The 144,179-nt window shown below is 33.8% G+C and overlaps 1 protein-coding gene across 1 annotated transcript; it reads right to left on the bottom strand.

Moving 5' to 3' along the window:
- Positions 1-57,149: 57,149 nt before the first annotated feature.
- Positions 57,150-119,898, bottom strand: MAP3K21 (mitogen-activated protein kinase kinase kinase 21). The gene is made up of 10 exons (XM_012547967.3): positions 118,866-119,898; positions 95,513-95,693; positions 86,130-86,278; positions 85,163-85,338; positions 79,187-79,427; positions 72,956-73,078; positions 64,107-64,257; positions 63,635-63,732; positions 62,397-63,173; positions 57,150-60,000 (listed from the first exon to the last, which is right to left on the bottom strand). Exons 1-10 carry the CDS (start codon positions 119,812-119,814, stop codon positions 59,582-59,584), a joined length of 3,264 nt encoding a protein of 1,087 aa, XP_012403421.2. The 5' UTR covers positions 119,815-119,898; the 3' UTR covers positions 57,150-59,581.
- Between the last annotated feature and the right edge of the window lie 24,281 nt (positions 119,899-144,179).

Here is a 144,179-nt window from a genome sequence, read left to right as displayed (position 1 = left end):
GGAACTATCTGCATCAGGGGGAGGTTTGTGGGAACTGAGTGGATCATAACATAGCGCTTTCACATTTTTGTTATTGTTTGCTTGCTTTTTGTTTTCTTTCTCATTTTCTTTCCTTTTTGATCTGGGTTTTTTGTGTGCTGCATGATGGTTGCGGAAGAACTGTGTGTGTTTGGCAGGTATTGGATTGCTTGCTGTCTAGGGTGGAGGGAAGAGAGGGAGAAGGAATTCGAGGCACAAAGTTTTACAGAGGTGGATGTTGAGAGGTGTCTTTGCATGTGTTTTGAAAATAAAATGCTATTATTGAAAAAAAGAGAAAAGAAAACAGACCACAAGCAGGAAAAAAGCACAAAAAGTGAAAATAGTATGATTTTATCTGCATTCAAATACCATCAGTCCTTTTTCTGGATAAGGATAGAATTTTCTATCATGTGTCTTTTGGAATCATCTTAGATCATTATATTGTTGAAAAAAACAAAATCAATCATAGTTGATCATAGCACAATGTTGTTGTTACTGTGTACAATGTTCTCTTGATGCTGCTAATTTCACTTTGCATAAATACATGAAAATGTTTCCAGTTTTTTTTTGGAATCTGCTTGCTTGTCATTTTTTGTAGCACAATTATACATCATTACATTCATGAACCATAACTTATTCAGCCGTTCCCCAATTGATAGACATCCCATAGATTTCCAATTCTTGACCACCATAAAAAGAGCTGCTATAAATGTTTCTGAATATGTAGGTCCTTTCCTCTTTTATGGTTGCTTTGTAATTCAGACCCACTAGGACTTATATTGTAATAAAGGATATAAGTAGCTGATTGCCCTTTGGGTATAAGAACACGTATTTGTTAAGCAAGTACTGTGATAAGTATTTTATGAACTTTTCTTTTGTATGGCTTATATTTTAAGTGTAAATTACATTTAACCATGTGAATTTAATGAATTGCTTTCTGGTCACTTTTTCTCTCTGTATTTTAAATGGTTTATTGATACTTTTTTTGTATCTCTATCACTAATCGTAAAATTTTCTTATAAAAGTCATGCTTTATAGCAGATATGTACATTTATTTGTCCATCACAGGGATATAAACATTATATATTATGAAGATTACTGAAAATTTTCTTTTGCCCTCCATCCTTTCTAGATCTGAGATTGTTAGTTCTTTTTAATTATTGTGGGTAACTTTTGTGGTCAACTGTACCATAAAGAGCTCCTATGATAAAGAGCTCATGGAGAATTGCTAAGTTTGGCTTTATTTTTTTTAACAAGATCTTCACTAATTTTCTCAGCTTCCTTAGATTAGAGACAGATAATCAAAGGCCCTATCTAAACAGCAGGTCAGTATAGTTAATTATATGAGATTACATTTAGTCAACTACAATTTAAGATTCACATATGGAAACTCTCAGACAGAAGATTTAATTAATTTTAGTAATTAAAATTACTAATCTTCCCTAAATTTCTTTCCTTATTTGTTTTAGATAAGTAGATAATTTGGTTTTCAATTAAAGATAGAATAAGAAAAAATTAGGTTGGAGGAATACTGGAGATTTTGGGAATATAAAGTTAATTGCTAAAAGAAGAACAGAGTATGTAATATAGGGGCTTACAGAAGAGATTTTCCTCAACCTGGAAGGGTGAGTCTTAAAGAATGGTAAATGTTAAAATGTTGAAGAAAAAGAAGAGGCTATTATATGTAGAGAGAAAGTATACACTAAACTTGAATAAGTTGAGATTTCAGTTGCATAAAAATGGAAATTCTATTTAGGTAAGAGAAGCTGTGTGTATTAAAACACTATCAATTTTTTTTTAAAAAAAGAAGTGCTTGAAGAGCAAGACAATCTGAAAACTAAAAGGTCTTTGATTTTCCAAAGGGATAGCATTCACTGTGGTTTCTTTTCTAAAAAGTTATGATTGATATTTTATGTTTCTTACATCACCATAGTATCCTATGTGTCCCTGTCCCTCCTTTTACCAGAGAGCCATCCCATATGACACGAAGTATTTTTGAGGTGTGTGGAGGGGTAAAAAGTCATCATGGTTGACCAATTCATTGAAAAAGTCCTCTGCCATGTGCAATATCTTTGACCTTCTACTTCTAATTTCAATTTCCCTTATTATTTGGGTTCACTGTGGTTTTCAGTTTCAGTTTCTCTTTTAAGACTAAGAATCCAAGTTCAGTAGAGAGGTGTGAAGAGTGAAGGTTTATAGTCTGCATGAGTAGGAGTGATTTTATTTTACAGAAGTCAATTTGTCCAGCCTCTTTATGCATCCATTGTGACATGCTACCTGTCTCTCCATGTTTTTCTATGCTCTTCTGACTTTTTTGTATTCATCAATTACACATAGTAATATTTCATATTTGTGTACCATAATTTGTTTAATCATTCTCTAATTAATATGCACTGACTTTGTCACAAAGTCCTTTGCTACCACAAAAAATAATTGGGTTTTTGTGTGTATATGTATGTATGTGTGTAATATGTAATCTTTCTTCTTCTCTATGCCTTTCTTTGAATAGACATCTAGCAGCAAAATCTGTACTCAGAATATATAGAGATGTAATGTAGTATAGTGGTAAGTTCATTGGAGTCAGAGGATCTGAATTTGAATTTTTTTCTCTGCCACTTAATATCTTTTGGTTCAGCCACTTAACCTCCATAACCCTCAGTTTCCTTTCCTATAAAATGAGAGTGTTAGAATGGATAACCCCAATCAGCCTTCTAGTTCTAGATCTATAACACGCTAGTCTTTTTTATAAGCATAATTCCAATTCATTTTTCCAAATACTTGAATCATTGACAATAAAATCAATAATGTGTATTCCTACCTTTCTATGGTGTCTCAAAAAATGAATATGGCCATCTTTTTTCATCTTTAACAATTTTGTGTATGTGTGGTGAGACATCAGAGCTGTTTTAATTTGTTTTTTTTAACAATTTAGAATAATCTTTCAAATAGCTATTAATAATTTGCAATTCTTCTTTTGAGAGCTATTTCCTCATATACTTTTATTACCTAACCTTTAAGGAATTATTATATATTTGGACAATGCCCAAAATATCTTGGCTATCAGAGTATTATTAAAGATATTTGAAGCACAGACTCCCCTCTTCTCCCAACTGATAACTTCATTTTTAATCCTGGCTATATTGATTTTGTTCTTTAAAGAGATTTGCAATTTCATATAATTGAAATAATCAGTTATATATTTTTTCTCATCTCTATCCCTTATTTGTTTCATAACTTTCTTTCTAGTAATTTTGTGGAAGGTACTTCTTTCTGTTAATACATGCCTCTAACTTAAAATTGCATTGCTTTATTGTATTCTCGCCATCTCTAATCCTAGTGTTTTTTCCACTATAATATGGATGCCTGAGAACTGTATTTTTGTCTCATTTTGTCTTTACACTTCATGGCATTATCATTCATGTCAAATGTTCTAACCTCAAAATTACCTTTAGGAAGTCACACTCATTTCTCAGATTCATAGCTATTTTGCCACTTGTCATCTCTGAAGTGGGGATGCTCTTCTCACCATACTTGGATTATTTAACAGTATATTTAGCTTGTGTTCCTGAAGGCAATTTGTTCCTTATTGGACACAAGTGCAACTTTGAGGGTGAGTCATAAATAGGGGTACAGTGTTCAACACAAAGCCCTTCTGAGGTAATCATTTAGAGAATTGGTATCAAACTAAAATAGGATAGAATCCATTAATCCGTATATAAGGGTCCCTATAGAGTGCATTTTGATTTAAGCTTAAAATGTAACTATACATACATGTGTTTGTATATGTGTGTATTGTCATTCATGACAGACGTTCTAGTTTTATTATATATATATATGTATGTATATTATGTAGGTATATATAGGTTATAATTTTATATTTTATTAAATATTTCCCAATTACATTTTAATCTGATTTGGACTAACTCAGAAATATTGTAGCCACATTGTTTGACACCTTTAATTTGGAGATCTAGGATATGCAGTAATACAATCAGGTGATTGAAGTAGTAGAACATGTATAAAGGGAGAACAAAACTTAAAAGGTACATCATGTGCAAGAGTAGAATATTTCCATTGAGTTCATTTTGGGACATGTTCTTGAAGCACTCTGTTTAAAAGAAATCATGTTATTTATAGCTGGAAGAGAAATTTTAAAAGATATAATCCAGGTTCAGCTAGGTGGCAGATTGGATAAAGCATGGTCCTAGAATCAAGAAGACCTGAGTTCAAATCTGACCTCAGACACTTAGTAGCTCTGTGACCCTAGGCAAGTCACTTAATCTTGATTGTATTTTAAAAAATCCAAACTCATGATCTTATAAATGATGAAACTGTGAATGGAGAGATTCAATGATGAGCCCAAGGTGTATGCTTAGTATACCAGTGCCATGACAGGAAACTTAATCACTTCCATTTTAATTATCTTAGGAAGATTCTGAAGATCACCTGGCAGGATAAGATACCAGATAATTTCCTAAACTAAACTGCCAATCATTCCAGCTCTCAACAGAAAGCGAAACTTTATTGGGCTGGCTACATTATTCTAATGGGCAAAGACAATACACTGAATGGAACTAAGAAGCTGGGGTGGGGGAGGAAAAGATATCCACATGAGAGTCATAATATTGAAGTCTAAAGAGTTAGAAGCATAACCAGGAAGGGAATGAAGTATGGCTGATCTGGGACGATCTCTAAAATGGAGTCCTCAGAAGAAACTCATCTGTGGGAGAAGAGGAACATTATGGCAGAGAAAAATTCTATCCTGGGGTCCCAAATACTTAGAGAAGTTCTAGGATGAGAAAGCAATTAAGTCATGGTGGCAAATCCCATAGATTCAGAAGTACATCTTGGAGATGAATGAATCCTCTGCAATGCAAAGATTATCTTCTAAGAAATATATGCTATAAAAAGGAAAATGATCCATTCATATAACAAACCTGCTATGGCAAGAGAGAAGGAAGAGTCAGAGGTATATCTGAGTTCCAAAAGTGAATAGAATTGCAGCAACAATGATAAGGCAGTTAGGAAGAAGGTTAGGTTGCACAAAAGTACCAAGTTCTGTTTTGGACATGTTGTATTTGAAATGCCTTATGAAATATCCAGGTGAAGATGTCCCTAGAAGTTGTTGATGCAGGTCTGAACCCTTGAATTTGTAAGACTAAAGGTATGTCAGGAGGAACCAGGAACTCTGGGTCTTGGTAAGATTTCCTTGCTCTGGTTGTGTGTTGCCCAGAGAGTGAAGATCTGAAGTGAATGGGAAATGCTTATTCAGCAGTTCCAAAAAGTGATTTTATCTTCCAGGAGACATTTTATCAACTGAGTGCTTTATTTTTCCATGTTTGCTCCAGAAAGTGTCAGGGAGTGAATCAGCTGACTAAAGTCTCCTGGTGGACTCCTTAACTCTTGGAAGTTCATGGAAAGAGAGCTGAATTCTGCTGATGGGTTTGTTGCTCTCTAAAGATACCTGTGTTACTCTACTTCCTTCTCTGATTTCAAAGGGTGAAAATAGGAGAAAACAGGCTTTGCATCTTTTTTGCAGTGAGGAGGGGCTTGGTTTTGCTGATAGCTAATTGGATAAAACAGAATTCTTGACTTCTTAAAGAGTTGAAAAGGAAAAAAACTGTCTTGAAAGAGAAATTCCTGAGAGCCCCAGAGAACATTTGACAAGCTTGCCAAGTATCCAACTTGTCACTAGAGGAGCATAACACTTCCTCAACACCCTACCAAGAGTCAGTGTGTACTATAATAATTTGTGCTTCAGTGAACCAAACATAACACAGAAAAAGCAGCTTTTCCCAGCAGGAGTGTGAAGTTCTATTGCTGATATTCTTCATAAACTTTTATTTATTGTGAATTACTGGTCTTCTCTTTAGTCTCCCCATCATATATGGGCTCTATGGATTCTGGCTTGGTAGATAAATGGGGAAAGCTTTTTCCCTGTCCCTTTTCAGTTTTGTTTTTAACTGCAGGGTGATTTCCTTAGGTACATGATATCTATTTCATGTGGAAATATTCACTACCTGGTCTTTAAGAAAGAAGCTACTATAGTTAATGACAAAAGCAACTCAGTGAGAAGTAGCAATATTAGAAGCAGAAAGGAATGGAAAGTCATGAAGTATTGAAGTGACAGTCATAAAGAGAAGGAAATATAAGAGGCAGAGAAAGAGTAAGGAGATAAAGCCCAGACAGATAGTTCAGTTCTAATGCAACTCTAATGAAAAAGAATATGTTTTCCAAGGGATGCTCCTTTCCCCTATTGATGTAGAAATCTGAGGGAGATTGTCTCTGTGTGTGTGTATACATATATGTGTATATATATATATATATATATATATATATATACATACATATATATGTATGTATATATATATATATGAAGATAGATCTACATATATATCCATAGATAGAGATAGATATATTTCTCTGTCTCTTTCTTTCTATGTTTCTATGTGTGTTTGTGTCTGTCTCTGTGTATGTGTGTGTTTATACACATTGAAGTATATTGATCTTACACCTTGATTTTTTCTTTCTATTTGCTTTGTTATTCTGTCCTAATTAAATCCTTTGTTATTTGATTTATGGTTCCTGCCTTGTCTGTTGATAGAAAATGTAATATAGAGCCTTAAAACATATTTGCATGATCATGATTACAGAAACCAGCCCCCGCTGGACTTTAAGTAGCAAGGGCTCCAAGGATCATATTTGTTAAATTGAATTTAACTAAATAACCTTGGAGATTATGAAAAAAATTGGGTCCATTGCAGTGATTTAATATAATGATTCTTCTTTATTTGAAGGGATTTTTTGAGTCAGTTTCCTAAAGCAATATGCAATCCAGAAAATGCAATGGTCTTCTCTTTGTGCAACAAAAGCTTCTTTGACAAGTTTATTGAAATAATAAGAGTATAGATTGCCTTATGCATAATGTTTTTAAATCAAAATAACTCAGGGCCATAGAAATAATAAGGACTCACTTTTATAAATGCTTTTAAACTTTACAAAGTTTTCACCCCACAATAGCTTTGTAATGGGTAATGCATCTTGCAATTTTATTCCATTTTGCAAATGATAAAATAGAGGCTCAGAATTTCACAGGACACAGTATAGTGAGACTATCGCTACCATATTCCTGAAAGGAAAACCCCTATTAAAGATCATATTAAGTTGTTTTTTTTTGGGGGGGGAAAGGGGTGATGGAAGCAGTCACAGGGTCAATGATGATCTTTATTAAACATTTAGTCCACTTAAATCCCCAGATCTTTTTTTAAAGCACTTAACTCAGTCTTCCTTCTCCACATTATACTTACAAAGCAGATTATTTTATACACAAATATAAAAATTTACATTTATCTCTGTTGAATTCATCTTACTAGATTTGGCCTGATGCTCTAGTCTAAGTTTGTCAGCCAACAAATTATTAGCTATTCTTCCTAGTTCTGTATCTCACTTGATGGACATTCTATCTTTGTCTTTCTCTAAGTCAGTGCAGAAAAAGATAAACAACATATTACTTTTAAGATAAGACTCCAAACTCTTTGGTTCTACATTTAAAGCTATTCTCAATCTTTAGCCTATCTTTTTCATATAATTCTCCTTCATTAATAATGTGGTCTAGACAAATTGACCAGTTTTTCATTTCCTAGATAGAATAGTCCATCTTCAATTTTTCTATTTTCATAATTATGAGTCTACACAACCTTTGCCTGCATTCAAAGTACAGAATCATATCCTCCTCAGTTCTGCCTCTTGGAACCCTTGGCTTTCTTCAAAACATAGTTAAAGGGTTCCTCCTAAAAAAGACCTTTAATGATTCTCCTAGTTAGAATGTTTCTTACCCAAATCATTTTCTATTCATTTTGGACATATGATGTTTTTATTTTTCTTTGAACATTTTATATTCACTTAGTAGAATGTAAGCTCTTTGAAGACAAAAACTTTTGCTTTTGTATTTGCATCTTCAGTGACCATCATGGTGTCTGACAAACAGCAGGCATCTAAAATTGCTTAGTTGAGAATTGCTTAATATTTTTTTCTGAAGCATTTCAATTAGAAGACTGATTTAAGGCCTCACAATAAATAGTGTAGCTTCTTGATATTGCTTCTAGAAATTAATAAAAATAGGTCACAATTCAATATTGCCAATCATTTAATAAACTTTCCTTGTTATTGCTATGAGTATTTTTGAGAGTGAAGGTCTGAAGTGAATAAGCTTTGAAACATAGTGAGGAGAAATTTCCACTCTTTGTATAGATCCTTCACAACTCCTAGATTTTAAAAAAAGGAAAAAAAGGCAATTTTGACATAGAGAGGAGAAGGTCCATGTTTTTTAAGCTAAAAGAAATCATTTTTGTCTCATTTTCCTATGCTTTGTCTTCTTTGTTTGTAAAGTGGAACCAATATTCTCTATTAACAAATTGTGAGATTTTTTAAAATTAAAATATCTTTACATATTTCAATATACATCTCCCCTCCTCTATTTTCTTCATTTTTAGTTTTAGGGAAGCAGTTGTATATCAGCAATAGATACTGAAAGGCAGATGACTGGTTCTATTGATAAACATTCTTTATTATAATAGGTATTGTCAGGAAAGTTTTGCAGTCTTTCTGGATTGTATAGTAGCAAAATAATATCCAAAGAATGAGTTGCATTTATCTGGAAGTCACTATTTCCATTATGTCTGTAATTTCTGTTAGAATCCCCTATGGGAACTATGGTGGACTAAAGGAACCTGTCTTCCTCCTACTTCTGCATTTGTGGCTTTGTAGCAATAGAAATAGCGTTTCTTGTGGAAAACAAGCCTAAATAGTTATTAATATAACTGTGATTGATTATGTCAAGGATTACATGCCTGTTCACTTAATATGAGGCAAGATTAATAGAATTTATTAATATCTCAGTCACGTCAGGAAAAACACAGGAAAGTATTTAGGCAAAAGTATACGGGAATGATATTCCCTATCTAGAGGTTAAAAGGATGTGGTATAAACTGGGAGATTGGCAATAAAAAAAAAAAAAAAAAAAAAAAAGCTGGACAAGTGAGCATCAAAGTATCTCTTTAACAACTAAATAAGATGTATTTACTTGACAATAATTATGGACTGTTATCTATAAAAAGTTTTCTTTTTTTTCAAAATTTGGTTTCATCTTTACCTCTGTAAGTAGAAAATGTTGTTATGTAGGGAATGAGTTTTGGGTTGTCTTTTCTTGTTTTGTTTTTTTACCTAAATATTTTCTTCTCTGTATTGTTGGATAAAATTTCTGAAAAATAGAAATGATTCCCAAGTATATAAAAATTCTCCATTCATGATCTAGAAGACATATTTATCTCCAGATGAGTTGAGTAATATTCATAAAGTAAAAACACTGAACAAATATTCTTGAAGGCCAGTAATTAAGGATAGCATTATTACTAAAATCTAGAATTTGTGGTCCTTAGAAGTTCATAAAACATATTAATATTGTCTCATTTGATTGATTTTTGTTCCTTTTGATAGTAATATGGTCAATTATTCTAATAATTTCTTAATATTGAATGATCTTCATATTCCTGGTAAAATTCTCTGTAGATTATCTTTTTGATATATTGCTTTAATTTCCTTCCTAGTATTTTATTTAAGATTTTTGCATCAATATTCATTAGGGAAATTGGTCTATAATTTTCTCTCTATTTTTGTTCTTCCTTATTTAGATAACAGTATCATATTTCTGTCATAAAAGGGATTTGTTAGCACTACTTCCTTGCCTTTTCCCCCCAAATAATTTATTTAATACTGGAATTAATTATTTTTTGAATGTTTAGGAGGATTCACTTGTGAATCTATTTGGTCCTAGAGAATTATTTCATAGGGAGCTCATTGATGGCTTGTTTAACTTCTTATTCTAAGATAGTTATTTAAGTATTCTATTTCCTCTTCCACTAATGTGGACAATTTTTAAAATTGATAAGTCTTGTTAGATTTATTGGCATATATCTGGGCAACATAGATTCTAATAATTGCTTTAATTTTATATTCATATAAATGTGTTGAATTCCTGCTTTTAATTTTTAATATTGACAATTTGGTTTTCCTTTTCTTTTTGATTGATGCCTTCTTTAAGATTAGATTATTTAGTTTCCAATTAATTTTTAGTATATTTCCATGTTCCATTATTGGATTTAATTTTTCTTTCATTATAGTATGAAAAGGGTGCACTTGATATTTTTGCTTTTCTACATTCAATTGTGAAGTTTTAAAGTCGGAATGCAAGATATATTTTTTTTTGTAGATGCCAAATACACTTGAGGGAAAAAAGACATAGTTCTTCCTATTATCATTCAATTTTTTTCCCTAGAGGCCTATTGTATCCAACTTATCTAAAATTCTATTTATTCATTTCCTAAATTTCTTTCTTGCTTATTTTAATTAGATTTATCTAGTTCTGAGAGGGCAGAATTAAGGTCTTCTACTAATATAGTTTTACCACTTCTTTCTGTACTTCATTTAATTTTTCCTTTAAACATTTGGATGCTACTATGGAACTATGCCCAAAGAGCTATCAAACTGTGCAGTAGTGTCTCTACTTGGCATGTATCCCAAAGAGATCATTAAAAAAGGGAAAAGGAGCCACATATACAAAAATGTTTGTAGCAGCCCTTTTTGTATTGGCAAGGAACTGGAAAGTGAGTGGATGCCTACCAGTTGAGAAATGGCTGAATAAGTTATGGTATATAAATGTTATGGAATATGATTGTTCTATAAGAAATGATCAGCAGGATGATTTCAGAGAGGTCTGGAGAGATTTACATGAATTGATGCTAAGTAAAATGAGTAGAATCAGAAGACCATTGCACACAGTTAACAGCAAGATTGATTATATGATGATTGATTCTGATGGATGAGGCTCTTTTCAAATCAAAGTAATTCAGGCCAGTTCCGATGGTCTCCTAATTGAGAGAGCCATCTGTATCCAGACAGATGACTGTGGGTACTGAGTATGGATCACAACATAATATTTTCACTTTTTTGCTTGCATTTTGTTTTCTTTGTCTTTTTTCCCCTTTTTCATCTGATTTTTCTTGTGCAACATGATAATTGTGGAAATATGTATAGAAAAACTATACGTGCAACAATTACTGGATTACTTGCCACCTAGGACAGGGATGGGGGAAAAGGAGGGAGAAAAAAATGGAACACAAGATTTTACAAAGGTGAATGTTGAAAACTATGCATATGTTTTGAAAATAAAAAGTTTTAATTAAAAAAAAAGAATTTAGATGCTATACCATTTAGTATATTTATGTTTATTATTGATATGACTTCATTGTCTATGCCAACTTTTAGCAAAATTGTTTCCCTGCTTATCTTTTTTTAATTAGACCTATTTTTGCTTTTACTTTCTCAGAAATCATGACTTCTACTCTTACATTTTTTTTACTTTAGTTGAAGCATAATAAATTCTGCTTTATCATCATACCTTTATTTGCTCTGTGTGTCTCTCTGTATCATGTGTATTCTTTATAAACATGGTTTTGGTTTTTGACCTACTCTGCTATTTGCTTGTATTTTTTGGCTATGCTCATCCCATTAACATTTATGGTTATGATTATTAATTGTATTTTCCTCCATCCTAATTTTTCCCATTTATCTTTTTCACTTTGTTCTCTCTCCTTTTGCCCCGTCCTCAAAATGATTTTGCTTCTGATCACCATCTTCCCCAATCTGTCCTCTCTTCTGTAATCCCCTCTTCTTTATTCTTCTCCACTTCTACTACCCTGTAGGATAAGATAAATTTGTATAACCAACAGATTGAATATGTTCTTCACTCTGAGCCAATTCTGATGAGAAGAAAGTTCAAGCATTGGTAACCATCCCTTCTCATCTTCCTCTGCACTGTAAAAGCTCTTTCGTATGTCTTTTTACGAGATAATTCCCCCTATTCTAGTTTTTGTTTGTTATGAAATATCATTCCATTATAGTCTGTTCACATATATCTAGGTATACTCTGTCTAACCCTTCTAATAATAAGAACGTTCTTAAGAGTTACAACTATAGATACTATGTAAACAATTTGATCTTATTGAATCCCTTATGGTTTCTCTTTTATGATTCTTTTGTATTTGTAAGTAAGATTTTTCTATTCAGATCTTATCTTCTCATCAGGAAAACTTAAAAGTTCTCAATTTAATTGTTAATTTTCCCCTGAAGAATTATACTTAATTTTACTGGGAACTTTTAAATGTGACTACAATATTCCTGGGAACTATCATTTTTGGTATCTCAGAATTTGATTGGTAATTTTTTTCAATTTTTATTTTATTCTCTGATTCTAGAATATCAGGGAATTTTTCTTTGGTAATTTCTTGAATAGTGATATCTAGGATCTTTTTTGACATGACTTTCAAGCAATCACATTATTCTCAAATTATCTCTCTTTGATCTATTTTCAAGGTCATTTGTTTTTTAATGAGATATTTAATATTTTATTCTATTTTTTCCTTCTTTTGATTTCATTTTATTATTTTTTGATTTCTCATGGAATCATTAGCTTCCACTTGCTCAATTCTAATTTTTAAGGAATTATTATCTTTAGTGAGGTTTTGTATCTGCTTTTCCATTTGTTCAACTCCAATTTTTTATGGATTAGAAACATTGCTGGGTCAAAGGGTATGCACAGTTTTATAGCCCTTTGGGCATAGTTCCAAAATGCTCTCCAGAATGGTTGGATCAATTTACAACTCCACCAACAGTGTATTAGTGTTCCAGTTTCTAAGCTCTCCATCCTTTCCATGAGCTGAAAAGATAATGCTGGTTTTTTTTTTCTTCCCACCTTGACCAAAATCTTGTGACTTGTACTTTTTTTGGTCTTATAGACATAGCTAGTGGCTAAACAGGCTATAATCCCTACTCTTACCTTTGTGATTTTCACTCTTCCACTTTACCTTAAATAAATTTATGATTTATTAAATCATAAGTGACAGGAAGTTTGGCATAGTGGACATAGAGTTGCCCTGAGTGAAAAAGGCCTGTGTTCAATTCTGCTTCTTACATCCACTGATTATGTGACTTTCCAAGTTACTTTACATTTTGGTGCCTTAGGCAATGGTGGAAGAATGCTAATTACATCTTCAGTCTGCATTGGTAAGGAAACTTACCAGGAGATTCCTATAGAAATGACATCAAAGATCCACTCTGGAAAGGGGGAAATATGTTGAATTGATTAACTGATTTTTCCCTCCTTAAAAATAATATCATTTACATAAAAATTTTATCTTTATTGAAACAGAAACTCTCAGAAAAAATATCTGATACAAATCACTATACAAACTTCATTTGCTTTGAGGTTTTGTTTTTAGATCTTCTTTGTTTCCAAATCTGACTTGTTAAAGCAATATTCCTCTTTTCTGTACAATTTTTTCAATGTGTTTGGAATGCACAGAAGACATATTAATACAATTATAATATGGTTTCCTTATGGTATTTAACACTCCAGAAAATTCTGAAGAACACACCATGGCTTGTAGAAAGCACATAGTGACAATATAATTGTTTGTTTAATATGCTGACGATTAAACATTGAACAAATACATAGATTAAGCTATTACTCAAGCAGAAAGCTACTTGCATATATTGGAGTAGAAATTAAATTTTCTTTTGTTTTTTTGAGTTAGTCTTCAAGAGGTAGTTGAGATTCCATGAATTATTTGACTAATGGGAGAGAAAAGGTTTGGGAAGCAAAGGAAGATTGATAACCTGCACAGAGTGAAAGGAGTCATGGGACCTTAAATGTGTCTATTTTTTAACATGGATTTGAGTTTAAATACACAATTTGGATGGAATGCATAAAACAGCAGTTTGGGTTTTAATTGCCTTACAATCTCTAGAGGGATTTGGGTTGCAAGCCAGAACATCCAACACAAACACAAAACGTAAAAAGTGAACTCCCAAAATGCCAGAATCTCATAGGACCTGTCCATGGCCACCCAGCACTGGTAGTGAGTCAGCACTAACCCAGCACAGCTGCGGCCACTTATAAAAGAAACTTCTACTTGTAGAGGAAGTTTGGAAAATTTCTCCTGCCCTAAAAGCAGACCTTAATTTTAAAAAAAAGTGAGTAAAAAAGTAAAGAGAACTCTGATGATAGACAGCTTTTATGGTGAAAGAGAAGAACAGATTTCACCCTGAGGAGACTAAAGGCAAATTGTCTCCAGATAAAGCCTCAAAAGGTGATATAACCTAGTCCCCATCACACAAGGCTTTCCTAGAAAAAATTAAAAAGGATCTTAAAAGAGAAATAGAAGAAAAAATGGAGAAAGGAAATGATAACTTTGCAAGATGGTTTTGAAAAGTCATATAACTCATTAAAGGATAGATTTGATAAAATGAAAAAAGTAAGCAACTCCCAGAAAAACAGAATTTGTGAAACAGAAAAAAGAAAATAACTCCTTAAAAAAACAGAATTTGTGAAATGGGAAAAAAAAATCTCACAGAACAAAACGATTCATTTAAAAATTCAATTGCACAAATACAAAAAAATAAGTTTAAAAAGTAAATGAAAATAATTCACTAAAATTCAGAACTGCACAAATGGAAATGAATGGCTCAGTGAGACAATAAGAATCAGTCAAGTAAAACCAAAAAAAAAAAAAAAAAGAAAAGAAAAGAAAAAGAAAGAAAGAAAGAGAAAAAAAATAGGAAAAAAAAAGTAAAATACCTAATTGGGAAAACTGACCTGGAAATAGATCTAGGAGAGACAATCTAAGGATTATTGGATTGGACTTCCTGAAATACATGATGAAAAAAAGAGCCTAGACACTGTTTTTCAAGAAGTCATCAAAAAGAACTGCCTGGATATCATAGAATCTGAAGGTAAAATGACCATTGAAAGAATTCACTGAACACCTCCTGAAAGAGACCCCAAAATTAAAATCTCACAGAATATTGTGGCTAACTTCCAAAACTATAGTACCAAGGAAAAAATATTACAAGCAGCCAGAAAGAAACAATTCAAATACCAAGGAGCCCCAATAAGGATTATTCAGGACCTAGCACCTTCCACTTTAAAGGATCAAAGGTCCTGGAATCTGAAAGGTGCAAGAACTTGGAATGCAACCAAGAATAAATTTCCCTGCTAAACTGAGCATTTTCTCTCAGGGAAGAAGATGGACATTCAATGAAACTGGTGAATTTCATTTACTTTTGATGATAAACAAAAAATTTGACCTCCAAATATAGAACTCAAAAGAAGCATAAAAAGGTAAAAAAAAAAAAAAAAAAAAAAAAAACTCTTGAGAACTGTATTTCTGTTTTGGGTATACATAGAAAGTACATGTATCATTTTTAACTGTTATATATAAAAAGAAACTAGAGATGAAAAGGGGATTGTAACAGAAAAAAATGGGAAAGAAGAGGTAAAATGAAGAAACTTACATCTCAGGAAGAGGTAAAGAAAACTTACTATAATTGAGGGAAAGAAAGGAGGGTGATGAATGTTGTGTGAATCTTACTCTCATCAGATTTGGCTCAAAGAAAGAATGTTAGATATATTGGTTTCACCGAGAAACTTCTCCCACCCTATAAAAAGTGAGAGGGGAAAGGAGAAAAAGAAAGGGGTAGGCTAAATAGAAGGAATAATAAGAATAATAGGGGAAAGATATAAGAAAATGGGAGGGTCTCTAAAGGGGGAGAACTGCTTGAGGCAAAGTAGTGATCATAAGTAAAATACTGGGGAGGAGGGAAAGGGGGAAAGGAAAGAAAAAATTGGAGTTAATAAGATAGCAGGAATTACAGAATTAATAGTTCTAACTGTAAATGTGAATGGGATAAATTCTCCCATAAAGCGTAAGCTGATAACAGACTGGATTAAAAGCCAGAATCCTACAAGATGTTGTTTACAAGAAACACATTTAAAGCAGAGTGATACATACAGAGAAAAAGTGAAAGACTGGAGCAGAATCTATTATGCTTTAGGTGAATTAAAAAAAAAAAAGCAGGGGTAGCCATCCTTATCTCAGATCAATCAAAAGCAAAAATTGATCTAATCAAAAGGATAAGGAAGGAAACTATATCTTGCTAAAGGGTACTATAGACAATGAAGCTTTATCAATACTAAACATATATGCACCAAGTGGTATAGCATCTAACTTCCTAAAGAAGAAGTTAAGAGAGTTACAAGAAGAAATAGACAGCAAAACTATAATAGTGGGAGATCTCAATCTTGCACTCTCAGAATTAGATAAATCAAACCACAAAACAAATAAGAAAGAAATTAAAGAGGTAAGTAGAATATTAGAAAAATTAGATATGATAGATCTTTGGAGAAAACTGAATGGTAACATAAAGGAGTATACTTTCTTCTCAGCAGTTCATGGAAGCTATACAAAAATTGACCATATATTAGGACATAAAGACCTCAAAACTAAATGCAGGAAGGCAGAAATAGTAAATGCTTTCTTTTTAGATCATGATGCAATAAAAACTACATTCCACAAAAAGTTAGGGGTAAATAGACCAAAAAGTAATTGGAAACTAAATAATCTCATCTTAAAGGATGATTGGGTGAAGCTGCAAATCATAGACACAATCAGTAATTTCATTTAAGAGAATGACAATAATGAGACAGCATACCAAAATATGTGGGAAGTAGCCAAAGTGGTAATAAAGGGAAATTCTATATCTCTAGATGCTTACTTGCATAAAATAGAGAAAGAGAAGATCAATAAATTGGGCTTGCAACTAAAAAGCTAGAAAAAGAACAAATTAAAAACTCCCAATCAAATACCAAACTTGAAATTCTAAAAATAAAAGGAGAGATGAATAAAATTAAAAGTAAAATAACTATTGAATTAATAAATAAAGCTAAGAGTTGGTTTTATGAAAAAGCCCAAAAAAATAGATAAACCATTAGTTAATTTGATTAGAAAAAGGAAAGAAGAAAATCAAATTGTTAGGCTCAAACATGAAAATGGAGAATTTTCCACCAGTGAAGAGGAAATCAGAGCAATAATTAGAAGTTGCTTTGGGCAACTTTATGCCAATAAATTTGACAACCTAAGTGAAATGGAGAAATACTTATAACAATATAGATAACCCAGACTAACAGAAGAGGAAATAAATTACGTAAATAGTCCCAATTTTAGAAAAAGAAATAGAATAAGCTATTAATCAACTCCCTAAGAAAAAATCCCCAGAGCCAGATAGATTTACATGTGAATTCTACCAAACATTTTAAGAACAATTAACTCCTATACTATATAAACTATTTGAAAAAAATAGGGAATGAAGAACTCCTACCAAATTCCTTTTATGACACACATATAGTACTGATACCTAAACCAGGTAGGTTGAAAACAGAGAAAGAAAATTATAGACCCATCTCCCTAATGAATATTTATGGAAAAATCTTAAATAAAATATTAGCAAAGAGATTATAGAAAATCATCCCCAGGATAATACACAATGGCCAAGTAAGATTTGTACCAGGAATGCAGAGCTGGTTCAATATTAGGAAAACTATTAGCATAATTGACATATCAATAACCAAATTAACAATGATTATCTCAATAGATGCAGAAAAAGCATTTGATAAAATTCAACATCCATTTCTATTAAAAACACTAGAGAATATAGGAATAAATGGCTTTTCCTTAAAATGATCAACAGCATCTATTTAAAACCATCAGCAAACATCATATGTAATGGGGATAAAGTGGAACCATTCCCCCTTTCAGAAGACTACAACTATAATATACAATGATCCAACTGTATTTACTTGAAAACTTCCAAAGAACAGGAAATCAATGGGCTTAAGGAGCCCATTCAACTTTAGAACTTTAATGGTTTATAGTTTCAGTATTCAACAAATATTGTCTTCTATTTACAACCTGCTATACCAAACACTATAGATACAAAGACAAATATAAACAGTCCCTGAGCTCAAGGAGTTTACATTCTATTTTGGGGAAGTTTTTCTTTATAAATTAAGCCTAGATTTACCCTCTGGGAGCCAGATAGCACAATGGACAGAATGCTAAAACTGGATTCAGGACAATTTCTCTTGATGAATTCAAAACTGGCCTCAAACATCAGATATATGACCTTGAGCAAGTCACTTAGTCCCATTTGCCTCAGTTCTCTCATTTTTAAAATAGACTGGAAAAGGAAATAACAAACCTCTGTAGTGTCTGCCAAGAAAATCTCAAATGGTGTCACAAAGAGTTGGACGTGACTGAAAATGACTGAACAACAACAAATTTGCCCTCATTGTAGATAACCTTGGAGCTAGCTGTAATGCTTCATGTGTTTCCTGGAAGAACAAATATTACTAGTATAAGATTGTGTGTGTGTGTGTGTGTGTGTGTGTGTGCGTGTGTGTGTGCATGAAGGCCAGGAAAAGATAGCTTTAGTTAGATTAGGAGAGGGGTAGTGTCACCCCAAATCTACCCTAAACTAGGTTTAATTTGTCTTATGTTTATGAGTTCTTCTCTGAGGAACTCTCCATTTTGTTTTACCTGGAGGGTGATCCTGAACCTCACAATTTAATTCAGTCAATTAGAAGTCCTTCCCATTCTCAAGGGTAAGTCATTGTTGATCAACATTTGAGTTCTCAGCACAGCATGTGAATCAGAAGCCATATTGCTAGCAGTGTCATGATTATGGACTACTTTCTCCTTATGTGAACTAAGCTTAGCACAATGCCTGGTACATAGTAATTGCTTAATAAATGCTTATTAAGCCATTTGGTCTTTTTTAGAACCTGAGATTTTGATTTGGTTATAAGGAATGATGTCTTGAGGTCAGCTAGGTGGAGCAGTGGACCTAAGTTCAAATGAGGCATAGACACTTTCTATCTGTGTGACTCTATACAACTCACTTAAACCTGTCACTTCCCCCCCCCAAAAAAAAAAAAAAACCCACAACACTACCGAGCCGTTCATTTTACAAATGAAGAAACTAAGACCCAGAAAGATAAAATGAAGAATCACAGATCACAGTTTAGCGAGGAGACCCAATTTCAAACCTAAGTCTTCTGTCTTTAGATCCTGTGATCTTTTCTCTAAAAGATTCTGCCACTAAAGTAACCTGTTTTTTTCTTCCATCTGTACATTCCATTTAAAAATCCTTGTCTTCCTTCTAGTTTCACATTCTACTTCCTCCAAGATTTCCTTGATATCTGTAATTTTTAGTGCTATTTATCTGTGTGCATGTTGTGAACACTCCAAGTAGACTGAGCTCTTTACAATGCCCTGGCTTTTTTTTTTTTTTTTTTTTTAATGCTCAGGACCAAGCACAGTACATTGCACATAGTAGGTGCTTAATAAATACTTTGGGGATATATGAAAGATTATTCTGTGAGTTGCTGGAGAGAACCAGGATCCTGGTTTGCAATGTATAGTTTAAAAGGTATTTGCTTAATGTTTGTAGTTTATAAAAGAGGTTCCCTAGCTTTTCTGATCCTTTCTTTGGCACATGGTCTCTCGCCATTAAATTGTAAACTCCTAGAGAACAGGGACTATCTTTTTTATTAATTGTATTTTCAATACACAATACAGTGCCTGTAACATAGTAAACACTTAATAAATGTTGGTTGAATTGAATCAAAACTTTTCAGATTAAGCTGATGAGTTCTTATTTGAGGGTGAAAGAGAAGCCCTAAGGCTTTCCCCATCTTTCCTCCACAAATATTTTACCAAGGAAAGATTTGTTTAATGAGATCTCTACTTATCTTGTGGTTCAGTGATTCTTCATAATGAATATATCAGTCATTTTAAAAATCCCTAGAATCCAAGATCCCACATAATTGAACAAATAAATTCTCCTTACATTTGGCTTCCTTAGAACTAACCAATTTCAAGATCACTAACATAAAGCAAATCCTAGCTATGGACTCATATACTCTAAATCTTGATGAAAAAACTGGGAAGACATTGCTTTCAATAGCTTATTAATTTCTTATTTCATATTATTAGTTCCTTGTAGGAGATATGTCATCCCTATCACCTAAACTGATATCTAATAAGAATGTCATTTCTCAATTGTAATTCTGTTGAACTCTTCTGTACATTTACATTCCCAATCAATTGTTCTTTTTGTTTAGTTGGTAAGACTTGCCATTGTAGGTTCTACTTTCTCTATTCTGCCAATTATTTCTGCTATCGTTGTTGTTGAGTCATTTCAATCATGTCCAACTCTTAATGACCCTTTTTGGGGTTTTTGTTTGTTTGTTTTCTTGTTTGAATTTTTGACAAAGATACTAGAGTGATTTGTCCTTTCCTTTCCAACTTATTTTGCAGATAAGAAAACTGAGATGAGGGTTAAGTGACTTTCACGGGGTATACAGCTAGTTTCTAGAGTCAGATTTTTCTGCCTCTGGACCTTGATTTCTGTTCACTGTGCCACCACGCTGCCCATTTCTGCTATCCAAATCATAAATTCTGCTCTCATTTCTCTTTTAAACCTCTCAGGAAAAGTATGTCGTAGTTCCATGTTTTCCTCAAATTCTCCAGGGTCCTCTACTCATCAAGTGTTGAATTATTTCCCTTTATTTTGCAGTATTTGTTCATGGATGCCTAAAGTTGTTTACTAGATCTAGAGGCAATATTTTCTTCTGCTTTTAATATTTTCCCTGTGGAGTTATGTTTATATGTTCATGGTCTTTGAGTTTTCTTCTTCCACGATATTTGGTTATATTTTTTTCCCACCCTTATCTTCCCCTACTGCTCACTTTCTGATTCTCTCTCTGAATGGTAGTTTCCTTGGTGACTGGATCTCAAAGTGTCTTAACCTCCTTTATATGGAACAATTTATGGTTCACATTTTTAGGTCCCTGCTACTTTTGGGAGATAGAACAGGCCCTAATTGGAAACCCTAAACTTAGGGTTAGAACAACCAACAACAACCAACCAACTACAACTACCACAACCACCACAACTACAACTACCACAACCACCACCACCACCACCACCACCACCTCAATGAACAACAACCACCACCCACCACAACCACATGCATGCCCAAGAACATTGTCTTCCCCCCTACCTTGTTTCTCAGTTCTCTGAGAATTGGCAGTGCACAGCAAGACTAAACTACTACTAGTGCAGTTTGGGTTGATTTTTGTTACTTGAAATTTGAATTTTCTGGCACTGGGAAAAGGGAGTGGCAGATATCAAAATACAGGGTTGGGCTCTATTTCAAGCTTAAATACATTCTCTTTCTCTTTCCCTTCTGTTTCTCCTTTCTTCTACAGAAATGTCTTATAGCACAGAGTGCTTCCACTATAGTGTTAGCTTTGCAAAATTCAAATTTCTGTAGTTTGGAGCTTTGATCTCCATGGCACTAGAAAGGAAGTGAGTAGAAGTTAGGATGTAGAGTTGCATTGAAAAGGAATTCCACTTAGTCATTATTTGGGGTAGGGGGAGGGAGTTTACACCTTTTTTTGAGTTCATGATGCCCTAAACCATAGAGGCAGTTGAAATTATTTTAGCATTGACACATTATTTTTTGTTTTGGAGAGGTTTCAAAGACTGTGATAAGTAAGAGAAAATGTCTAGACTTCCACCTTTTTGATCACTCAACCTGAAAGTTCTCACCTATGTTCAATGAAGGAAACATTCTTTCTAACCTACCTAATATACCTTACTAACAATACTTTTCTTTGACCACTATACTTTTTATGGAAAAAGAAAACACTGTTTCTGCTTAGTAACATAGTTATGAACCTGATTTATTTCAAAAATACCTGGTGACACAGTGGATAGAGTGCCTTGCCTAGATTCAGAAATACTTGTTTTCCTGAGTTCAAATCTGACCTTAAGCCTTTATTAGCTGTGTTATTATTATTTATTACCCATTATATCTATTACCTATGACAAGCCACTTAAACTTATTTTCCTCAGTTTCCTCATCTGTAAAATGAACTGGAGGAGGAAATGACAAACTAGTATCTTGTTTGTAGTATCTTGCCAAGAAAATCCCATATGGGGTCATAAAGATCATAACATGATGAAATGACTGAATAAAAACAATCCCCTTCCTATGACACCCAGCTGTTCCTCTGAGTCTCTCCTGTTTTAATAAGTATCTTTTCCTTCTTTTCACTGAATGATTTTGCAATGATTTGCATTCAGTGTGTGACATTTATATTTCTTCCATGACTAAATGGTTGTCATCTACTTTCAAAGTGGGGGTTGGTATAAATTTTATAATATAAAGTGAAAGAATTCAGAGTGATAAATGTGAAGAGTTCCTGGATGCCTGTCTCTGGCATGAGTGATGAATAAAACCCAGAGATTTTGTTATAGGAATATATATATAGGCAAGAGATTATCATAAAAAGCTTAGGTGGAGGTATAGTTTTAGGTATCTTAGACTTAAAATGTTTTGTATTTACTTATAATAATAACTAGCATTTATAAAGTGCTTTATAATTTACAAAACACTTTATATATATTATTTTATTCAATATTCATAACAATACTGGGAAGCAGATGTTGTTATTATTATATAAATTATAAATTATAAATTATATATTATATAAATTATATAAAATGGGAATACCATTTTACAGATAAGGAAATTGATAAAATAGAAATTGTGATTTTTCTGGAATTATGCAGATAAGCTAGCACAAGAGGTTATAATTGAACTTGGGTTTCTCTGACTGTAGACCAGTAATCTTTGCCTGCAACAACTAGCTACCTCTGGCTATATTATCTATATTTTTTTACACTGCAACAATTAGCTGCCTCTAGCTATATATACATACTATCTAGAGTAGCTATACTATCTATATTCTTTCTCACTACAGTGTCATATTTGTTTTACATTCCTTATCTTTCCTAGCACATAGTAGTCATTTGATAAATTCTTATGAAATTGATTTTCTCTTAGATATTTTGTTTTCATCAACACGTCTATTTTCATGCCAAAAAATAACCATAAGTCTTCTTGCATTACTAAAATGATCTTGTTATGAAGGGGGAAAATGGTTCAATTTAGACTGTTTAATATTTTGATATTTGGGATTTGTAAAAATTTATATTTTTAGAAGTATACAGATCTGGCTTTCATACAAATTAGTTCTAGGCAATCTGTTTTAAAGTTGATTCAGTTCTGAATTAAGTAAAGAAAATTTGAATTAAGTTGGATACCCATAAAATTTTTTTTATCCTATATAAGTTTAGGAATATAATTTTTTTCCAGTTCATGATTACTTGGAATACTAGCTCAAAGTCAGATACTCTATTAGTTGCTAGAAAAGGCAAGTTGGGAATATAGCTCTCCAAGGCTTTCTCACTTCTTCCATGTGCCAGGGAGAATTTGGGTTATGTCCTGTCCCTTTCTCCCCTTCCCCAGTGCTTCAGTGCAATCCAATAATGTGATACCTTTAGTTCATTCTCTTAGTAATTTACCTATTTTAATTTGTGATATTTTCCAGTCACCAGATCCATTTACTATTTCAAAGACTAGCATTTGAGAGATGCATTCAGCAATGTGCTAAAATCAACTTATACTTACTTAAGAGAGTTGATTATTAGATTTTTCAGTGTGAATATTTATATCTCTAAAATTGTAAAATGCTATAAAGAGGGATTTTATTTACTGTTTAATTGATTGTTTAGACAAGGGGTCAGCAAACTACTACTGGAGGACCATAAGCACTCAGCTACCTGCTTTTGTAATCTGAACTAATAATGTTCTTTGTAAAAACAAAAAGAAAAAAAACTGTAGATACAAAAATTGGCTGCAGCACAATTTGGACCTCTGACTGGTTTGTTGACTCCTGGTCTAGGCTGAATAAAGTGATTGAAAAAATATTAATAATTCAGGTTAAACTTAAAAGTGTATCATACACTTTTTTGAGAGATGGTTGTTAAATATTTACCTGTACACTCAAGTGTTTCCACCAGTTTATAGGAAATCTTGGTCAGAGTATAATTTCTTCTATGTTTTGTCTGAATTCTTTGGCATACGTTATTTAGAAGCCTGGTGATGGAAGTCCATCCTGGGAAACAAATCCAGGGTGTAGCACATAACCGTGTCAATGTTGCTATCTGGACTTCAACCTTGGGGATACTCTGTAACAAGTGATGATTCATTCTTGTAGAATTTGAAGCTAGAAGCACTTTCCAAACTGATAACCCAAAATCCACATGATGTTTTAGGTATTCATTGTGTCAGACATCTGTCTAAGAGGAAAACTTGAAACTCTGTTTCCATTCCAATGCCAGGTTCAGTGGAATAAGTACATAAGCACAAAGTCCAATTGTTATCAGGGAAGAGAGCTAACAAATGGGATTACAGCAATCACACTGATCCATAGTATACTTCTCTCTAAAAATAAGTTAGCGATCTCCAATCCAGAGATATTGTGACCATGCCATACACCCTTCCCCCTCCCCCCCTCCATTCAGTTAACTCCAATGACTCCCTGTTCCTCAAAAATCAAATATAACATCCTACATTTGGCTTTCACAGGCCTTCATACCCTGGTTCCTTCCTACCTTTCCAGCCTTGCCATACTTCACTTGGTGTATTTATTCTATGATTCAGTGATATTGGCTTTCTACTTATCACTGAATACGTGACACTCTGTTTCCTAAGTCTGAGAATTTTTACTGCCTGAACCCCAATTACTTCATGATGGGAACTGCCTCCCTCCTTACCCCCATCTCCCAATTTTCCTGACTTCCGTCAAATCTCAATCAAAATCCTTTCCTACAAAAAGTTTTTTCCATCCTAAGCTTAGTGTCTTCCCACTGAGATCACCCCCCACCAATATATCCTGTATATATCTTGTTTGTACATAATTGCTTGCATGCTGTCTCATTAGAACATGATGTTCTTGAGTTTAGGGACTGTTTTCTTTTTGCTGTTTTGTTTTCTTTATTTCTACCTTTGTAGTTTAATGCAGTGGCTAAAACATAATAAGTATTTAATAAATGCTAATTAGCTGATGATGTCTATTATATGGATATTATATATATCATATTTATAACATAGATATAATGATTTATGTAAATGTAAGACATTTCTATGGAATTTTTAATTGATATCCTTTACAAAGTTCCACCTTACATAATTGAGATTCTCTAAAACAGCAACAGTAGAGTACAAGGTCTAACAGATTACCAAGGTATAATGATACTGATATGACTCAACAATGAATATTTATATGTTCTGCAAGGAATGTTCATATTCCAAAGTACAAAAAAACATTACTGCCAAATAAAAGATAATAATTAATTAATGCCAAGTGGACAAAAATGCAAAATGACTCTCAGTCCTTGTGTCAATGGTAGTAGAATGAGAGAGCACAAAAGATCATAAATCTAACAGACTGAACCATAATCTATACCAACAATTTAGTTATTATTGTTGTTAATGAATGGTGTTTCTCCAATGATCAATCTTTTGATGCTTTTCTAGAGGAAATGGACCACATTTATATTAACAATCTTACTATAAATGAAATTAGGAAATACTAAAATTCACAGATTATTGGAAGTATGGTTAATGCATTCTTTTCAGAGAGACAAATAAGAGTTGCTTTCATCATTTATATAAAAGCAACAAAAACAGTTTTTATCACACAAGACTTGGTCTTCTCATCTTTACAAAACTTATTAAAACAAACAAGATGAATACCTTGACCTATATAATTGAAATTTCTGTGACAATAGAATTAAATTAAATTAAATTAAAGCATACTGTAGAAAAATTGTATGAAAAAATTAATAATTCCCTGATAATCCTCCCAAAATCCAAGGAATAATGATGTTATGTCACTTCAAAGTAGAAGTAGAAATTATACATAATGGTCAAAATTATGTTGGGAAATGTTGTTCTAAATGAAGAAATGAAGAAAGTCAGGGGCTGGCTTACTATTCACCTAAGCAGTTAGGTGGCACAGTGTATAGAATGTTGAACTTGGAGTTCTGAATTTGGGAAGACATAAATTTAAATCTGGCCTTATGTATTTACTAGGTATGTGAGCAACTATTTTAACTTCTATTTGCTTAATGTTTCTCAACTTGCCAATTCTTAGTGAATATAAACAAATTGAAAATCATCACTTCCCAAGCCTGAATTTTAATAGCTATTCCTTGAGAGCTTCAGTTTTCCTTTGTGATTCTTACTATAATAATGACTGATGCATATACTGTCACCAGAATGTTCTACAATGTTTTATACTTCCAAATATTGTCAGAAAATGCATCTACTAAGGATGAAAACAAATTCCATTTTTATTTTTTTGCTGAGGCAATTGGGGCTAAATGACTTGCACAGCTAGGAAGTATTAAGTGTCTGAGACCAGATTTGAACTTAGATTTTCCTGACTTCAGGGCTAGTGCTCTACCCTCTACACTATCTAGCTACCCCATAAATTCCAGTTTTAAAAAAGTATTTTGTTTTAACTTATGTGACTTGCTAGTCAGATTTGTGTTGCAATTTTCAAAAAATGATTTGAAAATTTTGTCCAAGTATGTCCATTACAAAGTATCCTCCATTACAAAACTGTTGGATACAATAACACTGTTTTTGTCATCATTTTCACTATTATTCTGTAGTTTATCTTAAGTGAAATCTTAAATAAAAATTTTCAATAACTAATATTCTTCAGTTGGTTTTTCAATATTTCCCTCTTTATGTTTTCCTAGTTCTTTGATTCTATCTCATATTTCACATATAATCTATTCTTAGGAAGGATGTCCCTTCTTATGATTGTCCTAAACCAGTTGACAATGTATAATTATTTGGTTTGAAATTGAAGTTATTATTGACTTCCCAAAAATAAATTAAGCTTTTGCCTATAAACTAATAAGATATATTTCCATTTTTGTTATAATTTAATGCATACATTAAGTCCATTTCATGCCATTTTTAGTTTATCTGCCTTAGTGATCAGTCATGTCTGTTCTAGAACATTTCCTGAAACAGGGAATTGGTATTGTTGATTTGTTCTGGTGTCTCTTAAGTTTTTGTGGTCCTAGATTAGAAGAGAAGAACACTTCCCATTATCCTACCTCAATTGTTACAAGCAATTGTTACAACAATTTCAAGTGGAATCAATTTATAACCCTACATTATCCTATCAATTCAATTGACTGAGGAGCAGTGGCAATACATTAACTGGAACACTGGCAATATCAACGGTTATTACCAGAGTCCAATTAATTAAGACTTCCAGAGCTTCTATCATGCTTTCTTAAGTATCATATATTTTTTCCCAGAGCATATGAAATTCCCTCTATACATCTTGTTTCTATAAATTCCCTATTTGCCAGTGGCTTGTCCTCACTCTCTACCCCCCACATTATGTGGATAATGGATGGGATTTTGAGTAGGGTTGTTTTTAGTTCTTGTTATTTGATAGTGTTTTGAGGGTCATGACAGATGAACAATGAGCAGGTTTTGTAATTTAGCAGGAAGAAGATATTGAATTGAATTGTATTTGGAAAATTAGTATGCATTCAATGAAATTCAATGACACAAAAATCCAACTCTAATCCCAATGTTCTCCCAGTGATAATCTATTGCTATGATTCACACAACATTACAATTTAGGAAAAATCAAAATATTTCCAATTAGAAATATAAAATATAAAGAAATATAAAAATGAGCTATATCTTCGTGCCACTGGTGAAAAGCCATAAATAAGGACAAAAATGACCCCCCAAAAGGAAATATACTGCAGCACAAATGAAAGACAAAAGATAGACCATACAAGAGATCCATTAGTGACTAACAGGATATTAAAAGAACTCTGATTCCAATCTATGTATGGACCAAGAACTCCTAAGGGTGGGAGACAGAAGTTTTGTAATGGGACTTTGAATCCAATCATATTTTAGAAATTATTTTGCTCTTTATTTGTGTACAAAATAATTGGCATGGCAGTGTATAAAATATGTCTTTTATAGACTAAACAAATATCTTATACATATGTGTTTATATTTCTAATGTAGTTAAATTTAAATGTTAGTTTGATGAGAAAAAGTATTATCTAATACATAAATCTTCAGATGGAAACTTCAGGATTTTATTCTTTCTTCAAATATTTAGTTGTTGAACCATGAGCATTTTGCTGAGTTTCAGGTCCCTCATCTGTAAAACAGGGATAATAATAATACTGCCTATATCAAAATACTGTAAAACTCAAATAAGCATATATAGAGAGAAAGCATTTAAAAAACATTTAGATATATGTGTGTACATATACATTTCTAAAACTTTTATCACTTGTTTTTCTGCACCATCAAAATTTCCTAGAATATCAATCCTTCATCATTTGAAATTATCTCACATAAAAATATTTTAGAGACAAAAAAGGAAAATATTTTTTAAATCAGCAAAAACTAATCAATAAGTCAAAAATGTCTGAAAATTTGTTATATATATCATGCTCATGGACCTCTCATCTGCAAAATGGGTGAGGTAAGAATATCTACTCTACTCATATATTTTCTTCAGAGCCTTATTTTTCTTTTTAATTGTGTAGCATTAATATGTTATATTTATACTGTTATTATTGTGTATATTGTTGCTTGGCTCTGCTTACTTCACTCCTCATCAGGTTATGGACAACTTTTTATGTTTTTCTGTTTTCATCATATTCATAAGTTCTTATAGCACAGTGATAGTTCATCATATTTGTGTACCACAGTTTGTTTAGCCATTCTCCAATCATTAGACATTTATTTTGTTTCTAATTCTTTCCTTTCATAAAATATGCTATCATTAACCCATGTATATGGAGACTTTATTCTTATCAATGAACTTCTTGGAGGTATAAGACGAATGGTGGAATATCTACTTCAAAGGACATCTTAGTTTTTTTGGAAATTCCAAATTATTTTCTAAAATATTTGTACTAATTCACAGCACCACCAACAATGACTTAGATAGGTATTTATCTTTCCACAAGCATTCCAACATTAAAACTATCTCTATACTTTGTCATCTTTGTCAGTTTTCATGGGTTGAAATAGAACCTCAGAATTGCATTTCTTATTATTATGACTTTTTGGGGTCAGTCTTTCATGTGCTTGTTAATTTTTTATAATTTTTCTTTAGAGAACAAAGAGAGAACTCTCTGTTCATATTTTGGGGTATTAGCTTCTAGTTATTGTTTCTAGTACATTTCAGATTCATTTAAGAACATCACTAAATTTCAGGATATAAAATAAATCCCCATAAATCCTCAGCATTTTTATACATCACCAACAAAATCCAACAGCAAGAGAAACAAAGAGAAATTCCATTCAAAATAACTGCGACAGCATAAAATATTTGGGAATCCATCTACCAAAGTCAAGTCAGGAATTATATGAGTAAAATTACAAAAAACTTTCCACACAAATAAAGTCAGACTTAAATAATTGGAAAAAATATTAAGTGCTCTTGGATAGGCTGAGCAAATATAATAAAGATGACAATACTCCCTAAACTAATCTATTTATTTAGTGCTATACCAATTAGACTTCCAAAAAATATTTTAATGATCTAGAAAAAATAACAACAAAAGGGAATTAATGAAAAAAAAAATCAAATGAAGGTGGCCTAGCTGTACCTGATCTAAAACTATATTATAAAGCAGCCGTCACCAAAACCATTTGGTATTGGCTAAGAAATAGATTAGTCGATCAGTGGAACAGGTTAGGTTCACAAGATAGAATAGTCAACAATAGCAATCTAGTGTTTGACAAACCCAAAGATCCTAACTTTTGGGATAAGAATTCATTATTTGACAAGAACTGCTGGGATAACTGGAAATTAGTATGGCAAAAATTAGGCATGGACCCACACTTAATGCCATATACCAAGATAAGATCAAAATGGGTCCATGATTTAGGCATAAAGAACAAGATTATAAATAAATTAGAGGAACATGGGATAGTTTATCTCTCAGACTTGTGAAGGAGGAAGAAATTTATGACCAAAGATGAACTAGAGACCATTATTGATCACAAAATAGAAAATTTTGATTACATCAAATTAAAAAGCCTTTGTACAAAGAAAACTAAGGCAAACAAGATTAGAAGGGAAGCAACAAACTGGGAAAACATCTTCACAGTTAAAGGTTCTGATAAAGGCCTCATTTCCAAAATATATAGAGAATTGACTCTAATTTATAAGAAATCAAGCCATTCTCCAATTGATAAATGGTCAAAGGATATGAACAGACAATTTTCAGATGATGAAATTGAAACTATTACCACTCACATGAAAGAGTGTTCCAAATCACTATTAATCAGAGAAATGCAAATTAAGACAACTCTTGAGATACCACTACACACCTGTCAGATTGGCTAAGATGACAGGAAAAAATAATGATGAGTGTTGGAGGGGATGTGGGAAAACTGGGACACTGATACATTGTTGGTGGAGCTGTGAACGAATCCACTACACACCTGTCAGATTGGCTAAAATGACAGGAAAAAATAATGATGAATGTTGAAGGGGATGCGGGAAAATTGGGACACTGATGCATTGTTGGTGGAGTTGTGAACAAATTCAACCATTCTGGAGAGCAATCTGGAATTATGCCCAAAAAGTTATCGAACTGTGCATACCCTGTGACCCAGCAGTGCTATTACTGGGCTTATACCCCAAAGAGATACTAAAGAAGGGAAAGGGATCTCTATGCTCCAAAATGTTTGTGGTAGCCCTATTTGTAGTGGCTAGAAACTGGAAACTGAATGGATGCCCATCAATTGGAGGATGGTTGGGTAAATTGTGGTATATGAATGTTATGGAATATTATTTTTCTGTAAGAAATGACCAGCAGGAGGAATACCGAGAGGCTTGGAGAGACTTACATGAACTGATGCTACGTGAAATGAGCAGAACCAGGAGATGATTATATACTTCAGCAACGATACTGTATGAAGATGTATTCTGATGGAAGTGGATTTCTTTGACAAAGAGACCTAACTCAGTTTCAATTGATCAATGATAGACAGAAGCAGCTACACCCAAAGAAAGAACACTGGGAAATGAATGTAAACTGTTTGCATTTTTGTTTTTCTTCCCAGGTTATTTTTACTTTCTGAATACAATTCTCTTGCAACAAGAGAACTTTTTGGCTCTGCACACATATATTGTATCTAGGATATACTGCAACATATTTAACATATATATAGGACTGCTTGCCATCTAGGGGAGGGGGTGGAGGGAGAGTGGGGAAAAATCAGAACAGAAGTGAGCGCAAGGGATAATGTTGTAAAAAATTATCCTGGCATGGGTTCTGTCAATAAAAAGTTATTATAACAAATAAAAAAAATCACTAAATTCATAGTAGCTTTTTGGTATTATGCATTAACTCATATACTTGTGCCAATACTGTCACATGTGGACCCACTTTTTTCTTCTTCTAAAAGGGTTTTTTCATTCAATAAGGTTGGGAGCAAGTATAGTGTAGAATTTGTGGGAAAAACTGGGTAAGAATTACATATAATAATAAGGTTTAAGAAAGGTTTTGCCCACTGTGTTAAATAAGATACAGCATTAATAATTCTAGTAAAATGGTGACAGAACTAATTCCAACTTTTGAATTTATTTCTTCAAATGACATACCAGCCATTCATTTATGCACAGACATAACTCAGAAAAAGTTAAGAATAAAATATGTTTTGCTTCTAGGGTCCCTTTATATCACTCTTTCTGATATATAGTTGTACCTGAATTGATAGTTTCAATTGGATAATAAGCTGGCCTAAACTTCAACAGATTTTGAGGTCACATTAAAGAAAGTACTTTCTCTGATTGAATGCTGATTGGATGCTACAGTCTCTCCAAGAACAATTCTCCAAATAATAAACCATATTCTTTCATTAACTGGCAAGCCTTAATCTTCCTGAGCAAATCCTATTTCTCACACTTAAAGATTTCAAGACAAAGAATTCATGTAATTTATCTGCAGATGGGGAGCAGGATAACATTTTCTGTAACACAAGAGCTTGGTTAATAAAGGACATTTGAGTATAGGTCAAGACGTTATATCCTTAGAATACCCAGGAAGATTAAGAAGATCAGTCTATGAGCCTTACCACACTTCTAGTAAGAAATTTGGGGTCAGAATCTAGGAAAAACTTCCATAGATATATGAAAAGAGTTAGCAAAAAACAAAACAGAACATAACAAAACAAAAACAAAAAACCTTTCTTAAAATCTTGCTGAGAATATGAATACAGAATTTATATATAATCTACAAAGATCTTCATATATTGTGCCACCTTTGAATATAAAGGAATTCCTTGAAACATATGAGTAATGTCATCATTTTTATAAACCTTTTCCAATAACCACACCAATTAAGCAGTTTTAAAGTAGATATGCCTTTTTATGTTAATAGATATTCTATTGGTGAAATTAACTTATATTAATCTTGATATCCTCATTATAAACAAAACCAAAAGACAAGAGGAAGTTGAAGTTTAAAAAGATAGCTCCTAAATATTCCTTTTAAGGGAGAATTTTTTTCCCAAGAATTCTAAACCACCAAGAAACACTATTCCTTGGTACATTTGTTCATCTACAAAAAAAAAAAAAAAAAGAAATTACCATGAAAATAAATCAAGCTGTATTAGCCAATAACTGTTGCAGAGGGAGAAGAGGCAAACAAAAAACAAACCCTTATGACCTTTCAAAGTAAATCATCATACTTATTGATACCAAGTGACTTCAATGCAAATGTAGAAGTAAATAGACAAGAATGGTGATATATAGTTGAAGTAATTATTTAGTAGTTTGGAATCTAAGAGGACAAGAACTTATAAATTACACCAAAATCTTATATCCATACATCATTACTTTCTAAGGCAATCTAGTTCTAAGGCCTGATCAATTCAAATACTTCATAAATGCCCAAAAAGGTTGGAGATGGGGTAGATAAAAGAAAAGACATCAGCATCAGTTACTTCAATTTAATTCAGTTTTAAATGACATGAATCAATTTCCCTATAGTGAAGAGAACAAAATAACCTAAAACCCACCTTAACAAATAAGTGACTTTTTGTTGCTTTAGAGTTTCTACAAACTATATTTTACTTTGAAAAAATATATTACTAGAATTATTTAGAAATAGAAAGGAATAAACTAGAGTGGTGAATCACTGGAATAGATTAGGCACAGCAAACAAACAGTAGTAGTAAATGGCCATAGTAATCTAGTGTTTGAAAAACCCAAAGACACAAACTTTTGAGAAAAGAATTCACTGTTCAACAAAAACTGCTAGGAAAACTGGAAAGTAATCTGGAAGAAACTAGATACAGACCAACATCTTATACTATATACCAAGATGATTTAGAAATAAAGGGTGGTACCAAAAAAGAAAATAATAGGACAAGGAATAGTTTACCTGTAAGATATATGGAGAAGGGAAGAATTTATGACAAAACAAGAGATAGAAAATATTATTTATATGAACTAACATCAATACTAAACATATATGTACTAAGTGGTATAGCAAACAAATTCCTCAAGGAAGAGTTAAGAGAGCTGCAAGAATAATTAGACAGGAAAACTATATTAGTGGGGTGCTCAACCTTGCTCTTTCATAAATAATTAAATCGAACCACAAAATAAGAAAGAAGTTAATCGAATTATTAAAAAAATTAGGTGTGATAGATCTTTGGAGAAAATGAATGGAGACAGAAAGGAGTATACTTTTTTCTCAGAGATCCATGGAATCTACACAAAAATTGAGCATGTAGTAGGGCATAAAAACTTCAAAATCAAATACAGAAAGGCAGAAATAGTAAATGTATCTTTTCTAGATCATGATGCAATAAAAATCATATGTAGTAAAGAGCCAAGGAAAATAGACCAAAAATTAATTGGAAACTAAATAATATGAAACAACAAATCATAGACACAATAGATAATTTTATTCTAGAGAACAATAATGAGAAAACATACCACACTTTATGGGATGCAGCCAAAGCAGTTATTAGGAAAAGTTTTATATCTCTAGAAGCTCAATAACATAAAATAGAGAAAGAGAAGATCAATGAATTGGTTATGCAACTAAAAAAGCTAGAAAAAGAACAAATTTAAAACCCCAATTAAATATCAAATTTGAAATTCTGAAAATAAAAGGGGAAATTGATCAAATTGAAAGTAAAAAAAATTAAACTAAGAAACAAAGCTGAGTTGATTTTATGGGAAAAAAACAAAATAGATAAAACCAGTTAATTTGATTAGAAAACATTATATGTTAAATGAATGTTTGATTATATTAAAAGTTTTTGTATAAATAAAATCAATGTAACTAAGATTACAAGAAAAGCAAAAGACTAGAAAACAAGCAAGTTTTTATAGCAAATTATCTCTGATACCCTCATTTCTCACATATATAAAAAACTGAGTCAAATATTGAGGAATACAACTCTTTCCCCAGTTGATAAATAGTCAAAAGATATGAGCAGGCTTTTTTTTCAGACAAATAAATCAAAGCTATTTCTAGCCATATGAAAAAATGCTCTAAATCATTGACTAGAGAAATACAAATTAAAACAACTCTGAGGTACCATCTTACAGCTATCTTATAGGCTATGATGACAGAAAAGAAAAGTGAGAAATGTTGCAGGGGATGTGGGAAAATTGAGTCACTGACTCAATAGTTATTGGAGTTTTGAATTGATTCAATGATTCAGGAGGGCAATTTTCATCCACAGCACTGTCACATCCACAGCACAGCAGAATAACAGGAAGAGCAGATTACTTAGATACAATTCTAACCGCTGGTTTGATTTATTCGAATTGGTGTATCATGAAGGTTTTTTTTTTTCTTTTTGAAGAGACTACATCTGATTTGGGCCATGACAAAAAGGAAGAAGGGATTTACAAAGTCAAAGAAAGAAAAGAGACTATTTCACTGCCACTGCCATTTGGCTTTTTGTCTTGACATTGGATTTTGATGATCCTGGAAAGGGAACTGACTTTGTGCAACTTAAATTCACACATGAACCCATGAAGTTACTGGTCCCCTTTAAAAATAATGGATGAACAATATCTCCTTCAGTTGTTCTATCATGACTGTCTCATAATCTAAAGTAGCCAGGGATCTTTTTTGTTTTTTCAAAAACCATCAATGGCTCCTCATTGATTATTGAATGAAGTTTAATCTGGCTCTGGAATTTAAAAACAATTCTTTATTATCCTAATCAGTCTCATGTCATGCTAAAGTAAATTTTCAAAGGATATGCTGTACCATTTTTCAGTAGGCGTCTTTTGAAACGTCTCTCCATAACCACAAGAAGTTATTTCTCCCCACCCTTTCCTACCATATAGTTTGCCACCTGTTCTTTCTGGGTGGATATTGGTATAGTAACAATAGCATCTCCATCAATGGAAGCCAAGGGAAAGTAAATAAAGAAGGAAATGACACGGTGGAGTGGGGATGGGAAAGCAAAGCAGAGGATCCTAGGCCTTATATCAACAGTCAGAAGGTACAGCTATTGGAGTAATTTTGATGCCAAAATAAATATACTGACTGCCATAATTCTTCATACCAAAAAATACTGTAGTTGGAGCAAACAATGTTGGAGAACCACTGAAATATTACCTTCCTCTATCCTTATCCTATTTTATTCCAGTCAAACTAAAATACTCTATCCAAGATAGTCTGTCCATCATTTTCCTATTTAAACTTGTCTCTGTGCCCCATATTTGAAATGGTCTCTTGCCTTTCTTTGACTTCTTAAATCTCTTCTTCCTTTTTTTCATGGCCCAAATCAGAAGCAGTCTCTTCAAAAAGAAAGAAAAAATCTTCATGTTACACCAATTCAACAAATCAACCTGGAGGTTAGAATTGATCTAAGTAATCTGCTTTCTCGTATTCTTAGTCTTAGTCCTTTTACCTAGGCCCTGATAATTAATCAATCCCAGTGAGGTAGAAATAAAGGAGAAACTACTGTTTGATAACAAGGCAGTATGGAGCTTGGATTCAGATATGCTAATTAGGCAACTCTAACTAAAGTGGAAATGAAGGATTTTAATAGTAAAGAATATGGGACTGTTAAAATTACATGTAGGTATTCTCAGAAGGTATTCTGCCTTTACTATTATGATGTAATTTATGTCACATTTAATTCATCAATAAGCATGTATTAAGCACATAGTTAAGCACTGGGCTAGTGCTGGAAGTACAAACACAATAATGCAATAGTTCCTGCGCTGGAGGAGTTTCCATTCTAGAATTGCCTGTGTGTTTAATCTCTCCTATTCCACAATGTTCTCTGAGGGGTGAACTGTAACTTTTGATATTATAATCCCTAGCAGAAAGCACTCTTGTCTTGCTTATAAGAAGTATTCAAAAAGTCTTGTTAATTAAATGTAGAATTAAATGTAAGTAGGGCTTTGACTGAGCTCTGAGTTGAAATCCTTCTTTCAATAAATGCAAAGTTTTTACCTTGTCAGGGTTCTGTTTCAGACTTACATTCATCAATGCAAATTTCTAACTGACCAGCTTTGTTAAGGAAACTCTTACCTCATCATGTCCTTCTAAACATGTCACACTATCTCCCATATCTATGATTTCAATCCTGAAAATTCAGTACAGGAAAGACATGAAATCAGTGGGACTATAATAATAACAAAGCAACAACATTTTTATGCTACTTTAAGGTTAGAAAATTACATATATATAATATACGTATATTATATATATATATATATGTATATATACATATAATTTCATATTAGGTGCTATGATAACTGCCCATTTTACATATGAGGAAAATGTAGAGCTTAATGACTTGCCCCAAATCTCACAGGAAACAAATGTCTCGGACAGAATTTGAACTCATGTTTGTCCCAATTCTTAATCAAGCACTCTATCCAGGATACTACCCAGTTGCCTGCAGCATCTATTAATTACACATCTCCTGGGAATAAGTATTCCTCTTCAAAGTGGATAGATTATAAAGGCAATTGATTGCCTCAACATTTGCAACCTAGTTTATGGTCATATTACATCATTGACATTACAAATAAGCAAGCCCAATTGATTGGTTCCTTAACTAGGTTCAAACGAACCTTTGTTTAAGGCCCCAAGGTTTCCCTTATCTAAGCAGGGTGGACGAAGGAGGATTCTGGAACTAGCCCTTATCTGTATGGTGTTGGAAAATAAAATTACATTGGATATTTTCCTGCTTTGGTGGGAGTGAGGATTAGGTGGTAACTCATTCTCTAGGGAGTTAAGCAGTCTCTGTTATCTTCCTGAGGCCTGGCTCTTCTCCCACACACACTATTCTCTCAAACAATCTGGATTCAGCAGTAAAGGACTGAGAAAGTAAGGACTCAAGAAATCAACTATTAAGGACAGAGAAAAGCAGTGTCTGGCCCTGTGTTCCTAAATAACCTCAAGGAAAAGAAAGAACAAAATCTTTTACCTTGATCTGCTCAGTGGAATCTCTATAATGTCTTCAAAGCTCTTGTTCTTTTTTCTCTCGTGATTTTTTAAAATTAGACTTGTGATTTCATTAAGGTAAGGGCTTCTGGTGAAGAATGTCCCTTGACTAATGCAGATTGACATTTTTCTCTGCAATGTTACATAGGCAATATGTATCAAAGATTAGACTTGAACATATTTTTCCTTGGCTTTGTGAATAGCTCTCTATCAATTGTACCAAACCTGCCCTGTTAGGGCAGGGATTTAAAATAGGTAGACCTTCTGAGTCCAAGCCCAGTGCTCCTTCTTTTAAAGCACATTAATATCCTGTGGCTTTCCTTTTTCTCTTCTTATTATCTTTTACTGCTTTTCTTGCTTCCTTCTGATACCACTATCCGTTTTAGTTGAAACTCCTTATTTCCTGATAGCTTTGACAATAAGAGTTGAGAAAGAGATTAAAGGAATTAGAGTAGGTAATGAGGAAACCAAACTATCACTCTTTGCTGATGATATGATGGTATACTTAGAGAACCCCAGAGATTCTACTAAAAAGCTATTAGAAATAATCAACACTTTTAGCAAAGTTGCAGGATACAAAATAAACACACATAAGTCATCAGCATTCTTATATATCACTAACAAAATCCAACACTTAGAATTACAAAGAGAAATTCCATTTAGAGTAACTACCGATAGTATAAAATATTAAGGAATCTATCTGCCAAGGGAAAATCAGGAACTATATGAACAAAATTACAAAACACTTTCCACACAAATAAAGTCAGATCTAATTGGAAAAACATCAAATGCTCTTGGATAGGGCGAGCAAATATCATAAAGATGACAATACTATCTAAACTAATCTATTTATTAGTGTTATACCAATCAGACTCCCAAAAAACTATTTTAATGACCTAGAAAAAATAACAACAAAGTTCATATGGAAAAAAAAAGGTCAAGAATTTCAAGGGAATTAATGAAAAAAAAAATCAAATGAAGGTGGCCTAGCTGTACCAGATCTAAAATTATATTATAAAGCAGCAGTTACCAAAACCATCTGGTATTGGCTAAGAAATAGACTAGTTGATCAATGGAATAGGTTAGGTTCAAAGGACAAAACAACCAATAACTTTAATAATCTAGTGTTTGACAAACCAAAAGAACCAAGCTTTTGGTATAAGAAGTCACTGTTTGACAAAAACTGCAGGGAAAATCAGAAATTACTATGGCAGACACTAGGTATTGACCCACACTTAACACCATATAGCAAGATAAGGTCTAAATGGGTTCATGACCTAGGTATAAAGAATGAGATTATAAATAAATTAGAGGAACATAGGATAGTTTAACCTCTCAGACCTGTGGAAGACAAAGGAATTTATGACCAAAGAAGAACAAGATATCATTATTTATCACAAAATAGAAAAATTTGATTATATCAAATTGAAAAGTTCTTGTACAAACAAAACCAATGCAGACAAGATTAGAAGGGAAGCAATAAACTGGGAAAACATTTTTATAGCCAAAGGTTCTGATAAAGGCCTCATTTCCAAAATATGTAGAGAATTGACTCTGATTTATAAGAAATCAAGCCATTCTCCACTTGATAAATGGTCAAAGGCTATGAACAGACAATTCTCAGACAAAGAAATTGAAACTATTTCTAGCCATATGAAAAGATGCTCCAAGTCATTATTAATCAGAGAAATGCAAATTAAGGCATCTCTGAGATACCACTACACACTTGCCAGACTGGCTAGAATGATAGGGAAAGATAATGAGGAATTTTGGAGGGGTTGTGACAAAACTGGGACACTGATTCATTGTTGGTGGAACTGTGAATACATCCAACCATTCTGGAGAGCAATTTGGAACTATGCTCCAAAAGTTATCAAACTGTGCATACCCTTTGACTCAGCAGTGTTACTACTGGGCTTATATCCCAAAGAGATTTTAAAGAAGGGAAAGGGACCTGTATGTGCAAGAATGTTTGTGGCAGCCTTCTTTGTAGCAGAAACTGGAAACTGAGTGGATGCCCATCAATTGGAGAATGGCTGAATAAATTGTGGTATATGAATATTATTATGGAATATTATTACTCTGTAAGAAATGACTAGTAGGATGATTTCAAAAAGGCCTGGAATGACTTATATAAACTAATGCTGAGTGAAATGAGCAGGAGCAGGAGATCATGATATATTTCAACAACAATACTATGTGATGATCAATTCTGATGGACATGGCTCTCTTCAGGAATGAGATGAACCAAATCAGTTCCAAAAGAGCAGTAATGAATTGAACCAGCTACACTCAGCAAAAGAACTCTGGGAGATGACTATGAACCACTACATAGAATTCCCATTCCCTCTATTTTTGTCCGCCTGCATTTTTTATTTCCTTTACAGGCTAATTGTACATTATTTCAAAGTCCGATTCTTTTTGTACAGCAAAATAACTGTATGGACATGTATACATGTATTCTATTTGACTTATACTTCAACATATTTATTGGTCAACCTGCCATGGGGGTGGAGGGAAAAAGTTGGAACAAAAGAATTTGCAGCTGTCAATGCTGAAAAATTACCTATGCATATATCTTGTAAATTAAAAGCTATATAATAAATATATAATAAAAAATGCTCTAACAAAAAGAAACTCCTTATTTCCTTGTCTTGGGAAATTTTGTGTTCTTCATGTTCAAACTTACCTATTGAGATGCCTGCTTTAGCTTAGTTCTTATTGTCTTCCTACTTTCTTACCCAGATTTTAGTACCCACAGAATATTCTCCCTACATACTCATGCTTGTGTCTCCTGAGCTGCCTTCATGAATTATTTTTCTTCTTCTTCTCTTCTTCCTCCCATTCCTCCCCATTTGAAGGTATCACCCTAGTTAACCTCTAAGGATGTCTACATGTAATTTTAACAGCCCTACACCTTTTGCTATTAAAATCCTTCAGTTCCACTTTAGGTAAGGTTGCCTAATTAGCATATCAGAACCCAAGGCCTTATCATCAACCAGTGATTTCTCCTTCATTTCTACCTCACCAGAATGGATTTGGTATCAGGTCCTAGCCATTGCCTAACTCCTGGAAAGACCAAAGAGCAGATTGCCTAGATCCAATTCTAGCTTGTATCGGAGTCCCCCAAAAAGCCACAACTTTTGATTTGCTTCTCATTTGAGTAGTGCCTGGGATTTCTAAGAGCCTTATCTGAATTCTCCTTAACATTCACAACTTTGGCGTTGTGTCCTAAATTTAACCAATAAAGGATGTATTAACATCCATTATGTGCCAGGAACTTTTCAAATATTAACTCATTTTATCCCTTCATAACCTCCCTGAGAAATAGGGACTATTATTATCCCAGATAGAAGTTATTACCTTTCTAGGCTCACACAGCTTATAAGTAGTAGGTAAAGTTCCTTCTGGCAAAGGGTCTATCTAATACCCACCATTAAGAGGGGAGAAAACTGAACACCCTTGACTATTTGCTTATAATTTTTCTCATTGTTAGAGCTTAGTAAGAGAGATGCATAAGAAAAATGAATTAGGCAATAATATGAAAAATAGATTGGAGTTTAGAATCCAGCATCATATAGAATGACAATAAAATACAGTAGAAAGGGAGATTTGGAGTCAGAAAATCTGGGCTCCAAACTCCACTCTGTTGTTTTTTTGTTTTTTGTTTGTTTGTTTGTTTGTTTGTTTACTACTTGTGTGTTCTTGGGAAATTATTTCTCTGGTCCTTGGGTTTTGTAAAATGACAAGACTGGACTAGATGATCTCTAAATTTCTTTCCAGCTCAAAATCCTATGAATGGAAAGTCTTCTAAAAAAGAAAAGACTTGAAAGCTTAACTTAGAGTAGGTATTATGGATATAGAAAAAAATGGATTGATTTGAGGGAAATTATGGAGGTACAATTAAAATGGGGTAGCTAGGTGATTCAGAATACTGGACTTGGACTCAGGAAGACTCATCTTCATAAGTTCAAATCTGGTATAATCCTGGGCAAGTCACTTAATCATGTTTGTCTCAGTTCCTCCTCTCTAAAATGTGTTAGAGAAGGAAATGCCAAATCTCTCCAGTATCTTTGCAGTGAAAACTCCAAATGGCATCACAAAGAATCAGACATGACTGAAAAACAATTAGAAAACAACAAAAAAGTAAAATGACTTGGTAACTGAATATGTTGAGATAAGAGATAAAGATGATCTTTAAACTCTGGTGCCCTCAACAGCAGTAAAGAAGTTAGGAGAAAGGTCAGGCTTGAGGACTAAAGTAAGTTTAGTTTAAGGCATGATGAATTTGAAATAAGGTGAACATAAAATAAGATGATAAAAAATATATAAAGAACTGTGTCAGATTTATAAGAATACAAGTCATTTCCCAATTGATAAATGGGCAAAGGATATAAACAATTTCCAGATGACAAAATTAAAGCCAACTATAGGCATATGAAAAAATATTTTAAATCACTACTGATTAGAGAAATGCAAATTAAAACAACTTTGAGGTGCCACTTCATACTTCTCAGATTGGTTAAGATGATAGGAAAAGATTATGGTAAATGTTGGAGGGGATGTGGGAAAATTGGGACACTAATGCATTGTTGATGGAATTGTGAAATGATGCAACCATTCTGGAGAGCAACCTGGAATTAAGGGCTATAAAACTGTGCATACCCTTTGACCCAGCAGTGCAATCATCAAGGAGGAAAAAGGATCTACATGTGCAAAAATATTTATAGCAGCTCTTTTTGTGTAGCAAATGACTTGAAAATAAATAGATGTTCATCAATTGGGGAACAGTTGAAAAGTTGTGGTATATAAAGATAATGGAATATCATTGTTTTATTAAAAATGATGAACAAGCTCATTTTAGAAAGGCCTAGAAAGATTTACACAAATTGATACTGAGCAAAACAAGCAGAATCAGGAATACATTGTACACAATAACAGTAAGAATGTACAATGATTAACTAAGAAGATTTACTTCTTCTCAGTGGTTCCGTGATCCAAAGCAATCCCAATAGACTTTGGATAGAAAATGCCATCTGCATCTAGAAAAAGAACTGTGGAGATAGAAGGTAAATCAACACATGCTATGAACGCTTCTTTTTTGTTTTTTTTTTCTTCCATGGTTTTTCCCTTTTTTTCTGATTTTTCTCTCCCAACATGATTTATAAAGCAATGTGTATTAAAAATAAATGAATTATTTGATTAATTAAAAAATAAAATAAGGTTTTATCTAATGGCATTTGAAAATATAAGACTTTAATTTTAGAAAGCATTTGAGAGTAGAATAATATATTTGGAAGTTATTTGCAGAAAGATGAAGCCATATGAGTGGATAAGGTCCATAAGGAAGAGAATTTAGTAGAGAATTAAGAGTGCAACAAGGATATAATTTTTTATCAGCATATTCATGTTTAAGAGCTAGGGAGAAAATAAGGAACCTACAAAAGAGGCAGAATTATTCAGAGGAAAGAGGCAGAAGGAGAGCAAAATAATGCTAACTCACCTATACAATTAGTTTATAAAGAAATTTCCATAAATTCTCATTTGAGCCTCATAACACTTCTGTGAAGCAGAAAGTGCAAATTTTATCTGATGGAAAAGGATTGATGAATGTATTGTTTTAGTTTTAGGATGAGGAAGACCTGAGTGTTTGTCAGCTCAGGGAAAGGTCCAGTAGAAAAAGATTGAATATACATGAAAGAAGAGGTAACTGATGGAGAAGAAAAAAGGTAGAACCAGCCCACAGGTGGAAAACTCAACTTTGATAATAAAGGAGAATACCACTTCTGAACCTGGGAAGAAGGAATTGTGATTAGGTAAGAATAATGAGGATTGTGAAATTATAAGGATGTTCATGTCCAGGTGACCTCAATCTTCTAAATAAAATATGAATCAAGAGCATTATCTGAGAGAAAGGAAGAAATGACTGAACTTGTCTCATTCTCTCCTTTACCTAACATTTATCATAATGCTAAAAACATTTTATTGAATGTTTCTGAATATAGCGATACAAGATTATAAAGCTGTAATAACTAAATGGGATGATGAATGAGGCTGGAAAATCCATCTTTTCATTCTTTAATTATTGAGGGCATCACCTATAGCATAACTAAATTTTTCCTGATCATTCTTTTACCTCTAATATTTCATGATGATATTTATAATGAGAATACGGGAGTATGAAAAGAGATTAAAAAACTATCTCCTATGAAACCATTTTCAATTATCACTTTCCATGCCTTACACAAGACTTTCTCAAATCAAACAAATAACTTCTATTTCCTCCCTAAAGATAAAAATGTGACTGCATCTAAGGAATCTTATGTTCAGAACATCAGGAGAAAAAGCTCATCCAAACAAACACAGAATAAAGTACAAATCCATTTTAGAAGTGAGTATACTGAGCCTCTTGAGCCAAGTTCCAGAAGTGGGAAACATTTATTAATTCATTCTTTATTATCATGTTTATTTTTATGTCACCTTAGTTTAAATCAGTTATTAATACTTGTTATCAGGATATTACTTGAATGAATTTTCTTACTCTCAGTAAATATTTTTATAGAATGACAGATCATGTATTTTGTTTTTGAAGATGTCTGGTTTTAATCAATAATTGATTATCCCTGGCTGTAAAATATTGAGGTCAGAGCCCTGAACTTTGGAAGTCAGGAGAACTCCTTTTTAGTCTTATCTACCACTAATTAGCTTTAGGATTTTCTATACGTTATTTCACTAATGTGAACCTTACTATCCTATATTACATTATCTTTCACATAGATGATTTAGAAGAAGCTATCAAACTTGAATTTTTTTTTTGCTCCTGGAACCATTAATGCTTCCATAATTAAGGCACCTTTAATTTCATCTATGTTACTTTCTCCAAAAGGAAAGATTGCCACATATTCATGCTCTCTCCTCTTATTAAACCTTTGTCTGCCATAATCCTTTCATTAGGAGTCCCTACAGTATACTAGAGACCTTAGCTCTCTCACTGTTCCATGGCTACCAATGAAAGACACAGGCTGTCCTTCATTCTCACTCCATCATTAACCCACTCTTTGCAAATTGCATCTATTTCTGATTCCATCATTTATACCACTAATATGTGATTCCTTTTTGGAAACAAATTCTTTTTTTTTCTTTTATGAGTGTGTGCTCTTAAATTTATTTATTTTTAATATACATTGTTTTATGAATTATGTTGGGGGAGAAAAATCAAAGCAAAAGAGAAAAACCATGGGAGAGGAAAAAAATAGAAAAAAGGAGTGAACATAGCATGGGCCGATTTACATTCAATTTCATAGTCTTTTTTTCTGGATGCAGAAGGCATATTCTGTCCAAAGATTTTGCATTGCTTTTGATCACTGAACTACTGAACTAAATCTTTCATAGTTGATCCTCACACATTCTGGCTGTTTTTGTGTACAATATATTCCTAGTTCTGCTTGTTTCACTCAGCATCAGTCCAGGCCTTTCTAAAATCGGCTTGTTCATCATTTTTCATGAAACAGTAATATCCTATTACCTTCATATACCACAAATTATTCAGCATTCCCCACAAAAAGAGCTGCTATAAACATTTTTGCATATGTGAGTCGTTTTCCCTTCTTTATAATTTCCTTGGGATACAGACCCAGTAATGGAACTGCTGCATCAAAGAGTATGCACATTTTGATAGTACATTGAATATAGCTCCAGATTGCTCTTCAGAATGGTTGGATCATCTCACAATTCACCAATGAAATAGTGTCCCAGTTTTCCTACTCCCTTTGGAAGCAAATTCTAACCTCCCCAAAGCTACTGTGTACATTTGAAAATCATCTCTGTTTTACTAGATCTGGTATGACACTGATCATCAGAAGGTTATGAAATAAAATGACCTCTTGTTATCACATCCTTTAAGGGGTCTTTTAAGACATAGAATAATGGAGAGACCTCTCATCTCTCTGAGTTCAAATCTGACCTCAGCTATTTGCCAACTGGGTGACTCTGGGTAAGTCATTTAACCCTGTAAACCTCAGTTTCCTCATCTGTTATATAAGTTGGAGAAGTAAATGGAAAAACACTTTTTCAAGAAAATACCAAAAGAGGTCATGAAGGGTTTGAAGCAACTGAAATGACTAAATAATATTTTAAAACATTCATAGGTGATATTATTGGGGAAGAGTCAGTAAGGCAGTGTTTTATTTGGCCAAATTAAAAAAAATGTCAAAAGCTGTGAACCCAATGGGATCTTTTGTTCTCTCTACCTAATCATGCTATGACTTTGAAAATGATGTATACTTGAAAATATCATTTGTGATAGCTTATTTCATTCTCAAACTTTCATCTACTATAAAATGTCTACTTTTTACAGTAGACAAAAGACAGCTAGATAACAAACGATAGAGCACTTCCTGACTTGGGATCAGGAAGATTAAAAGCAAAGTACTCCTCAAAATCTTATCAGCTATGTGACCTTTAAACACCTAATTTTTAAGCCAGTAACATCATCTGTAATATGGTAACGATAATATCACCTACCTTACATGATTATTATAAGAAACATATGAAATAATATATGTAAAATGCTTTGCAAATTTTGAAATGAGAATATAGACATATGTATTAGTAGCTATTGCTATTTCCTTGAACACTTATTTTGCAAAAATGAGATCTGAGATTTTCTTTCAAGTGTTATGTACTCTCCTCATTCTATCTTGAGAATTGTCTCCTCAATTCTCCAGTCTAGCTATTTTTTTCCATCTTTATTTTCTTTATTGTCATTTTTATTCCCTCATTCAACACACCAGGGACTATGATCTGAGAGTCCAAATGCTGTGACTTCACTGTAATTGATGGATAAAAGAGCTTGTTATTGAAATATTTATAGACATTTTCAAATTTATTGTTTTTTTCCTAGCTTCATTGTAAAATACTCTAATGATCATTTGACTTGTATTTTGTCTGTCACCAGGTTTTCTATAGCCTATTCTTTCCTCCAGTGCTTCTCATTATTTTATTATTCTATTCAGTTTTATTTTTTTGCTGTTGTTCTGTCATTTTTCAGTCATATCCAATTCCTCATGATCCCATTTGGGGTTTTCTTGAAAAGATACTAGAATGGTTAGTCATTTCCTTCTCCAGCTCATCTTACAGATGAAGAAACTGAGGCAAATGGGGTTAAATGACTTGTCCAGGGTTATCCATATTCCTGACTCCAGGCCTGGTATTCTATCCACTGTGCCACCTAGTTGCTCTGATTGATTTACGTAGGTCAATTTGAAATTGACCCAACTGTATATCTCATTGTTTCCTTACCATTTTATTCTTTCTGGCCATGGCTTATCCCATGTTTCCCAACTGGAAAGCAGAGAATCCCAATCCCAAAGGAGAGAAGAATCTGTGATTTACATACCCTCAGAGGATTAATGGGGGAAAAAAAAGAGAATTATGGTGAGGAGACTGGTTGCTCTTTAAATCATAAGGCCTTTAAAATTAAGGCACGGGGCTCTTTTATGAATTCATACTAGAGGAACATACTTGTGCAGACTAGTGGCTGCCATTTCTATTTGAGTTCAACACACTGTCATAGACAATGATGTCTCCTCCCCACCTGGATTTCAGAACCAGCAGCACAGAAGCTTCTAAGGAGGGACTGTTGCAGCTACCCCGGGACACTTAGTTTACCCAAGTGAGGCACATGAATAATTAACTTGCAGCTTGTATTCATGAAATCCTGGACTATAGGGGAGGACCAGATGGTTGCAGATTGCTCTGGGGATACTGATGAACTTTAGGTAACACCATTTTCCTGGCAGCCATCCACAATGCAATGGCTACTTCTAGAGGAGTTGAAGCAGGACATTTATTTATTGTGAGATGAGATGGTAACCTGTAAATGTCCTTCACATCTTTGATCCTTCCTACCTTTCCAGTCATCTTATCCTTTACTCTCCTTCTTGTGCCCTATGATCCAGAAAGTTATCACTGAAAACAAATTCATTGTAATTCATTTCTTCCCCTCTGTAATGAAGAATTTTTCCAAGCCCCTATAGTTACTATTGCTATACTACTAACACAGGCCCACTCAAAATGTCCAGAGGCACTCTGCTGATGGTACCATTCTGCTCCTTTTTCCAGAGGTATCTGTAGCACCCAGGGCTTCCCCTTACATATGGACCTCCATAAAAATTTATCTTCCTTAAGGCACTTTGTGAGTCAGCATCCACTCCAAACTATGTCATGAACCTAAACAAATATATTTATTTTACTTGACCAAGAAATCATCCTACACAGAAGAGTTTAGGATCTGTAGTTTACTTTAATCAATGCGGGGTGAGAGAGGAAAGAGAAAAGGAGAGAGAGAGAAAGAGGGGAGAGGGAGGAGGGGGAAAAGGGAGAGAAAGACAGAAAGAGGGGGAAGAGAAGGAGGAGAGAGAGAGAGAGAGAGAACGAACACAAGAGTGTAAGAGAGAACAAAAGAGTGACAAAGACATAGAGACAGAGCACATATGAATACGGTTATGGAATACCCAGGAACAAGAACCCTTCCCACAATACAGTTGTCAGTGTTCACAAGTGATGTGTTGACTGCTCTTTACTAAGCATCTCTGATGAATTAGTCTTTCTGCAAGCAATCTCAGCTGAACTGCTCTTTGCTACCATCTTCTGGTCGTAGGCTCAAAGATTTTGAGTTCAAAAAACAGCTAAGAGGGTCATCTACCTCAGTGGTGTTAAGCTGGAATAGAAATAGAAGCCACTAAATAGCACACAAGAAGAGGTATAGGCCACATACTTTAAAAATGTATTTTACCATTATCTGTGCTCTGTGGTATATCTATTTATTTTGCTAAATATTTCCAAATTACATTTGTCCTGTATATTTGAAACCTATGGTCTCCTTCACTTTGTAGGAAATCACAAGGCAGAGAAGGGAAATAACTTGACCAAAGTAACTCAGGTAAGACATGGCAGAGTCAGATTGAAAACCTGTTCTCCTATTATAAATCTAGTGTCCTCTCTACTATTACAAGCTGTGGGTAGGATGATATGGGAGGGGAAAACGAAAGGGGAGTAGCATATATATAGTCAGATTTTTCATATTTTGAAAGATCTGAGATTTCATGATATAATGTCTTCCTCTTTTATGAATTGCTGTGGCTGAAAATTCCTGATAATGAAGTTCTAGTGGGAAATATACCATATGCAAAGACTTGCCAGATTGATAGGACTTGCCAGATACCTGCGCTTTTCTGGAATAGTCTTTGAAAACATGTAAAAAGACACTGGAGTTAGACGTTAATGAAAAGTAATATTACTTACATAATAAACATATCTAGAAAAATATGGATACAGGTATGCCATGATTTAAGATTCCTGAAATAGAAACTTTCATATTAACAAAAATTCGTACAGTTTCCTTAAATAATGATTGATGTGAGTGGGTGGGAGTTATCTAAATGAAGTCAGTGCCTGAAAGGAGAGTGATGTCATAGAGTCTGACAGTCGGAAAGTCTTAGTATAAATGAACTTTGCTTGAAAGTGGTGCAATTAACTTCAGTTGTTTATCTTTGAGGTCTGTTATACTCTGAAGCATGTGAGAAAAATTAGAGATCTGTATTCTACTAGCCCCGTCCCACAAAAGAGGCTTTCTCTGAAATATGAGAGACGACATAGGCAGATATGCACTTTTAGTGATATGAATTGTCCCCAGTCATGTGCCCCTAGTCACACAATTATGAGGGCAAGAGCTAAAGGGAGGGACCAAGGATGAAGTGACCTCGGCAATTTTACATATAAAACAGGATCTAATAATAATACCTCTGTAAATTTCACCCTTGTTTATTATTTTCCTTGTTATGGTTTACAAGTAATACCCTTTAAGAACCTAAAGGAAACTTGTATGTGTTTTTCAATGCAACTGAAATATAAATACAGTAGATTTAAAGGTATAAAAAGTTTGAGCTCTATCTCTGCCATTTATTAGCTATTTGATGTTAGGTAATTCACTTAATTGATCTATTATCCTATCTGTATCATGGTGATATTATTTATAGCTTATCTAATTTAGCAAATTATCTTCTTACTCTTCCCTACTATCTCTAATCTTCAAACTCTACTTATCTATTGGTTTCTTTTTTATTGTCTTCAAATAGAACCATCTCTTCTATCCTAAAGAAAACAAAAGTGAAAACAGCAAAAGAACCTCTTTAATGGTCTCTAAAAAGGGCAGCTGGGTAGCACGGTGGTTAGAGTGGTAGGCCCGGTGTCAAATAGACTTATCTTCCTTTTTTTGAATTTTTACATTTTTTCAGTTATACATGTGCATTCATATTTTTATGAATAATGAGAAAATTAGAACAAATGAAAAAATCATGAGGAAAAAAAAACAGAAGAAAAAAAGAAAGTGAACATAGCATCTATTGATTTATATTCATTCTCCATAGATCTCTCTCTGGATATATTGGGATTGCCTTGGATCACTGAACCACTGTAAAGGTTATTTCCCAGCTTTTGACTTTCCTTCTTATCTTGTTTGCATCAGTTTTGTTTGTACAAAAGATTTTTATAATATAATCAAAATTAACTATTTTATGTTTTGCAATGCTTCCTTTCTATTTAGTCATGTATTCTTCCCTTCTCCATGGATCTGACAGATTAGACTATATTTCTTGCTCTTCTAATTTGAATATGGTATTACCCTTTATGTCTAAATCATCCACCCATTTTGACTTTATCTTGGTTGATCAACATCTAGTTTGTATTCTCTTCTTTTCCAGTTTTCCTAATAGTTGTTATCAAGTAGTGAATTCTTGTCCCAAAATCTGGGGTCTTTGGGTTTTTCAAACTTTAGGTTACTATGGTCATTGACTACATCGTAGTATCTAACCTAATCTGCTCCATTGATGCATCCTTTTATTTTTTTAGCCAGTACCAGATAGATAAAAGAAATGAGAGGTATGCATGAGAGAGCAAACAGTTTGGAAAAGGAAGGGAAAAAAATGAAGAAAACAGCTACTTAAACAATAGAAAGAAATCAAATGGAAAAAGAGATACAAATGATAACTGAAGAACATCCCACATTAAAAACTAGAATAGGGCAAATAATGATTGTGAGACAGCAAGAATCAGTCAAAATAACTAAAAAGAATGAAAATATGGAAGAAAATGTGAAATACCTCATTGGCAAAACAGCCAACCTGGAAAATAGATCCAGAAGAGACAATTTTGAAATTATTGGCCTACTTGAAGGCCATGACCAAAAAAAGAGTCTGGATGGCATTCTACAAGAGATCATTATGGAAAACTGCCCCAACATCCTAGAAACAGATGGAAAGAATTCATCGGTCACCTCTGGAAAGGAACACCCCAAGGAACATTGTTGTGAAATTTCTTTTTCTGAAATATAGTAATTTAGGCATTCTCTTCCCTGAACTGTTAATTGTGATAACTTATATTTTAATAAATATTAATCAATTTCATCAAGATTGTAAGATTTACTGGCATATGATTGGAGAAAATATTTCTTAATGACTAATTTCTTCTTTGTTGGTAGTGATTTCACCCTTTTTATTTTTGATTCTGGATATTTAGTTTCCTTCTTTCTTTTTTCTTTCTTAAATTAAGTAGTGTTTTAACTATCTTAATTTTTTATGTAAAACTAGCTCTTAGATTTATTTGCTCAATAATTTGTATTTGTTTTTGTTTTTTAATTTTCAATCATTTTATTATTTTTAATTTTTTAGGATTTCCAATTGGGTGCTCACTTGGGTATTTTAAATTTGTTCTTTTTCTAGTTTGATGGGATTTTTTTTTTTTATGCTCAGCTCATTGATTTATTCTTTTTAAATTTGTTGATGTAAAAATTTAAGAGAAATAAAAATTCCCCTAAATGCTAATTTGGCTATATCCCACAAATTTTAAGATGTTATCTCATTCTCTTTAATAAAATGTCATTTGATTTAATGAAATTACTGATATCTCTACAATTTGTTCCTTGATCCATAACTCTTTAGAATTAGATTATTTTAGTTTCCAATTACTTTTTAATCTATCTTTCAATTGTCCTTTGCTGGAATGTAATTTATATTACATTATTATCCAAAGAGAATACATTTAATATCAATTTATTTTGAGGTTTTTATGCCCTATTACATGGACAGTTTTTGCATAGGTACCATAATGCTGCTGAGAAAAAGATATACTCCATTACATTCTCATTCAGTTATCTCAAAAGGTCTGTCACATCTAACTTTCCTAATAGTCAGTTTACCTTCTTAATTTCCATTTTGTTTATTTTTTGGTTGGATTTATTTATTTCAAAGAGGGGAGAGTTGATGCCCCCCCCACTAGAATAATTTTACTATTTCTTCACATAAGTCACTTTACTTCTCCTATAAGAATCTTGGAAACTATACAATTGGTGCATATGTTTTATACTGATATTGCTTCATTGTCTGTACTATCTGTTTTCAAGATGTAATTTCCTTATCTATTTTAATTATTCAATTTTTGCTTTTATTTTGTCTGAGATCAGAATTGCCACTTCTGCTTTAAAACAAAAACAAACAACAACAACAAAAAACTTCAGATGAGGCATAATAGATTATGGCCAAGCTCCGTAATTTTACTCTGTGTGTTTCTCTTTATTTCAAGTGTTTTTCTTGTAAATGTACTTTAGAATTCTGGTTTTTGATCTATTCTGCTATCCACTTCTGTTTTATTGGAGAGTTCATACCATCAACAGTTATAATTACTATCTGTGTATTTCTCTCAATCTTATTCATCCTCCTCTTTGTTCTTTCACCCTTTTCTTCCTCACCAGTGTTTTGCTTCTGTCAACCATCTCCCCCAATCTGCCCTCCCTTCTTCCAGTTCCCTTTTATTTAATCTCCTCTGCTCCAACTTCCCTATAAGATGATAGATTCCATATTCAATTGTGTATATTATTCTCTTTTTTTGTGCCAAAACTGATGAGAGCAAGATACAAATAATGTCCATTGCCCTACCTCCCATCTTCCTCTATACTTTAATAATTCTTTTATGCTGATTCATGTGAAATAATTTCTCTTCTTTTTGTAGCTAGTATATTCTTTTCTCATCCCTTTTTGTCATCCCCTCAAATTCACCTTATACTAGTACCGTTATCTATCTATACACATGCATGCATACATGTAAGCATACATTTATACATGTCTATATATATGCATGTGTACATATGTATGTGTGTATACATAAGTATGTAAGCACATGTGTTTTTTTTTTTTCCTTTTTAAACTTGTTTAGGTTTCTCTTGGGTCTTGAAGTTGGAGATCAAGCTTTTGGTTTAATTCTGCCCTTCTTATGAAAGTTTGAAATTCCAATGTGTCAATGTAATTACTTTTTACTTCAACATAGTTGTATAATTGATTCTTGATTGGAGTCAATGTCTTCCAGAATATCATGTTCCGTGACCTCCAATCTTTTAATGTTGCATCTCCCAAATCTTGGGTAATCCTAACTATGGTTCCACATATTTGAATTGTTTCTTTCTGGACACATAGTATTTTTTTCCTTGACCTGAATCTCTTTCCTGAGTGATTGTTGGATTCTTTCAATGCCTATTTTGCTCTCTGGTTTCAGGAAATCAGGGAAATTTTCTAAGTTCTCCTTTTGTTTATGGCTTTCAGGTAAACCAATGATTTGGATATTTTCTCTCCTGGATCTATTTACCAGGTTCCCATGAAATATTTTATATTTTCTTCTATTTTTTCATACCTTTGAATTTGTTTGATTCTTAATGTTTCATAGAAGCAGTACTTTCCATTTGCTCAATTCTAACTTTTAAGGAGTTGTTTTCTTCAACTAGATTTTGTACTTTCTTTTCTATTTGTAGTTTTACTCTTTAAAGAGTTGTTTTCTGCAGTGAGTTTTTCTATGTCCTTTTCCATTTGACTAATTCTATTTTTAAGCAGTTTTCTTTTTCCAAGTTGTTTACTTTTTTTTCATAATTCTCTTGCATTAGTCTTATTTCTTTCCACAATTTTCCTTCTATCTCTCTTATATGATTTTAAGTTCCTTGTTGAACTCTTCCCTGAATTCTTTATGAGCTTGATACTATTTTCTGTTTTTCTTGGGGAAGAGGGTTGCCCATAGTGCTTTGACATTATTGTCTTCCTCCGAGTTTATGCCTTGATCCCAGGTATAAAGTTTTTAACATTCATTTTTTAAAATTATGAATTCCAAATTCTCTCCCTCTTTCCCTTTACCTCTCCTCTCTCCCACTGAGAAAGTAATTGATATACATTAGGTAAGTGCAGTCATATAAAACATATTTTAAGATTAGTCATAATATGAAGAAAAACACAAACTAAAACAAAACAATAAAATGAAGAAAAGTTTTTTTTTTTGATTAGAGTTATTTAATTCCAAGGAGAAAGTTGAGGTTCTCCACTAGCAGTTTTATTGTTTCCTCCCACAAGTTATTTAATTTTCCTTTAAGAATATTGGATGCTATGCCATTTGATACATATATGTTTAATATTGGCATTACATCATTGTCTGTTGTAACATAATTCCCGATTATCTTTTTTTAATAGATTTTTGTGTCTTTTTTAACTTCAGTTCATTTTTGATCTATGTATTTCTGCTTCAACTATATTTCTTAAAATCAACATATTGTAGGATTCTGCTTTTTTTAATTCACTCTGACAATCCACTATGAGGGCCAGATTGGTTTAGACATACTAATGAAGTGAAACCTCTTTCAAGTTTTCAGGCGAAAAAGATCTTTTTCACAACTATGATGAAATTGTAGGGCCCTTACTTTGTTTCTAAAGGGGAGAGAATGGCAAATACAGCGACCATCTGCCACTGCAAAGGCAGTGACCTCTCTGGATTAGGTTGAAAGACTGGTATTCATCTTTAGGCAGGAAATATATTCTTGGTGATGGGAATGGGATGGAGAGGTTGGTATTAGACTTCTATACAACTTTTCATTCAGTCATCTCAAGGTCCAGTGAAAAGCACAAATATGTTAGGATCTACAATACTGGAAATGCTTCTGAGTACAGATTTTGCAAAAAGAATATGCTGAAGGCCAATATACCCAAGTACTGAAAGGATTAGGAACAAAAGATATTTTGGTATATTTTTTTTCAAAGCCATAAGTGAAGGTATTCACTGTCAATCATCACATAAAAAACTGTTATCATCTGTAGGTAAAATTGTGCTTCTGCAGAAATGCATGCACACTAGTTGCAAAAACTACATTATCTTCCATTTTCCTTCATGTTTGGAGATTGCTGGTTTTTGGATCCCTCTTTAGCATTTTGGTCAATGTTGCTTCTTAATTCTTTGGAGCTTCTGCAGCAAAATGCTCAAGGTCTCAGTTGTCTCTGTGATCTCTCTAGTTAGTATGGATAGCATTCTTCCTACCTCTTTACCTAAGTTCATTTTGGCTTTCCTGGAGGTAGCCTTAATTTTTTAAAATTATTATTCAATTTGGTACCTTTATCTTTACTAGAATACATAGAAGGGAACTTGGCTTAAGACCTTTCATAAGACTATTTTAACTGGAAACCTTAAGATATCCTTGCCATTTCAGATGCAAAAATTCCAATTAGAATTCCTATCTCTATTCACTGATACTATTATGATAATCTCCTGGTTGATCATTCTTGATTCCAGTCTCAGCCCCTAAATGGTTCTAATGCTCTATTTCCCATGTCACTCTTAAAACTAAATATCCAGTTATTTTCCCTGATTTACAAATTAAAGAATAAATTCATAATTCTGATATTTGAGGGTACAGTGAAATTGTCTGGTACTTCCATCTCATATGATGCTATTTGTATGAACATGGACAGGTCACGTACTCTCAGTGCCTCAGTTTACTCAACTGTAAAGGGAGGGTTGAACTAAATTATTGTTAAAGTTCTTCCCAGCTTTAAATCTAAGACTGCTTTTCAGCCAGTAGAGATTAGTATATACCTTACTCTTGCTTCGATCTTTAGCACAGGGCATGCTAACATTCTATAAATTAATACTAGAATATTAGTCATCCTAATATACTAGATAATCATATGAACTGTGCTTGCAAGGCCATTTCTTAAAAAAGCATTTACTTATGCTTAGTTTCTATGACTTTTAATTATTAATTAAGCTACCATGAAAGTGGTAGGGGCAATCACATCCATCCTAAAATTTTTATAAGTAGTAAAGGTAAACACACAACTTTTTACTACACTGTGACAAAATTACAAAGAGAATCCCCACTGTTCTGTAAGAAATGACCAACAGGATGATTTCAGAAAGGCCTGGAGAGACTTACACGAACTGATGCTAAGTGAAATGAGCAGGACCAGGAGATCATTATATACTTCAACAACAATACTAGATGATGACCAGTTCTGATGGATCAGGCCATCCTCAGCAACGAGATCAACCAAATCATTTCTAATGGAGCAGTAATGAACTGAACTAGCTATACCCAGAAAAAGAACTCTGGGAGATGACTAAAAACCATTACATTGAATTCCCAATCCCTATATTTATGCACACCTGCATCTTTGATTTCCTTCACAAGCTAATTGTACAATAATTCAGAGTCTGATTCTTTTTGTACAGCAAAATAATGTTTTGGTCATGTATACTTATTGTGTATCTAAGTTGTATTTTAATATATTTAACATCTACTGGTCATCCTGCCATTTAGGGGAGGGGGTGGGAGGGGTAAGAGGTGAAAAATTGGAACAAGAGGTTTGGCAATTGTTAATGCTGTAAAGTTACCCATGTATATATCCTGTAAATAAAAGGCTATTAAATAAAAAAAAAACAAAAACAAAACAAAAAAAAAAACAAAGAGAATCCCCACTCCCTAAAAAAAAAAAAAAAAACTCTCAAATAAACATAAATATTTAATAATGAACTATGTAAAGAGAAAAATGAACTAAATTTAAGGTACAATTTGTTATTAATAATCCAACTAGTCATGCCCAAACAGCAGCAAAACAAAAACTTTCTGCATCTCTTAAATTATAATTACCTTGTGGTTTGATATAGGAAACCCTAGGATAAGTAGGGCACACTCACTTCTGTTCCCAAAAAATGAGAACTGTATCAGGCATATTTTTAGCTCTTTGATATTTCATCTTCTAAACATAGATTAGTAGCTACTGTATACTACTTGAATGTATTGGTAATTCTAAAATTATTTAAATGAACTCATCAAATAGATACTTTATCAATTTCAACTTGGCTCTGGGAGAAAAGCTGATTTTTGTTGTAAACTGCCTTCCAGAAGAGCTCAAAGATGTAACAATTTTGTCTTGTATTAAAACAAAATGCTATTTAAAAGACATTTAAGCAAAATATAAGAAGATTTCAAATAGTCCAGGGTGAAGTGCATTTTAAATGAGTTACTGTGGTCAAAAGCAAAAAATACAAATACCCACCTAGTGGCAACCTTCTCCTCTCTGAATGTCTCAGCTGGTCTTCAAACAGCTAGATACGTGATCCATGAAGTGCCTGAATTTTAGTTTGGTAACTTGCCAGAGCTTGTGTCTTAGTTAAAAAAGCATTTCTCAAGTACCAACTACGGGCCAGGATAAAAGTTGCAACATTCACCATAATTTACATGTGTATTTTGAGGCATTTTATTTATCAACAGGACTGATATTTATCCTTTGAAAATTATTTTTATCACTGTCTACAAAATGAAGTATCACAGAATTCTTGATTTAAACATTCACAGAAAGCCAAAGCCACTGAGCAGCAAACTGGCTATTTAAAAAAAATTTTATTTTTTAAAAAAATACAACATATGTAAACATCTTTCAGTCATAAGGCTTTGTAAAACAGCATATCAAGTAGATAACCTTAAATTTCTGCAGTATAAGCACCTTATATCATTTACTAACAGTGGTCGCCTTAATTTATGTTTTATCCTAATAAAGACTATTCAATCTACATGAAAATAAATACAACTATATTATGCTACAGACAGCAACACATTAAAAAAAATCACAAATTTACAACAGATCTTGATCATCTCCCCCACTTCCCTAACTCAATACCTGTAGTGGCATGAATCCATACTTCGATAGATAATTGCCTTTATTTATAATACATTTTCATATCTCAGTTCATCAGAAGGAAAACTGGCCTAGAGAAGCTACTAAAGAGTGTAAAGGATGTATGGTTAGAAAAGGAAACATTATAAGGGAGTACAATGCAAACATATATTGTTTTTGTAGAACTAAAATTATAGGTAAGTAATTTAAGTGGTGGTTTTTTGCATAAAGTCATTATTTTAGGCATCTCCTGCAATTTTGTCTGTTACATACACTAATAGCTGAAAACTAAGTGGCCAACAGTATTGGTATGATGTATTCATAAAAACCAAAATCTAGCACTCATACTCCAACAAATTACCAAAAATTGAAACTTAAGTATACAATGAACAATGATTTAATAAAATAATAATGAATTAAAGTACCTGAGACTTCACTGTTAACCTAGAGATTGTTTCCTCAGGATAAAATGTACATAGTATTATCATCATTCTTTTATATTCTGTTTGTAGTACCAAAAGCATTATAAAATGTATTCAAAAGATATAGCTTTATAATTTAAGCTACCGTATTTTTTAAAAAAAAAAACTGTTTACTATGCACTTCAAACCTGAAATTTTAATTTTCAACCACTAAAATTTCAGCTTAGTAAAATGTGCCTACTTAACTTGAATAGAAATTTAAAGAAAAAATTAAACAATATTACTTTTAAAAATTTATGGCAATTAAAAAAATAAGTGTGCTTTCAAATTGATAATAGTAAACAGAGGTGACAGTTCACAAAATAGATTTTGTAGAAAGAAGTCAACATAACAAGAGCACCATCATCCAAATAGAATTATCATTTTTAACAAATCAATAATCCATGAAATTCTTAACTGTACTCAGGAATACATTCTATATTCCCATTCCTGAGTAATTTCTATTTGTTTTTGTCTTTTAAACAAATATTCAAGAGTACTTGAAATATCAATTAATTTTGTAAAATAATTAATTTTCAAGAGCTGATCTCTGATCTTGAAATGTGTTCATTTAAATAACGAATTCTATTTGATTTATGGTGCTGGGTAATTTTGCCTTGCTAAAATTTTTACCTTTGAAATAAAGTTTCATTTATATTCAATTTACTTTTACTAAAAATTGTTCTAGAGAATAAGAGTTGTGCGTTTTCAGATACCAAATAAAATAGTCACTTTTATTTTATAAAAGAATTTTAGAATGCTCTCTCATCAAGAGAAAAGCCAACTGAAAAAGCTTTTTTTAGTGGGTATAAGATACTCATTCAGACATCATTCAGATATATTAGGTTCTTCATAAATTCTAATGGAGTCAGCATTTATAAGGCATATTCAGTAAGATTTACTCAAAACAGTGGTATGTTACTACATTATCTGCTTGACAATCACAATGTTAAGATTAAGTAGTTTATCACATTGATTTCATTCACCCATCTTCAAAATTAGTCAACATTAACAAGGCATTGTGGAATTAAGAGACAATCAACTTCAAAGCCTAGAATATATGGGTTTGCATCCCTGCTACATCTTGATTGGGTGACTCCACTTTATCACCTAATGTCTCATTGTTCTAGGCAATCTCTAAACCTGGAAGTTGCTGAAAAGGGATCAAATTAGAGGGACTCACCCAAGAGGGTGAGATTTTGATTTTGATATCCTAGTGGGTTTTTGCATCACATCATTCACAATTAAAAATTTATATCACTTTATTCTTTTTTTGAAGAAAGGGGAGAAAATGGTTCAAAGCATTATAATTTTTATAAAGTTTGTCTTTCTTCCTTTTTGTTACTGGGAATAAAGAGGGAGAAAAAGAAAACAATCCTAAAAGCTAAGATTGATCAAGAAAGACTCTATCCAGCATAAAACTTTTACATCATTGTGCATTTCTAGGTTTACACTTTTGTGCATTTCAAGTTACTAGGTGTGGTTCCAGTGAAAAGACAATAAAGGCAAGCTAACAATAATAGTTATATTTTCCCAAAAGTTAAGACATCTACTACTGTTTTGGTAACATGGCCACAGCTTTTGAAAATACAGCAGCATGAAACATTAGAAGGTAGACGCATGATTTTAAGTCATTCTCATTAAAAACAATGTTTTTAAAAGCATAAGGCACTTAAAATTAAGATAGAAATTCTTTCTCCAGTTCATATATAGACGGCCGATTTGTTTTGCTCTTCATTCTGCATAGAGGCACAGTGTAATCCCTGTTTTGACCTTCCACATCAATGTCCAATAGTGAGGGCACATGGAATTTAGTTCTTTCCTTGGTACTAAGTAGACAGTCAGCAGTTGGTCCTGGATTACCTTTTAAAGAGTCAGTCTCAGTAGTAGGAGGCTTTGCACTTTCTGGAAGAAGTTGCTGAGAATTCAATCGACTTCTCAGAGAAGAAGGGCGAGGTCTGGGTATGATACTGACAGCACTTTGTTTTTCAAGTAGGACCTCACTTGGTTGATTTCTCTGATGAACAGATGGGAAGTGAAGCATTCCAGAAACTTGAAGAATTGGCAGCTCTGAGGCTCCATTGGTTGAGCAAGTAACTATGAGAATGTAAAGACAAGAGGCAATTATAGAAATTTTGGTTTCTATTTTTAAAAAGTCACTGTATGAAATAACAATAGTGACTAAATCAACTAAGTAGTCATTTGAAAGTTAATCTAAAGGAAAAATGATGGGCAAACACCAGAAAACTACCATCTCATACACACTGGGACACTGAGTATTTTGCTTGAACACCAAATGGGTGACAGCTGTTTGTGCTATACAGGACTGGAAAATGCAGTGATACTGAACCAAAAATATTTCCAATCATTAAGTTCTGGGTAAACCAGAGAAAAATAATCAACCTAATATTAACTCTCTTAATCAACTCTACTCTAGCAACTATCGTAGTACTAATTGCCTTTTGATTACCACAATTATACTTATACCTAGAAAAATCAAGCCCTTATGAATGTGGATTTGACCCCCTAGGCTCCGCTTGCCTCCCTTTCTCAATAAAATTCTTCTTAGTCGCTATTACATTCCTATTATTTGATTTAGAAATCGCCCTTCTCCTACCTCTACCCTGAGCTATTCAACTACCTACTACTAGCACCATACTTATTCTATTATATTCCATTATCATCTTACTCACAGGAGGCCTCGCATATGAATGATTTCAAAAAGGCCTTGAATGAACTGAATAGGTTTTTAATCTAATTAAGATAATTGATTTCGACTCAATAAATCATGGTTCTAACCTATGAATACCTTATGCTCTCTATTAACATAAATCTTATTGTAGCCTTCATATTAGCTCTCACAGGAGTTTTAATCTATCGATCACACTTAATATCAACCCTTCTATGTTTAGAGGGGATAATATTGTCCTTGTTCATCCTTATAACACTAGTAATTACCCACTTCCATATATTCTCGATATCTATAACCCCATTAATTCTAATGGTCTTCTCAGCTTGTGAGGCAGGGGTTGGTCTTGCACTGCTAGTAAAAATCTCAACAACCCATGGTAATGATTACATCCAAAATTTAAATCTATTACAATGCTAAAAATTCTCACATCAACCTTCATACTTATCCCCCCAACATGATACTCCAAAAAATCCTGACTATGAATTAATACCACTACACACAGCTTTATTATTAGCATTTGAAGCTTAACCTTATTCTATCACAACTCTGATTTGGGTTACAACTACAACAATTCTTTCTCCTTAGATTCCTTATCAGGCCCACTACTTATATTAACTTAAATATTAACACTATAAAAAAAAAATCACAGTTTTTGAAGTAAATTTTAAAAATTCAGATAGAAATGACAGTAGGGTAGAATCTTTTGGAAGCAATTATTTTAAAAGCATATCTAAAATTATTCTGAAATTAATTTTTAAAAGCTGCTTGATTATACAAACTGAAAATAAGCAAATTTTCTTTTCTCTGTGATTGACTCTGGGACAGTTGTAGGTTTCAAACATTGGCATCACCTGAGCCTAATATTCTTTTTCAGTGATTCACACTTGACTGGCAAATACTGATTACTTTTCTTTTGTTCTAAGATAATCTAGTTTCTTATGGATTTAAACAGGATTCTATTATGACTTCCACAGAGTAGGTACCTTATCGAAATGAATTTTTCCATGGTCATTCTTTCATATGTATGTAAATTGGTAAATTTATTTTACTATTCTATTAGTGCTCTAAGAGTTTTACTAACTTTCCAAAAGTATCTGAATATAAACCATTTGGTGTTCTGAGAAAAGTCAGTATGACAAGGCAATATCACTTCAGAATATTCACTGGTAGAAAGGACTATGACAGGGAGGAGGAGCTTGGTCCTTGATAATATTGAGCTACCACTCTTAACTACTCAAGTCTAATTTTCATACTATCATTATATCAATCAATAACGTAAAAGAACCTTACATATTATAGCTTAAGTATAGTTATTAATGAAATTAATGGGGGTTAGCTTTGGCAATATATTCCATTGAACTGCTTACTAGCTGTGTCGATGCATCTGGTATAGGGAAGTCTTAGGAAGGGATTTGCCTTTACTAATAAAGACTGGCAACTGGTAACTATTCTGCAGCTTTAAATCTTACAGAGTTGCCAAGGTTAATGAGAAGCAGTGGTGTTCTCAGAATCACAGAACCAGGATATATGAGAAGTTAAGACTTGAGTCCAGGATTTCCTGACTCCACAACCAGTGCCCATTTGCTGCTCCTACAGCCCCTCATTATCAGATGGCTAAATTAGTTCTCTCTGTAAGGAACAGTAGAAGTATATTTTAGGGAGAAAAGAAACTGGACTAGGAGTAGGAAACTCTAGCTAAGGCATCAGAGTATCCCTGAATAACTAATTTTTATCGTGTAAGATATTGTGTAATTTAATATCGTGTCATTTAAAATGTGCAAAGATATAAAATAGAACCTACCTGAAGTCTGAAAAGCATTTCCATCAGATACAGTCCGTCTGTGACATGATGCCCTCATTTCTGATGAAGCATTATTTGGCACATTTCCAGATACTTGCTTTGTGAAAGGAAAGGAAGGCACATTCTTTGACAAGCTGTGATCAGTCACAAGTCCTGAAATTGCAGTGGGCTCACAGTTACTTCCCTGAATTACAGGGGAAACTCCTATAATGGGACTGTCTCTATCACAAGTACCCACAAATGTGTCTTCACTGTCTGAGTGTAGCAAACATTTTGTGGAGATGGAAGGCATGGACAGGAGGTTCACAGTGTTTGATGATGGGCTTATTGATGGGATGTTAACATCTTCTCTTTTAGATTGTATTCTAGTAGGAGGACTGGAACTTCTTCGTAATTTAGAAGCACGCTGAAATATTTTATCACGTTTCTTCTTATCCTCTTTGGGCAACAATTCATCAGGAGGTTGTGCCTTATTTAGTTCCCTAATATCCAATCCCAAAGCTACAGAAGCCAATAATGCAGCACACCCATATAATGCAGATTCAGTTTTCTTTTTGGGGGGTATTCTGCTAAGACTATTTGTGGGAGTCATTTGGGGAGTGCTGGCTGCAGAACTTGCAGAGGTTCCCTCTTCAAAGCTTTCAGGTTCTACAGTGTTATCTCCCTGATCATCTTTCCAAAGAGGTAGATCAACATAGGCCTGATTCGTCACTTTCATTTGCTTTGGTCTTTTGTTGTCCAGTCCATCTGGGAAAAGTTTCTGCTCTGGAGAGATACCTAAATTAGAAGCATAGGTTCAAATATAGGAGGAGGGAGAGGAGAAGTACCTTTAAAAAAAATTAAGATTTTTTTTGTTTTTACATCACCTCCATTTCCCAATGTAAAAACCTTGAATACCTTTTAAAATAAGTTAGTTCTCAGTTACAATGGAGAATTCAAGCTACAAACACAATAAAATGAATGGATGTAATGTAAATATAAAGTTACAGAGACTATCCTTATTGTAATATAGAATCCCAACCTAATAAAGCAATGAATTGTAATATATTGCATGAAATAAGTTCCTTCCTAAGAAGATGAACAAGAACAACTTTTATTCTCTAAAGACAAAAGAGATTACATGATACACCAATTAAATCCTCACTTCCAAAAAAAAAAAAAAAAAAAAAAAGCATTTAAAAGCTCAGTCTAATACAAATACTAAGTTCTGAATCTAGAACTATTAAAAGTACATTTACCTTGTTGGTCCACAAATAATGAAGCTAAAGGCACAGTTTTCTGGTTTTTCATTAAGATAGTTGACCAAGGATTACTGCCATCTGAAAGGGGTCTTACTCTGAAAAAGAAATATGTTTTTTCTGACATGACAGAATAATACAAATTACAATTTAGTAACAGAGTAAAATCCAATTAGGCCATGGAGAAAATGATTAAAGAACAATGGTAAATTTTAATTTTGAAGAGCAAAAGAATAAAATCTAATTAGGCTATCAATTTTTTTAAATTTTTAACAAAGGATGATCAATGTACTAATCCACATAATAACAAAATGAGTAAGCAAAAAAAAGATGAAAATAAAGACTCATGGTGAAAATTTAAATCTTCTTAAAGGTAATATCTACTAACTGAATGATCAGATTAAAATCAGCTCTAAAGGCAATGATACTAGTCATATTGCAAGATGTAAAAATCAGTAGTAAACTGAAATACCTTTCTTTGCAGTCAGTACGCTCTTTTGTTTGAATTGAACTTGGTCCCCATGTACAACCCTTCTTTTTGAAGTTTCTCTTCACATCTTCAAATTCTTCTTGACGAGAAGCAGTACTTTTGCCCCAGGTTCTATTGCTTTCATCTGAGGTGACTATATACAGAGAAAAATCAATCACAAATCTCTTCATTGCTTTGTTAAAGTAATCAAATTAATTTAAGAAATCAAATCTCCAGTAGCATCCTCTTACTTAGATACCTATCAAAAGAGCTTAAGTACCTTTGATGAAATTATTTATTTCACCCAAAGCTACCACAAAATGCCTTTTTCAATTAATAAAAATGTAGCAACAGAATGAATAAGGTAATTAGTAAAGTTGTAAATTAAGAAGAAAGTAGCAGAAAAGATCTGGACTTATTTTCACATGCTGTGACATTCATGATTTTCCATTTTTATGTGAAGAAATAAAACCCAACTGAGCATTTAATTTTCATTTTATTTAGCAAAATAATTTCAGTGAGATACTAAGATGTCCAATTTGTGACATTAAAGTTTCTTTCAAAGCTGAATTAGAGAACTTCACATTAAAGGTTATATTTAAATGCTCAGTCTTCACCAGCAGTTTAATTATATATATATATTTTTAAATTAAGTCACAAAAAACCCAATACCCTTTATAATTTAATTATGCCTTGCCTTTTTTCATTCCCTCACAGGGAAGTATATATTCACTTGTGGTATCTACATCTTGCTGGTACACATATACACTGTTTGTCCGGTCATGAGAAGTACTTACATCTGATTTTGAAATCACTGGGGAAAAATTGTTACTATTATTATATGCTTAATAAATAAGCCATCAATAAGATAAATTATGCAAAAAAAGTTATAAGGCTAGTAATGATCTTTGATAAGCATAAATGTGTCAAACTCAGGTCAGCATTGCCTCAGGGCAGAAGCAGATTAAAATGTAATTGGGAAATATTTTTTAAAAATAAAATATAATAAAACAAAAATAATGATAATTTGTCAATATATGCTAGTAAGGACCCATTTCTATATGATATTATATATCCTATTATTGAGAATTAGAAGATAAAATGAGGATCTGAAGTCTTCACTTTTAAAAAAAATTGTATTTGAAAAGGATAAGGAGACTTAAAAAAATTATGTATCTGAATTTTGTTCAAGGTCAACTACATCCTTAATAAGTGAACTCATACTCAAATCTGTCCTTTGAATATGTAATCTTCAATTTTAATCTTTAACATTATTTCTTAATGTATATGTAAAACATAACTTTCATGCTATAGTTTTATTTGATGAACTTTAATTCAATCTTCTGAATTTTAACTAAACCAATAAATATATAAGATTCAATTTGGCACTGCTACTAATTAGATCTCCATATGCATCTTGGATGTACCTATTTGGTCTCCCCACATTAGACTGTAATGTCTTTAAGGGCAAGGATTAGTTGTTTTTCTCCTTTTGCATCTCAAATACTTAACAGAGTACCTGGCACAAAGTAAATGCTATATAAATACTTGTGTGTATATGTGTTCACAAATGTAAATAAATAAATGTATATGCCATGCATACAGATATAATAACTGAAACCTCTGGAATTCTGGAATACCCAAAAGAAAGTTAAAAAAAAAAGTTTCAGAGACAAAATTCACTTCATTTAATTTTCATCCTATTGTTATTTTTTTTTCCTAACTAGATATATAGAACTTCTGGCTCCCAGCACGAAGACAGGATGGACAATCAACAAGAATAGATTAAACTCTTACTATCTTTAGATCACTGTTAACTGCTAAGGAACTAACTCCTAGCTTCATGAAACATAGTCACATAAATAAAACAAAATCACCATGTTATGTTACTGTTGAACACTGAGAGCTGGAAGTGAGGGAAATGAAGGTTTGAATCCTACCTCTGAAACCAAATAAGTTATCAGTGGGCAAGTCATTTAACCTTTAAGAACCTTAGTATTTGTACATGAAAATAGGGAAGATATTTGCATCATAATACTGTGATAAGAATCCAATGAAAAGATGTATATAAAATCACATTAGAGCTATATATAGATGTATTTCATGAAGTCTATGGGGGAAAAAAATTATTTAGAACTGGGTACCAAGAAAGAGAAATCCCCCAAATCTAGTGCAGTTTAAACTTATTAAAGCCACATACATACATACATACATCCTGAATTTATGTACTTATGTGCTTATTGTATCTTCTCCTATCATCCCCACACCAGCCCCAGTAGAAGGCCAGTAAGTTTCAAGAGGGTATAGATTGTCTCTTTTGGTATTGTATATTGCAAAAAGAAGATGCTTAATAGAAGCTTGGTGATGATGGCTATTCAAGATGTAAAATGGTTTGTTTGAGGAATAAAGATGATGCAGTATTGCTAATTTTAAAGCCAAATCTGCACAGACAAATCTGCACAGTTAATATGGAGGTTCAATAGGCAACACAAAAATATGATAGGCATGGAGTCAAGATGGCGGAGAGTAGACAGGTGTTTGAGCTCTTGCTGGCTTCCTCTAGATAAACCCCCAATCAAGTCTCTGAACACTGTTCAGAGGACAGAACCCACAAATTTCCAGCAGAAGATATATATATATATATATATATATATATATATATATATATATATATATATATGAAAATGTAAAAATTTGTCATCGGAAAAAACAAATGACCTGGAAAATAGATCCAGGAGAGACAATCTAAGACTTAATAGACTACCTGAAAACCAAGAGGTTATTATCAAGGTTATTATCAATTATCAAGGAAAACTCCCCTGATGTTCTAAAACCAGAGAGTAAAATAGCCATTGAAAGAATCTACCCATCACCTTCTGAAAGCGTCCAAAATGAAAACTCCAACGAATATTGTAGCTAAATTCCAGAATTATCAGATCAATAAGTAAATACTGCAAGCAGTCATAAAGAAACAATTCAAATATCAAGGAGCCATAATCAGGATTACCCAGCATGTAGCAGCTTCCACTTTAAAGGATCAAAGGGCCAGAAAAATGATATTCCTGAGGGCAAAGGAACTTGGACTGCAGCCCAGAATCAACTATCCAGCAAAATTAAGCATTAACTTTCAGAGGGAAAGATGGACATTCAATGAAAGAGGGGATTTTCATTTATTTTTGATAAAAAGACGAGAGCAGAACAGAAAAATTTGATCTTCAAATACAGAGTTCAAGAGAAATATAAAAAGGTAAGAAGGGAAGAAAAAAAAAAACGCTTTTTAAAGGTTAAAATGTTTACATCCCTCTATGGGAAGATGACATATTTAATTCTTCAGAACTGTATCATTGTTAGGGGTATATTTAGAGGACATAAGTGTAATTTGGCTTTATTGTGAGGATATAAAAAAGAAGTCATAGGTGATTATCTCAATACGGGAAAAGTATTTGATAAAATCCAACACCCATTTCCTATTAAAAACACTAGAGAGTATAAAAATAAATGGATTTTTCCTTAAAATGATCAGTAGCATCTATTTAAAACCATCAGTAAAAGCATCATATGTAATGGAGATAAACTAGAAACATTCCCAGCAAAATCAGGGCTGGGAAAAGGTTGCCCACTATCACCATTAGTACTAATACGCAATATTGTATTAGAAATATTAGCTTCAGTCATAAGAGAAGAAAAAGAAATTAAAGGAATTACAGTAGGTAATAAGGAAACCAAATTATTACTCTTTGAAAATAATATGATGGTGTACTTAGAGAATCAACTTAAAAACTACTAGAAACAATTTCCAACTTTAGCCAAGATGTAGAACACAAAATAAATCCACAGAAATCATCAGCATTTCTATATGTTACCAACAAAATTCAGCAGCAAGAGATACAAAGAGAAATTCCATTTTAAAATACTTCAGATAATTTGAGTCTACTAGCCAAGACAAAGTCAGAAACTATATGATCACAATTACAAAACACTTTCCACACAAATAAAGCCAGATCTAATCAACTGGAAGAATAGCAAGTGGTCATAAGTAGGCCAAATTAATATAATAAAAATGACAATTCTACCTAAATTAGTCTACTTATTCAGTACCATATCAAACTCCCAAGAAATTGTTTTATAGCGCTAGAAAAAATAAAAAAGTTTATCTGAAAGAACAAAAGATCAAGAATTTCAAGAGAATTGATGAAAAAATGCACATGAAGGTGACCTAGTTATACCAGACTTAAAACTCTATTATAAAGAAGTGGCCATCAAAGCCATTTGGTACTAAGAAATCACGTAATCCATCAGTGGAATAGGTTCTCAAACCTTGTTTGAGGTTAGGTTCTCAAAACACAATAGTTAATGACTATAGTAATCTTAATGTTTGATAAACCCAAAGACTGCAGCTTATGGGATAAGAATTCATTATTTGACAAAAATTGCTGGGAAAATTGGAAACTAATATGGCAGAAATCAGGCATTAATCCACACCTAATACTTATACCCAAGATAAGGTCAAAATGGGTGTATGATTTAGACATAAAGAGTGATACTATAAGTAAATTAGAAGAACAAAGGATAATCTTCCTCTCAGATCTGTGAAGGAGGAAGGAATTTATGACCAAAGAAGAACAAGAACACATTATGGAATGCAAAATGTCTAATTCTGATTGCATAAAAACAACTAATGCAAACAAGATTAGAAGGGAAATAGCAAATTGGGGGAAAAAATTACATCCAAGGATTCTGATAAAGGAATCATTTTTAAAATATAGAGAGAACTGACTCAAATTTATAAGAATACAAGTCATTTTCCAATTGATAAATGGTGAAAGGATATGAACAGACAATTTTCAGATGATGAAATTAAAGTCATCTGTAATCATATGGAAAAAATGCTTTAAATCACTACTGATCAGAGAAATACAAATTAAGACAATTTAGGTACCACTACACACCTCTAAGATTGGCAAAGATGACAGGAAAAGATAATGCTGAATGTTAGAGGGGATGTGAGAAAACTGGGACACTAATACATTATTGGTGGAGTTGTGAACTAATCCAACCATTATGGAGAACAATTTGGAACTATGCCCAAAGGGCTATCAAAATGTGTATACCTTTTGATCTAGCAGTGTTTCTATTGGATCTGTATCCTAAAGAGATCATTAAAAAAGCAAAAAGGACCCACATGTGCAAAAATGTTTGTAGTAGTTCTTTTTATTATGGCAAAGAACTAGAAACTGAATGGATGCCCATCAGTTGGGGAATGACTGAATAAGTTATAGTATATGAATGTAATGGAATATTATTGTTCTAAATAAGGAACAAACAAGCAGGATGATTTCAGAGAGGCCTGGAGAGACTTACACATACTGATGCTAAGTGAAGTGAGTAGAACCAGGAGAACACTGTACACAGCAACAACAAGAAGATTATATAATGATCAACTCTGATGGAATTGGCTCTTTTCAATAATGAAGTGATTTAGGCCATTTCCAATGACCTTGTAATGGAAAGAGCCATCGGCATCCAGAGAAAGGACTGTGAGGACTGAGTGTGAATCACAACTACTATTTTCATCTTTTTCTGATGTTGTTTTGTTTCCATTTTAATTTCTTTCTCATTCCCCCCCCCCTTTTGATCTAATTTTCTTGTGCAGCATAATTGTGGACATATGTTTAGAAGAACTGCACAGATTTAACATATATTAGATTACTTGCTGTCTAGGGGAGGAGGTGGGGGAAGAGAGGGAGAAAAAAATTTGGAACATAAAGTTTTGCAAGGGTGAATGATGAAAACTCTATGCATATATTCTGAAAATAAAAACTTTTTAAAAATTGTGATAATCACTAAATTAACAACATTTGAGAAAAAGTCCAAGGAAGTCTTATCAGCAGCACAATTCTTCTATGCCAGGAGCAAATTATAGCAAGATCATAAGAAGAGTCAAATTTCAATAAGAACATAGCTCTTGATAACTTGCCATTTGGAGTTGAGACTTCCAAGCATTTGAAACAAACAATAGATAGTAATACTGTAATATAAAGATCAAAACATTCTGAAACAAGGAATCCATCCATAAGAAAGATTATTCTGGCAATAGTATGAAGGATTAATTAGAAAGTAAAGACATTGGAACAGAAGTAGGAAGAAAGATTAGGTAGATTTTGCATTGGTCCAGGCAGGTATATATGAAGTTTGTATACTAGGGTGGTGACTATGGAAACAGAAGTGTGGCAACAGATTTGAACATCACAAGTTAATTATGTTTAAAGTTATACAGGGGTAAAAATAGGGGAGGAAGAACCTCAAGCAGAATCCAATTTTTTACTAAGCCATACTCCCTTATTTATTACAACAAAGGAAAGAATTCTATTTTGGTTAAAGCTGGGAGAAAGAAGAAATATCAACTGTAAAGTCTAAAAAAGTAAAAGCATGGCAAAAACAGGGGCTTCTGGAACCTAAGGAAACAGAAGAGTGAAGCTGAAAGCTTCCTCTTGGAAACTGTCCAGGGACATATAAAAGAAAGAGGCTTTTTCAGAAAAATACATAACAAATGTATGTTAGCATAACAGATGATAAAGAGTGAGGACCCACTCCTGCCAAGGAGGTGATGAACTAAAGAGATTAAAGAAAATTTGTTTTGCCTAACTATGCATAATGATTCCAATTATTGTAATATTGTAATACAATTATTGCTTTTCTTTTTTCTTCTCCCAAATGTGGAGGAATGGAGAAAGGAGAGAAAAAAAAAAAACAAAAAACCCAGCACATTAATTGAAAAAAAAAAAATTTAAAGCCCATTAGGATTTTGATTATCCAATGTGTAAGAGGTGAAGAAAAGCTTTACCTTAGACTGGAATGGATGAGAGTACAGAGAAAAGGGAAAAAAATATAGAAAGGTTGTTCTAATAACTAAGACCAAACTGTGCTCTTTGAAGGGAAAGTTCCCACTTGCTAAAAGCTTATGGCAGATGGTATTAGAGGTGGAGTACAGGGATCTTTCCCATTAGGGCCACCTCAAAAAGGTTTTTATCATACACCCCCTTGAATAGTTGGATCCTATTATGTTATTAATACAACTGTGATTGTCCCCTGACTAAAATTTCTTAATAAATATGTCACATTCAATGTGCCTCAATCAAAGGACTGACAGTCCAGAGTAAGTTTAAAAAAGAGGAGGTAGAGCATAATGAAGAATAACTAAATTGCTCAAATCCTCCAAGGAGTTTCTTAGTCAGCTCTGTTTACTATTCCAATCTAGGCCAATAGATATATCACCTTCAATAAAGCCTATCTTTGGTAATTATTTAGAAGAAATACTCTTTCTGTGAAAAATGGAGGTGGGAACACAAATCACTGCCCTAAATGTCTTACATCTATACATATGATAATTACTAGATGCATCAACAGGTACATACATGAAACAGAATTTATCAGGATTTAGATTATTTTTCTGATTTGAAGTCAACCATCTTTGGAAGAAACAGTAACTTTTTTTTTTTAATTCTAGTAGATTTTCATCTAGCACTTAATTTGATACTCAGCTCAGCACAAGCAAAGGTGAATGAATATTATTTCTTGTCAGACAAAACTTTTTTTTTTTAATTCTTTTCTGGGGAGAAGAAAAGCAAAGAATAAAAGGAAAGAGAGAATAGGAATGGAAAGGGGCAATTAGAGAAGAAGAGTAGAGGGGAGAGAGAATCTAAATACTACCAAGACAATGTGAAAATATAACAAATAATTTTAAAATAATTTACTTGTCTCCGATATCTATCGATATCGATAACTGAAGCAGGAAATAACAGGAAGCATCAAAATCCTGGAAAGGATAACTATTTTCATAAAGTATTTATTCTTGGAATAAACATTATATCTGGGTAAATATTATCTGTCACAGCATACTAATTTCCATGCAGATTTTTAAAGCACAAAATTGCACTAAGACTTTTGGGACACTGTGTGTGTTTGTGCATAAATAATTTTTTAAAAATGTATATAAATAGATACATACATACAAATATATGCATACCTGTGTGTACATGCATTTTATACATATATATATATATATATATATATATATATATATATATGCATAGACTTATGAGGCAATATTGAACTATGACCAGTATGCTGATCTTTAGATTGTCCAGATCACTTAGCTTCTAGTATTAAAAACTCTTCATTCTACTTCAAAATCTTCATCTTCCCAGTCAGATGATTATAATTTCATAGTATTCATCTAAATATCTAAAGCTATGTGCTTTTGTGTTTTGTTTTTTTCTTCTTAAGGTATTTAAGGAACTGTATTGAAACCAAAAAATTAACTTTGAATCCAAAAAATGTGACAGATATCCCAAAAAAGAACAATTTCCTGAGGTAGTAGAAGATTCCCTTCACCAGAGGTCTTGAAGTAAATGCCAGATGGACACTTGTTAGGGGTATTATAAAGAGGATTCCAATTTAGATGTGGGTTGGTGACTAATTGACCTCTCTGCTCCCTGCTGGCTCTGATATTCTGTGATTCCCAGGAAGCCCAAACCGACTTTACATTTCTTTGCCTCCCTCCCCCAGGCAATTGGAGTTAAGTGATTTGCCCCGGGTCACACAGCTAGGAAGCGTTAAGTGTCTGAGGCCAGATTTTAACTCAGGTTCTCCTGACTCCAGGGCTGGTGCTCTATCCACTGTGCCACCTAACTGCCCTCTCCAACTTTTATTTTCAAAATTAGCTAAATATACATTTACTAACAGTTTGCTAAACACTTTTGATCAATGTTAATGCAAAATAAGTATCATAATAGATTGAATTTATTTATGTAATAGTGAGAAGAGGAGGGAAGAATAAGTCTCCAACTTACGCTGTATAGCTCGAAGGCGAGGAATTATTGTTGGACTACTTGGTGGGCTAGAACTGTTACTGTTTAAACTTCTTCGTTTGTCCAAATTTGGGGAAGCCTGAACTGTTATTTTGTGCTGGAAATCTGTTGGATAAAAAAAGTAAACAATACTGAATTTCCACTTTGGGTACTGAAATGATTCTTTTGACATATAAATAAAGTTAAAAAAAAAAAAAAAGACAGTATGGAAAATGACATATAACAATCTATAAGCACTTTCCTCAAAAAAAACAAACAACTTTTAGACTTAATTTATAGCACTTGATCTTCTGTAGGTAGAATAAGGAAATTCATAAAAATAATTTATAAGCCAACTAGTTCATAGTATAATGGCATAAATATTATACAAAGGATACAATGAAAGTAAAATAGTTTTTAAGTTCTTTAAGAGAAGAAAAGCATGTTGTTGCATTCTATTACATGAGCAAGAAAATATAACTGTTAAGAAGTATTAAATATAAGTCTGACAAACTGTAAGGACGAAGTTAATGAGGCAAAAAAATTGGCTAATTTCTAATAAAAGCAGAGTATCTTTTTCTCCAAAGAGTTCCAAGTATTGTTGTTGAAAAACAAGCAAACAAATCACAATGTCACTTTTGCTAAAAATTATAACCTATTTTCTAGAATCAGAATTTAAGTCTTTGGATCAAAGTTCTTCCCTTTAGATGACATATAGATTAACCTTTTATGATAAAATCCATTGGTGTTCTAAAGTACTAGTATTTGGTTTTAAATCTTGCCTATCACACTAAATATCAATGTGAACTTAGGCAAGCCATTCAATCTGTGTCTCATTTGTATCAAGAGGAGATTGAACTCAACGACCTCCAATATCCCTTCCAGATCTATGACCTGTATTAAGAGAACATAAATGCTTACATTTCAGAAGCTACATGATAATAAATGCATTTTATTGTAAAAAAAAATTGCTTCATTATTGCTTTGTAAAAAGTTCTATTATCATAATACTTCTAATAACTTCCTACTTAAATAGATGAATCTTACACAAAGATAGATATAAAGGTTTCCAGTGAAGGTCCAGGAATGTTTTCTGTCTCCTAGTATCCCTAAATCCATTCAATTTCCAGTTCAAATGACATCTCCTACATGAGAGAGTTTTCCTGATTCCCCCTAGTGGCTAATGCTAGAATGAACCTCTGGAATGAATCTATTTATTTTATATACAGAATCATAAACTCATAGATTTATACCTCAAGAGGATTCATTAAAGACTTTGCAACTGAAGGTAAGTAACAGAGACCTAGAGAGATTAAATAACCTGTCCCAGGTCACACAGATACTAAATACAGAGTTGGAATTCAAATTCAGGCTGCTTACCAAAGTGCCAAGCTGGTGTTTCCCTGGAGAGATGGGAAGATCTTTAAAGGTTAAGAACTACTTTACCTTTGTCTTTATAAATCCTAAGTCCTAACACACACACACACAGAGCAGGCATTTCTCATGTGCTAAATGACTTTGCTGACTGAGGATCAGCCTAAGTTCAAGAAGGCTTACTGCCATCACCTTGCTACCAAGTGAAGATCCACTTAAGTAGAGAAGCGTGCAGACCCACATCAGAGGAAGACAGTGTCCCAAATGACAAAACTAGAGATCTTTTGAAGCATAATTATTATCTTGCTACTTATTATCAATGTGACTAAAATAGGGATCTTTTAGATACATAGTGCTATCTTAGTAATATGAATGCTTTTACTTTAAAGATTTGTGCCCTCTTCTCTCTTAAGTTTTCAAGACATTTAAACCTTCTAAAAAGAAAAATCATCTTATTATTTACCTATTAAACTTTTTGGGCATTCCATACAAACTGTCATCATCCGTTCTATTTGTGGGGAATAGGAGAGAGAAAGACAGATGAGGACAATGTATTTCATGATAAGCTAGCACCATCTTGTGGACCAGTATATAGCAATATTGGATTTTATATATGATACAATAAATTTACTCTTCCCTTCAGAGAAAAAAGGCAGCATAGGTCAAAAGCCAGAAGTCTCTATCCTTCTCCATTTACAAATACAGAAACTGAAACTCAAAGAGGCAAAGTCATGCTCATGATCACAAGGGGAATCAAGAGGCAGGATCTGAAGTTGAGTCCTCTGATTACAAATTTACTTTCCACTACACCAGGCTGGAGTTGTTTTAGATTTTTAGTTATAGTTCAACTAGGAGTCTCTTTTCAAGAGCCAAATTGCATGTTAAAATCTGATATCCTGATTTATTTTTTGACCAAAAATGTCTCCTTTTCTCAGATAAGGAAGAAAAAAGACTCATGAAGTATGATCCTGGAATGAAATCACTCTGGTATGAACTTAAGTCTATCTTTATCTTCTCTGGATGTAAGCCAAGGTGTGCTTTAAGAAGAAAGCAAGTATACTGAGTGATATTTCATTATAGAGACTTGTGTTGGTACATTTTCACCTTTTTTTTTTTTTTTTTAATAAAATGGTTTTAAAATACATTTCCTTAAAGGGATTCTAGACTTTGAGCTGAAAGGGACATCAGAGGCCATCCTGGCCAATCCCCTTATTTTAGACGTTTAGGCATCTTGTTTAAAGTTATCAGGGCAGTAAGTGGCAGATGGAGGATTTGAAACTCAGTTCCATGATTTCAAATCTATTGCTTTTGTTCCACTTTGCCAACATTTTTGTGGCAAAGAAAACATATCTGCTTGGTTGAGATACTCCTACTAAATGTTTTCAGACACATTACAGAAGAAGGCCCCAAGGTCAAGGAGGTAAAAGATCTCATCTTTTCAGTCATCTGGACAGCAAATATTTATTATGCACTTATTATATGCTAAGCACAGTGCAAAGTATTGAGGACACAAAGAAAGGTAAGAATAGTTTATATTCTAAGGGAGGAGACAGCATGTAAATAACTATGCACATACCAGAGGTATGAGTAAATAAATGGTAGATCACTAGAAAGGGGAAGTTACTAGAAGCAAGGGGGACGAGGTAAGGCCTCCTGCAGAAGGTGGGGTTTGAGCTACATCTTGTGGGAAGCCATGCAAGCCCAGAAGTAGAAACAGATGTTACTGCATCCCACTGTGAGAACAACAACCACATACAAAGCTGTAGAGTCTATAAGATGAAGTGTTATGTCTGAAAAACAGCAAATTAAGCTGAGCAGTTGGACCCCTGAGTAGATGGAAGGGCAGAAGGCTTAATTAGAATAAAGATGTAGGAAAGGGCCAGGCTATGAAGAGCTTTACATACTAAGCAAGGGGGTTTATGTTTGATATTGGAGGTAACAGAGAGTAACCAGCAAATCATTAAGCTGGCAGAAGACAAAATCACTCCTGTGCATTAGAAAAATAATCTTGGCAACCTGAAAGAAGGAAGGATTAGAGTGGAGAGAGATTTGAGAGGGGGACCAACTAAATTTTTACAGTATTCTGGATGAGGTGATGAGGTCTAAACTAGGTGGTGGTTCTGTGAATAGAAAACAGTAAACATGCAAAAGGGTTTTCAGGTACAAATAAATGTTATGATTTCACCTAGTATTGGACATACAGACAAGGGTGATTTAGCAGTTGAGAATGATGCCAAGATTATGAGCCTGGATGAATGGGAGGATGATGGTTTTTTTTAAATAGTAATAGGGAAGTTGAGAAGAGGCAAAATTTTGGGGGAAAAGAGAAGGTACTCTGGTTTGGATATGTTGTGTTTACTATGCATATGGGATAGACGATTGATCAAATGACAGATCTGACATCTAATTCAAGAAGTCAAAAAGCAATTGTCAATGTGGGACTCAGGAGAGAGTCAAAGGCTGATTATATAGATAGAGGAATTATCTACATAGAGATAATAATAACTGAACCCACAGGAGCTGAGGAGGAGTTCACTATGTGAGTTATATTGGAAAGAAAGAAAAAAAAAGAGGGCAAGAGTGAAAACTTAGGGAATACCAATAGCCAGGGTATGTGAGAAGATGAAGAAAAGAAATGAAAAGGAACAGTCAAATAAAAAGAGTTAAGAGAAAGGAAAGAATAACCAGAGAAATGATCTACAGTGTCACATGCTATGGAGAAATCAAGAATGATAAATTAAGAAAAGACCTTTACACGTGGCAATTACAAAATCACTAGTTATTCCAAAGAGGGTACTTACAGTTAGATGATGAGGTCAGACATCAGATTACAGAGTTTACAAAATCTTGTGAGAGAGTGAAAGGAAATGTCTGGAAAACTCAAGGAGAGACAAGAAGGTTTGGAGAGTGGGATAAAGAAGTGATTAAGAAAGATCAGAATTTCTGTTTGCTGTAATGAATAAATTATTAGAAGACCTAGTAGGCAGAGCTCCTAGATTCTCTGTAGCCCCATTCAGAAGCAAGTGAGTAAGAGTGATGGAGAGAAGTGGTTAAAGTAATTCAGGGTTGAGATGTGGCAAGCCATAGTTGATGAGAAAACCAAGAGAAAAGAAATGGAAACTACAGGACAGCAAACAAGGGGTAGATATTGAGAAGGGAGGAGAGAGCATAGGCAGTGCAGCAGTGATACACTGAAAAAGATAAGAGGGGTGGAGGGAATGGAGGCTACAGAGAGGGTGAAAAAGTGAAGTCATAAGGCATAGGGAAAGATTATGATCAGATAAAGAATTTCCAAGTTCACAAACAAGGACATGGAACATTTATGGGAGATGGTAAAACTAAGAATATGAGCATCTCAAAGTGTATAGCTGAGCTGTGACGGAAGAATCAAAGCAACTGAAACTGGGAGTTAAGGTTTTTGAGGAAGCACCAGTGTATATCTTTATATCTCCTAATATGATCACAAGAGATGGGGAGGTGAAAAAGCCTATGAGCATACACTGAATTCACTGTGGAAGGAAGGAAAATATCCTAGATGCTGATAAATAAGTGTCATTCAGTCACCTGATGTAGACTCTGTAATACATCTGTATAGTATGAACCTTAAAAGAGAAGGTTACTTAATGATTGTAGAAGATAAAGGGTCTAAAAATAGTAATGGAGAGCAAGCAGTACTTCCATTTGCCCACTGTGAGCACAGTTGAGAGTATGAGAGAAAGGATGGCCAGTACTGGAAAGACTGATGAGTGAAAGTATGTCTTTGGACTATATCCCTTTGAGGACTAGAAAGTTTGAAAGAAGTTTAAGATGAAAGGAAATTTTTTGGTTGGCAGAAGGAATTCCACAGGATTCAAAGGAAAGGGCGGGCAAGATCTGGAGTGGAACAATCAAAGGCTAACACTGACGGGCCTGACACAGCAACAAGATGAACATGAAGAATATGGTTTGCATAGCTACCACAAGGAGCTCAGGATCACTAAGATGGGGAGACAATTCTAAAAAGTGAGCAGTGAGCTTAGAGAGAATATAAGAAGTTAGATGGAAATTTTTTGATTCAGAAGAAGAGAATGTTCAAAATGTTCCCTTAAAGTTTAACCTCCTGGGGCAAATGGAAATGCAGTCTATGAGACCCAAAAAAGTCATACTCAAAAACAGTCAGAAGCAGGAGTGTCAAGGTGCCTTACTTGCCTTGCTGATTCCTGGGGCAATCATCTGCACAGTCTCTCCAACCTTCTTCATGAAGAAAGAGAAAGCAAGAGAAACTGATGTACTTGTTGCTATGACTAAAGGCTGGTGAGAGTGGGAGATCCAGTAGTCAAACCTAGGCCCTCTAATTCCAGATCCATCAATCTACTGCACCACACATTGTCACCTACCAAAAGAATTCACATCAAAATACAACAGTAATTCTGTAAAATTTTAATGATTCTGAATGCAGCAATTAACCAACAAGCAACTGCTGAAGAGCTATTTGCTGGGATGCTAAAGAGGTATAAATTGGACTAGATGGTCCCTGAAAACTTTTCCAACTCTGGGATTCACTGATTCTGACATATCACACACAGGTACCAGTTAACTACACAAAAAGAAAGAAAATGTAATTATATCTTTATGGTTGCCTTTTATGAGCATATGAATGGTTCATTGTGATCACATGGAAGAGGTAAGAAAATATGTCCAACTTGAATTTAAAACCATCTTTTCCCCCTTTGATTTCTATGTAATAAGATTTAAAAGAAAAAAGATTAATAAAATTGTTTGGATAACTTAAATATGTTAAAACTGGGACAAAGATAAAGGGTATTTTTATGCCATTACATGATAAATTTCAGATAAGACTTATTTTTATCAAAATCACACCTGAGGGTAAACTAATCCGATGTCCATCTTTCAGTTTTAAACGGCTTCTCTTAAATTTTCCTTTCCTCTTTTTTACATTTGGCTTCTCTTGATTTAATTGGAATATCAAAATATTAAGTTCTCGCTCTAAAACATCAATTTCTCGTTCAGCTAGTTGTTGCTCACGCCTTTTTAACAATTCTTCCTGAGACTTCTGCTGAAGAGCTGCTCTAGTTAGCTCCTCTTCGCGGGATCGCAGCTCCTAAAACAAGACAAAAAAAATATGTGTATATGTAGATATGTATATGTACCTATATATAAACAGAAAATTGAACTAATGTTTGAGGGGAAATTACATTTCTGATTTTTTTAAATTATACAAATAAGTTACTATTTCTAACTAGTTAAGATTCCCATGCAAAAGTGAAATGTTGAAACATTTTTCCCCTCCCCACCAACTACATGGTAATTTCAGTCTTCAAAGGGCAGATCTTTTTGTAGGTAGGAAAGTTAGTGCTAAGACTTTTTCAGTACATAATTATTAACTTAGCCTAAACCCAAATGTCTCTGCACAGGCTCAGTCTTGCTCTTTGCATTTCTCTAATATGTACAAACTCTCTTGACCTGGCCCCTCTCATGCAAGTGACAAATTCCAACACATTTCACTAGGTTCCATTTTTTAAAAACCCAATAAGGAAAAATTCAAACTTGAAAAACAGATAAATTTAGGAAGTTATTCACATTTCAAAAGTAATCTTTACAGACACATTGGACTCAACAGACTTTTTTAATTGTTAGCAACTTGAGTTGATGTTCACAGAACTGCTCACAAAGAAAGGAAACTTAAAACTAAAATATGGTAAGCCTGATCAAATATTATAGTACATCATATTTCAAATATAAGGGAACACATGTTCAAAATTCACTTCTTTCCAAATCTTCATGGGTTAAGAAATTAAAAAATAAAATTCCATGAAAACACTTTATAATTTATTAAAATTAATGATTTAAAAAAAACCCAATGTATGAACTAAAAATTCACAGAACATTTTATCTTACTAATTATTGATTCAACATTATACCTAAGCAATTCTATAATTTTAAATAACATTTGTTCTCTAAACTTTTGTACTGTGTTTTGGTCTTCAGCTAACATATTAATACTTGTTAATGCTATATATCATTTTACTTTCTTTTCTAGATTATCCCACTAATAAATTAAGCATAGGTAGAGAAAGAAAGAAGTCCATTTATACAAAGCTCCAGCCACATTTCATCTTAAAATAGTCTATTAAAAGTTCTTGGGGGGGAGGGGGAAGGGTGTGCAGCTAAGTGGTGCAGTGGATAGAGCACCAGCCCTGAAGTCAGGAGGATCTGAGTTCAAATATGATCTCAGACACTTAACACTTTCCTGGCTGTGTGGCCCTGGGCAAGTCACTTAACCCCAATTGTCTGGGGGGAGAGGAGTGTTCTTTTTTAGAAACCATAACTATCTTTTCAGATAAAATGTTAGTCATAAATGTAAATGCAGTTTGTATTATAGTTTCTCATTACATAAAAACAGGTCATATTTAAATATGCCCCTTTTCTTCACCCTCTCCCCCCCTTCTCTGTTTAAGATTGAGTTTGTAAAGAACTATATTGCAAAAGTTAGATTCACTGAGGATGGAAGTCATATTACATTAAGGTCCCCAAAATTCCTTGTCCAGAGAGTATTTGTAAATAGATTCAAATGGAAATTTAATTCCAAATCTTCACAGAAAACAATCCCAAAAAGTCCTGCTCCTACCAAAAAATAAATAAAACAAAGATAAATCTTACTATAGGTATGGTAGCAAATCAGTACAAAAATTTTTCCCTAATTTATATCCAACTAACTCAACCTTTGCTAAAAGTTTACTTTTTCAATAACAAAAGAAGAAAGTATGGAGGAAGGGATTTCCCAAGAAATAATATAAATAAGACTGCAGGGCAGAAGAGCAAATTTACTTAAAATGCTTTAAAGCATACCAATTTTATTCAAATGATTTCTGGGCATAAAATACTATTCACCTTTAGCAATTTATTAATTCATTAAGATATTTACTTAATAACCCTGGAAAATGGTGACCCTTACTTATAAATTAAATTTACTTCTTTAAAAATATTTTACAAGTGCAACCTGTTCATTTTCTTTCAGTTCAGCTTCTCCTAGTTAGTGCATGTGAGTTTTATTCTAGCTTACTTACACTTCGATGATTTTTCTTCAGTTACCTAATTTAATTCAGCATTTTCTCTCCTTTCTCTCCAACTTATATTAGTAGAGGGAGTTTCTTCATCTGGACTATACCAAGTCATTGACTAGCATATTTTTATCAATACACTAGTATTAAATTAGATACAATATAATAGAATTAGGTACAGAAAGGACTAGATTTTGCTTTTCTTTTTGATTATAGTTGGGTGATTAAAAGAGTAATATTTTTTTTTAGTCCTGAGCATAGACAATGTACTCTCAAAAATGTGAGTCTCTGTTATGAGAGAGACCAGATAGGTAAGATGAAGCAGAAAAAGTTTATTTTCTTGAAATGAAAGGCTCTGTGGGGAAAAGTTGCTTTTTAAAAACTGTTTAAGAGAAAATAGAAGATCAAAAGAAAAAGCAAGGGGGAAAGTTTTTTCCTCTAATGGGATTTTAAACATTCAAAAAGAAATCAACAACAATAACAACAACAGTATTAAGGCCTTTTTGAATACTTTCAAATTAAAAAGCACACAGAGAATTAATTCTTTTAGTTGGTCAGATTACCAGTAGTAATATTTATTTAACTGCTTGGCACTAGTCATTCTAGTAATGGAAAATCCAGGTTCCTGGCAACAGATGTTAATCATTAACAGTAATATTATTTCTCAAAGTGAATCAAACACAGGTGCATGCCCGCATGCACAAAGATAGACACACACACTGATAAGAAGCCAAGAATCCCAGGAGGAACCAGTATCTATGGAATCTTAGAGTTTACTGAATAACACACAAAAGAAGAGCCAAGTTACTAACCATTAATTCTAAGTCTTATGTCTCTTATCTTAAAAAACAGATGACAAAGACATATATGATGCTTTTGATTCCATCAAAAAAAAATTAAAATGATACTTATTGGGTATCTAATTTATATTTTAATATATTTAACATCTACTGGTCATCCTGCCATCTAGGGGAGGGGGTGGGGGTTAAGAGGTGAAAAATTGGAACAAGAGGTTTGGCAATTGTTAACGCTGTAAAGTTACCCATGCATATAACCTGTAAATAAAAGGCTATTAAAAAAAAAATTAAAATGTTCAAACTGGACAAGTACTCTAAATTCTTAACTACAAAATAAATTCAGAAGCTTGCAAAAAGAAGTATTTTAGTTTCATATAACAATTCCAAAGTAAAATAAAAGGCAAAAATACACAATTATCAAAAAATCTAAAAAAATAAAAATAGAAGACATATCTAAATTTGATTGTTTAATTTTTTCTCAAAAGATGTCTAATCATTTGTCCTATTTTCATAGCCAAATTCTTAGTAAAAGCTGTCAATAAACAGTGTCTCTACTTTCTCTACCAGTAACTTCTAAAGTATCTGCAGTCTGGCCATTCTCTCCAATTATCCCTAACGATGTCTTTACTGCTAAATCCAATGACTATTTTCCCCTAAATTGTCATTATTTTCTGACCAATCTTTAGCTTTTGATAACACTGACCACCCCCTTCTGAATAACTCCCTGGATTTTTGTGACACAGTCTTCTCCCGGCTCTTACCTCTCCTCTCTAGCCACTCTTTCTTAGTTTCCCTTGAAGGATTATTAATTATATCCTGTCCTTAATGCTTGTGTATAAAACCTAGGGCTTGGTCCCAGGCCCTCTTTCTTTGCTCTTTTTGCATTGCCTCATTCATCTCACTATTTAACATCAATGCTAAAGAGAAAATGTTCATATCTATATAATCAGCTTTCATCTTTCTCCAACTTCTCAAATCTCTAATTGACTGATTTTTATCTATTTTGATTTAGATGTCTCATAAACATCTTAAATTCAACATGTCTAAAGGCAAATTCAATTAAGTTCCCTCAACCATCTTCTCCTCTCAATTCCTCTATTTCTTTTGAAGATGTCATTACCCAGTCAGGTCCCCATTTCTAACATCATCTTATTTCTGCCTATTGGTACTTATAGCGGACTCTCTGTATCACTGGTCAATATTCAACTGAAAGAAGATGTAGAAGAGACTAGAGAACTGTTAGCTCAGGCTAAGAAGGGTCAGCAACATCAACATTGTATCCTCCCAGAAGAATGACAGGAGAAGTGGTAGAGAGAAGTAGGTGGGCAAAGGAAAATATGCTGCCTCAGTTAGAAGAACTAATTGGAGTTCAGTGAATGGCATCCACAAGGATGGAGAGAGGAAGCATAAACAAAAGAAGAAAGATCAATGAAGGATGGTGGCAGGCTCTGGAAGCAACAATGGAGCACAAGGGACAATCTACTCTTTCCTTTCTCACCCCTCGGGGTCAGGGTGGGTGGAAGGGTTTAGGGACCCAGTGGAATGAAAGATGAGGTCCTTAAAATAGAACTGATTTTAATTACAAAGAACAAGTAAAAGGAATGTTAGCTAAAAAGTTCAAGGACATAAGGAAGTCTGTTGAGATTAGAACAAGGGTTTCAAAACACATTGTAGAATATCCTATTATGCTTTATCTTTTAATACTCAGCTTGGAGTAAGTGTGAGGATTAGGGCCTATTAGGAGTAAGGGTTCAAGAAAACATAATATGTGTATATGATCTGCACCTAAATTTGGAACAATTCTTTAAAACTATTAAGTATCATAACTGTTGCAAATATATATATTGGTAAAAGAAATTCCCTCATCAATAATTTCCTAAAATGAATAATCACAGATCTGGACCAAAAAAAAAAGTTTTTAATACCACAAGATGAAGTAAATTTCCTACTGTTCTGTAGGCTAGATTTTGTACTAGTATATAAATCAGTGACGTCTTAATATACTAGCCTTTTTTTTTTTTTTTTTGGTAAAATCTGAATTTCTTCATTTCATTGAGATAAAAGTGCAAGGGCTACTCACGGACCTAGCAAGCACCATTATGACTGTTATGGGAGCATTGATCTTTGTTTCCAATCTTCTCATACCAGCTCCCCTCCTTCAGGTTCACCATAGTAATGCCAAACTTAATGCTGGACATTAGCCTAGCTCACTGAAAGAGCTGCAAGCTCAGGATTTCCATCAGCCTTACCTTCCCAACAGCAGAGACCATAGATGTGTCCTACTATGTCTGGTGTAAATACAGCTTTGAGTTCACTTAACTAAAGGGAATACTGATCCAGGGAATGCTTAAATATAGTGGAAAATCTACTTCATTTTCTTGCTTTTAAAAATCCCAATCATAGTCCTGAAAAGAATAATCATGTCATCCTGCATTTTTCTTTGCAGAAATGAGGAGAGGAGGGAGGGAGGGAGAGAGAAAAACAAAGACAGAGAGAGGGAAGAAAGAATGGAACATGAGGGTGACACACACACACACACACACACACAAAAAAAAAAAAAAATCAACCAAAATTTCAACAAAAAATTGATCAATAACACAAGCCAGCTTTTATATTAAAACATTATAAATTTTATGCTATTTCCCCACTGAGACATCTAATCTATTCTGATTGAGAAATTAGACTAAAGCTAGCTTCCCCAATATCTTTTCTTTGTTCTTTTAATTTCTTATCTTCTATTGTATTTTATGACACCGTTAATAGCCTATAAATTTTTCTTCCATACCATATGTTGATGAATGTATCATCACACTGCATTTCAAAATTAATATATATTGGGTAAAGAGGTTTTGCATGAAAACAATCATCAATAAAGTTGTCTGGGATTATTGTGGGTCAATATTAACAAAAGTTATCAGTTTGTTATTTTCTTAGAAATTTAAAACATATATTCCATTATCAGAATTGATTCTACTTACCTTTTCCTTAGTTCTCAATTCATCAAACATTTGCTGAATTTCTAGTTTCCAGTCATCTTGCATAGAATGGAAGGACTCTTGAGGCATTTCAGTCATAACTGCACCTTCAATGGCAGTCAGCTGTTCAAGGATTAAAGCAAATGACGGCCGAATGTGTGGATCTTGCTCCCAGCATTCTAGAATAAATCAGAATGACAAATTCCATAGCTTGAAAAAATTCAGTTTATTTACAAGATTACTCTGATATTTCAGAAGTAAAGGCTTAATTACCAATTTAACTAAAATATTTTCAATTTAATATTGAATCACTAATACTTCTATCAATACTAACCCATTTGATAATTTCCTGCCTGAAACAAAAATGATTAATTTTGCACAGCAAATGTGGTAGTGATGTTATAAATAATTTATTGAAAGATAGAGGATTTTCATTCCATATAACTAATTTCTGAAATTTAGCCATCCAAGTCACCATGATCCAAATAATGTTGTATGAACCCAAACAAAAGAAATGGAAGTTCTACAGCCATGAAGAAATCTTTAAGAAATAAATATCTAACAGATCCGTGGCTAAAAAGCATTAGGTAATTACAAAAGGGGAAAGGATCAAATGACCTACATTGTGCTAAGACTGTTAAGATTTAAAAGCAACTTTTTGATCCTTAGGGGGAATTTTAAAGTACAGATTTAGGAGTATATCCAAATTGAATTAGAATTCTATAATTGATGTCTAATTTATCTAGATACATCAATAAAATACTTTTATGTAACTGAATCAATGATATGGCTAGATTTTTTTTAAAGATATGATATTTTGTATCAAAAAGCATAAAATAATTGCTATATACTTACTACCATTAAATTACATCTAAACCACAACCTTACCTTCCATAACAACAACAAAATCTAATGAGTTATTTTCATTGTCCCCACAAATACACAAGACATAGAAGCTGCAAAGAGATACCTTTCATTAGCTTAGCAAATGGCTCAGGACAGGTAGACGGAATTGGTAAAGTGAGCTTATTGACAGCTACTCCATAAGCCACAGCAAGGCCATCAATGCCGCGATAGGGAACTTCTCCTGTAAGCAATTCCCACAGCAACACTCCGTAACTACAAAGCAAATTTTAACACGTAGATTAAAATAGTTAAAATAAAAGAATTAAATAGTGTCTTCCCAATATCAATACAAAATTGGTAGCCATTATCTTTCTTTGGCTAATCTTCAATCTCTTCTTATCCATTGCTTTTATCATTGCTGCTTATAAACATGTTCAAGTTTCCTGCATCTTAGAACAAAGATTCCAAACCTTTCCTTAATCCTACCATTCCCTTAAGTGTCATCCAAAATGTCTCCATCTTTTCACAACAAACTTCTAAAAACAAACAAACAAAAATATATTTCTTTGCTACACTTCCTTGTCTCTCACACTCACTTTTTTAATCTAAATTACTTTCTTCTCCCGCTATAATAGCTCTCTTCAAAAACCTTTTGTGGCTTCCTATTGCTTCTAGGATTAATACAAATTATTTTGCTTGGTATTTAGCCCTTTATAATCCAAGTCTGGCTTACTTTTCCAAGATGGTTATAAATTACTGCTTTTCACAAACTATACTTCAACCAAATAGTTCTACTCAATGTTCCTCTATTCATACAAAATATGGCATCTCCACCACTGTGCCTTTGCAAAGGTTGTTTCTCATACCCAGAATGCATTTCTTCCTCACTTCCCTTTCACAAGAAATAGTTCCCTTCATAATTTAGCTCAAATACCTCCTCTTAGAAGAAGCCTTTCCTGATCCTTTTAGCAATTAATCCCCATCTTCCAAAAAATTATATATATATTTATATAAAGAGAGAGAGAGAGAGAGAGAGAGAATACAAAATAAAAAGCAACATGGCATCATGAATAGAAAGCTTGCCTTGGACAAAAGACCTGAGCTCAAATCCCATTTCTGACATATACCGACTATGAGATCACAGCTAAGTCACTTAAACTTTTTAGTAGTCTAGGCTAACAGTATCAAACTCAAACAGAAATACGAACCACTATACTGTACAAAAGATGTCCTATAGGCCTCATACTGACTTAGAAAACCACATATGTTTACATATACATATGCAAATAAATATTACTACTACTACTTCATTATATTAAAATCAGGAAAAATATTCTACTATTTTTTTAATTTTCTGGTAATTCATGGACATTTATTTAAAAAATTTTTCCTTATGAATTATCTTGGGAGAGAAAAATCACAACAAAAGATGAGAGAGAAAAAAACAGAAGAAGAAAAAGTGAGACTTTTCTGGTCTAGGCAGAGCTGAACATATAGTTCTGTGTGTAATATTGTAGGAAGGATATAATAAGCTAAAGAATGTCTAAAGGAGGGCAAGTAGGATAATAAAGAGCCTCAAGCTCATACCAGTACTACTGATCTTTATCCTAAAGAAAATTAAATGTAGGCAATGCTAGCTGTCCTCAAGTATTTAAAAGGCCATCTTGAAGAAAGGACTCTACAGTTGTTCTGCCTGGCTACAATGGAAAAAACCAGAAGCAATGAGTAGAAGTAAGCAGAAGCTGCAAAGAAGCAAATTTAGGACTGATACATGAGAAAACTGTCCTAACGAATGGTTCAATATGAAAGAAGAATGAGCTTTCTTATGGGGAACTGAATTCCCTATCACAGGAAAGATTTTAAAATTTTATTTTTATTATGAATTTAACTATCCACTAACACAAGCATTGCAATAAATAAAAACAACCAGCTAAAAGAGTTATCTGTTATACCAATAACTTCTAAATCTTAATCAAAATTGAACAAAATAGCAACAAAATTGTTTTTGTGTCTCTTAAATTTTTTTTTCTTTGTTTTTTCCTGTATATTTTATAATGCTTGACACTCTTCTTTCTTCCTTTTTTTTTCTTTTGGCATTTCCTAATTCACTTTTGCCTTCTCCTCTTTTGTAACAAAAAGGACAGTAAAAGGAAAACATACCAAAACATTGACCACACACAAAAATCTTGTTCAGGCAAAAGATAAACTGGATATGTCAAGATTCTCTTCCAGATTAGATGTCTTAAGAGTTCCTTTTAAAAGATAATGAAAAACACTGGAGGGAATGTGAGAAAATGGTGACACTAATAAATTATTGGTGGAATTATGAACTGATCCAATCATTCAGGAGAACAATTTGAAACTATGCCCAAAGCGCTATAAAATTGGACACATCCTTTGATCCAGCTGGACCACTACTGGGTCTGTATCCCAAAGAAATCATAAAAGAAGGAGGTCCCCATGTACAAAAATGTTTGTAGCAGCTCTTTTTTGTGGTGAGGAGGAAATAGAAACGGAGTGGATGCACACCACTTGGGGAATAGGTAAATGAATTATGGTGATAAACAGCCTGATTTCAGAAAAGCCTGGAAAGACTTACATAAAATGATCCTGAGTGAAGTCAGCAGAACCAGTAAAAACCATTGTGCCCAGAAATGTGTGTGTGATGATCAACTATGACTAACTTAGCTCTTCTCAACATGAATTCATCCAAGACAATTCCAATAGACTGGATGAAAAATGCCGTCTGCAACCAGAGATAGAACTATAGAAACAGAATGTGGATTGAAGCACACTATTTTCACCTATTTTTGTTCCTGTTATCTTATAGTTTTATCCTTTTGTTCTGATTTTTTTCTTAACATGACTCATGGAAATATGTTGAAAACTGATTGTACACACATGATCTGTATCAATTTGCTTGCTATCTTGTGAAGGGAAATGTTGAAAACCATCTTTACTTCTAAGTGGAAAAATAGGATACCATTACATTTTTTTTTTAAATTTTGAAAAATAAAAAAAGAATTCCCTTAAAATCCTGAGATTCTGTGGTGCAGTAGTGCCAGAGATAGAGAAGAGAGTAGGAGATAAGAAAATGATAATTCCTGTAGATTTTTTTTCCCTAGAAGTTTAACTGTAAAAGAATGGAGAGAGAATAGTAGTAAAGATGTTTTTAAGTATGAGAAAGATCTGGCTATGTTTGTAGGTAGCAATGAAGAAAACAGCATATAAGATATGCACATGAAAGACTGCCACAGAAAGACAAAATGACTGAAGGAGGCAGCCCCCAGAGAAGCTGGAAACAGATAGGATCAAGGGCAGAGGATTTGTCCTTAGCAAGGAATGGTGTCAGTTCTTTAGTGACTGAAACAAAAGAAAGGCATTTGGGAGATGATGTAGAGATATGGAATGAAAAAAAGTCAGAGTTCATGATAAATGCTTTTCAGTTTCTTAATAAATTAGGAAGTAAGGTTCTCAACTGAAAGGCAAGGAGTACAGGATGAATCAGGCATCACTATATTAAAAGAATATTTCTATTTATGAAGTATTTTGGCTACAATGGCATTGTTCTCAAAGTTCCAAATTTGCTATTATATATGGATACATGATATTTTCTATTTCTCTTTCCTGGCCAATTCTTTAATTTTCCTTCTAATTTCTATAAGCCTCTTGTACATTGGATATAACATATTAATTTTGAAATAAAAATTTAAAAAGTGACAATGTACAGAAAAATTATATTTGTCCTCAGAAAAGCTAAAATACCCATACTGGCATGAATATAAGTCACAGTACTAAAATGAAATGTCTTTGAAAGGAAAAAAAAAAAGCTACAGATAAACACTAAAAAAATATAAAATTTCCAAAGAACATATAATCCCAATCAAAATGGTGGTAAGTATATTCTAAAAACATTTTTTTCAATTACAATGAGTAAAATATTTGACATTTAGCACTTTGTTTTCATATTTCTTAATCTTTTCTATTCAAGTCAGATTTGGGGACAAAGAATAGCCTAAATTAAAGAATATGATACATCTGAGCATGAAGAATATTAGTACAGTTTTTAAAAATTCTAATTGTGATCTATTTATTACTGGGCTCTAGTAACAGCCTTTGAGAAAGCCAACCTGGGCTTTGTAAAATGCTGGCTGGGCAACTCCCATAACCTCTTAGGTTTCCAGGTCTATGGTATCAAATTAGAATAGAAGGGGATCTCCGTGGGCAGCATATTGATTTAGAAAAAGCTAATGTATGGTTTTCTATGATGTAATGCATTTTTTACTTATTTTGTTAAACATTTCCCAATTATATTTCAATCTGTTTCAGGATGTACTTTGGATTTCTGAAGTTTGATACCTCTATTCTAGGCAACAATTCTCTAACACTTAAGTTGAAGAGAAAATGCTGAACACTTCATACAAAAAGCAGTTTTGTCAACTGGGCACTCACACCCCCACACTAGTGAAGCCACAGGTCCAGGTCTTATTCCTAACCCCTAATTTGGAAGCTGTATAAATGGGAAAGGGTAGAAACTTGGCACAGAGAAAATAATTAGAAAGATAACGCAATAATCTAGGCAAAAGGAAATAGAGGTCTTAATTTAATCCACTGAAATGGTAATTTTAAAGAATAAAGAAATAATATATCATTTAATTTTAAATTAACTGTGAGATTATAAAAGCCTAATATGAGAATGTACATGAGAATATGAGGATTTTCATATTCAAGAGGATTATTAAAGGCAGAATATAAATGAGGTTGTTCAGTACCATAATGGACTATAATTAGAGCAGAGATCTCAAAATAGGGTTTATATTAGAATACTTTGTAGCTTCAGAATCTTTTATGGTTTTATTCAAAGAAATAAATAATCAAATAAATACTTTTTGTATGAGAAACAAATAATTTGATAGCACCCATTGATTTAAATTAGCATACATTTAAAAACAAACAAGCAACTTGTTTGGAACTATGGGGACAGAAGAATAAATTGAGATAAGTAAACCTAATCCTACTAATGTTTTGCAACTGATGTAGTTAGTAATGAATTTCATATATAAAATACAGTTAGTGATAGATATATTAATCTTTGTAGCTGAGTCACACATGAGAAGGACAGTGAGGATTAAGAGGTAATTACTTAACAATTCTATAGTGCTTTGATATTTCTAACTCAAAAGTGTGTAATAAGATTTAATTATATATTTTACTAGCTTTGAAGTAACAACTGATGCTTAGGTAAAATATGTTAATCTTCTAAGCCATTTAATAAACTGAGATTACAAAAATTAGAAAAACACAGAAATAATTTTGATACTACTAGGGATCTAATAATTCTATTCTTAGTGCCTATTAATATGGAAATATTAGATGCATATTCATCTAAAAATGAGCTGTTCATATCCTTTGACTATCAATTGAGGAATGACTTGAATTCTTATAAATTTGACTCAGTTCTCTGTATTTATCAGAGACACTTGTTTTCTATCTTTCTGCTTTCATTCTAATTTGGGAGCATTGCTTTTGTTTTTGCAAAATCTTTTTAATTTTATATATAATTAAAATTATCCATTTTATATCTACTAATGTTTTCTATCTCTTCTTTGGTCAAAAATTCTACCCTTTTCCACAGATCTCATAGATAAATTATTCTTTCTTCTTATCTGCTGATGGTATCTTCCTTTACATTTAAATCATGCTCTGGTATCTGGTATATGTTGGCCTATACCTAAATTCTGCTATTGTATTTCTAGTTGTCCCAGTTTTTGTCTAATAGCAAGTTCTTATCCCAGAAGTCATTGGGTTTATCAAACAGTATATTACTATAGTCATATATGACTATCTTGTATACCTAATCTATTCCACTCATCCACCACTCTATTTCTTTACCAGAACCAAATAGCTTTAATGACTGTCACTTTATAATATAGTTAAAGAGCGGATAGTCATCTTCCTTTGCAATTTTTCCATTAATTCCCTTGATATTCTTAGCTTTTGTTCTTCCAGATAAATTTTGTTCTCATTTTTCCTAGATCTATAAAATATATTTTTGGGAATTTGATTGATATGAAGTTGAATAAGCAAATTAATTTAGGCAGAAATTTTATTATATTGGCTCAGTCTATCAATGAGCAATTGATATTTTTCCAATTATTTAAATCAGACTTTATTTGTATGATAAGTGTTTTATAACTATGGTCACATTGTTCCTGGATTTGTCATGGTAGGTAGATTCCTGGAGAAATATTGAGGATTATTATATAAATTTACATTTATTTTATATTCCACAACTTTGCTAAAGTTATTCTTTATTTCAGCTAATTTTTAGTTGATTCTCTGGGATTCTCTAAGCATACCATTATCTCATCTGCCTCATCTGTGTGTTTTTTAATGAATAAGGTACTGGAGGATTGTGGTTTTTAATCTACTCTTCTATCTGTTTTTGTTTTATAATTCATCCCATTAATATTCACAGTTATGATTATTAACTGTGTATTTCCCTCCATGCTATTTTTACTATTATATATCCTTCTCTGCTTTCACCCTGTCCCTACTCATCAGTATTTTGCTTTTGACCATCATTTCTTCCAATCTACTCTCTATTCTGCCAGGCCCTCAGTGGCCTTTACTTATCTTAAATCTCCTCCCCATTCTATTTAGTTAAAAGGTAAAATAGAGTTCTATACCTAACTGATTATATGTTATTTATACTTTTAGGCAATCATGATAAGATTAAGATTCAAATAAGGGCCACTGTCCCACCTCCTACCTTCTCCTCTAATCATTCTTTCACACCTATTCATGTGAGATAATTTTCCTCATTCTCCCTTTACTTTTCTTCTGTTCCCAGTTTAGTCTCCCTTTTTGCCCCTTAATTATTTTTTAAAAGGAAGAATATTATCCCAAAGTCACATTATATCTACACTTTTTGTCTGTAGATACTCCTAAGTAAATATTGATATAGTTCTTAAGAGTTAAAAGTTTCACCTTCCTATGTAGTGATGCAAACAGTTTAGCCATATTAAATTCCTCATCTTTCCCCTTACCTTTTTACCTTTTTATGCTTCTCTTGAGCATCGTATTTGAAAATCATAAACATTTTAAATAGTAGTTTATTTTTTCTAATTACTTGTCAAGACAATTGTTAGTATTAATTTTTAAAAAATTTTGAGTTCCAAATTTTTTCTTCCTCCCCTCTCCTCTCCTCTTTATAAAATATTAGGCAATTTGATATGTTATTATGTATGTGCTATCACATATTAATCACAGCTATGAAAGAAGAAACATGCCAAAAGAAAAACATGAAAAAAATTAAGTAAGTATAAAAAGTACACCTTCATTGGCATTCAGAGCTCCTCAGTTCTTTATCTAGATATGGATAGATAGCATTTTTCCTTCCTGAATTTTTTGTACTTGTCCTAGATCATTGTGTTGCTGAATCATTCACAGCTGATTATCACACAATGTTGCTGAAATTATGTACAATGTTCTCATAGTTCTGCTCATTTCACTTTGCGTCAGTTCATACAAGTCTTTCCTGTTTTTTTCTGAAATCTGCTTGTTAATTTCTTATTGCATAATAGTATTCCATTACATTTATATACCACAGCTTTTTTAGTCATTTCCTAATTGATGGGCATCCCTTTAGTTTCCAATACTTTACCACCATAAAAAGAGTTATTATAAACATTTTTGCAAATGTAGTCATTTAATGATCTCTTTGGGATACTGACTTAGAAGTTATATTGTTGGTTCAAAGGGTATACATAGTTTGCTTGTCCTTTGCACAAATTTTCAAAATGCTTTCCAGAATGGCTTGATCAGTTCACAATTCCATCAGCAAGGCAATTTTCCCATATCTCCATTATAATTTTTCCTTTTTTATCACATTAGCCAATCTGATATATCTGAGAGTTGTTTTAATTTGCATTTCTCTAATTAAAAGTGTTCTAAAAGACTTCATATGCTTATAGATAGCTTTTTTCTTCATCTGAAAACATACATATCCTTTTACCATTTATCAATTGTGGGAAGACTTGTATTCATATAAATTTACCTCAGCTATACATATATACATACCTCAGCTATACATAAATTTACCTCAGCTGTACATATACAAAACTGCAAAGAATATATCTTAGTATCTCTTATGAAGGCGTCATTTCTTAAATTTAACTCTGTGAGTACAGAATAACAGAGCCCTATTCTTTGATAATTTATTAAAGTATGATATCCAGGTCCTTTTGTTTTGATCATGTCTTTCTAGTCCAATAATTCTTAAATTATTTCTCCTGGATCTATTTGCCAGGTCAGTTGTTTTTCCAGGGAGATATTTTATATTTTTCTTTTTTTTTTTTTCACTTTTTGATATTCTTTTTTATATTTCATGAAGTCATTAGCTTACCCAAATCTAATTTTTAAGGAGTTATTTTCTTCAGTTAGCTTTTCTATGTCCTTTTCCATTTGGTTCAGTCTACTTTTTAAGGAGTTGTTTTCTTCAGCGATTTAAAAGAATTATGTGCAAAAACCTTTTGTGAAGTTAATAATTTCTTATAAATTCTAAGTTGCTTAAAGTGAAGTATACTATTATTCTCTCTACTATGCACTACTATTCATCTACCTAGATGTCTCAGCAGAATCAAGTTCCAAATGAACAAAACTGAACTCAAGATCTTACGATCTTACTTCCTAAACCTACTCCTCTTTCCAACTTCACTATTTCTATCTGAGATACCATTTCTTTTTTCTCTCAAATTCAAAGTTTCAGACTCTTTTCTTCCAAACCTCTTATCTAATCTATTACCAATTCCTGGCACTAGAAGGCTGTCTTTAAATCTACAAACAATTCATGATATAAAGAATCTCTTATATTCCTTTCTCTTTCTTTATTATTATTATAGCTATTATCTTTAGTACGAATTCCCTAGAGTTTGTTACAAGGTCCTTAGACTACTCCAGTAGCCTACTAACAGATCTTTCCTCTTCCACTCTTCCTCCTCCAATAAAAAGTGCTAACTAACTATATTGCATTTTAAGGTCTGCAAAGTACTTTATTAACCCTGCAATTTAAGTAGTATATATATATATATATATATATACACATTTTATATATAAGGAAACTGAGGTTCTAAGAAATTAAGTGACTTGACTTGTCATTACATAGCTTGTAAATCTACAAAATAAAGATTTAGATATTTTACTCCAAAAATAAAGGCCTCTATTTCTTCATACAATTTTATACAATTGCCAGATTAATCTTCCTTGTGACTAGTCATAATGTATCCCTATAAGCATTAAATAATAAGATTGAGCCAACAAGTAGAGATTTTCTGAAAATAAAAACCTCAATATTTATTCTGATCTATTTTTTAACTGGATTAAAAGTTTACAAGGAGACACTATAAACAGAAACTATTCCTGGAAAAGAACTTAGTATCTTACAGCACAGTAACTAAAGCACTCTGGTGAGTTGTTTGTAAAAGCCAAATGAATATGGGCACTTACCTCCAGATATCACTTCCTTTAGAAAATAAGGATGACTTGATAACTTCAGGTGCCATCCATGCATATGTACCTGCTGCACTCATTTTGGTTGTTCTATGCCATTCCCTAGCCAGACCAAAATCTGTAATCTTCAATGTTTTATTGCAGATGTCATCATGCTCTATCTTCTCAAGTAGTAAAACTGCAAAGAATAGAGAAATGGGGAGATTTCAATTTGCCAACAAAATTGTTAAATATGCTTTGACATTTTAAATCTCTCTTTCTGTTGGCCACTTCACATTTGCTTAGATTTCATAAATCCTAATTTTAATAAAAAATCTTCCTTGGTTTCTCTGTGTCATAAAACTACCTCCACTTCATTTCTATTCTTTCTTTCAAAGACAATATCCTTTGGATACCCCTTCTTCTATAGCACCTTAGAATAAGGTAATGAGATACAGCCCTAAACAAAGTATCATAAAACAGCCCACCAGGATCAGAGGATGGATACTATGAGTCACTAGTAGAGCATCATTCAATTTTCTTCCTCAATTGTAACAAAAAATTCTAGCAGATTATAACCCCTTTCCTAGATTTTCTCTCCTTTCCCTACAAAAAAAAACTATTGCTATCTATTTTTATCATTACTGTGTCCCCTTTCTGAACTCTGGCTTTCCAGACCACATATACACTCCTGCTCAGGACCAAAGGCAATTAAAATTGCTGTGGGAATTACCCATGCATTCAGGTCATTATTTCTTCTCAAAAAGTTTAACTGGATTACTTTTTCTTTTAAACATCTAAACCCTTGCCCTTATACTTAGAGATTTCAATATTTAAATCCATAAAACCTCAAGCACACTAGCTTCTCAGTTCAACTACCTCTTCAAATACTGTAACTTAAACCATTTCTGCAACTTAGTCACAACAGCAATAACCTTTGATTTCTTCCATGATACAAAACTCTGAAATTCTTATATCTGATTATAACCTATTAGTACACCTCTCCCCACAAAAAAAAAAAAAGAAAAAGAAAAAAAACAGAAAAAAACAACTATCTCCTCAATATAGATTCTAGTCACTTCATCTCTTTCTGCTTTCCTGAGTCTTGAGAGCTGCAGAGCAATCCTAATCATTCTTGATTATCCAGTTACCATTTATTCTTTTTTTTTAAATAAAGTTTTTATTTTCAGAACATATGCACAGATAATTTGGCAACATTGACCCTTGCATAGCATTTGTTTCAGATTTTCTCCCCCTTTCCTCCCACCCCCTCCCCTAGATAGCAAGCAATTCAATATATGTTAAACATGTTAAAAATATGTTAAATCCAATATGTATAAACATATTTATAAAATTCTCTTGCTGCGCAAGAAAAATCAGATCAAAAAGAAAAAAGAAAGAAAAAGCAAAAAATAGCATCTCTTCTCAGCAGAAGAGGTTACCTCCTATGTTTATTGGAAAGCAAATAATCTACACTTCAAATGCTCTCAACATCCCCCACTGTCTAAACTTGGGACTGAATTGCATTTTTAAAAAGCGAATGTAAACTTATCTAATCCACAATACCCAAATGGCTTTAGAAAAAAAAAAAAAAAAAGTATACTTCACATCTCATTCAGTCCTTCTGTCATCTTCTTTGTCATATAACTTTTCACCATTTGGCTATGCAGCACTTTTTAGATTTGGACTTCCAGTAACCATGTCCCCAATTCACTGATGAATTAATCTATTCACCTTTGGAACTCTCATCCTGAAGCCAAGTATTTTTGATTGGCATTTGCTAACTCATAAAATGTACTCTACCTAGCGTGGTCCCAAACTAAATCAGTATTCACAACTCATCCAGACATTCATTTGGACCATCATCATGTCATCAGTCTACTTGAGCCCACCCTCTCCCCTCATCTTTTTTCCTACTTTTTGCTTTGAGAATGTAATTAATAATTGCAATGTTACCATTGCTCCAGAAAGGGTGAGTTAATCAATCGCTCTATAGATCAATTGACCAGCTCTATAATTTCCTACACCATAACTTCCTTCTTTGCCACTATTCCCCTATGTGCTTTCTTCTACAACATTAGAATATAAGTTCCAGAAGGACAAGACTTAGGTGTCGTGTTTGTATTTATATTCCTCACATTAACATTGTACCTCATACATAGTACATGCTTAATAAAAGCTCTTTCATTTCATTTTCATTCAGGTCTTTACCCTACTCTTAGAGGAAGACCATCAAACACTCTACTTTTACTCTTGATCCCATCTCTTTCTGTATCCTTCATAACTTGTCTTTTTATTTATCCCTTCTCCCTATTTTTCTCTTATTTCCCTTATAACAAAAATGCCTACATCTCCCCCCACTCTTAAAAATATTTACTTGACAATGCCAGCTACTTAAGTTACAATCCTATAATTTTTCTCCTTTTCATAACAAAACTCATTTTTTAAAAAGCTCTATTGGGGCAGCTAGGTGGAGCAGTGGATAGAGCACCAACCTTGAATTCAGGAGGACAAGAGTTCAAATCGGATCTCAGACACTTAACACGTCTTAGGTGTATGACCCTGGTCAAGTCACTTAACCCCAATTGCCTCAAGGGGAGGGGGGGGAAGCTCTATTTATTGGTTTCAATTCTTCACTACCCATTAACTTCTCAACCTTAGTCTTCTGACTATTCTATTCAATTACAACTGTTCTGTCCAAAGTTATGAAGGATATTTCAACTGTTAGATCCAATAGACATTTCCAAGTCCCCATCTTTCTTGACTTTTCTATAGCTTTTGATAATACTGAACTCACACCCTCCTCCTGAATAGTAGATTTTCCTGACATTGATTTCTTTTGTTTCTTTCTATATGTCTGTTACCTCTCAGTTTCTGGGCTGGGGGGGGGGAGGTGATTGGGGTTCAGTGACTTGCCCAGGGTCACACAGCTAGGAAGTGTCAAGTGTCTGAGGCCAGATTTAAAATCAGGTCCTTCTGACTTCAAGGCTGGTACTCTATCCACTGTACCAAGTAGCTGCCCCTATAATGTGGGTATTCTCTAGGGCTCTGTTCTAGGTCTCCTTTTCTTTACTTTCTCTTTTTATATTTTATAAAATCTCATGTGTTCATTTATTATCTCTTATGTAGTTGACTCCCAAATCTACTTATCCTCTTTTGGGTTCCAATCCTTCATCACCAACTCAAGATATCCAAAACAGAATTGTTTATCCTTTTTTCAAAACCTCCTCCTCACACTAATTTATTTTTTTTCTATCAAGAGCATCACTATTCTTCCAGTCATCTAAGTCCCCAGCCTTGCAATCATCCTTGACTCTTTCTTCTCCCTCACCTCCTATCACCAAGTTTTATTTGGTTTACTACCAAACATATTTATTCTCTTTTATTTAGTCATATCACAAACTACTCTAAACCTTCATCATCTTTCATCTTTATTGCTACCTCCAGCCTTTCCTGCCCTTCAATCCATCTTCCAGTTCCCAAATTGATATTCCTAAAAACCAGATCACAGCACATCATTCTTTCCCTATGTCCAATCCCATCTCCTACAAATGCTTCAACAGTTCCCTTACTATTATCAAAATCAAATAGAAACTAACTACTGTTTTTGAGACAAATTATGAAAAGCTATCTTTCCAGTCTATACTCACAGCTATTCCTCTACATATGTTAGGTTCCAGTCAAACTGACCTGCTTACTTTTTTACTCATATATAAACTTTCACCTCTCAGTTCTGAACCTTTGCAGCACAAAGGGTTCTCCATGACAAGAATCTTCTTCCTCTTCAACTTTACTATTGGCAATAGGTGGTTCCATTCTAAGATTATCAGCTCAAGTGCTACCTTCTGCCAGGCCTTTCCAATCTTCCCAGTTGTTAGAGCTACCTCCTTTCAAAGTATTTTGTATACATTATTGCCTTTACTTTTACACACACACACACACACACACACACACACACACACACACACACAATCTCTCCCTCCTCAAGATAAATATAAGCTCTTTCAGGTCAAGGATCATTCACTATTGGTCTTTGTATCCTTGTGCCTAACAATGCCTGGAACATAGCAAATATTTAACAAATACCTGTTGAATTAACTTGAAAAAGTAATCTACACTTGATGCCTCTATTCATTCTACAACATTTTATACTCTAGATTATATTCTTCTTCCACTACCAACCCTATTAATGAACTCTCTTAAGGGATCACTAATCATTGCTTCATTTCCAAACTGTAAGACCTTTCCTTAGTATTCCATCTGTTAAACATATCTGCTATTTTGACACTAAACCAGAGGTGTCAAACTTCCCATGGTCTACAAGTAAGCAAAACTCCCATGCTGCAGTCTCAGCAAGACAAAACTTTAACTGGGGAATGCTTAAGAAAAAATTTTAAAACTAGAATACAACACAGATAATGTTAATTTGTGGTATTCTAAGTCAACATGCAAAACCTGCAGGGATCTCTTTCAATTTGAGTTTAATACCACTACTGTAAACCATTTCCTTTTTTTCTGACTATACTTTTCCTAGAACATAAACTCTCTTAGTTCTCTTCTTAACTCTTTTAATCACTCTACTGTTGACTACTTAATATGCTGTATTACCTATGCTTCTTTGTTCTATGGGCTCAACTGTCATCTCCAAACAGATAACTATCAAATCAATAGCATGAGGCATGACTATTATCCTAAATTTTTAAAACCCAATCTCAAATTACTTAAAAAACACTGTGAACATTGAAATTGTTTTATCCATCAGTTCACCCTTACAGGATTCTGTATTTGCTAATAATAAGCATTCACCATGTCAGTTATCTATGTTCTAAAAATTGGTGTAATTTCTAATTTTCTTCCCTCATGTTCCACATACAATCAGTTATTAAGGCTTATAATATCCACTCGCTTTCTTTTATTCCTACAGCTACTATCAATTTAGTATTGGTCTTCATTAGTAGCTACAAAAATTATTTCAAGTCTCCTGTTTTTCTCACCTCCACAACCAGTGGCCCAGTGCTGGGGGGAGGGGGGGGGGAAGAGGGGGGAAAGGCAGCTTTATTTGACCATAACATAAGACATGGCAAAAGTAAAACTTCAGTGAACAAGTGAACAAATATGTCAGTAACACTCTTACCCCCACTTTGACCTTGCTGTCAAAGGGACAAAATGTACAAACACCAACCATTACAGTCATTTGATTTTGGCTTTAAAGGATGAGAAGAACTTCAATGGGTAAAAAAAAGAGGAAAGGATGACATTCCAGACTGAGGATAAAGGGATAGATGTAGGAAAAAATAAAACTCATTCAGGAAACAATGAATGTCCAGTTTAGGCAAAATAGATAAAAGGGATAGATAAAAGTAGCACATAAAGGGTGTAAGGATAGAATGGACCAATTAATCATGAAACATCATGCTAGAAGTATTAATTTTACTCTTTGCAACAGGAAATTAATGAAGAGTTTTGAGCAATGGACAAATTAGTCTTTGAGCAACTCAGCTAGACAAAAATTAAAAAAAAAAACAGTTCGTGATCCATGGACCTTACATTCTATTGAGAGAGATGGATAAGTTATAAGGTAATTTAAGGATGAATCAAGCAAAAAAAAAAAATCTGGGAATCTATAAAGGTTCTAATTTGGAGGTAGCACTGAGAATTCCTAAAGTCAGAGCTAAAAAGAGATTGCTATTTAGACACGGACAATAGGTTATGCAATGGCAAAGAGGGAGAAAAAGGAAGTCAAATTCAAGGAAGAATATCAATGTGCTGTAATTTATGATATATGAAGCAGAATAACATAGGGAGACATACGCACATCCTTAGAAAATGTAGAGACAAATTGACTTTTAAGAATCTATCTTCTAAACTACACACATGCCTACTGAGCTTATTCTTGTTGTGCATTCTGTTTCCTTGGCAGTAGGTTAAGGACAAGGAGGACCTGTTGCTAATGATCTTCCCTAATGCTTCTATTTTTCTCTAAAGAAGAATAATGGAATAGAAAAGGATACATAGAAGGTTATTTGAAAAAGTCTGAGGAACAACATACACAAAAGGCGGAAGTGATAGGAATGTAGTAGGAGAGGATGCTTTCATTGTCAACATCTCAAATCAATGAACCATACATGTTTAACCCCCTTCTTCACTACTGGGAAATTTTCACAATCAATACTCCTCACTACAATTCTTATTAAATTTTCACTCTCCAGTCCAAAAGTCTTTATCTCTCAGTTCTTATTGTATTGTTATCAGAACAGTTGTTCTCTTTGTATCTTCACATTGTTGCTTTTCCTTTATCAAATTCCTCATCCCTACCTTTTATGACATTACAGACAATTCTGCTTCTTCTATTAATGAAATTATTAATAAAGATAATTCTCTCTCTTGTCTCCTTAGCAGCATTTCTTCCTTACCTATAAATGGAAATATTCCTAAAGCCTTTAGATCAGACTTCACACTTTCTGTGATTTTAAACTATTAGCGCTATGGATGATTCTGAAGTTTAAGTAACCAACCTTATCTTGCTCCCGAAATTACAGACATATCTCTACTATTTTCACTTACACATCCCACCATCCCTTTAAATTAAATACATTTACAATCGAAATCACTTTACTCCTGAAACTAGTCCTTTCTCATTTTCTTGTATTCTTACTAATTACACAATTCTTTCAAATTACTTAGATAAGAAAGTTGTTTTAATCATCCCCTTGCTTCCTCCCAACCAGCCATCTAATTTTTTCAGCTCCTCAAAAATATCTCACATTCATTCCTTTGGTCATTTTCATAGCCACCATCCTAGTTGGGGCACTTATTTTACATTTGAATTACAATTCTCTCTCATTTCCTAGCTTTGGGTCTTTGGCCTCCCCTAGTAGTAGCCAAATTAGTCTTAAAACATAGTCTTTATTATGTCATCTCCTATTTGGAAACTTTCAATAGTTCACCACTTCCCTTCAGTCAGAAAACTAAGAATTTTCACAATTTCACCCTAACCAATCTTTCCAACTTCACTGCCTACTATTCCCGCAACACAAACATTCCATGCAAGCCAGGATGGTCTACTAATTCAGAATCTTGACAATCTACACTCCCTCACTCAGGCCTTCCCATTCCATCCTTAAGAGATGGTTTCTTCTTCTTTCTACAAGTCCTACCTATTCAAGTTCAACTACTTCTTCTCCAGTAAAGGTTCCCTGACCACACCAGTCCATCTTGACCTTTCCTAGCTTTGGATATCGATCACATATAACAGTCTGATACTCACTTTCCAATTATGAATACTCTATCTCCTATTGTTTAGTTCTTTTTTAATTTTTATTTTTTGGATTATGTCTTGCTTCTTTGTCTAGAGCATTAACTCCTTGGCCCTGGAACACATGAAGAAGGTCTACTTTGTACCCTCCGTACAACCTAACACTTTGTCCATATTATATTACATATTAGTATAATATAATATTTAGTATTACATGTTATATATTAACATATATCAGTAACATATAATATTAATGCTCAATATTTGCTTATTAGTGATGAGAAATAACACATGGACAGTCCATGTGTTCCCATTGGTACTCACGCAAAATAAAAGAGTAGAATGAATACCATAAATAATATTTTATGGAAGGACATGAACAAGAGCCACAAAGGATGAGAATACATGGAAGGAATACCAAAAAGATGAGCTCATGGATTCATCAAAGAATGAAGAACTGATCCCAATAACTGTTAAGTCTACTAATAAAGTTTTATATACAAATATAATTTCCAAAGACACAGGATTTTAAATCTGTACATAAAGTACACCTTTCTTAATCCCTATTCCTCATTACAAAATTATTTATAGAAATAGGTTTAGCCCTGTGAGTCCACATAATTAAATCTTAAATGTGACCTAATTAAAAAACACAATTAAACAGAATACAGTAAAACAATCTTGGTAGTTAAAATTCATTGGACAGTTTATTAATTATACACTTTTCCTTCTTTTTCAGTGTTAATATTCAACATTTTCAAATGAAAGTGTGATATCATCAATTCAGGAGTTTCCTCTAATGACATGGATCACAATCTATCATATCTGCTTATTCCATTAAACTTTTGTTCTTTCAAAAATTTGTCACAGGTAATCGACCCAACATTCAATATGCAATCTTACTCTTTCAAATTCCTTTCCCCACCAAACAAAACTAAATCCAAACTATTTTTTTACATAGTACTCTACATTTTTCAAACCATTATCTCATTTAATTCTCAGTCAACAAGCATTTATTAAATATTGATTATGTGCCAGGTATACAGTTAAGCAGTGAGGAGATAAAGAAAGGTTAAAAAAAATAGTTCCTGCCCACTGAGCTCAAGTTCTAATGGGGGAGATGACAGGCAGAGGTTGATGAAACAGTGGATAGAGTGCCAGACCTGGAGTCAGGAAGACCTAAATTCAACTCCATCTCAGATATTTACTACTTATATAACTATGGACAAGTTACTTAACTCTGTTTGCCTCTGTTCCTCATCTGTAAAATGAACTGGAGAAAGAAATGGCAAACTGTCCCAGCATCTTTGCCAAGAAAATCCCAGAGTCAGACACAACTGCAATGTTTATTAAACAACAACAAATATACAAATAACTCTGCATATTTAAGATATAATGTAAAAGAAAGTGCAGGTCAGATTTGAACTGAGTGTTGAAGTAAGTCAGGGAAACTAGGATGTAAAATGAGAAAGAAGAATATTCATTCCAGATATGAGGAGACAGGCAATGCAAAAGCATGTTGAGATAGAGGATTAGTATTAATAATTAAGGCAGTAAAATTAGTATAATGTAATTCAAAGCACACTGAATTTGAAGTCAGGAAAAAATGAATAATACCAGTGTGGTACTGTCAAGTCATTCTTCTTTATCAATTTCCTCTCATAAAACAAGGATCATGAACCGGATGATCTCTTAAATGCTATATTATTCCATCACCTCAAAATCCAATGAGGATTTTGCATTAATGCAAACTCTGCAATATTACTTCCCACCTTCTAGTTTCACAGAATAGACCTGGCAATGTTAGACAGCAGAAAACCATGGAAGAATTAAGGATCAGAATAAAGACATGCAAAAAACTAATGAGCATTGATACTTAAACAATAAAAACAAAATTTATCCTGAGCAAAAATTGTTAAAAGAGCACAGAAGCAAAGCAGAAATGAACATATTTTTAAAACATCCTTGAATGACCCATTGTTTTAAAATATACCTTCTTTTCTCCCAGATACAAAGTTTCCACAAAGGCTAGGCTACTATATTTTATACTTTCCCTGTTCATCTAAAAAGTTAAAATAACAAATTAAGGTTATGCTTTTATACTAGTATGAAAGGCTTATTGTTTTGGATTCCATTGTAAATGTGTTGAAAATTCCTGACATTCCTTATCTTTTGGGTCATGTGACTGAAACCAAAAAATAGCCAGCTTTACAACAGGTAATGTAATTGGGCACCCTTCCAGGTTTCAATCTCTGAAAGGACATAAGGTTATAGCAAACTTCCACTTCCTGTCATTAAAGCAAGAAGTATGACAGAATATTAGTTACCCACAAGGAACTATAATGTACAAACTAATCAAATGAGTTTGTTGCTCCCAGAGATGGGAAATTCTTCTGGGTTAGTAACCTAGCAACTTCTGCTAGACCATCCTTTTGTGCTGACTTCTGCTAAGATTTTTAACCCTCATTAGCTTCATTCTTTAACAATTGGCCTTAACAACTTCATACTTAGCCTAGTTTTTCAAACACTGGAAACTAAATAGCTTCAGTCTTTTAAAAGTCTAGAATCATGTTTAAAAGCCAAATAATCTGCAGTAGGTACATAATGTTGCATGAAAAGATTTTAATTTATCACAGACCACTTTATTAACAGCTAAGTATTTTTTCATTAAAAAGATAAAACTGGTTTTGTATAAATTAATAATTAACTAATATAATCTTAAGAAAAATGTAAAACAATAATTTGAAGAAAGGCCAACACAATACACAAGGATAAATATATTCACCAAGACCATTACTGTCTTAGGGCTGTTTAAATTTCTAAACTAAAACATATGATCCAGTGATTATGCTATTTCTCACAGAGGATAAATTTTTCTAATTTTACCCAATGATGCAGAATGCATCCTGTCTTCCTCCCAAATTACTCCCACTTGAAACCATTGTTTTACAATTGAGGAAACTAAGGCAGACAGAAACAGCTAAACACGTGAGTTTAGATTTTAATTCAGGTTTTCTGGCTCCAGTCTTGTGCTTTATCCAGTACACCATCTGGCTGCCTCTTCAACATAGTTTTTATCATTAACACAGTATTTATTATATATTATTATCCTAGATACTTGAGTATAAGTTTTTTTCTTTACTATGACATAAAAACTCAAAGGCAGGTATCAAACCTTCCTATAATTCCATATTCCGTGAAGCACCTAACAATGCCATACATATATATATTTAAATTTATATGCATACATATACATGCACTATATATATGTGTGCCATATATAAATGTACATACATATATAGCAGATAAAATATAACATACTATACCATAATGTAAATATTCTAGCATGTACATACTATATACAATATGTACAGGTGATATATACTATATATATATATATGAAATGTATAATACATACGACTTCATATATGTGTCTACATCTATGTAATATATCTGGCCATATGTAAAACATATTATATATACCATGTAATATATATGTCATATTAGTAAAGATTAGTGGAACAAATGAATAGTTTGAAAAGCTTGTGGAAAATGGGCTAGTACCAATTATTTATTTAGTATATATTTATTTAAAATGTCACTTTAATTCATGCAAGAGAAAAACCTTCTGGAAAATAAAAGATAATGACACATAGGCCAAAATAGAATTTAAAGAATTATAGAAATAAGTTCAATATTTGTATGTCTTAGTTTTCATGATAAAGGCTTTCTCCATGAAATCCAGATCTGCCTTCCTAAAACAACTCAGCTATTTTAAGATTCAGAAATTAAACTTTTAGGGAAATATTTTACATAACTTCATATGTGCCTTTTCAATGTAGGGGTGGGTAGGAGTGAAGAAGGGATAGAATCTGGAATTCAAAGATTTAAAATTTTAAGAAAAATATTTTACATGTAACTGGAAAAAATAAAGTATTAAATATTGTGAAAAAAAGTTTCAGGCATTAAAATACAAGTATAAGGGAACTCTTCTACAGTTATTTGCTCTATGGATCAATAATAACTTAAAGATGATCCAACCATTCTGGAGAGCAATTTGGAACTATGCCCAAAGAGATATCAAACTGTGCATACCCTTTGATCCATCAATGTTTTTAATGGGCTTATCTCCCAAAGAGATCATAAGGAGGAAAAGGGACCCACATGTGCAAAAATGTTTGTGGCAGCCCTTTTTGAAGTAGCTAAAAACTGGAAATTGAGTGGATGTTCATCAGCTGAAGAATGGCTGAATAAGTTATGGTATATAAGTAACAACCAGCAGGATGATTTCAGAGAGGCCTGGAGACACTTACATGAATTGATACTAAGTGAAATGAACAGAACCAGGAGATCATTGTATACCGCAACAGCAAGATTATACAATGATCAATTCTGATGAACATGGCTTTTTTCAACAATGAAATGACTGAGGCCAGTTCCAATGATCTTGTGATGAAGGGAATCAAACATACCCAAAGAGAGTACTGTGAGAACTGAGTGTGGATCACAACATAGCATTTTCACTTTTTGTCCTTGTTTGCTTGCATTTTGTTTTCTTTCTCAATTTTGTCCTTTTTTGATCAGATTTTTCTTCTGCAGCACAACAATTGTATAAATATATACACCTATTGGATCTAACATATATTTTTTAACATGTTTAACATATATTGGATTACTTGCCATCTGAGGAGGAGGTAGGGGGAAAGGGGGGAAAATTTGGAACACAAGGTTTTGCAAGGGTCAATGTTGAAAAATTATCCGTGCATATGTTTTAAAAATAAAAATCTTTAGTGAAAAAATAAAAGTAAAGAAAGAAAAATAATAAGTTAAAGAACAGAAGTCTCTCCTAAAGTGTTTAAACCCAGGAAACTTTAACTCAATGTTTAACTTGATAATCAAGCAAAATATTCATAAGTAATAAGCTATACAACTTAAATTATTAAAAATAAAAACTAAATTTAAAACATCAATAAATAAGGTCTTTTACCAGTTATCTTTTTTAAGCACATCTAAAAATGAACTGCAGTAGCGAAACAGTTACCAAAGCAATTTAGAATGTATGCTCTTTCCCCCAAACTTATCAGTCCAAAGTTAAAAGTAAACCTGCCAAAGCACACAGATCACCAGCAGCCATGAAAAGAACAAAGCACAAGACTGTGTTGCTAACAATTCTAGCTGGATGGAATCAGCCCAAGTTGTGATCCTTAATCAAAAGCAGTCTTTTTAAAAGGAGACGGCAAAGTAGAGGTGGTGGCAGGATAAGTGCATATATGATAAGAGGAAGGCTATATTTGAAAGGGCTATTAGTTTTATGTTTTTCATTTTACCAAGTAAAGGAAACAAGTTTCAATGTTCAACAAAAAGAAAACTTTAATGTCCTTTCTTGTTTCTGCAAAACAATATGAAAACAATTCCCAAGAGATTATAAAACAAAAACAAAATTTTAAAAATAAAAAAAAAGAAGTGTGAAATTCAACTGCTTCTAGAATCTGTGATATTTACAAATAGAAAACTCTTCTCTGGATCTTCCCCATAATAAAGGAAGGTTTTGGGGTTTGTTTGTTTGTTTTTTTACCGTATAGGAAAGAGTTCTAAATAGGAAAGTGAAGTTGTGTTTGGGTAGCATCAAGGTATTTCCTTAGAACAGATAAAAAACTGTAATCTGGGACATAGGTGAAAGAGGGGTATAGTAGACCAATTGGACCCAAAGAGGAGTGACTTAAAATTCTTTCTTACACATCAAAATGTTCTCTTCCCATTCTCATTCATCTAGCAAAATCTTTCAAAGGCCAAATGGCTTACAGTTTTTAACCAGTTGTTTAAAGTGAAATGTTCATTATTACTATTATGACTAGAGCCTAGGTCTATAATTTATAGAATGGGTTAACTACTTAGAATAGGATTAGGATGAGAGACAGTAAAGAGCAGCTTCAAAAAAGAACTTTTCTGTACAACTGAAGTCTATTCCATCGACTATGTTACCTTAATGCGGGCCCTTATCATTTCATAGCTGGGCTAATGCCACAGTCTGTTGGTCTCTCTGCCATAATTCTTTTCTCATTCCAATACATCCTTCATTTAACTTCCCAATATGCTTCAGGTCTGAAGACAGGTGTCCTGTCTCCTAGTATTTTCAATGATTTTTCCAATACATGGAATTTCCCTCTTTATCTCTACCTTCTAAACTCTGGTCTTCTTGAAGCCCCAGGTAATATCTCATATTCTATAGCAGAGTCTACAAGCCTGCCTGGACTTAATCATGGTTTTTAATTTGTAAATAAAATTGTATCCTATTTAAAGCAACCATTTCTACTGGAAATTCTCCCTGATTCCCTGAATTCAACTGCCTTCCTTCTGATTATTATTTCTGATTTATATTCTCTCTAGCCTGTTTGTGGAGTTGTTTGCAAGTTGTCTCCTCTATTACACTGTGAGCTCCTTGAGAGTAGAGACTGTCTTCTACCTTTCTTTGTGTCCCAATCACTTGGTATGGCGATCACCTAATAAATATTTATTGACTAAATGTTTGAGAATTGTATACTGGCCAAATGACTCATGAAAGAAAATAGGTAAAACACTGCTGGCAAATCAGAGAGAAAAAAGAAGCATCTGATTTTGGACAAATAAAACCCATTATTATTTATTTTTAGTCTTAGTCTTCTGAATTCTAGTCACATGATGTTATTAACTGTCTATTTCAAAATGGATATCCCAGGAATCTCAAATTCAACAGATCTAAAACAGAAAACTCATTTCTCTTTCCTTCAAAATCCATTTGCCTACCCTAATTCCTCTATTTCTGCAGAGGATACCACTATCATACCAGTCACGCAAATTCATAATTTGGGTGTTCTCCCCAAATCCTCCCTCCACATAGCTACAACTGCTTACATCTATGTTCCATTCTCTATTTCCTTGGCCCATCCTAGAAAGGTCAGTCCCTCCTGACTACTGCCTCCAAATTGACCTCCTACCTCAAAAGTCTCTTTCCTCTACTCCAATTCATTCTGCTGCTAAAATGATTTTTTTAAAGCTTGGGCTAACCGAATCATTACCCTAATTTAATACATTCCAGAGGCTCCCATAAGTCTTTAAGTTTAAATCTAAATTTGTTATTTATAGTCCTTTACAAATTGGGCCCAACCTGTCTTTCCAACCTCGTTAAAACATTACTCTCTTTACTCCCTATGGTCCAGCCAAACTACTCCTTTTCTTCCTCTCATACAACACTCCTCCTGTCTCCATCCCATTGCACTAACTGAATCCATGTCTAGAGTATACTTCCTTATGACTTTCACTTCTTAGAATCCCATTTCTTTCAAAACCCAGCTTAAGTATCACTACATGAAGCCTTTCCTAGTTCCCATCCCATCTACTAATGCCTTCTCTTACTAAATTACCATTCATTTTGGGTAGATCCAAACATATATCCATAGTGTCTTGTCACATAGAATGTCCCTGAGGACAACTACTGTTCCATTTTTGCCTTTAGAGCCTAGAACAATCACCCAAACATAGTAGGTGCTTAATAAATGCTTGTTGGGTGTTTTATATTAATTTTTAAAATACTATGGTGTAAAATAAAAACTTACAATTAAAAGTAAAATCACAAGTATTTTATATTATACAATAAATGCTCGAAAATCTAGGTACCACATTTTTTTCTATAAATGAAAAGTTTGACTAAATCATAATAAATATTTTTTATTACTTTTTTAGAAAAAGATCTGATAATTTTAGAAAGAGATCTGATAATCTGGAGCAAAAAACAAGAATATGATTTATGTAAATCAGTAGAAAGAACCAGAGAACAGAAAATTGAAGTGGAAGACATCACAAGCCATGTTCAAGTAGTTGGGGAAATATTAGGTAGAAGAATGGTAAAATCTGTTGTATTTGGCTTTAGAGGCCAGAATTAGGAACAAGGACCAAAGTTGTAGAATGCAGATTGAGATTTGATGGAATCAAAACTTCATAACCATGAAACTATCTAAAAAGGAAGATAGAAACATGGAAATAGTCTACATTAACACATAGTGATTTCCTTTTCACTAAAGGTTTTCAAATAATCGCTAAATAATTACTTTTAAATAAAGGAATAAATTAATTTTAAGAAGAAAAAATTGAAATGGTCTACATTAGTACATAGAATGATTTCCCTTTCACTATAGGTTTTCAAGTAATCAGTAGATAACTACTTTCAAATGAAATAAAGGAATGAATTAAAGTACTTCTTAAGTATCCACAATATGCAAAGCACTGTTAAGTGTTTGAGAGTACTATGTTGATGGACACTGATTCATTTGAATTGGATTAGATGCCCTTTAAATTACCTTCCAACATAAGATTATATGATTCTATTGATTTTATCCCAGGTTCTTTTTTAAATTTTTTAAAGTTCTTAACCACAAACCTAAATTGATCATTCACTCTCTGCCCTTTCCAACTTCCTTATTACTACAGAGGGCAGCACTCTCCTCCCATCTTTTAGACATGAAATCTAGTTGTCATCCTCAACTCCTCACTATCTCTCACTATTTTCTCTCATTTCTGACTTGCTGCTAAGGTCTGTAAATTTTCTCTTTGAAAAAATCTCTCAAATATATCCCCTTCTCTCCACTGACACTGTCCTCACATCTAGACTATTAGAACAACTTGCTGATAAGTTTTCCTACTTCACATTTCTTTGCACTCCAAACATGCACCATCCAACCATCAAAAAGATTTTCGTAAAGTACAAATATAACCCATACTCAATAAAATCCAGTGGCTCCTTGTTGCCTCCAAGATAAAAAATACAAAATCCTCTCTTTGATGTTCAAAACCCTTCATAACCTAGACTTCCCGCCCCTACCTTTCCAGTGTTTTTACACCTTACTCCCTACCACATACTCTGTAATTCAGTGACATAGTTCTCCTTGCTGTTCCATAACCAAACACTCCCTGTCTTGGCTCTGGGCATTTTCTCTGGCTATCCTACAGCCCTGGAATGTTCTTCTTCCTCATCTCTGCCTCCTGCTTTCCTTGATTTCCTTTATATTCCAACTAAAATCCTATCTACAGGAAATCCTTCCAAACCCCTCTTAACTCCAGCTCCTTCTATCTTTAAATTATTTCCTATTTATTCTGTAATTTGCACATATGTATTTGCTTCTTGTCTCTCCCATTAAATTTTAGTCCCTATATGCCAGAAATTGTTTTTTCTCTTCTCTTCTTCCTTCTTTCTTTCCTTTCTTCCTTCCTTCCTTCCTTTTCTCTCTCCCTCTCTCTTTCTCTCTTTCTCCCCCCCATCTATATTCTTACAATGCCTGCCACACAGCAAACACTTAAAAAATCTTTACTGCCTGAGATATTTAATCATCCGATCGATACATTTTGTGGTTCTTATTTTGAAAAATTTAAATGTTATACCTTTCAAGCAATGTTTGAGTAAGGGAGATAAGAGTGAAATCTAGCACCACTCACCATCCAGTAGTGCCACAACCCAGGCATAAGGTAAGTAAATAAAATCAAATGCTTCATTCATTATCACTGCTAAGAAAGCTCCAACTTCATAATGTTATGGAGTATTTTCTCTACTTTTCAGGCATACATGAGTACAAATCAATTAGCAAAATAGTAGGGAGATGATGATGTCGTTTTAAAGGCCAAAGGGAGAAAATAACCCTACAAAAAGCTGAGCAAGAGATCCAAGAGAAATCATGTTATCCTAGGAGTTCAAAACCGGTCAAACAAACATGCACAAAACTGGCAGGAAAATGGAGAATATAACAAATTTGTCAATTTTTTTTATAACAATCTATTTGATAAAGTAACTACTATATTTAGAACCTAATATCTCAGTCCCCAAAGTGTTATTCTAATCAATAGAAATGAAAATGATGAAGATGGTTAAAATGAAATGTACCAAAAGTACATACTGATAAAATTCATTCTAGAAGTGACCATCTTGCAAGCATAGAGGATGGAAATCACTAAAAGGAATGGGGTTTGGCAGGAGAGGAGATTGAAAAATGATAGATAATTTTTCCAATGAAAAGAAAAAACAATTGGGAGAAAAAAAATTAACAATAACCATTGATTCATTGAACCTCTCTATACAAAAGATCAATATGCCTCTTAATGGTATCTTCGATGAAAATTCGAGAAAATAATAGGCAGAAATGCACAAATAATTGTCTCCAGTATACCACACATTTACATACAATTGCATGAAAGTTACACAGAATAGTTGGGTCCTACTTTGTTTATTGTTGTTAACTTAAAAGTATTTAAATCTCTAAAGCAAAAAAATGCAACCTTAAACTTTGGATTCTGTCATGCATATGTTAAAATCAAATAAAAGTAATCACAGAGATAAGTCTGTTCAAAAACCATCTAATTATAAATGTTAAGCAAGACATAAAATAGGGAGATGTATACTCCCCAATGGTGTTCTCCACTGCCATGGTGGATGGCTTCCCCTAGGATCATTCAAATATCTTTTTGAAAAATAAGGTCCTGCAGAAACTCCTGTTTGAAGAAAATATTGTGCTTACCTCCCCCTCCAACACATCACAAAAGGCCTCATTTTGTTCTTCCATACAGAAAATATTACATTATTTCTTCCTCTCTACAGAACGATAAAGTATTAAAGGGACAGAATAATATATGTAAATATATAACTGTCAGATTTGGCTACTGTGCCTATTGTTTTTGCTCAAGTGTTTCTTTTTGTCAAAGGGTAAAATTTAATGGGAGATATAGTATACTGACATGATTTTTTAAAAGAAATCCAGAAGACAATAATAAAATTTGCAAATATGTCTAATAATCCACATAGAGAAAATTAATGGATAAGAAAAGCCTATTATCCAAATTATGATATACTGTCAGATAGCAATTCATTGATAATTCAACAATATATGTTTTTGGGACTAGATAACAGAGAAATTCAATAGTATGTAGATATTTGGAATTAACAAGGAATAGTGCTACGAATTGAGCAGAAGGAACTGAACAGTCTGGGTTGTATTTAGAAAAGTGTACAATGCTTTTAAAAATGCCAAGATGCACCTTTGTAAAAAGATTTTTTCAATACAAATATTCTCAAGATAATGGTTACAAATTTCACAACACTATAATATCTAAAGAATCAAAGTTGTACATAATTCAAAAGGCAATGTTTCTAATGATAACATACACTCAAGAAGTACTCAGACATAGTACAATAAAGGACATTTATGAATTTAAAAAGCTACTAGTCATTTGGCAAAAGCAAAATGATAACAGATGGAACACGAAATCTAACTTAGTTCTAGTTTACAGAGAAAGTCTTTCAGCATTTTAGGAGGGTTGTCTATGAAAGCACACAGGTGAGACTTGAACTAACTGAAGTACAGAGAGGCTGCAGTTTGTATCAAGGGAGGCAATACTCATATCAACTAAATGAAACCCAGAGAAAAGAGCTTGAATTAATTATTTCTGGGGTTGTTTTGCTAATGATATTGTTGCTTGGTGATAGCCAATTGTAAAATGTTTATAGAAAAGGACAATTTTTAGTTAATATTAGAAATTTACAACAAAGATGCACAGCACAAAACAATGGAAAGAGCATGGGAATGTGGGTCAGATTACTAGATTTGAATCCTCCTGCCACTTAGGCCTTTTGGGAGCTTGGAAAAGTTCTATCTTCTATAAGCCTCACTTTCCTTATCAGGTAAAAGGAGAGGATTGGACTAGATGAGCTCTAAGATCTCACAGCTATAATTCTACAATATGAAGCATTTTTAAAAGCAAAGCCATTGATTTTATCTGGATTCAGCAATACTAGCAATGTTTCATATGTTCCTAATATATCTCTTTGATTAGAAAAATCTTCTGCAAGAAACAATAGGCCTTAAGTGGGAAAAAAAAATAAAGTGGAGGATGAAGATGAATTTTAATTGAAAATAAATATCAGTAATTTTCCAAGACAATTCTCTCAAACTGTTTAAACAAATAAATGCCTTTTTCATACTGAAATATTCAAGTTTCAAAATTAATCTATGATATCATTAATATAGCTATTCCCTGCAATCGTATAAATGATAATTTCTCTGTGCCTGCTATTCATGACTTCCCATAAGCTTGTCACAGAATGTCCATTCAATCTACTGACACCCCAACGGAGTTAAAAGAGTATGGGGGCTAGCCAATGCTTCTGACATGTGACAGCTCATCTTCTGAATGACTTTTTTCATTATATATTTCTTTGATGATATGCATTATATTAAAGGTGGCAAACTCAAAACCTATTGACCACAAAAGCCATTCCTACAAATGACCAACAAGTGCAGATCCAACCAAACTAAAACATAATTGGGAAATGTTTAACAGGATACATAAAAATAAAATACATGAAAAATGTTAATTTTCTAAGTCGATATGCAGCTCTAGCAATCCATTTCTATTTGTTTGACACCATTGCTTTGTACCACTTCACATTCATCTTCCACCTCTGATACAACAGCCACTACTACCACAGCCACCATAGGCTTCTCATGAAAGGGAGTCTTCCTCTCCCTGTTCAGGAGATGCAGTACCACCTTCCCCCACTGAGGGAAACATTTCCTTCCCTACTGACCCATACCTCCTCCTCAAAGATCAGGCAGGTCTCTTTCTTGGCTGGGAACCCTGCCTCCAATTTCACTGGGAAAAAACCTGAAGACATTTGCTATGAGTTCCCTCTTTTCTCCTATTCCTAATCTCATATCACTCAGATGTTTTGTGACATTATTTCTTACACTCACTTAATATACAGAGTTGGCCCGTCTCCTTTTTGAAATAAACCCTGCTATATGCACAAATAATACCATTCCATTCTGTTTCCTCCAGCAGATTTCCCTGGATCATCCCCACTATCTCACTGCTCCCACTCTGCTGGTACTACCTTTAAACATGCCCATGTCTCCCTAATCCTCTGAAAATTCATTTGAAGCTTCCTTCTCCACTAGCTGTCATCCTATAACTTTACTCTTTTATGGGTAAACTACTTGAGAAGAGCCTTCATTTCCTTTCCTCTCACTTTCTTAACTCTTTGCAATCTAGTTTCTAACAATCAATCAAATTGCTCTCTTCAAAATTACTAATGATCCAATGGCCTTTTCTCAAGCCTCATCTTTCTTGACTAGTCTCTGACATTTGCCTTCTTTTTGATAGTCTCTTCTCTTTAGATATTTAAAATGCTGCTAATTCCTGTATTTCCTAAGCAGAGGAGCCCAGACACCCCAAACCTCACTCCTGGCTCTTTTTTCTTTTCCTACTCTCCTATTAAACTTAGTATTCTCTTCAGTAGTACCTATCTTTATGCAGATGACTCTCAGATCTCCTAGTTCATCCCGGAATTCCAGTCTTGCATCTCTGACTACCTGTTAGATACCTCAAATTATATGTTCCTGAGCTATCTTAAGCAAAAAGTAAACTTATTTCCTTTCACCAAAACTTTCCACTCTTCTGAACTTAGTCGTTATTGTCAAGGATTAAACTACAATCTTCCCAACCCCCAGGTTCACAACCTGGTTGTCATCCTCAACTCCTCACCTGCTCACCCCCTCCAGTTAATCTGCTGCCAAAGTCTATCAATTTTATCTTCATAAAATCTCTCCTATACCCCCTCTTCTCTCCTTTGACACTGCCACAATTCTGATGGAGGTCTTTCCTCCCCTCACCCCTGGACCACTGATACAGCCTTCTGGTAGGTCACCCGTCCTCAAATCTCTCCCAACTCCCATCCATCCTCCATTTAACTTTCATACGGAGCTTTTCCTGAAGTTCAAGTCAGAACATATCATACACACAATTAATAAAACTCCAAGGGCTCCCTAGTACCTCCAGAATCAAATGCACAATCCTCTGGCTTTCAAAGCCCTTCATGTCCTAGCCCCTTCCTCCTTTTCTTATACCTGCCTCCCTTCCATGACCTCTGGGGCCCAGCCACAAGGGCCTCCTTGTTTTTCCTGCCACAAGATATTCCACCTCCTACTAGCGTTTTCACTGGCTGTGTGGAGGCCTCTCTCCCTAGCTTCTAGCTTCTGTTAGTTAAAGTCTAACCTTAGGCCAGAAGCCTTTCCCAGGCCTTATTGTTAGTGAAGTCCCTTAGGATTATCCTCAGTGCCTTCCAAATTATCTGTCTCAGAATAGGCACTTAAAAGGTGCTAGCTGATTAAATGGTTCTCTTTCCCAAAAGTATGGTGAAATTCGTACTGCTAATTTCACACACACACACACACACACACACACACACTCTCATGAGTAAATAATGCTTTATGTGGTACATAATCAGGAACTCAAATTCATAATACTGCCACAGCCATTAATATGTTTTCTGAGAGTGAATAGGCATTATGGTTCAAGTGCTAAATCTGGTCCGGGAAAACTTGGGTTCAAATTCTGCCCCATAAATCGGCTACCTCTGTGACTAAAGACAAGACTCTTAACTTCTTTGAACCTCCCATAGTTCACTTGTAAACAGAAAGAAAGGAACTGAATTACAGGGCCTCAAAGGTCCTTTCCTATTCTGATGCTCTGATTCTATTATTTGAAGATGTCTGCATGAGAAACTCAAGCAAAGGAGTTAACAGTCAATATTTACTAAGGTATTATGTCTTGAAATAAAGTTAACAAACACAGTAATAACTCCTTATAATAAAAGTAGTTTTCAAAGGTCAAATCTAGTTCCAAGAATGGTGGAGCCATTCTCAAAAACATTCCAATCATGCAGTTTTCAAGACAAAACTTTAAATAGAAAAAAAAGTATGTATGTATATTTATTCTAGATCTTCCAATGTAGAAAGGCATGAAGTTGTGATAAGCTAGTGCTAGTTTTGTGTTGTCCTAATAAATGATTAACAAAATTGCTTAATCTGAGATTCTTAAAATAAAGATGAAACTTTTCACCATTAAAAAAAAATAACTTCAAATAGTATTTCTATTTTCAACTTAATCATGCCTAATTAGAGTTGTATTTAGGTTGTTTCCCCTATACTTGAGTAGACAGGACTAGGAAATATGTGGTAATTTATTAAAAAAATGGATTTCATTATACAGAACAAATCTTTAAGACAACAAAAATGCCCGTGCATAGAAATATCTCCCCAAAAAGTTTCTCATCCACCACTGCCAAGAGCATTACTGAGTTATAGCACAAAAAACGCCTCTAGTTTTATCTTTTTGATGAAAAATGAGCCATGCATAGAACTAGATCTCAAAAAAAAAAAAAAAAAAAGTTTATCTACTGGTACCACGAATATCCCTGAGCTACGAAACTAATGTTTCTACTTGGTATCCTTTTAATAAAGTGTTTTTACAGAATGGGGGGGGAAAAAAAAAAAAAAAGCAGAGGAAACTTTTGTGAAATCACCTTCAAAATAGGAGAGAAAAAAAAAAAGATAACTATCAAGAAGTACAAATAAAACTGATAAAGAGTACTGGGACTGGGTGGGGGAAAAAGTGACAAATTCAATCCCCATCTTCATATATCTGATGTTCCATCATTCACTAATATGTGGACAGGGTCTTGAATGTCAAGGACCCATCCCAACACAATCAGGCTTTTGGTTGCTCTTTCTCCTTGTACTTGGAAAAAATCTCTGCCCCACTGTGAAGCCCTTGGCTTAGATTCTAGGTAGTGGCTGAATACCCCTAGAAACCTACAACTGTTGAGCTAAGGCAAAGGAAGTGTATTACATGGTGCAAATATGGTTACTAGACCCAAGAAATACAAGAGGCTGGCAGGATTCTAAGTGTTTTCAGGTGAGCAGGCCCCTAAATTCCAGGAGTAGTAGCAGGATGGGTGGACCCAAAGCAACTTAACTAAGCAGACCCCTTAATTCAAAGGCTTAAGTTCCTAAATTAAGCAGACCCTCTTCCCAATTCCGGAAGTAACAACGCTCAAGCTGGTAGATCCGAAGCACCTTAAGTGAGGAAGATCCCTTAATTCCAGGAGCAAGAACTCCCAGGCTGGTTGGCCCTAAGCACCTTAGGTGAAGAGAGTCCTCAATTAATTCCAGGGGTACAAAGTCCCAGGCCAGTTGCTCCTAAGATGTTTTCGGAGAGCAGCCGCACCCGGGAATGCCGGCCCCCGAATCCCACACTTACTGTTGCTGGACTTAAGGTCCCGGTGCAAGATGGGCACGACGGCCTCCTCGTGCAGGTAGAGCATCCCGCGAGCGATCTGCACTGCCCAGTTGACCAGGATGTGCGGAGGGATGCGGCGGGCTGGGCGCGGGCCCGAAGCGGCGCATGAGGGCTTGGGGTTCCCGGCGGCGGCCGCCGGGGTCGGGGGCGAGGAGGGGGCGGCGGCGTTGGCGGCGGCCAGAGCCCGATTGAGGGCCCCCCCGCGGGCGAACTCGAGGACGAGGCAGAGGTTGGGCTGCTGCAAGCAGACGCCAAGCAGCTGGATAATGTTGGGGTGCCGCAGCATGGAGAAGAGCTTCGCCTCCCGCAGCACACTCTCGGCGGCCGCCGCGGGATCCTGCTCGGGGTCCCGTCGCGCCGCCTTCACCGCCACCTCTTGGCCGCCCCAGGTGGCCCGGTAAACCTGCCCAAAGCCGCCGGCTCCGATCAGCTCCTTCAACTCCAGCCACTCGAACTCGATCTGCATTGGGGAACCGGGTCTCGGGGCGACGGGCGGAGAAGGCGGCGGCGGCGGCGGCGGGGGCGCGGGCGGCGGCGGGGGCTGGCGGGGCCGCGGGCGGGCTAGCTCGGGCGGCCGCGGCGGATAGCAGGGGGCCACGTAGTTGGCGGGGAAGATGCCGAGGCGCCTCTGCACCTGGCCGGTCCACCAGCCCTCATCCCCCGACACGGCGGCGTCCTGCGACAGCACCTCCACCAGCTGGCCTCGCCGCAGGCTCAGCTCGTCCTCCCCGCTCGCCTCGTAGTCGTAGAGAGCGGCCCAGAGCCGGCCGCCCCCGGCCACCCAGGATGAGGTAGAGCAGCAGGAGGAGGCGGAGGAAGAAGAGGACGAGCCGCCGGCGCCCGCCGCAGGCACCTCCCGGGCAGGGCCGGCAGGCCCGTCGGCCGCTCCCTCGGCGCCCGGGAAGGCCATGCTGGGCGTGAAGGGAAAGAGAAGGCGAGGACAACAAGGAGGAGGGCGAAAGGAGAGAGGGGAGCGCCGGGCTCAGCCGCCCGGCAGGCGCATCGTCCCCTCCTTCCCCGGCCTCTCTGGCTTGGCCTTCCCGCCGCCCCGCTGGGAGAGCTGGGTCCTGCAGCCGCTGCCGCGGGGGGAACCAGCGGCGAGCTGAGAAGGCAGGAGGCGTGCGGGGAAAGAGGTGGCTGGGGAGCTGCAGGCAGTGGGAGGGGGGGCTCACAACGCGCCCGGGGGGCAGCGGGCCCAAGCGGCGTGGGCCCCCAGCTCTTCCTCGGCCGCCCTTGCTGCCGCCGCCGCAGCAGCAGCAGCAGCCGCCGCCGCTGGCGCGGGCACCGTCACCACCATGGTCCCCTCCGGCCCGTCTCCCGGTTCACTTTCCGGCCTGGGCAGCGAGCGCCGCTAGAGCCACCCCGGACTCTCCAAGCGCCTCCCCTCATTGGCGCGTTCTCGTCACATGACCGAGCGGGGGAGACGGGGAAGGGGGGAGGAGGAAGCTGGGATCCCTGAGAACTTTTCTGCAAAGTATAGGAGTCTAGTGGGGACCTCTGTAGTGCACCAGCTCCGAACTCAGGACCGGGGGAGCAGGTGGAAATCTCCCCGGGCCGCTTACTCTTTCTTGCTTTGCGTTTTCCCTCGGGGAAAGTGAAGGGAGCAGGGAAAAAAGCGCCTACGGAATAAAAGCGCTGTAATTAATTGTCTCCCCGCCGATCGCGTTCCGAGCAGGGCGGATCACCCAGCCCGGGGTATTTCAGCTCCCCCGAGCTTTTCGAGCCTGAGAAGGTTACTAATCACCGCACGGAGCGCGCGGTGTCCAAGAACCGCCCCCGCTCCCAGACAGTTAATCTTCCTGTTTGCCCTTTCTCCCTGGGCTTGAATGGAAAAGGACCTCCTGTCCTCCCGTGAACCCACTGACTTGGATTTATGTGGCAGTGGAAGTGATTGGGTTACTAGAGTTTCTGGCCTTTTACAGTATTGTCCTCTTCCAACCCTAGACACTCCCACGCCCAAGAAAGGAGGCTAGACTGGTGGTTGTATTCAAATATGTTGTACAAATAATCAACGTGGGGTGTGCAGTGACCCATGAGGGATCGATTATGTGATGATTGTGTTTTCTACAACTGGAACATGTGTGTGGCGGATCTTCACGGAGCATATATTCCATCCATATCGATTAAAGCGACTGACGTGATATACGGTATATACACTGACCAAATGGGATATACATCTGTTGACAAGTACAAGTGATCAAGGTGTGGTTCGTATGATCACCTTGTGATACACGTTGATGTATATGTGATCAATAAGCATGGGTGGACACAAAAAATGAGATTCAGTGTTCAAGAATTGTTTCAGAAACACTCACTCCTTTTAACACAAAATACATACATGTTTCAAGAGTACATATTCAATCCCGTATCTGAGTTGTTTTTTTTTTTATAGTAACTTTTTATTGACAGAATCCATGCCAGAGTAATTTTTTTACAACATTATCCCTCGCACTCACTTCTGTTCCGTTTTTTCCCTCCCACCCTCCACCCCCTCCCCTAGATGGCAAGCAGTCCTATATATGTTGAATATGTCGTAGTATATATACAATGTATGTGTGAAGAACCAAACAGTTTTCTTGTTGCACAGGGAGAATTGGATTCAGAAGGTAAAAATAACCCGGGAAGAAAAACAAAATTGCAAACAGTTTACATTCATTTCCCAGTGTTTTTTTCTTTGGGTGTAGCTGCTTCTGTCCATCACTGATCAATTGAAACTGAATTAGGTCTCTTTGTCAAAGAAATCTGTATATGAGTTTTTAAATAGTATAGGTAACCCACTGTCCCATATGTAAAGGCAGCACAAGCCTCCTAAGAATGTAGGAAGATAGTCTAGTCTCAGGCAGGAAGATCTGTCATTTCTCTTTAGAAGAGGCCTAGCACTTACATGTTTCTAATAGAGGTTCATGTTGCTTTGATAAGATGATGAACCAAAAAAAAAAAAATATATATATATATATATATATATATACGCAAAACCCAGAAGGATCCCAGTGAGCAAGATAACCAGAGCATGTGCAAATTCAAGATTTTCTGAGCTCAGCTACCTCTAGAGCATCCACCTCATGTTTTATCATCAGAGAAGAGGGGTTTTCTTATCCAGCTCTACATTCTAGCCCTCCAAATTCTAAACCTGAGTCTACTGCAATAGATACTAACTACATCAGCCACACCTGAGGTAATGCCATGGTTTATATCTGCTGATCAGAACCAGGGGGGGAGGAATGAGGAACCAGGGGGCATTACAATATTTCACATCTTAAGGATGAATTCTTTGGTTCAGGGATGGCAGCTGGCCCAGACCTCATCCTCAGTAGTAGGACAACTCAGGCCATCTCTCTCTGTTTATCTTGACGCAGCTCCCTTCTCTGTGCTTGCGGGTGGAGGAGACCTAATCAGGATGTACCTCAGATGAAAATGTAACTTTACCCAAGGTACCTAACTTTTTAGTGTTCTATATGGTTCTCTAAGACTAAGCTTCAGCAAAGGGGTCAATCTTCATTTATAGATTGTTTACTCAAATCAAAGTTATGTAAAACAATGCAATCACAAGTTCAATCTCTTATCTCTCATAGGAGTAATTGTGGTGGATCACAAGTAGTGCTTTCATGTTTACAAAACACTTTACCTACAACAACCCTATGGTACAGGTGCTTAATAAATGTTGATTAATATAGGCATTGTAAACATTATAAATCTTTGCTTTATTGATGAAAAAGTAAGAACCTGAGAATTGACATGACTTGTTCAAAGTTACTTGGATAGTACCTGAACTTGGACTCAAATCCAGTTCTTATTTGATATAAAATCTCATGTCACATTTTCATGCTTGGTTAACCCCTTTGTCTTTTTAAATTATTCCTGTGCATATGATCTCCAAGAGTTTCCCCCTCTATCATTCCCACTCTATGATTTATTTTCAATTTCTCCCTGTTTATTGGTTTACTCACTACTGCCTACTCCCCATCCTGAAAAAACTCCTATAAGCTGCTTCTAAATTCTTAACAGGGATCATAAAAGGTTTCTAATTAGACAAGGCCTAAAAGTGGGTCTAAGGGCAATTAGATGGCACATTGAATAGAGCACTGGACCTGGAGTCAGAAAGACCTGAATTCAGATTTGACCTCAGATACTTACTAGTTGTGTGATCTTGAGCAAGTCACTTAACCCTGCTTGTCTCAGTTTCCTCATCTGCAAAATGAGCTGGAAACAGAAATGCAAAGCACTTTAATATCTTTGATAAGAAAAACTCAAATGGAATCATAAAAATTGAACAATATTGAATGAACAACAAAAGGAGTGGTTCTTGATCTTGAATGAAAGAAGAGGAAAGTTAAGAGAAATTATCTCACATAGCAATTAGACATTTATACAAACAAGTAGGAGGGAATAGGTAAAGTGACTGACACTTGAATTCTACTGTCATCTGAAATAGTCAAAGAAAGAAAAAAAAAATATATATATATACATACCTACATATAGATACTCATTGGATTGGATTCAAAAATATATTTTACTCAACAGAGAAAAGGGGAAGAAAAAAAGTTAGAGGGTAGATTAAGGTGGACATTAGGTGAAAACAAAAGGATATAGAAAATGTCTCTTTTTGAGATGACAAAGCATGAGAATCTGAAGAGGTACTTATAAATTGGGAAATGGCTGAACAAGTTATGGTTTAGAAACATGCTGGAATACTATTGCATTATAAGAAATAAGAAAAAATTGTTTCAACGAAACCTGGGAAGAGTTGTATGAACCTATGCAGAGGGAAATGAATAGATCTATGAGAACAGTTTAAATAACGGTGTTGAATTCTAAGATATAATAATAAAATATGCTACCCATTTTCTGACAAAAACATGAAGGACTCAGTGAGGGTGACTTGCTCGACTTATCAAGTTTTCACAGGTTTCTGTATGTGTTTTTTATTTTCAGGTATGAGAAGGAGTTGAAGTGGAAAGAAGAAAAATTTTTACTGATTAGAAAAAATAAAATACTTTTTAAAAAATTAGAAATGAAAACTTTATTCCACTCCTACTGTCACCATAAAATTCATTTTTAAGACACTATTCCAAATGTAATTTGGGGGGCTATGACAGCTTTTCAGTTCTTCTAGTTTGTACCTTTTATATTTTTATCTAATTACTATTCTCTTTAACATTAAATTTTCCATTCCAGATCATGGGAAGACAAGACAGAAAACTAAATACTTTCTTTGATCTTCACAACTCCTTATGCCTTTCCAAAATAGGAGTTGTATGAAAGAGATAAAGCAATGTCAGCTGTCTCCATGGTTTAAAATGCCAAGAACTCTAATGAAATTTTAAAAAAGTGATCTAATAACAAAGAATGCTAATTTTAAACTCCCAACTCAGTCATTCAGCACCTCCTCTCCTACCAATTACTGTTCAAAGTACATAATCCAATCCACTGGCCTGCTTCAGAACTCAATTCTGCCTTCTATTCTTCTCTGTACTATGGAAAACCCAAAGAAAAGTTTGTTCTGGCTACAGTTTAGAAGAGCTCTATGCTACAACAAATCTCAGTTACAGAAAAGAATAGAATTGGTGCCAGATGCCAACAGAGCAAAGAATATATGAAGATGTAGGTGTATCTTTTTCTTTCTCTCTCTCTCTCTCTCTCTCTCTCTCTCTCTCTCTCTCTCTCTCTGTGTGTGTGTGTGTGTGTGTGTGTGTTGCTCCATTAAACCTGAGTAAAAAAGCCTAGCATCCAGCTGGGACCAGCTCTGTCCCCCCAGAAAGCCGGAAGGCAGAGATTGAGGCCATAAAAATGTGATTTGCATAGTATGGGAGAAAATTGACATAGCCCTTGGATCCAGTTCATGGAGTAATCACCATCAAAACAGGAATGAGAAAGTGAGCAATGTAAGAATATAAAGGGGAAAAAAGTGAAATTATCAAAAATATCAGGAGGGGAAAAAAACCAGTAAAAGAGCTTGAGCATAATCAGATTGACTAATAGAGAAAAATTTAATAACAGAAAAGAATATGATCTCCAGATCAAATTTTTAAAATCCAGGCATTCATGAATAAGTTATTGCAAAGTAAAGGAAAATGAATGAATACTTGATGAGGCAGAGGACTATGTAGATTCTGATGACCCTAGAACTGCAGCAGAATGTTTGAGAGAATTGAGAAATGTAAAAGCAGAATGTATAGTCTGTACAAGAGATATAATCAGAAGTGACAAACCTCATGAAATAAATGAGAGAAAAAGTGATTGTTAATGCAAATACACAGAAGTGAAGGGCAGACTGGAAGAAGTAAAAAAGAATTATTAAAATAATTTTCTTTTAAACAAAACATTTATCTCAATTTAATTTTTTCTCAATTTAAGGATTAAAGGTCTTTCAGAATAACATAAGAAATAAATAGATGGATACACTCACCACAATGCAATCAATATTACAAGAACTTCTGAGCACATTAAACATATCAATCAAAGGAATTCATAGATTCTTTTGTTTCTGTTATTGTTTTTGAGAGGCATTTGGGGTTAAGTGGCTTGCCCAGAGTCAAACAGCTAGAAAATGATAATTTTCTGTCTAAGGTCATATTTGAACTCATTTCTTCCTGACTCCAGGGTTGATGCTCTACCCATTGTGCCATTTAGCAATAGATTTTTTTTTTAAGAAAAAAAAAAAAGGAAAACCCCAAACTTCAAGTTATACAATGGTTAGATATAACAATTCCAGTGGAAAACAAATTCTGCTAGTGGTCTGGAGAAATAGCTCCAAATAAAGGAAATAAAATTCAATAATACAAGATTGTTCTTTATCTACTAGAAACCAGAGGAGAAAAAGGAACAATGAGATTTCCAAAGAATAAATGAGCTCAAAACTCAACCTAAAGTGAAATTCCCAGGAAACTTGAGGGCAACCACAAATGAAACAGATGTTCAGCTTTTAATAAGAATGATTAAAGCATTTCTAGAAAGAAAACCAGATCTGAACAAATTATATGCTTTTCAAACACCCTACACAACAGAAATACAAATACATCAACCAAGGACAAATATAAAAATAACAGATTTCTTCCTAAATATAGAAAAGGAAACAAGGAAAGCTGAAGTCAAATAGAATTGATAATTGAAAAAAAAAAAAAAAAGATGCCTGAAATATTCAGACTAAATTTAACAACACAATCATGAAATAAATTTCATAATATCCTACTTACAGATAAACCAATGTTTTGTTTTTGTGTATGTATGTCTGTGTGATAGTAAATCGCTGCATTGGTAGATTTGTAAAAAGAGAGAAAGAAAATAGTGGGGATCATGCTATCTGATTCAAATTAAAGGCTAACAAAAAAGGGAAAATACTTTCTGTAACAGTTCAAAAAGGTGAGAGTCTACAGAAGAAATATCAATGGGAGCAAAGGGATGGTCTGAAATGAGGAAAGAAAGAGGAAATCTTGCTTTAGTTAAGAGTGTGGGTCTAATTGGAGAATATTTTTATGGGATACAAAGATATTCTATAAAGGTAAATGGAAATCTTAAAATGCGTAGAATGGATAGGAAGTTGATGCTTAAATAGCCCATTCATCTTTCCCCAGGAGAAGAGGAATTAGAGGTCCTAGGCATAAATGACACTCAGAAGAGTAGAAAGATAGGAACACGCACACACAAAATTCATGGTAAACAAAAAACTACCATGGTGCAGTACTTCTTTCACCTTCAGGAATTGGATTTCTAAGAATGAGGCACAACAGAAAAATGAGACTTGGGGGGAAAATCTATATGACAACACAGAAACTATTTAGAAAAGGAACCAAAAATAGGTACCTCCGAAATTTTAATTCTATGAGAAATACAGAACATTAAAAAATAAATAAGAATAAAGATCACAAAAGAATAAAAAGCTAGAACTGATAGAAAGGAAAATAAATAATTAGGAAAACATCTTTTTTTAGAAAAAGGTGAAGAAATTAAATTTAAAAACTAATCAGTAATGAGGAAAATGAAGGGCATTTCACTTAATTATTTAATTGAGGAGAAGGGAAAGATTTAAATAGCTAAATTAAAGGAAGAATGATAAAGAAATACTAAATTAAGCAGAGTTCCAAAACTAGAGAAAGGGGTAACAAATGGAAGATGATGGGATTAAGAGGAAGAAAACCAGTAGGAATCAGATTGCCCTTTGTAACCAAAGGCTCAAAGTCTATTTGCAGAAAACTTTGCTCATTGGTGGAGATTAATTACTCAGCCAGAAGGGGTGGAGTTGATGAGAGTTTGGGAGAAGAGAGATCTTTATCTTCTGGCTTCCAGTTGAGAAAGAGCATTGTTGTCCCAGGTTGTCTTAAAAAGAGAGATCCCTGGACGGAGAAAAAGATTGGAAAGAAGCTAATATAGAGAGGAGCTGGCACCTCAATCATGTCTCTTTCCTCAAATAACCACAGTAGAGAGTTTGAGCAATTTCCTCTTGGATAAAATCTGGCGTTCACTCTTGAATAAGCTAAGCTATCACACTTCCAATAAGGGAGCTCAGTCATTTTGTGTATTCTTCTGTTTAATTTCTCTGATTTCTGTTTTCTGTCAGTTTATATAAATGGATTGATTTTCAATTTATCAAGCATAGTCTTTGTGTAACTGGCATTTGATCAGAAAAGAGTCAAGCCTTGGACCTTAAAATTATTTTCCTTAAACTAGCATTATGAAGGTAGAGAAAATGAAAAGATAAAATTTTTGCCCAGGATTCTTACACTGAAGAAGCCAGAGTGGTCAGCCTCTAAAATCAATCTTTTCTGGGAGGAATCAAAGTCTCCCTTATAGTAGGTGGGAAGAGGAAACTCCAGATATCTATTCTGGCATTATTTTAAGCCATATCTAGAAAGACCCATGTGTGCACATCAATAAACCACATAAGCAACACACACACACACACACACACACACACACACCATGACCACCACCACCTTAAACCCTTAAGTAGATTAAGCTAAAATAACTATAAACAAAATATGATCTTTACAGAGGGGAGGGAATCCTAATTTAGAAAAACAGGAAGAAATGGAAAAAAGATATACCAACTGTCATAAGTATAAAAGAGAATGGATTAATATAATACAACAATAAAAAACCAGAATGTATAGAAAACAAAACCCCATAATGTATTGATTGCAAAAACCTACCCCTTCTTAAAAAAGACATAATAGAATAAAAATGAAAGAAGAAAAATTTTAATACTTCAGGTAAATACAAAAAAATTATGCTATCAAAACAAAAAAATTTACTACATAAAAGGGTGAAAAGAGTCATAGGCAACAAAACAATATAAATATTAAATAGATGGCTCCAAATACTTTGATATTTAAATACATAAAGGAAAAAATAACTGAATTGCAAGAACACATAGACAAAATAGTGACAAGATTTCAATTTCCCTTTGAACAAATCTAATGAAAAGATAAACAAGATAAAATACAAAATTAAACAAAATGCTAAAGAAATTAGTATTATACAGACTTATGGTATCTTTGAAATTAGATGATAAAGAAAATATCTATATTTTCAGCATTACATTGAAATTTCAATTAAAATTTATCATGCATTAAAGCACAGAGATATTGCAAAGAAATGTAAAAAGCATAAATAATAAATATATCATTTCCTAACTATGATACAATAAAAATAGCAATTAATTATGGACACAAACATACAAATTTGCAAAATACTTAACTTTATTACCATGGATTAAGAAGGAATATGGGCTCCTTCTGAATGCAATAAATACAAATAGAAAACTTTGTTACCACTGTTAGAATATTTTAATTTATGTATTGTGTGTCCCTGTGCCTATGCATATATGTGTATGTAAAATTAAATGCCATTCTTCTAAAAAATGTGATTGGATACTATTAATAAGCAATTCTCAAAAGAATTGCAAGCTACTAATAACTATTTGAAAAAATGTTCCAGACAGCTAATAATAAGAGAAATGAAAATCAGACATCCCTAAGATTTTACCTCAAGTCTTACAAATTGGCAAGATCACCAAAGACAGGAACAAGTACTATTGTAGGGTTTATGGGAACATAGGCACATTACTGTATTATTCTGAAACTATGAATCAATATACCCATTTTGAAAAGCTATTTGGCATTATGAAAAAGAGGTCCATTAGTATAATATATAACATATATTTGCAGATTTTTTCGATGTATTGTTCAACTGTGCTGGCTTTCTTTTTTTAACTTCTGGTTTTTTTATGTGGAAAAGAACAAATTATCCCTTCCAAATAAACACCAGCCAACTGCTATACACAGGGCAAACAAGCCAACTTAATTGAAGTACCAAGGTACTCTGGGATAGGCAAATAAGGTCACCACCTTGACCACCATCTTCCTTATGATCCTGATGGAGGTAGCCCAAGACTCTAAACCCAACAGCTTTGAGAATAACCAAACAGCCAGTCCACTGACTTCAGCCATCATCCTGGAAAGTAACCCCTGTTGGAGGTGCAGCTTGACAGTTTTTAAACTATTAAACACAACTATTAAAAACCAAAGAAAGTTCTTGCCACTAAACAATTCTACATCAGAAAATGATATCATTTATTAACAGAAATGATATTAAATAAGTATTAACATCTGCATTGCTTTGTTACTTTTAGAACCCTAGGGTTATTCCATCTAAGTGACTGGCCTTTCATGTATGTGATGCCCCCATCAAAATGTTATTTCCTTAAGAACAGGCACACTTTACTTTTGTAAACCCAGAACTTTGCACATAGTAAACACTTAATAAATGTGTCATTCATTCATTCATTCTCTTTTTTTGTTTTAAAGATATTTTTTTCTTACATGGGATAACTCTTTGGCCCAGAGAATGATACTGGGGGAAATTATGGTGATGAAAATAAAAGAGGTCAATTAAAAAACTGCTTTAAAAAAAAGCAAAATTTCAATGTAGAACGTTTGCTCCACAGAAATATTCTTTTCTTATCTTTGTGTTTTCATCATTTAGCCTAATTTCCTTCACATAGTAGATACTTAATATCATTTCACTTAATTGATTCGAAAGTCCATTCACTAGAAAGTAAATCAAAAATAGTTGAAATGTTACATTTAAAAAGTATAAACAATGATACAAATTGATCATTCTCCTGGGTACCTGATGAGGTAGTTATAATAATTCTTCTTGCATAACCACAAAACTGTCCAAAAAAAATTTGATCACATAATATATTCTGAAGCCAGTTACCTCTGTTTCTAACTTGGGAGATGTGAAATCTAAAAGCCTTCAGATCTCTACAGTGGAATATGAATAAACAGAGGTGAAATGATGGATATTTTTCAAAAGCTATTTTGAAACCATAGTAGGTTATGCAAGCCCATATGCAAGTAAACTGTGGTAGTACTGGTATTTTTCTTATTTGCTAATTTTTGAAAAACCACTGTATAAAGTAAACTAGAGTGTATGCCCTTGATTTCTTATAGAAATAGGATGATAAATATACAAGATGACCAATAAAATTAGACATATTCAGGTAGATGAGTTCATATTAAATTTCCCTTTTACCTTCCCAATTTTAAAAACTAAAGTGAACTGAACGTTTAAATTGAGTACAGACTGCCAGTACAGTTGGGTGAATATGTGGAAATATGGCTAAAATCATTATTTGAAATTTTATCTGCATATCTTAAAATACTACATCACAAGATTTTTGCTTGATCTACTTCTCTGGCATCCCTTTGATGAGTTAATAAATTAGGGTTCAATGTAGCAAATGTTCCTATAAATCAGAAAATCAGCCAGCACATGGTTAGTAATGTTCAGTTCCCTATCTTTCTCAGTGGTTTCCTCCAAATTTTTCTAAAGCTTTAGGCAGAAAATGTGGTTTCAAAACCCTCCACTCATTTTAGTCACTGAAACAAGTCTGGACCACTGCCTTCCTGTTAGTGGTTAAAGTTACAGATTTCAGCTGTTAGCTAACATGACTGCCAATTCAAACAATGAAAGACTTCACTAAATATTGCAACTATGTGAAAACTAAAGGGGATTTAGAAAGCCAAGGTCTTAGAATCTTGAAGATATCTAAGGCTAAAATAACCATATAAAGCCAATGACCCTGAGTATAAGATAGGAAAACTGCTTTGCCATTCTGAATTGTACATTTTTTAAAAATCAGCACTTACAACCATTTGAAAATACAATGGCCTCACTCATGAATTGTTAGAAAGGTTGGATTACGTAATTATTTTTCCTTCCCAGATGAGAAAATCAAGGTAGCAATAAGGTATGTTATCTACCCAAGGTCACAGTGAGTCAACTATAGTAATGGGTTTACAATTTATTTTTACTGAATTCCACCAACATACTAATTGTTGGAGAATATACAAAGAGAACATGCAATAAAAGAATCTACAATAAATAAGCATTCTAATTCTGTTGTATTTATTCTCAGAATTCCTAACTAAAAGGCTTGAAGGTGATATAAACTTTTTATTTTTTAGGTGATTTTTCTTGTCTGTACAAATTAACTGACTACCTTTTCCTGACATATATTTTCCTCATGGCGTTTTCTTTACATGTCAGTTTTATTTTTGGTTCCTTATAGGTCATGCTTTTGTAGCACCATAATTTAAGTAAAAGGAATTTTAAAGATAAAGGTCAAAAGGTGTTGGTTTTAAGCTATATTGCTGAGGAACTTTGAGCTAATAATTTCAGTTCTCTGAGCCATAGTTCTCTCATTCGCAAAACAATATTAATACCAAATATTTACCTTGCTCTGAGGAATAAGGTAAATTTAATGATATTAATTCAATAAAATAATGCCAATCTTTAAGGGGGCAGGCAGAGAGACAGCCACCAAATATCATTATTCTAATTACTAGATAAAAACACTTATTGATTCGACTTTTTAAATTCTAGGTTTCTTCCCCAATCCCACCTACTTTTTTCAGTCTTACTCAATATCTTGCTCAGAATTCTTAAATTTACTTTGCTAACCTGTTTCTTTTTCACTCAACTGTGGTATGTGCCACTTCTTACTATTCTGATTTAGTTTGTTCCTGTTCTTGCCTCTATTTCTCTAATATCAATGTTAGCTTTATTCTTTGCAAAATTTTCCATTGCCAAGAACCATGTGTTACTCTGACTTCTTCCTGATTGGCATTATTTTCTGGGTACTTCCTTGCCAGATTTTCTTTTTGTTTTCTTTCATTTAATATTTGTCCTAGGTACCACACAGGGTTATTAAGTGATCCAAAAAAAAAAATAATAATAATCGATCTGGAAAAGCTCATAAAATTGTAAAGTGTTATGCAAATGTACAGCACTATCAACATTACTATTTAAGATCTTTCATAGTGTCACTAACTGTTGTGTTTCAAACATTTCTGTTTCTTTTACTGACCCTTTTGTATCTCTTTCTATTATACCCTATCCATTTTTCTCTTTCATTGGAGCAAATAAGATTTCTTTGGGCAAGTAAGTTTGAATTTTTCAATGTATAATGCCCTTTCATAATCTCAGTCTGCTTCCTTTTCTTACTCCCAAGGTACAAAATTAAACATCTTGGAATGGAAAAAAAAAAAAAAAACTAAAAAATTCTGATTTTACTGAGTAGTTGAATTTTAAGTAGCAAGATGGTATGTAGGACTTGGAATTAGGAAGACTGGAGTTTGAATTCTGCCTTAATCATCTGTTAGCTGTATGAACTTGGGCTTTGTGAACTTTCTCAGTATCACTTTCCTCATTTGTAAATTAAGATTATACTATCAACTACCCGAGGTGAAATGAGATAACTCTAAAACTTGAACCTTAAACTTACATCTTGCAAATTTTAAAGCTCTAGATAAAGGCTTATTATTACTACTGTTGCTACTGCTACCATCACCACCACCACCACCACCACTACTACTACTACTACTACTACTACCATTCCTACTTCTCCTAGCACTAACACTACCATTATCACTACCACTATCACTCCTGCTCCTCCAGCTCTTCCTGTTTCTCCGTTTCCTCCTTCTCTTCTTCCTCCTCCTTCTCCTTCTTTTCTTCCTCCTCCTTCTCCTTCTCTTCTTCCTCCTCCTCCTTCTTTTCTTCCTCCTCTTTCTCCTCTTCTTCCTCTTCCTCCTCCTCTTCGTATTTTTCCTCCTCCTCCTCCTACTCTTACTCCTTCTCCTCTTCTTTCTCCTCCTCTTCCTCCTCCTCCTTCTCCCACTACTACAATGAAGACAACTCAAATGTTTATTTCTTTAGAGTCAATGACCTTCCTTTTTCTTGAAAACCTTTTTGTTATTACGATTATGTCTTATTAGGGACTTTTTACTTATATATTTATATTATTTCAGATCTTATTATTATTATCAGATGAACAAGTTTCCTCCCCACACTCATTCTCATTAAATCAAATCTGGAAAACATGTTCGATAATCATGTCTTTGTGCTTTTACTTTCTAGCTTGCTGACTCTTTCAAATCAGTCAATAAAGATTTCAAAAAGTAAGTTTTAAAGGGAACAATTGACCACACAGAACACTATACTGACCTTCTTATAGCATCATCCTAGTAATCAGTAAATCCAAAAATGTTTACCTTAAGCAAAATGTAGAATTATAGAGAGAGAACTTTCAACAATATTTTTCCAGCTAATTTATTTTCAAAAATCCTTTTGCTATGTTGTAAACCATGTAATTCTTACCATTATATGTCTTGTCTCCCTCTAGTGCTACAAACAAATGGGATTTAATTTATTTCAGTGCCTATACCAAAATTTTCCTTCTTACTTAGTGTCTGCTATATGAAATCATACAACATTTCTGAAAGGACTGCAAGGAGTCATTTAGTACCTAGTCTACAGGTTCCAGGCAGGATTAAGTGTTAGTGGAAAAGCTGAGATTTTCTAAGATTATAATGAGAGTTAGCATACAGCCTGTTATTGTAATAGTTGCCCTCTGAAGGTTAACATAGAATTATCAGAACTCAAGAATTGAGAGGCACCACAGAGTCCCAATTAGAGCAATCCTTTCTATATTCTAATTTAATTTGCTTTGCATTTATTAAGTTACTACTCTATACAAGATACTGGGGTATGTTATGAGAATACAAAAACTAAATTAAAGCAATCCTTTACCTGTCAGGGCTTTTAGTCTGCTCACAATTTATACAGATAATAGTGGCCTACTGAGGTGATAAAAAACTTACATAAATAACTGAACATAAACTAATTTGGGGGAGGAAAGAACAAAAAAAGTCAGGGGATATGTAAAATGGAGGAATAGGTGTCAAGTGGAAGCTATGCTATTCACTATCCAGCTATTGGTCATAGATAGACTGAGAAGGCAAGCTCAACCTAACAGTGGTGTTCCAGAGGGAGAGCCCTCTGGCTATGTACTGAGCAAGTATTATGTTTAGGAACAAAAGCTGTATGTGACTGGGAAAGTCCCTTAAATTCCCAGAACTCTAGGCAACTCTTTGATGCTATTAGTAACTGTAGAGTTGCCCACCAGTATTGTAGGAGGGAAGTGCCATGTAGATGAAAAGATAGGCCCAGAATGAAATGGAGAATTCAGTTTGTTTAGATTACCATTAGGGAAATTGTGTGGAACTCTGAATGTACCTAAGCACTTCTTTACTACCAAAGGCTACCTTAAAATACTGGTTTTCAAATAGTAACATTTTGTGAGTCATGTCAGAAAAAAATCCCATAAGGCAATGAAAAGATTATATGTAATCTGCAGCATGCATATCATTAATTATAATGTGGTCAGAAAATGGCATAAAATATTATCAAGGCTATATAGACTTGAAAAATAAATTGGATCAATTATGTAGCAAGAAAGTGGGATGTTAGGTGGATTGTCCAAGGGATTCATTGATATTCAAATATTAAAAGAACTAGAGTAAGGCTTCTACTATTGTGTTACTCTATAGAGGATTTACTAAGCATCATGGACTAAGTGAGTAGGATTTTAAAGGTGGTGGTTTGTGCCAGTGAAAGGAATAACCACATCAATCATAGAACAGCTTCTTTGGAAATTGTACACTTAATTCATCTCTTCCCCCATTATGTTATACTGGAACCATTTCCCATACTCCACTAAGAAGAAAACAACAAAATATTAAATTACTTTTATAACTTCCACTAATTTTTCTTTTATGTTTTGACATTCATGATGATTATTTGAATCATTTTTGGAATTCAAATTTAATATGCTATATTTAAAACATTAGCCAAATATCTTAATGCAACATAATCTAAATTTGTAATTCTACTTTAGCATAGATTGTAGTCCTGTAGTCTGCAACTTACATATTGGAAGCATTAATAATAGGTAGCATTTATAAGATACTGTAAGGTTTTCAAAGCACTTTACTCATTTTATATGATTCTCACAGCAATTTTTTGAGAGATATGTTATCTCTAGATATAGAGATATCATCTCTATTTTATATTTTAGGAAACTGAGGCTGAAAGAGGTTATTAAATAGGAGTAAATTATAAATTATAAATAGTAAATTGCCTAGGATACAAGACTCAGAAGTATCTGACTCCAAGTGTAACACTTTTCCACTGTTACCTGCTGCCTTAAGTACCCATCTGACAGATAAAACTGCTATTGATAAAGTGAAGAATGATTACAAATTAAAGAGACTGATGCACAGCTACAGAGCATCAGTCTTGAAGTTAGGAGGACCTGAGTTCAAATCTGGTCTCAGCACTTAATACTTTAGTTGTGTGACCCTGGGTAAGTCACTTGATCCCAATTGCCTCAGCCAAAAAAAAAAATTAAAGAGACTGATTTTAGAGATGGAAGGGACCTCAGCAACCACCTATTTCAAGACATAGCTCAAAGGAATCCATGCATATATATCAGGCAAGTAATGATTCCAAATCTCTTTAAAGACCTCCACTGAAGGGGAAGCTCCAGACACACCCATTCCACTTTTAAACAGCTCTCAGTTACTAGGAATGTTTTCTTGACATCAAGATTAAGTTAACTTCATTCCAGCTTCTTTCATGACTCCCATTTGAAATCTTTGGGATTAGAGAAAAAATCTAGTCTCTTTTCCATAGGATAAGTTTTGAAAAACATGAAAACACTTAGCATCTTGAATGTTATCTCTTTATATGTTGTATCTCCAATTAGAATGTAATGTCCTTGAGAACAGAGACTATTTTTGTTCTTTTTTTGTACCTGCAGCATTTATTATAGTATCAGTATGTTTAAAGAATGTGTTTCAATTGTCTAACTGGTTATATCATCCTTGAGTCTTCTCTATTATTTCCAAAATAAATTTCCCTAGTTTTTATTTTCAACCTATTCTCATAATGACATAATGACAAGAGAACCTTTATCATACTTACTCCCTACTCTGGATACTCCCCATCTTATCAATATCCATCCAGTACAGTATTCTACAGGTAGTCTGACTAGGACAGAACACAGAAGAAGTGTCCCTACTTTATTCTTAAAATTATGTCACTCATAATACAGCCTAAGATTGCATTAGAGCATGGGGATTTTTCTTTGTTTGTTTGTTTTTTGTCTTAAAGATGGATTTGGTTCCAAATAGAAAGAAGAGATCATTTGATAGAAAAAGATGGGGGGGGGGTCAATCTGTTTTTTTCCCCAAGTTTGAATGTAAAATTTGGAAATTAATTTTCTTGCAAGTTTTAAATTGGCACTGTGATTAATCCATCTTCTCTTGTCTTCTTCCTAACTTTGCTATATTGATCATTCTACCCCTCACACTATGCAGTGTGAGGAATTCTTCTGTTTTTCCTTCTCTTTCACTTTAGCTTACAAATATATACAAGTTTTTTTTTCCCTAACCTAAAAAGAAAACTTTTCATGAACCCTGCCACTCCCTTCAAGCTAGTATCCCATCTCTGTCTGGCTTCACTGAAAAATTTCTAGAAATATCTGGGCCTATTTGCTGATTCCACTCCTTTATCTACTTAATCTGTTATAATCTGACTTCTTTTTCTCTAGTAAATTTATTTATTTTTAATAATTTTAAAATAATTTATAAATCATGTTGGGAGAAAAAAATGAGAGCAAAAGGGTAAAACCATGGGAGAGAGGGAAAAAAAGAAGTGAACATAGCATGTGTTGATTTACATTCAGTCTCCTTAGTTTTTTGTTTTTTTTTTTTTTTCCTGAATGCAGATGGCATTTTCTGTCCAAAGTATATTGGGATTGCTTTGGATCACTGACCCACTGAGAAGGACCAAGTCATTTATCATTATACATTCTCACTATTATTGTGTACAGTGTATTCCTGGTGCTGCTTATTTCACCCAGCAGTTCTTGTAAATCTTTCCAGGTCTTTTTAAAAAACCAGCTTGTTCATTGTAATGTTCAGGCTAGCTTTCTGGAGGTCTTCTGGAATGGCCTTGGTCTCAGCAGGATAGACACCACAAGAATGGTCAAGAATAGAGTCTAGCTTCTTTATTCTGGTCCAGTCTTGATCTTAGTATAGGAAGCAGGAGAGCCACCAGGAGGCTGTCAATGATGGAATGTCTCTTTTCCAGTCCTTCTTAGCCCTTATATACCTTATTGTAATTACATCATTACAGCATACTGATTATGTGTGAACGAGAGAACCATGATCTCATCAATTCCACTGAATTAACACCTTGTTTCAAGTATATTTCTCCAGAGTTCCGGCTCTCTACAATTCATCATTTTTTATAGAAGAATAATATTTCATTATCTTCAGATATCACAACTTGTTCAGCCATTCCCCAATTGATGGGGCCGACTTCTTTTTCTACTACTCAATAGCAACAAAAACACTAATAAAATCCATAGGCTATAGAGTGCTAGACTCAGAGTCAGAAAGACCTAATTTGGAATCCCATCTTAGTGATTTTCAAGTTTGTGGGTCTGCACAAGTCATTCAACATATCTCAGCTTTGTTTTCCCAATGGGGATAAAAATAGTACCTGCCTTTCAGAGTTTTTATGAAAGAAAATGAGAAGATATATATTTAAAATATTTGTTTGACAAATGTACTTTACAAGTATTTGTATTGGGTACATACAAAGATTTGTTTTACAAACCTTAAGACATGACATAAATATTATGTATTATCACTGTGGTTATTATTTATATAGCATTTTAAGGTTTGTAAAGCATGTTATGCAAATAGTCTCACTGGTCTTAAGGAGGAAACCCTTTGAGGGTTATCTTACTAACAATCTCCTTATCTTTAAAACCAATTATTTTTTCTGTCCTCATTTTCTTTTCCTCTTTGTGGCATTTGATATCATCCTTCATACCCTTTCTAACTATAACTTCCTTTATGGTTTTTCTCTGATGACTCCTCAGTTTCTTTTGCTGGTTCCTTATTCCCTCACTCCTTAAGTATAGATATTATTCTTCCCGTGACTATCTTTTCCCTGATTTTTTTTAATAACTATATTCTCTATTCCTATTGATTTCATTATCACCTTGAAACAGATACATTTTGAATATTTATTGTTTTTTCCTTTTCCTTTTTTTATTTGATAAAACAGAGTAAGAAAAAAAAGGAAAGCAGAAAAGAAATACGAAACAAAATAAAACAAAAGAAAAGAGAACATTGTCATGTGCTCAGGAGAACATTAGGTTGGATTCAAAATATATAACAACAAATTACCAGATCAAGAAAATATATATATTAATAGGAGAAATTATATTCACATATGACCATTTGTTCTTTATTTCCTTGTAAATTATTCTTTGCTTCTCTGCTGCTCACCTTATTTACTTTATTTTCCCCCTTCTATCCCCCCATTCCCAAGGAAGCTACATTTAAGAAAATATATTTTTATATGTACATATATACATATATAGATACATACACACACCCCAGATACACACACATATCTTTCCTATCTTGCTGACTCTTATTAAATTTGCTTTGCTATTACTTTTGCTTTGCTTTGTTTTGCTAACTTGCTTTGCTATTATTTAACATTCCCCCACTCAAGCATCCCTCCCTTGTCTTCTTCCCTCACTCTTTGTTTCCCCATCCACCCAGCCCTCCCCCCCCTTTATTTATTTATAGATTTTGGAGAGTGCTATACCCTTCATGGTATATATGTAGTGTTACCTAATGAACCCAATGTGAATAGGTTTTCAGAACCATGAGCCCCACCCCCCATACCTCTGTGTTTATTCTTCCTCTAAAACTTATTTGTATAACATGATCGTTATTTTTACCTTAACTCTGCCAATCTTTCTTTTGAGCTACACTATTGTTAATGTGAATTTTATATACATACATATATACTAAAAACATAATTTGTTCATGTTTAAAAAATTTGTCCATGTTAAAAAATTTGTTTTAAAATTGATCTTTCTATTGGCTCTTTTATGTTACGTTTTCTGTTAAGTTCAGCTTTGGTTGATAGAAACTCCTAAAAATCTACAAATTCATTGAATGTCCATTTTTTTGTCATTCAGGTTTATAGATAATTTTGCTGGATGTGATATATATTTTTATTAAAGCTTTTTATTTTCAAAACATATGAATGGATAATTTTTCAACATTGACCCCTGCATAGCTTTATGTTTCAAATTTTTCCCTTCTCCCCATCCCCTCCTCTAGATGACAAGCAATCCAATGTATGTTATACATGTTAAAACATATATTAAATCCACTATATGTAAGAAAATGAGTAAGAAAACAAAATGCAAGCAAACAACAACAAAAAGAGTAAAAATGCTATACTGTAATCCACATTCTGTTCCCACAGTCTTCTCTCTGGGTGTAGATAGCTCTCTTCATCACAAGATCATTGGAACTGGCCTGAATCATCTCATTGTTGGAAAGAGTCACATTCATCAGAATTAATAATCATATAATACTGCTGTTGCCATGTATAATGATCTCCTAGTCCTGCTCATTTCACTCAGCATCAGTTCATGTAAGTCTCTCCAGGTCTCTCTGGAATCATCCTGCTGATCATTTCTTACACAACAATAATATTCTGTAACATTCATATACCATAACTTATTCAGCCATTCTCCAATTGATGGGCATCCACTCAATTTCCAGTTTCTTGCCACTACAAAAAGGGCTGCCGCAAACATTTTCGCACATGTGGGTCCCTTTCCCTCCTTTAAGATCTCTTTGGGATATAATCCTAGTAGAAACATTTCTGGGTCAAAGAATATGCATGATTGATCCACACTTAACACTGTACACCAAGATAAGGTCAAAATGGGTTCATGACTTAGGCATAAAGAATGAAATTATTAATAAATTAGAGGAACACAGGATAGTTTACCTCTCAGACTGTGGAAGGGGAAGGACTTTATGACTAAAGAAAAACTAGAGATCATTACTGATCACAAAATAGAAAATTTCGATTATACCAAACTGAAAAGTTTTTGTACAAACAAAACTAATGCAGACAAGATTAGAAGGGAACCAATAAACTGGGAAAATATTTTTACAGTCAAAGGTTCTGATAAAGGCCTCATTTCCAAAATATATAGAGAATTAACTCTAATTTATAAAAAATCAAGCCATTCTCTAATTGAAAAATGGTCAAAGGATATGAACAGACAATTCTCAGATGATGAAATTGAAATTATTACCACTCATATGAAAAGATGCTCCAAGTCATTATTAATCAAAGAAATGCAAATTAAGACAACTCTAAGATACCACTACATACCTGTCAGATTGGCTAAGATGACAGGAAAAAATAATGATGAGTGTTGGAGGGGATGTGGGAAAACTGGGACACTGATGCATTGTTGGTGGAGTTGTGAACGAATCCAAACATTCTGGAGAGCAATTTGGAACTATGCTCAAAAAGTTATCAAACTGTGCATACCCTTTGATCCAGCAGTGTTACTACTGGGCTTATATCCCAAAGAGATTATAAAGAAGGGAAAGGGACCTGTATGTGCACGAATGTTTGTGGCAGCCCTCTTTGTAGTGGCTAGAAACTGGAAACTGAGTGGATGCCCATCAGTTGGAGAATGGCTGAATAAATTGTGGTATATGAATATTATGGAATATTATTGTTCTGTAAGAAATGACCAACAGGATGATTTCAGAAAGGCCTGGAGAGACTTACACAAACTGATGCTGAGTGAAATGAGCAGGACCAGGAGATCATTATATACTTCAACAACAATACTATATGATGACCAGTTCTGATGGACCAGGCCATCCTCAGCAATGAGATCAACTAAATCATTTCCAATGGAGCAGTAATGAACTGAACCAGCTACGCCCAGAGAAAGAACTCTGGGTGATGACTAAAAACCATTACATTGAATTCCCAATCCCTATATTTATGCCCACCTGCATTTTGATTTCCTTCACAAGCTAATTGTACAATATTTCAGAGTCTGATTCTTTTTGTACAGCAAAATAACAGTTTGGTCATGTATACTTATTGTGTATCTAATTTATATTTTAATATATTTAACATCTACTGGTCATCCTGCCATCTAGGGGAGGGGGTGGGGGGGTAAGAGGTGAAAAATTGGAACAAGAGGTTTGGCAATTGTTAATGTTGTAAAGTTACCATGCATATAACCTGTAAATAAAAGGCTATTAAAAAAAAAAAAAAAGAATATGCATGGTTTGATAACTTTTTGAACATAGTTCCAAATTGCTCTCCAGAATGGTCAGACCACTTCACAACTCCACCAACAATGTATGTATCCCAGTTTTCCCTTATCCCCTCCAACATTAGTCCTTATCTTTTCCTGTCATTTTAGCCAATCTGAAAGGTGTGTAGTAGTATTGCAGACTTGTCTTAATTTAAATTTCTCTTATCAGTAGTGATTTAGAGCACCTTTTCATATGATTAGCAAAGGCTTTAATTTTTTATCTGAAAATTGTTTGTTCATATCCCTTGACCATTTATCAGTTGGAGGATGGCTTGAGTTCTTACAAATTTTGAGGCAATTCTCTATATATTTTAGAAATGAGGCCTTTATCAGAACCTTAAAATGTAAAAATGTTTTCCCAATTTATTACTTCCTTTCTAATCTTGTTTGCATTAGTTTTGTTTGTGCAAAATCTTTTTAACTTAATATAATCAAAATTATCCATTTGTATTCAATCATGAGTTCCAGTTCTTCTTTTGTCACAAATTCCTTCCTCCTCCACAGATCTGAGAGGTAAACTATCCATATTCTTCTAATTTGCTTATAATATCACTTTTTATATCTAAACCACAAACCCATTTTCATCTTATCTTGGTATGTGGTCAATGCCTAGTTTCTGCCATACTAGTTTCCAATTTTCCTAGCAGTTTTTGTCAAATAGTGAGTTCTTATCCCAAAAGCTGGGATCTTTGGGTTTGTCAAACACTACATTGCCATAGTTATTACCTATTTTGTCCTGTGATCCCAACTATTCCACTGACTGACTATTCTATTTCTTAGCCAGGTAGGCCACTTTCATTGGCAATTTTTTTTCATTAATTCCCTTGAAATTCTTGCCCTTTTGTTCTTCCAGATGAACTTTGTTTTTGTTTTTTGTTTTTTTTTTTCCTAGATCTGTAAAATAATTTCTTGGGAGTTTGATTGATATGGCACTAAATAAGTAGATTAATTTAGGTAGTATTCTCATTTTTATTATATTTGCTAGGCTACCCATGAGCACTTGATATTTTCCAACTTATTATTTTTGTTTTTGTGGCAAGTGTTTTGTAGTTGCATTCATATAGCTCCTGAGTTTCCCTTGGCAGATAGATTCCCAAATATTTTAAATATCGAAAGTTATTTTGAATGGAATTTCCTTTTGTATCGCTTTTTGTTGAACCTTGTTGGTAATATATAAAAATGCTGATGATTTGTGTGGATTTATTTTGTATCCTGTAACTTTGCTAAAGTTGTGAATTGTTTCTAGTAGTTTTTTGGTTGATTCTCTAGGGTTCTCTAAGAATACCATCATATCATCTGCAAAGAGTAATAATTTGGTTTTGTCATTACCTCCTCTAATTCCTTTAAATCTCTTTTTTTTTCTCTTATTGCCAAAGTTAACATTTCTAATACAATATTGAATAATAATGGTGATAGTGGGCAACCTTGTTTCACTTCTGATCTTATTGGAAATGGTTCTAGTTTGTCCCATATACGATGCTTGCTGATGGTTTTAAATACATGCTACTGATCATTTTAGGAATAAGTCCATTTATTCCTATATTCTCTAGTGTTTCTACTAGGAATGGGTGTTGGATTTTATCAAATGCTTTTTCTGCATCTATTGAGATAATCATATGATTTTTGTTAGGACAGTCAATTATGCTAATTTTTTCCTAATATTGAATCAGCCCTGCAATCCTGGTATAAATCCTACTTAGTCATAGTGTATTATCCTGGGGATGACTTTCTGTAATTTCTTTGCTAATATTTAAGATTTTTGTATCAATATTCATTAGGGAAATTGGGGGTTTATAATTTTCTTTCTCTGTTTTCACCCTATCAGGCTTAAGTATCAGCACTATATCTGTGTCATAAATGGAATTTGATAGGAGTCCTTTCCTTATTTTTTCAAATAGTTTATATAGTATTAGAATTAATTATTCTTTAAAAATTTGGTAGAATTCACCTGTAAATTCATCTGGCCCTGGAGATTTTTTCTTAGGAAGTTGATTAATAGCTTGTTTTATTGCTTTTTCTAAAATGGGACTATTTAAATAATTTATTTCCTCTTCTGTTAACCTGGGCAATCTATATTTTTGTAGATATTCTTCCATTTCAGTTAAATTATTAAATTTACTGACATATGGTTGAGCAAAATAACTCCTAATTATTGCTCTAATTTCCTCTTCATTGGTGGAAAGTTCTTTCTTTTCATTTTTGAGACTGACTATTATTTTTTCTTCTTTCCTTTAATTAAATTAACTAAAGGTTTATATATTTTGTTGGTTTTTTTCACAAAACCAACTCTTAGTTTTATTTATTAATTCAATGGTTTTCTTATTTTCATTTTTATTAATATCTCCTTTTATTTTCATAATTTCAAATTTGGTATTTAATTGAGGGTTTTTGATTTGTTCTTTTTCTAGATTTTTTAGTTGTAAGACCAATTCATTGATCTTCTCTTTCTCTATTTTATGTAAGTAAGCATATAGAAATATAAAATTTCCCCTAATAACTCTTTTGGCTGCATCCAAAAAATTTTGGTATATTGTCTCATTATTGTCATTCTCTTAGATGAAGCTATTAATTGTGAATGATTTGTCATTTTACCCCTTGAATCTTTAGGATTAGATTGTTTAATTTCCAATTAATTTTTGGTCTATTTTCCCTTGACCTTTTATTACATGTGATTTTTATTGCAT

The sequence above is a fragment of the Sarcophilus harrisii genome, chromosome 4 (assembly GCF_902635505.1).
Source record: "Sarcophilus harrisii chromosome 4, mSarHar1.11, whole genome shotgun sequence".
Lineage (NCBI taxonomy): Eukaryota > Metazoa > Chordata > Mammalia > Dasyuromorphia > Dasyuridae > Sarcophilus > Sarcophilus harrisii.
This window is presented reverse-complemented; position numbering and strand designations above follow the sequence as displayed.

What these genes read in the sequence shown, in the direction of transcription:
- MAP3K21 (XM_012547967.3), bottom strand. Translation starts at nt 119,814, where the DNA reads ATGGCCTTCCCGGGCGCCGAGGGAGCGGCCGACGGGCCTGCCGGCCCT. An exon ending in AATTGAGAACTAAGGAAAAG is followed by an intron (nt 79,428 to 85,162) that starts GTAAGTAGAATC and finishes GTCTTGTTTTAG; the next exon opens with GAGCTGCGATCCCGCGAAGA. An exon ending in CGTACTGACTGCAAAGAAAG is followed by an intron (nt 63,733 to 64,106) that starts GTATTTCAGTTT and finishes TTTCTTTTTCAG; the next exon opens with AGTAAGACCCCTTTCAGATG.